The 144179-nt window shown below is 39.2% G+C and overlaps 1 protein-coding gene across 1 annotated transcript; it reads left to right on the forward strand.

The window, feature by feature from the left end:
* Positions 1–26234: 26234 nt before the first annotated feature.
* SLC38A8 (solute carrier family 38 member 8) lies at positions 26235–95126 on the forward strand. The gene is made up of 11 exons (XM_053718873.1): positions 26235–26279; positions 28010–28075; positions 33495–33693; positions 47655–47811; positions 49846–49947; positions 57298–57355; positions 57779–57893; positions 58261–58408; positions 58836–59035; positions 85543–85594; positions 94628–95126. Exons 1-11 carry the CDS (start codon positions 26235–26237, stop codon positions 94728–94730), a joined length of 1245 nt encoding a protein of 414 aa, XP_053574848.1. The 3' UTR covers positions 94731–95126.
* Positions 95127–144179: the final 49053 nt, after the last annotated feature.

Here is a 144179-nt window from a genome sequence, read left to right on the forward strand (position 1 = left end):
GCTCCTGTCTAATCTCTGCGGTTCATATCCCAGGTATGGACAATTGGAAAGTGGATTATCTCAGTCGCCAAACATTGCACCTGGGCGAATGGTCTTCACCCAGAGGTATTTCCTCAGATTGTTCAAATGTGGGAACTCCCAGAAATAGATCTGATGGCTTCTCATCTAAACAAGAAACTTCCCTGGTATCTGTCCGGATCCCGGGATCCTCGGGCGGAGGCAGTGGATGCATTATCTCTTCCTTACAAGTGTCATCCTGCCTATATCTTTCCGCCTCTAGTTCTTCTTCCAAGGGTATTCTCCAATATTCTAAAGGAATGCTCGTTTGTCCTGCTGGTAGCTCCAGCATGGTCTCACAGGTTTTGGTATGTGGATCTTGTCCGGATGGCCTCTTGCCAGCTGTGGACTCTTCCGTTAAGACCAGTCTTTCTGTCTCAAGGTTCTTTTTTCCATCAGGATCTCAAATCCTTAATTTTAAGGTGTGGAGTTTGAACGCTTGATTCTTGGTCAAAGAGGTTTCTCTGACTCTGTGATTGATACTATGTGACAGGCTCGTAAATCTGTATCTAGAGAGATACATTATAGAGTCTGGAAGACTTATATTTCTTCAGGATGGTTTAGATGAAGGTTTGTCCGCAAGTTTCTTAAAAGACAAATCTCTGCTCTTTCTGTTCTTTTTCACAGAAGGATTGCTAATCTTCCTGATATTCATTGTTTTGTACAACCTTTGGTTCATATAAAACTTGTCATTAAGTCAATTTCTCCTCCTTGGAGTTTGAATTTGGTTCTGGGGGCTCTTCAAGCTCCTCCTTTTGAACCCATGCATTCTTTAGTCGTTATATTACTTTCTTGGAAAGTTTTGTTTCTTTTGGCCATCTCTTCTGCCAGAAGAGTCTCTGAATTATCTACTCTTTTTTGTGAGTCTCCTTTTCTGATTTTGCATCAGGATAAGGCGGTGCTGCGAACTTCTTTTGAATTTTTTACCTAAGGTTGTGAATTCTAACAACATTAGTAGAGAAATTGTGGTTCCTTCATTATGTCCTAATCCTATGAATTCTAAGGAGAAATCATTGCATTCTTTGGATGCTGTTAGAGCTTTGTAATATTATGTTGAAGCTACTAAGTCTTTCCGAAAGACTTCTAGTCTATTTGTCATCTTTTCCGGTTCTAGAAAAGACCAGAAAGCTTCTGCCATTTCTTTGGCATCTTGGATGAAATCTTTATTTCATCATGCCTATGTTGAGTCGGGTAACACTCCGCCTCAAAGGATTACAGCTCATTCTACTAGGTCAGTTTCTACTTCCTGGGCGTTTAAGAATGAAGCTTCGGTTGATCAGATTTGCAAAACAGCAACTTGGTCCTCTTTGCATACTTTTACTAAATTCTACCATTTGATGTGTTTTCTTCTTCTGAAGCAGTTTTTGGTAGAAACGTACTTCAGGCAGTGGTTTCAGTTTGAATCTTCTGCTTATGTTTTTTCATTAAAATTTTATTCTGGGTGTGGATTATTTTCAGCAGGAATTGGCTGTCTTTATTTTATCCCTCCCTCTCTAGTGACTCTTGTGTGGAAAGATCCACATCTTGGGTAATCATTATCCCATACGTCACTAGCTCATGGACTCTTGCTAATTACATGAAAGAAAACATAATTTATGTAAGAACTTACCTGATAAATTAATTTCTTTCATATTAGCAAGAGTCCATGAGGCCCGCCCTTTTTTGTGGTGGTTTTGATTTTTTTATATAAAGCACAATTATTCCAATTCCTTATTTTATATGCTTTCGCACTTTTTTCCTTATCACCCCACTTCTTGGCTATTCATTAAACTGAATTGTGGGTGTGGTGAGGGGTGTATTTATAGGCATTTTAAGGTTTGGGAAACTTTGCCCCTCCTGGTAGGAATGTATATCCCATACGTCACTAGCTCATGGACTCTTGCTAATATGAAAGAAATGAATTTATTAGGTAAGTTCTTACATAAATTATGTTTTTAGGACTGCAGAGGGGGAGACCCTGTTCTGGTCTGAAGATACTCACAATCTTACAGATGTTTCAGCACAGAAACATCTGTAAAAAGTATAGATTTTAGATCTAACAAATGAGAAGGGTGTCTGTATAGTGTGGCCACATTTGGGGCAGGGTTGTTGGTGTTCCAAAGTTCTTTTAAGAGAAACTGAGACATGAAGGGAGCAGGAAAATGAGGAAGGATGGACAGAAGCACAGAACTATTTTGAAACAATTCCACAAATTGCAGGATTAGTGGCATCTTGTCCACATCCCATTAAGAGCTGACACTAGAGTAATTCCCTTTCACTTGAGGGTAGTCACAGTGTATAGGTATCTGCTTCTATGACGTACAGATTATAGGGGGTTCCACTACAAGTAGCCAGTTCATACTATTTTTTAAAAAATAAATAACTTAAAAAAGAGCTCTTAAGCAAACAAACCCTAATAACATTTACATAGCATGCAAGCTGCCTCTCAGCTTTATTGTTTGATCTACTCTAGACCCCTAGCAGGGTGTCCTTATTATCCACTTTGAGATCCATCCATTGCAATCTATTTCTATGCCTTTTTTTGAGAAATTATCCCATTAACCCCTTAGTGACCACAGCACTTTTCAATTCTCTTACTGTTTGGGACCAGCCAGGCTAATTAGGTAGCTTGTATGGTTAATTTTAGCTTTAGTGTAGTGTAGTAGACAACCTAAAGTATTGATCTAGGCTCATGTTGGTATATTTCATGCCACCATTTCACCGCTAAATGTGATCAAATAAAAAGAAATTGTTAACTTTTTCAGAAACTTTAGGTTTCTCACTGAAATGATTTACAAACAGCTTGTGCAATTATGGCACAAATGGTTGTAAATGATTCTCTGGGATCCCCTTTGTTCAGAAATAGCAGACATATATGGCTTTTGCATTGCTTTTTGGTAATTAAAGACTGCTAAATGCTGCTAAATGCTGCTGTACACCACACTTGTATTATGCCCGGCAGTGAAGGGGTTAATTAGGTAGCTTGTAGGGAGCTTGTAGGGTTAATTTTAGCTTTAGTGTAGAGATCAGCCTCCCACCTGACACATCCCACCCCCTGATCCCTCCCTGAACCCCCTCAAACAGCTCTTTTTCCCCCTCCCCCACCTCACAATTGTAAGTATTGGCAGGAAGTCTGACAGTACTAAAATAAAAGGCTTTTTTTTATATATATTTATTTTGCAGTGTTGTTCCCTGATTCCCCCCCCCCCCAAAAAAAAAACAGCTCTCTAACCCTCCCCCCTACCTATTTGCCACCATCTTGTTTTAGTTTAGTCAAAATTTAGCTTTTTTTTTTTTAGCAAATTTATCAAATACCCCATTTTTCTGTAGTGTAGCTGCCCCTCCCTCAATACCCTCCCCTTCCCAGATCCCTTTCCCAACAAGAAATTTTTATTTATATTTTTCCTCCTCCTTCCCATAGACATTCAAAGTCTCAGTACTAATGGCGCTCCCGTTGCCCCCCCCCCCCCCCCCCCCCATCCATAATTCCATTTTTTAGCCTGTTAAAAATGCTTTATCCTCCTTAATATGGTCAGGAGGTAGCATTTTAGAAAAGCATAGCATTGCATGATATGTGCTTTGCAATTGATGAGTTATACCATTAAATTAGAAGGAAAATCACAATAGGGTAGACTAAAGTAGCTTGCAATCTAAAGGTAAAAAGATACTTTAGCTCAATGAATTTTCACTTTAGTGTAATTTGAAAAATCTGGTCCCAGTAACCTTTGTTTTAGGACTGCAGAGGGGGAGACCCTGTTCTGGTCTGAAGATACTCACAATTTTACAGATGAGAAAAAGGAAAGAGGGCACCACAATAGCGTAATAACGTCTGGTAATGTGGATATAGATGTAAACAGGTAATATGCTTACCGGAGCAAATGGCACTGTGCTGTGACCAGTGCGTAACAGCTTGCTAGCACTTAACAGTGGCTAGTACACTGGGGAGACTGCGTTCCTTGAAGTCTTCTCCTGGTTCCCGCTGGGAGAGCTCCTCTGAGAGCCTATTGTTTCAAATGCAGTAATGGACTTGGCGTGTTGTTGTAATAAGAATGGATATATCACAACACGGACAACTTCTTAATTAAAATAGCTTTAATATGACGCGTTTCTCAACCCCAACTGGGTCATTTCCTCAGATAAAAGCGAATAAAAACAGTTACATTTGTTAACGTTATATACACATTGTATTTCAAAAAACAGGAAGTTGTCATAAAGTATTTGTCCAATGAGAATACATTTTTAGCTGTGAAAAGCCGGTCTCGGCCACCAGCTGTGTGGCCGAGACCGGCTTTTCACAGCTTCGTATACATGTTTTTCCACTTTCTTTTCAAGTTATAAATCGCCTGAGCATGTCCATAGAAGTTTATGTCCAGTACTTGAGCTGTCAGATTACAAGCTGGCTCAGCATCAATAGACGTGCCCATAGCCTAGGTTCAGTTGACATATAAAAAGTAGAGAACGGATAATGCTGTGGGAAGGTGACAAAACCACTATCATTAACAATGGAGTGGTACATGTATATAATTTTTCCCTATAATGAAACATGAAATAACCACATACAGTAATATACAGTACTTTGTGAGGGAAAATTAGTAACATAAGTATTTCTTCCTTGCATCCCTTGGCTAAAATAAGCCACAAACTAAACTAAGAGATGTTACATATAACAACCAACTTCATTAAATATAGTGCAAGAAACAGGTTGGGAGAATACGGGAGATAGTGGAAATGGCCTTAAATATGAACTTAGAGAATCCTCACAGCTTTTAAGTTTTAGGTAACATGGGGGGAGAGAATAAAAAAAGGGCATTAGGCCATTGAGGGTATCAGTGGGAGAAGTATTCAATAGCCCAAAGGGCCCGCTACTACAGCCGCAGAAGACCCACTAGCTACCACCAGATCCTCCTCCTGGGCACTGTCTCCAGGCTTCCCAGCACATACAATGTGTACTAATATTGTTGTTGGCAGCAAACACTGCACTTTCCATTGATTACATGTAGGCCATTGACGACAGGACCTGACTCCACCTTGGGCCCTTAGGCTGAAGTAATGCCCTGGCTATAGTTAGCTTAACTGCCATGAAGACATACACGCACAGATACAATATATGTATAGGCATCCTGTTGTGAACAAGATGTAATAATGCTGCTTGAGGACAGTTTACATCCTCCATCCCCAGGTTGATGCAGCAGTAAAAAGCCCTAGTCCAGATTCTTTGAATTTTGGGGCACTCCCACCACATGTGCAGGGGGGTACCCTCTCTACCACATCCCCTCCAGCACAAGGGAGAGTTCAGATTAGACATTTGAAATAAGTGCAGGGGGTGTAGTGCCACTGTGGCAAGATCTTAAAAAAAGCTCATAATGGGTAGTACAGTGTATTTCACTTTTAGTCATCAGAATCGCAGACCTCCATTTCTCCACCGCAGCCTCAAAGTGCAACGTCTTTTCTCATTGTCTTATCTAGAAAGTTTTATTAACCAGGGGTGATTGGAGTATATCGGCATAGGCATGCAAAACATTTTCTAAGTAACTACCCCAGATTACCAACGTTTCTCCCACTTGGTCTGGGATCTCAAGGGGCAAGAAGTAAAGCCCCAGGATTTAAAAAAAATTCAATCTGAAAAATTTGAATTTCAATAAGGGTGACGGAGAGAATTGGTTCTGGAATTGAGATACAGTTAGAATTCCTTTATCCGTGAAAATATTCTTTATGGTCTTGATGTCGATCAACTCCCAGTCTGAAGGATGGGAGTCTGCAAGAGCAAGGAGTAGACCAGATATAGGATGAATTGGGGATGGGTGTGGAGCTATTCTGTGCATGTGACGGACTTTGTCCCAAAATTTTAGATTAGAGGCTATGATGTAGTTACAATATTTTTCTGGGTTTCTAGTGTGTCTTGGTATCAAATCTCTGAGAAAAACTCCCTGAGGAAGAGAAACTTGCTCGATTTCTGCCCATTTACTATCAGGCGAAGACTTGCCCCAGGCTGAAACATGAGCCAAACAGGAGGCTTTGTGGTAAGCAGCTCTGTTAGGAGCTGCCGCTCTTCCAGCCTGTACTGGGCATGACATAATTCTCATTGCAACTCTAGGGCACTTATGTTTCCAGATAAACTCACTGAAAATTTTCTGGAATTTTCTAATGATGGTTTTAGGTATGGGGAGTGGTATACTCCGAAGTAGGACTCCCCATAGGTGAAACTCGTCGACATTACCCTTGTCATTGATTACCAGGAACTGCTGTCAGAAGTCAGGGTATCCACCATCCCTGGAATTGATAGTAAAGAATCCAACAGACACCAAGGTGGTCTGGGAGTAAGTGCTGATAATCCAGACAACTGTATGGACACCGGGCTGTGGTCAGACCAAGTGACCTCCCCAATCATAGAATTTTTAATTTTGTCTAAAAGACAGGGATTGCAAAGAAGAAGATCTATCCTGGAATAGGAATTATGGACTGGAGAATAATATGTAAAGTCTTTACTGGTAGAGTTTAGAGAACTCCACACATATAAAGATTGGCCTGAGCTAATAATGAAATTTTTTTTTAGACGTGTCAAAAGTAGCTTTATCTATGTGTTTATTGTTAGGAAGCCTTTTGTCCAAACATGGATCAATTACCATGTTCAGATCTCCAGCTAATAATAGGAGACCTTGCTTCACCTTATCTAGGCGTTTTAGGAATCTCTTGAGATGCCTAATTTGGGAAGAATTGGGTCCACAATAGCTAGGAGAGTAAAGTATTACGAGATAAACAGCATCAATTCTGGGATAGATATATCTTCAGGAACTCCCCGAATTCTAAGATTATTCCGGCAGGACCTATTTTCAAGGTCCGCCATTTTATCCTCAAGCTCAGTTATATTGCCCGCCAGGTTTTGAGCATAGCTGAGGAGATTTGAGTGGTCTACCGCCATATCCTCTTGCTTTCATTCGACTGTGTCTTGTCTCTCAGTCATAGAGTGAAGATCTTTTTTTAATTCAGCTATAGTGGATGTTAATTTCTCAGTGAAGGGGGCATGATGCTCATCAAGCAGAGTTTTCTGGGATTTCAGAATGAATGAAGGGGAGACCTGAGATTGATCACCTGTTTGCAGATCTTGTCCTATGTGTATTTCCTGCTGAAGTACAAAAATAGTAAGCAGGGGTTTTATATTTCTCTCTCTCCCCTGGGGATTTGTCTCTTCTGGACGATATGGGGAAAGGATCTGGGATATGACCCGCAGGCAATATGGGCCGGCGGGAAAGGGAGGGGAGAGAGTACCCAGGAGCCTCTAAAATGTAACAGTCACTGTAGATCAATAAGGTTTCCAGATTCCATCATATCTAGTAAAGTTGATGTGTGTCTTGTGGCAATATATGCTAATCCACCGAGTAGTTACACTGGATAGTGGGGTATAAATTTACTCACAGTTCACTTGCCGGGACCCAGACAAGCTAAGTGACCCGTAATGAGTGACTCCCTTACCCCACCACAGCCAGCACCAGCAAAAGTATTCCCTGGATAGCGCCTGAAGTAGGGAAGATGGCGGCTTTTCGCATCTTCAGGGCTAATTGATGATAGTGGCGAGATCTCCCTCTCACCCTCTGCTCAGTTCTGACAGTAGAATCTTCCCTCCCGCAGTAGTTCAGGCAGCAGCTGCGCGATCTTGTGTCACTCTGAGGTGACAATCCAAGTCAGTGATCCTTTGAAGTGGCTGCAGCCCGCAAAGTCTTTACCGACAACCCAAACCAGTTCTCTTGCTATCCAATAGGTCAGAGGAGTGTCCGGTGCAAGTTAAGTGGTCTGGTCTCAAGACACAGGCTTCCAAAGTAGGTGATTAGCTCAGTTTTAAATTAATCTACGTCAGAGCTCTGTTCTTGTGCATCCTAGCTCTTCCGTGGCTAGCCACGCCCCCATATAGACCTTATTTTGAATTACATTGCCTTTGAAGCACCTGTTTGGCATTGCTTATTAGATAACTGTCTTGTAATTTCTTTCTTTTCTCCCTCAGAACTCTTCAGTTATCCATGCATTTTTATTTGTCTTACAAATACATACTTTTTTTTCTTCTCTGTATTAACCCAGAGTGACTACCAACTGAGAATCTAGTTTTATGTTCCTCTGCATATATTTAATATATCCTGTTCAGATTGAAAGATCAGATCTTTATTTCATGAACATCGGCCTGTTACAAGAAGGATATTAAAAATGAAAGATACAAATGAAGAGAATTGAAAACTGTTAAGAAATGTTGAGGTTATCAAAATTAAGCTGGATCAAAGATACTCTTTTTTTACAGAAAGTAAAGGGACTGTCTGCAACAAAATTAATTGTTATTGTTTAAAAAGATAGATAAATTCTTTACTACCCATTCCTAAGCTTTGCACAACCAACATTGTTATGTTAAAGGGACATAATACTCTTATGCTAAATCACTTGAAACTGATGCAGTATAACTGTAAAAAGCTGACAGGAAAATATCACATGAGCATCTCTATGTAAAAAAGGAAGATATTTTACCTAACAATCTCCTCAGCTCAGCAGAGTAAGTTCTGTGTAAAAAGTTATACTCAGCTGCTCCCAGCTGCAGGTAAAAAAATTAAAAATGAAGAAATGAACAGCAGCCAATCAGCATCAGCAGTGCTGAGGTCATGAACTCTTTTACTGTGATCTCATGAGATTTCACTTAAAGGGACACTCAGGTTAAATTAAATTTTCATGATTAAGATCCAGCATGTAATTTTAAACAACTTTCCATTAAAAAAAATGTGCACAGTCTTTCATATTTACAATGTTTGAGTCACCAGATCCTACTGAGCATGTGCAAGAATTCACAGACTATACGTATATGCATTTGTGATTGGCTGATTGCTATCACATGGTACAAGGGGAGTGGAAATATACATAACTTTGAAATTTGTTATAAAAAAATCTACTACTCATTTGAAGTTCAGACTAAGTGCTATTGTATTGTCTTGTTATCTTGCATTTGTTGATTATGCAGATCTAATGTGTTGACTGGTCCTTTAACTCTCATGAGATTTCATAGTAAGCTGAATAGGGAAATAATATGAGAGTGCACGAGGCTCATCCCCTAAGCTGTCCCAGGACAGACATACTAATATGCTGCTTAGAAATCCTTTACAATGGGAGGTGGCTACTGAGAAACTTTTGAGGTAAAATATCTTTCATTTTTACATAGAGATGTTCAGGAGATATTTCTTTCATGTAATTGGCAAGAGTCCATGAGCTAGTGACGTATGGGATATACATTCCTACCAGGAGGGGCAAAGTTTCCCAAACCTCAAAATGCCTATCAATACACCCCTCACCACACCCACAATTCAGTTTTACAAACTTTGCCTCCCATGGAGGTGGTGAAGTAAGTTTGTGCTAGATTTCTACGCTGATATGCGCTTCGCAGCAGGCTGAAGCCCATTTTTTCTCTCAGAGTGCAGTGAATGTCAGAGGGATGTGAAGAGAGTATTGCCTATTTGAATACCATGGTCTTCCTCTAGGGGATCTATTTCATAGGTTCTCTGTTATCGGTTGCAGAGATTTCTTCTCCTACCTCCCTTTTCAGATCGACGCTATACTCTTATATACCATTACCTCTACTGATTCTCGTTTCAGTACTGGTTTGGCTATCTACTATATGTAGATGAGTGTCTTAGGGTAAGTAAGTCTTATTTCTATTCATGACACTCTAAGCTATGGTTGGGCACTTTATATGTAAAGTTCTAAATATATGTGTTAAACTTATATTTGCCATGATTCAGGATAATCAGTATTCCTTTTTTCAGACTGTCAGTTTCATTTTTTTGGGAAAATGCATACAAATTATATTTTTTCTTACCTTAAAATTTTCAATTTTCAATTGACTTTTTTTCTAAAGGCTATGATTACGGCAAACAGCCGAAACGCGTAAGCCCGTGTGCTGCGCTCTTTCTCCAATTAGGTGGCAAGGCTGTCACATATTTTCAAGTTTTGAATTTTAAAATTATTCAATAAATTTTCAATTTTTATGGAGTGTGGTATTGTCCTCTTTTTTCCTTGGAATTAAACTTATATTTGCCATGATTCAGGATAATCAGTATTCCTTTTTTCAGACTGTCAGTTTCATTTTTTTGGGAAAATGCATACAAATTATATTTTTTCTTACCTTAAAATTTTCAATTTTCAATTGACTTTTTTTCTAAATTGCGGGCTGTTAGGCTCACGGGTGCAGAAAATGCTTCAATTTATTGCGTCATTCTTGGCGCAAGACTTTTTTGGCGCAAAAATGTTGTCATTTCCGGCATCATAGTTGACGCCGGAAATCTTCACGTGATTGCGTCATTTTTTACGTATGTGTGTTGCGGACATTTTGGCACCACAAAATATGGGCATCATTCTTGTCGCCAAAGAATGTGGGCGTTATACTTGGCACCAAAAATGTGGGCGTCATACTTGTCGCCACTTTTTTTTTACATTATTTCAGTCTCACTTTTCAGTTGCTTCTGGTTTCTAGAGGCTTGTTTTGTTTTGTATTCTTTCCCATTCCTGAAACTGCCATTTAAGGAATTTGATAATTTTGCTTTATATGTTGTTTTTTCTATTACATATTGCAAGATGTCACTACCTGACCCTGGATCAGAATCTACTTCTGGAAAGACGCTGCCTGATGTCGGTTCTACCAAAGCTAAGTGCATTTGTTGTAAACTTTTGGTAACTGTTCCTCCGGCTGTAGTTTGTGTTAGTTGTCATGATAAACTATCAAACGCAGATAATATCTCCATTAGTAATAATCCATTACCTGTTGTTGTTCCTTCAACATCTAATGTTCAGGATGTTCCTGTTAATGTAAAATAATTTGTTTCTAATTCTATTCGGAAGGCTCTGTCTGTTATTTCTCCTTCTAGTAAACGTAAGAGGTCTTTTAAAACTTCTCATATTTCAGATGAATTTTTAAATGACCGCCATCATTCTAACTTATCTATTTCCGATGAGGATCTATCTGGTTCAGAATATTCTGCCTCAGATATTGATAAATCTTCTTTTTTGTTTAAGATGGAGTTTATTCGTTCATTACTTAAAGAAGTGTTGATTGCATTAGATATGGAGGAGTCTAGTCCTCTTGATATTAAAACTAATAAGCGTTTAAATTCAGTTTTTAAACCTCATGTAATTATTCCAGAAGTTTTTCCAGTTCCTGATGCTATTTCAGAAGTAATTTCTAGGGAATGGAATAGTCTGGGTACTTCATTTACTCCTTCTCCAAGGTTTAAGAAATTGTACCCTTTGCCATCTGATAGATTAGAGTTTTGGGAAAAAATCCCCAAAGTTGATGGGGCTATCTCTACTCTTGCTAAATGTACTACTATTCCTACAGCAGATAGTACTTCTTTTAAGGATCCTTTAGATAGGAATCTTGAATCCTTTCTAAGGAAGGCTTATTTATGTTCAGGTAATCTTCTTAGACCTGCTATTTCTTTGGCTGATGTTGCTGCAGCTTCCACCTTCTGGTTGGAGGCTTTAGCGCAACAAGTGTCAGACCATAATGCTTATAGCATTGTTAAACTTCTTCAACATGCTAATAACTTTGTTTGTGATGCCATTTTCAATATCATTAAAATTGATGTCAGGTATATGTCTTTAGCTATTTTAGCTAGAAGAGCTTTATGTCTTAAGTCTTGGAATGCAGATATGAAGTCAACGTTGCTTTCTCTTTCTTTCCAAGGTAACAAATCAGTTGGTTCTCAGTTAGATTCAATAATTTCAACAGTTACTGGGGAGAAGGGAGCCTTTTTGTCTCAGGACAAAAAATCTAAAGGTAAATATAGGGTTGCTAATCGTTTTCGTTCCTTTTGTCAGAATAAGGAACAAAAGCCTGACCCTTCCCCTAAAGGTTTCCGTTTGGAAACCTTCTCCAGTCTGGAATAAATCCAAGCCTTTTAGAAAGTCAAAACCAGCTCCCAAATCCGCATGAAAGTGCGGCCCTCATTCCAGCTCAGCTGGTAGGGGGCAGGTTACGATTTTTCAAAGATGTTTGGATCAATTCGATTCAAAGTCTTTGGATTCAGAACATTGTTTCACAAGGGTACAGAATAGGTTTCAAGGTAAGACCGCCTGTGAGAAGATTTTTTCTCTCACGCATTCCAGTAAACCCAGTAAAGGCTCAGGCGTTTCTGAAATGTGTTTCAGACCTAGAGTCGGCTGGGGTTTTACTCAAATCTGTTCATTGTACCAAAGAAGGAGAATTCCTTCAGACCAGTTCTGGATCTAAAAATATTGAATCGTTATGTAAGGATACCAACATTCAAAATGGTGACTATAAGGACTATTCTGCCTTTTGTTCAGCAAGGGCATTATATGTCTACAATAGACTTACAGGATGCATATCTTCATATTCCTATCCATCCAGATCACTATCAGTTTCTGAGATTCTCTTTTCTAGACAAGCATTACCAGTTTGTTGCTCTTCCATTTGGCCTAGCAACAGCTCCAAGGATCTTTTCAAATGTTCTTGGTTCCCTTCTCTCTGTAATCAGAGAACAGGGTATTGCGCTATTTCCTTATTTGGACGATATCTTGGTACTTGCTCAGTCTTTACATTCTGCAGAATCTCATACGAATCAACTTGTGTTGTTTCTTCAAAGACATGGTTGGAGGATCAATTTACCAAAGAGTTCCTTGATTCCTCAGACAAGGGTAACCTTTTTGGGTTTCCAAATAGATTCAGTGTCCATGACTTTGTCTCTAACAGAAAAGAGATGTCTGAAATTAGTTTCAGCTTGTCAAAACCTTCAGTCTCAATCATTCCCTTCAGTAGCTTTGTGCATGGAAATTCTAGGTCTCATGACTGCTGCATCAGATGGGATCCCTTTTGCTCGTTTTCACATGAGACCTCTCCAGCTTTGTATGCTGAACCAATGGTGCAGGGATTATACAAAGATATCACAATTAATATCCTTAAATCTCAATGTTCGATCTTCTCTGACTTGATGGTTGGATCACCATCGTTTAATTCAAGGGGCCTCTTTTGTTCGTCCAACCTGGACTGTGATCTCAACAGATGCGAGTCTTTCAGGTTGGGGAGCTGTATGGGGATCTCTGACAGCGCAGGGGGTTTGGGAATCTCAGGAAGCGAGATTACCAATCAACATTTTGGAACTCCGTGCGATTTTCAGAACTATTCAGTTCTGGCCTCTTCTGAAGAGAGAATCGTTTATTTGTTTTCAGACAGACAATGTCACAACCGTGGCATATGTCAATCATCAAGGGGGGACTCTCAGTCCACAGGCTATGAAATAAGTATCTCGGATACTTGTATGGGCGGAATACAGCTCCTTTCTAATTTCTGCGGTTCACATCCCAGGTATAGACAATTGGGAAGCGGATTATCTCAGTCGCCAGACGTTACATCCGGGGGAATGGTCTCTTCACCCAGAGGTATGTCTTCAGATTGTTCAAATCTGGGGACTTCCAGAAATAGATCTCATGGCCTCTTATCTAAACAAGAAACTTCCCAGGTATCTGTCCAGATCCAGGGATCCTCAGGCGGAAGCGGTGGACGCGTTGTCACTTCCTTGGAATTATCAACCTGCTTATATCTTTCCGCCTCTAGTTCTTCTTCCAAAAATTATTTCCATAATCCTAATGGAGCGTTCGTTTGTACTGCTGGTGGCTCCAGCATGGCCACACAGGTTTTGGTATGAGGATCTCGTTCGGATGGCCAGTTGCCAACCTTGGACACTTCCGTTAAGGCCAGACCTTCTATCTCAAGGCCCATTTTTCCATCAGGATCTCAAATCATTAAATTTGAAGGTATGGAGATTGAACGCTTAATACTTAGGGGGGTAGTTATCAAGCCGTCTACTTTTCTGGCTTCGCCGGCCCAATACGCCCGCCTAAGCTCGCCTCACATCGCCGCAGCGGACCTGAAAAAGTACGCCTAAGTTATCAAATAAAGCTGTCAAAAAGCCGCGGGGCGATGAGCAGTGGACTGTGACAGTTATCACTCATCCGATCTCGCTGCCCTTCGGCTTTTTCCCAGCTTTATTGCTAGCCTGTCACTAAGCACTCACACTAAACTACACTGTTCTATCCCTATACCGGCGCCCCCGGAGCCCCCGCAACTAAATCAAGTTATTAACCCCTAAACCGCCGCTCCTAGACCCTCTCGCAACTCTGATAAATGTATTAACCCCTAAACCGCCGCTCCCGGACACCGCTGCCACCTACAGTATACCTAGTAACCCCTATCCTGCCCCCCCTACACCGTCGCCCTCTATTATAAAATTATTAACCCCTATCCTGCTGATCCCGCACCTCTCCGCAACTAAATAAATAGTTTAACCCCTAAACCGCCGCTCCCTGAACCCGCTGCAACCTATATTAAACCTATTAACCCCTATCCTGCCCCCCCTACACTGTCGCCACCTATAATAAATTTAATAACCCCTAATCTGCCCCCCCTACACCGTCGCTACCTATAATAAATTTATTAACCCCTAATCTGCCCCCCACTACACCGCCGCCACTGTAATAAAATTATTAACCCCTAAACCTAAGTCTAACCCTAACCCTAACGCCCCCCTAACTTAAATATTAATTAAATAAATCTAAATAAATTAACTCTTATTAACTAAATGAATCCTATTTAAAACTAAATACTTATCTTTAAAATAAACCCTAATATAGCTACAATATAAATAATAATTATAATCTAGCTATTTTAGGATTTATTTGTATTTTACAGGCAACTTTCAATTTATTTTAACCAGGTACAATAGCTATTAAATAGTTATTAACTATTTAATAGCTTACCTAGCTAAAATAAAGAGAAATGTACCTGTTAAATAAATCCTAACCTAAGTTACAATTACACCTAACACTACACTATACTTTAATAAATTATTCCTATTTAAAAATAAATACTTACCTGTAAAATAAACCCTAAGATAGCTACAATATAATTAATAATTATATTATAGCTATCTTAGGATTTATATTTATTTTACAGGTAACTTTGTATTTATTTTAGCTAGTTAGAATAGTTATTAAATAGTTATTAACTATTTAATAACTACCTAGCTAAAAGAAATACAAAATTACCTGTAAAATAAATCCTAACTTAAGTTACAATTAAACCTAATACTACACTATCATTAAATTAATTAAATAAACTACCTACAAATAACTACAATTAAATACAATTACATAAACTAACTAAAGTACAAAAAATAAAAAAAGCTAAGTTACAAAAAATAAAAAAATAAGTTACAAACATGTTAAAAATATTACAACAATTTTAAGCTACTTACACCTAATCTAAGCCCCCTAATAAAATAACAACCCCCCCAAAATAAAAAAATGCCCTACCCTATTCTAAATTAAATACATTTCAAAGCTCTTTTACCTTACCGGCCCTTAAAAGGGCCATTTGTGGGGGCATGCCCCAAAGAAAACAGCTCTTTTGCCTGTAAAAGAAAAATACAACCCCCCCCCCCCAACATTAAAACCCACCACCCACATACCCCTAATCTAACCCAAACCCCCCTTACAAAAACCTAACACTAATCCCCTGAAGATCATCCTACCTTTAGTTGTCTTCACTCAGCCGAGCCACCGATGGAACTGAAGAGGACATCCGGAGCGGAAGAAGTTAATCCTCCAAGCGGCGCTGAAGAAATCTTCCATCCGATGAAGTCATCATCCAGGCGGCGCTGAAGAAAAGTCTTCGATCCGGCCGATGTCATCTTCAAAGAGGCGCTGAAGAGGTCTTCTATCCGGGCGAAGTCATCTTCCAAGCCGGGTCTTGAATCTTCCTTCCGCCGATGCGGAACCACCTTCTTCACCGACGGACTACGACGAATGACGGCTCCTTTAAGGGACGTCATCCAAGATGGCGTCCCCTCAATTCCGATTGGCTGATAGGATTCTATCAGCCAATCGGAATTAAGGTAGGAAAATTCTGATTGGCTGATGGAATCAGCCAATCAGATTCAAGTTCAATCCGATTGGCTGATCCAATCAGCCAATCAGATTGAGCTCGCATTCTATTGGCTGATCGGAAAAGCCAATAGAATGCGAGCTCAATCTGATTGGCTGATTCCATCAGCCAATCAGATTTGTCCTACCTTAATTCCGATTGGCTGATAGAATCCTATCAGCCAATCGGAATTGAGGGGACGCCATCTTGGATGACGTCCCTTAAAGGAGCCGTCATTCGTCGTAGTCCGTCGGTGAAGAAGGTGGTTCCGCGTCGGCGGAAGGAAGATTCAAGACCCGGCTTGGAAGATGACTTCGCCCGGATAGAAGACCTCTTCAGCGCCTCTTTGAAGATGACATCGGCCGGATCGAAGACTTTTCTTCAGCGCCGCCTGGATGATGACTTCATCGGATGGAAGATTTCTTCAGCGCCGCTTGGAGGATTAACTTCTTCCGCTCCGGATGTCCTCTTCAGTTCCATCGGTGGCTCGGCTGAGTGAAGACAACTAAAGGTAGGATGATCTTCAGGGGATTAGTGTTAGGTTTTTGTAAGGGGGGTTTGGGTTAGATTAGGGGTATGTGGGTGGTGGGTTTTAATGTTGGGGGGGGGTTGTATTTTTCTTTTACAGGCAAAAGAGCTGTTTTCTTTGGGGCATGCCCCCACAAATGGCCCTTTTAAGGGCTGGTAAGGTAAAAGAGCTTTGAAATGTATTTAATTTAGAATAGGGTAGGGCATTTTTTTATTTTGGGGGGGTTTGTTATTTTATTAGGGGGCTTAGATTAGGTGTAAGTAGCTTAAAATTGTTGTAATATTTTTAACATGTTTGTAACTTATTTTTTTATTTTTTGTAACTTAGCTTTTTTTATTTTTTGTACTTTAGTTAGTTTATGTAATTGTATTTAATTGTAGTTATTTGTAGGTATTTATTTAATTAATTTAATGATAGTGTAGTATTAGGTTTAATTGTAACTTAAGTTAGGATTTATTTTACAGGTTATTTTGTATTTCTTTTAGCTAGGTAGTTATTAAATAGTTAATAACTATTTAATAACTATTCTAACTAGCTAAAATAAATACAAAGTTACCTGTAAAATAAATATAAATCCTAAGATAGCTATAATATAATTATTAATTATATTGTAGCTATCTTAGGGTTTATTTTACAGGTAAGTATTTATTTTTAAATAGGAATAATTTATTAAAGTATAGTGTAGTGTTAGGTGTAATTGTAATTTAGGTTAGGATTTATTTAACAGGTACATTTCTCTTTATTTTAGCTAGGTAAGCTATTAAATAGTTAATAACTATTTAATAGCTATTGTACCTGGTTAAAATAAATTGAAAGTTGCCTGTAAAATACAAATAAATCCTAAGATAGCTAGAATATAATTATTATTTATATTGTAGCTATATTAGGGTTTATTTTAAAGGTAAGTATTTAGTTTTAAATAGGATTCATTTAGTTAATAATAGTTAATTTATTTAGATTTATTTAATTAATATTTAAGTTAGGGGGGTGCTAGGGTTAGGGTTAGACTTAGGTTTAGGGGTTAATAATTTTATTACAGTGGCGGCGGCGGCGTAGTGGGGGGCAGGATAGGGGTTAATAAATTTATTATAGGTGGCGACTGTGTAGGGGGGGCAGATTAGGGGTTAATAAATTTATTATAGGTGGCGACGGTGTAGGGGGGGCAGGATAGGGGTTAATACATTTAATATAGGTTGCGGCGGGTTCAGGGAGCGGCGGTTTAGGGGTTAATACATTTATTATAGTTGCGGTGGGCTCCGGGAGCGGCGGTTTAGGGGTTCATATGTATAGAGTAGCTTGCGGTGGGCTCCGGGAGCGGCGGTTTAGGGGTTAATACATATATTATAGTTGCGGCGCGGACCGGGAGCGGCGGTTTAGGGGTTAACATATTTATTATAGCTTGCGGTGGGCTCCGGGAGCGGCGGTTTAGGGGGTAATACATTTATTTAGTTGCGGCGGTGTAGGGGGGACAGATTAGTGGTGTTTAGACTCGGGGTACATGTTAGGGTGTTAGGTGTAGACAGCTCCCATAGAAATCAATGGGATGTCTGTCAGCAGCGAACTTGTACTTTCGCTATGGTCAGACTCCCATTGATTCCTATGGGATCCGCCGCCTCCAGGGGTGGCGGATTGAAAACCAGGTACGCTGGGCCGTAAAAGTGCCGAGCGTACCTGCTAGTTTTTTGATAACTAGCAAAAGTAGTGAGAATGTGCCGCACTTGTGTGCGGAACATCTGGAGTGACGTAAGAATCGATCTGTGTCGGACTGAGTCCGGCGGATCGATGCTTACGTCACAAAATTCTACTTTTGCCGGTCTCGAGCCTTTGATAACTAAGGCGTATCAGCCTCGCCACAAATATGCTGCGGAATTCCAGCGTATTTGAGGTTGACGGCTTGATAACTAGGCCCCTTAGTCATAGAGGTTTCTCTGATTCAGTGATTAATACTATGTTACAGGCTCGTAAATCTGTGTCTAGAAAGATCTATTACCGAGTTTGGAAAACTTACATTTCTTGGTGTGCTTCACATAAATTCTCTTGGCATTCTTTTAGAATTCCTAGAATTTTAGTTTCTTCAGGATGGTTTGGAAAAAGGTTTATCTGCAAGTTCCTTGAAAGGACAAATCTCTGCTCTTTCTGTACTTTTTCACAGAAAGATTGCTAATCATCCTGATATTCATTGTTTTGTACAGGCTTTGGTTCGTATTAAGCCTATCATTAAGTAAATTTCTCCTCCTTGGAGTCTTAATTTGGTTCTGAGGGCTTTACAGGCTCCTCCGTTTGAACCTATGCATTCTCTGGATATTAAATTACTTTCTTGGAAAGTTTTATTCCTTTTGGCCATCTCTTCTGCTAGAAGAGTTTCTGAGTTATCTGCTCTTTCTTGTGAATCTCCTTTTCTGATTTTTCATCAGGATAAGGCGGTGTTGCGGACTTCATTTAATTTTTTACCTAAAGTTGTGAATTCTAACAACATTAGTAGAGAAATTGTTGTCCCTTCTTTGTGTCCTAATCCTAAGAATTCTCTGGAGAGATCTTTACATTCTTTGGATGTAGTTAGAGCTTTGAAATATTATGTTGAAGCTACTAAAGATTTCAGGAAGAAGTCTATTTGTTGTCTTTTCTGGTTCTAGGAAAGGTTAGAAGGCTTCTGCCATTTCTTAGGCTTCTTGGTTAAAGTCTTTGATTCATCATGCTTATGTGGAGTCAGGTAAATCCCCGCCTCAAAGGATTACGGCTCATTCTACTAGGTCAGTTTCTACTTCCTGGGCTTTTAAGAATGAAGCTTCTGTTGATCAGATTTGCAAAGCAGCAACTTGGTCTTCTTTGCATACTTTTACTAAATTCTACCATTTTGATGTTTTTTTATTCTTCTGAAGCAGTTTTTGGTAGTAAAGTACTTCAGGCAGCTGTTTCAGTTTGATTCTTCTGCTTATACTTTCAGGTTTTTTTTATTGAAGATTAAAACTTTTTGATTTGGGTTATGGATTATTTTTTCAGCGGAATTGGTTGTCTTTATTTAATCCCTCCCTCTCTAGTGACTCTTGCGTGGAAGTTCCACATCTTGGGTATCTGCTATCCCATACGTCACTAGTTCATGGACTCTTGCCAATTACATGAAAGAAAACATAATTTATGTAAGAACTTACCTGATAAATTAATTTCTTTCATATTGGCAAGAGTCCATGAGGCCCACCCTTTTTGTGGTGGTTTTGATTTTTTTGTATAAAGCACAATTATTCCAATTCCTTGTTTGATGCTTTTGCTCCTTTCTTACCACCCCACTTCTTGGCTATTCATTAAACTGAATTGTGGGTGTGGTGAGGGGTGTATTTATAGGCATTTTGAGGTTTGGGAAACTTTGCCCCTCCTGGTAGGAATGTATATCCCATACGTCACTAGCTCATGGACTGTTGCCAATATGAAAGAAATGAATTTATCAGGTAAGTTCTTACATAAATTATGTTTTTCTAGTCAGCTTTTTACAGCTATACTGCATCACTTTCAAGTGTTTAAACATTTGGGTATTATGGCCCTTTAATATACTTTATAACATTTAAACCTCAAAATTTCTGCCTGTTTCTAAGCCACTACAGACAGCCTCTTATCACATTGTTGTTTTTTAATTAGCTTTTCTCAAGAGACTGCTAATTCATGTGGACCATATAGATAACATTATGCTCTCTCCCGTAGAGTTGTGCACAACACAGCACTAATTGGCTAAAATGCAGGTTCAATAAATAATAAATAAATAGCTATGTGATCAGGGGGCTGTCAGAATAGGCTTAGATACAGGTAATCACAGAGGTAAAAAGTATATTAATATAACCATCTTGGTTGTGCAAAAGTGGGTAATGGGTAATAAAGGGATTATCTATCTTTTTAAACAACAAAAAATATTGAGTAGACTGTCCCTCTAAATAAATTACAATCTTTAAAATTGTCTGCTATATTAATAGGTCAAATTAAGGATTTAAGCTGTAGCCCCAATTAATGACTATTAAGCAATTCTATACACTACCTTATAACAGTAAGCAACACTACTGTGTAAGTCTAGCTAAACAAGCAAATATCTTTTTAACCAATTCATCCAGCTTTGGCTTTTATTATAATCCATAAGAATTCCTGTATGAAGAGCCTTGCATGACATTTCACAGGGTTTTCAAATTCTAAGACATTCCAATCAATTATAAAAAACCATGATAACCTACTTATTAAAAGCTTTTTTTTAAGCATTTGTGGTATAACACCACCACTTATACCTTGCATGGGGATTATTCAAAAGAGGCATTCCAATTGATCAGAAAACACTTTCCCAGGATTTTTTGAGCTTTCAAATTCAACAGTTCTGCCTATTTTTTATTTTCTTTGTCAAAAACCCCCAAAACAAAATAAAACTACAGTGGACTACCAGGCAGCTAAGTCAACAACAACCAGAGTGGGTTTAAAAGGCAGCTTAAAAAAAACTCCCCCCAAAAAAACAACCCACAACCCTATATGCACAAAATACATGTTAAAATGGCTTTTATTAGATGTAACAAAAAAGTGTTATAATATTTTACTTTAAAATGACATTAATTTAAAAGATGTTCATGTATATGAAAAAGCATCTATTAATTAAAATATTAAAAATACACTTTTAGATAATAAAAGATTCCATTAAAACTGTTTATTTTGATTTTCTAATATTGCATGTTTGTGCACAAACATTTGAACAGGTTTATTTGCTATTCTTTTGTATTTTGGATTGAATATATTTCACTGTCCTTTTAAATCAATTACCTTTGAATGAGTTTATCAATAACCTATCAGCCCAAGTACATAAAAGATGCAAAATGATGGGACATTCAATTGTAATGATGAAATGTTCTAATTAGTTACAGCATTTTATTATTAAACACCAAAGAAATACTGTATAATATACAATATTAAGGTAGCGCCACACAGCAATGAATATAGATAATAAAACACCACATATAATACTGTGTAGTAATTGATAAACAGTTCACAAAATTATCCAAAAAATAAACAACCGGACAATTTGAAAGATCAGAGAATCATATGATATAGTACCCTTTTAAAAAGTCATTCCAATATTTGAAAAAAGAAACATAAAGTTCAAACTTCCCTTTTAAAGAGTCCTTGTCTGAATGCGTGTGTTTGCGGTGCAGCTCCCTTCCAATCACTGGTGTGATCTTCGTGAAGTGTGGATATGTAGGCAAAAAATCTGTAGAAACAGAAAGGGGGGTGGAGCGCAACCAAGGGAAAACACACTGATCTAAGTGCAGATTAAAAACACCTTTTCACTTTAATCAAAACAGTAAAAACATCAGGATGTACACTTACAAACTTCACCCTCAAACATATGAGGTATGTGCTGGCACTCTGTATAAGTTATCCAAAACACGGATAAACTGGATACTGTGTAGTCAAAAGTGTTTGTATCCCACTACGAGAGTTCCACTTAGCCCACTGTGAATGTATAAATGTCCGGGGTAAGGATGTCCCTTTATAACTTATAAATAGCACTGAAAATCAGAGCTCCAATATCACAGTGCAAATACAGGTAGGGCCGTGATACAACTCAGGGTAACAGACTGTAAACGTTGGGAGGCGGTAGATACAGTGGCAGCGCGGTCCTATGATTGTAGCCGGCTGAAGGAAACGCCGCTGCACACAATGCTAACCTGATCCTCTGTCAAAGAGATGGGCGTGGCCTTACGCGTTTCGCTGGGCTCCTGACGAAGCTGTGAGGAGCCCAGCGAAACGCGTAAGGCCACGCCCATCTCTTTGACGGAGGTTCAGGTTAGCATTGTCTATCTATAATTATTATTGTTATAACCATCATTTATTTGTAGAGCACCAACAGATTCTGCAGAGCAATAAATATAGGTATAAGTATGATAATGTATAATTTATATGAATCGAATGGGTAGACGGACCTACCAAGAATTGCACAGTTGTAGACACAGGACAGCTGAGTTAGTATGGTTACACATTAAGGGGGTTCAAGGGGATGACAAAAGAAGAATAGGAACTGAGGTAAGAAAACATTGGTGGACATTGTATGCATCCCTGAACAGTTACGTTTTTGAGTATTTTGAAACTTTGAAAACTAGGAGGGAGTATTGTGGAGTGAGGCCGTGATTTCCACAAGAGTGTAGAGAAGTCCTATAGACATAAATATGAGGAGGTAACGAGAGGAGAAGAAAAAGTGGTAATGAGGAAAATGAAGCGGACGAGAGGGAAGAGTATCTGGAGACAAGGTCTGAGATATAAGGGAAGCAGTGTTATTGGAGGCTCTAAATGTTAGGGTCAGCATTTTGTTTATTTTGGAGGCTAGAGGAAGCCAGTGAAGAGAAAGTCAGCAAATGCTGTGCTAGGTAGACCAGAGAGAGGGTGGATTTGAAATGATTATACAGTGGTTTCAAATCTTAGATGTGTCTTGTGTGAAGAAGTATCTGATTTTTTAGATTTATTTTTTAAAAGGGATGCTAAATAGTAAATGCATGCTAAACATAATGATGTATTGAAAGCAAAGATTAGCCATAGAAAAATATGTAGATATATTTTAAAAATTATATTAGTTTTTTAAACATTGAAAATATAATTGTAAATATTTAGTTTCTATAAATGTAATTATTTTTGTTTCAGTAAAGTAATGGGTGCCACAACTAGTTTTCTATGTATCTCTGTTTGTGCAGACAAAGCTGTGTGGAATCCCTTTTGGACAGTCTCATTTATTGCCTATTTTATATATGTCCCTAGTTATCTTCAGCTGGGGAAACAGATAGGCAACTTAAGTTCAAACATGGAGGCATCCATTATTTATTAGAAACTCAGTAGAATTTAGAAAAACAACAATTTTCATAGATAAATTAAATGAAAGGGAAACTAAATAAATAATAATTACTGCAAAGTTTTTTTAACTACACATAATTAAAAATTGTATATTACAACCTCATTCTATTTAACATCCCTTTATGGTGAACATGACACAATATGGCTTAAGACTGGATGTGAGGAGTGAATGAAACACCTGAGTCAAGTGTGACCCCAAGGCATCGTGCATGAGGTTTTGGTGTATTGATGTTATTATCGACAGTTATAGAAAGTTGGGGGTCAAGATTTTGGAATTACTAACAGAATGAAGAAAGCACAGTTGATAAAATAAATAACATAATTTATATCTTACCTGGTAAATTAATTTATTTCAAGGTGGTGAGAGTCCATGAGCTGTTACATATGGGATATACTTTCCTACCAGGAGGAGGCAAAGTTTCCCAACCCCCAAAAGCCTATAAAACCCCTCACATCTCACTCATATCTTATAGTCAAGTGGTGAGGTGTTTAGGAGGAGTAAAAGCCAAAATTAGGAACAGGGATAAAAACAAAAAATAACCCCAAACAGGCAGGGGCTCATGGACTCTCGCCACCATGAAATAAATAAATACATTTATCAGGTAAGAAATAAATTATGTTTCTTGAAAGCCCAAGATGAGGCAACCAATCTAGTAGAATGAGCTGTAATTCTCTGAGGTGGAGGCTGACCCCCCTCCAAATAAGCTTTGTGAATCAAAAGGTTTCAACCAAGAGGCTAAAAAAAATAGCAGAAGCTTTTTGGCCTTTCTTAGGGCCAGAAAAAAAAAAAAAAGAATAAACCGACTAGAAGTCTGTCTAAAATCGTTAGTAGCATGAACATAATATATCAGTGCCCTGACAACATTCAAAGAATTCAGAAGCTTTTTTTTGGATCAGGACACAAGGAGTGAACAACAATTTCCCTATTTCCTATTAACCCTAGATAAATATTTAAATGTAGTCCGCAAAACAGCTTTATCTTGATGGAATATCAGATAAGGAGACTCACAAGAGAGAGCAGACAATTCAAAAACTCTTCTAGCAGAAGAGATGGCCAAAAGAAACAACGCTTTCCTTTAAAGTAGTTTTATGTCCAATTTATCAAAAAGAGGCGCCTGTAAAACGTTTAATTCTAGGTTAAAACTCCAAGGAGGAGAAAAAAGCCTAATAACAGGTTTAATTAGTTTTTAAAGCCTGGATAAAACAATGAATATTAGGAAGGTTAGCGGTCTTCCTATGAAATAATACAGAAAGAGCAGAGATTTGTCCTTTTAAAGAACTGGCAGATAAACCTTTATCTAAACCATCCAGCAAAAACTGAAGAATTCTAGGAATTCTAAAAGAATATGATAAATTTTCCTAGAAACAGACTTGCGAGTCAGAGAATCCTCTATGACTGAGAACTAAGCATTCAATTTCCATGTCATCAAGTGTAGAGACTTTAGATCTGGATGGACCTTGAGACAGAGGAAGAGGCCATGGCGGCAACTGGACATTCGGACCAGGTCTGTATATCAAATCCTGTGAGTCCATGCTGGGGCTATTAGGATTTCAATTTACTGTTCTAATTTTATCTTGGAAATCAATCTGGAGAGTAGGATCAGAGGGGGAAATATATAATCAGGCTGGAAAGACCAAGGAACTGCTAGAGCACCCAATTCCTCTGCCTGAGGATCCCTGGACCTTGCAAGGTGCCTGGGAAGTTGTTTAAATGAGAGGCCATCATATCTATTTCTGGTAGGCCCCAGTTTTTTACAATTTGATAGAATACATCTTGGTGGTGGAGAGCTATTCTCCCTGATGTAGGGACTGATGACTGATGTAGTCTGCCTCCCAGTTGTCTACTCCTGGGATGTAAATTTTAGTGATGAAGCAGGAATTGGTTTCTGCCCAAAAGAGGATTCAAGATACTTATATCATGGCTGGGGAACTGTGAGTTCCCCCTTGATGATTGACATAAGTTACTGTAGTAACATTGTCTGTCTGAAAACGGAGATAAGACTCTCTTTTTAATATTTGGTGAATATTCTTGGAGCTGCAGCTAGAGCAAATGGAAGAGCAACAAACTGATAATGTTTTTCCAGAAAAGAGAACCTCAGAAACTGGTAATATTTTAGGTGGATTGGGATGTGAAGGTAAGCATCCCGTAAATATATTGTGGACATAAAGTGACCTTGTTGAACAAAAGGCAGAATACTTCTGATAGTTTTGAAAGTTGGAATACTTACAAATTTGTTTAGAGTTTTCAGATCCAAAATTGGTCTGAAAGAGTTTTGCTTCTTTGGTACAATGAAGAGATTTGAATAAAATCCCATCCCCTGTTCCTGCAAAGGAACTAGAACAATTAGTCCCATAAATTCCAGATCTGAGCCAGATTGAAGAAAAGTCTGATCTTTGGATATTTTGGAATATGGGTGAGAAAGAACCTTCCTGTGGTAGGTCTTATTTTAAACTCAATTCGATATCCCTGAGAAATAATATTTTGAGTCCAGGGATTGTGGACAGATTGTAACCAAGCATTCTGAAAAGGGTTTAATCTGTCCCCTACCAGTAATACTGGGCTGGGGGCTGTACCTTCATGTGGCCTTAGACCCTGGATTAGAATCCTTATTCTCTTTGGATTTGTTCAAATTTAAAGTGGGTCTCCAGACTGAGCCAGAGTCAGTTTTCTGTTCTCTATTCTGACGATAGGAACAAAAACTGTTTGGAGCTTTAAATTTTCCTTTTAACTTTTTGTCTTGAGAAAGAAAAGCTCCGTTACCTACAGTAATAGAAGAAATAATCGAATTCAGTGGAGACCCAAACAAAAAAGGGACAGTAAGTACTCTAGTTTCAGACACCATTGGCTCCATGTACGAAGCAGCAGAAGTTGCTCTAGATTCTGCTTCCCGCAATGTAAGAAGTAACTTGCTCTTGGTGATTGACAGTCCCTTCTCTCTCACGACTGAAGGGGCAGGCATTACACATTCAGCGGAGTATGTAATGCATACAGGCCTCCGGACAAACAGAACTGATGCCCATATGCAGCGAAGCGTGTGGACAGCTTCTCAAGTTTAGAAGCAGTCTGCACGCCTTTTGATTCATGGGGGCACATGTCACCATCCCAGGATTTTAGCCATAAATCTCTTCTGGTAAGTATAGCTAGATAATATGATTGATTAATTGCTTCTGTGGACAGGTGTCTTTTATACAGGTAAAAAGCTGAGATAAGGAACACTCCCTTTAAGAGAGTGCTCCCAATCTCAGCTTGTTACCTGTATAAAAGACACCTGGGAGCCAGAAATCTTGCTGATTGATAGGGGATCAAATACTTTTTTCACTCATTAAAATGCAAATCGATGTATAACTGTTTAAAAATGCATTTTTCTGGATTTGTTGTTGTTATTCTGTCTCTCACTGTTCAAATACACCTACCATTAAAATTATAGACTGATCATTTCTTTGTTAGTGGGCATACGTACAAAGTCAGCAGGGGATCAAATAATTTATCCCCTCACTGTATCTCTTCTACACCCCACCAGGAGTGTAATTTTTTCTGCTGGTTGTGTTTACATTGCATGTCAATAGCATGGATTAAAGGGACAGTCAAGTTCCAAAAAAACTTTTATGATTTAAATAGGGCATGTAATTTTAAACAACTTTCCATTTGACTTTTATCCCCAATTTTGCTTTGTTCTCTTGGTATTCTTAGTTGAAAGCTAAACCTAGGATGTTCATATACTAATTTCTAAGACCTTGAAGGCCGCCTCTGCATTTAACAGTTTTTCACCACTAGAGGGCATTAGTTCATGTGTTTCATAGATACCATTGAGCTCATGCACGTGAATTTACCAAGGAGTGAGCACTGATTGGCAAAAATGCAAGTCTGTCAAAAGAACTGAACTAATGGGGCAGTTTTCAAAGGCATATACTGTATATATGGTAATCACAGAGGTAAAAAGTGTATTTCTATAACAGTGTTGTTTATACAAAACTGGGGAATGTATAATAAAGGGATTATCTTTCTTTTTAAACATCAAAAATTCTGGTGTTGTGTCCCTTTAAGACCAGGAACTTTCAGTATAGGTGGGGATACCACAGGCTAAATCAGCTATTTCATATAAAATAAGGATAAATGAGCTACTTCTAATTAATACACTCAAGCATGTAAAATTGATCATTGGGAATACATTAAAGGGAAGAAAATTTTTGGGAAAACTGTCCTTTTAAAGGGACAGAAAACATATTTTTCCTCTAGTCTTGTAGTAAATTAAAATAGGAACAAATTGTAAGGTTATTCTTAGAAAGCTTTTGGAAACCTCCAATTTTCAGATTAAATTACTGGAAAATGGGTCATAATAAATTATAAATGCATATTGCAAAGGTGTTTTATGTATTATTAAGCATCCATATTACAATATTAAGGTGTTTTATGTCCTTTTAACATGTGTTTAATTTTATATAATTTACTACTTTTTCTAATAAAAGAAAAGGAAGAAAGGGAAAGAGAACTGATGTTCAATGTTATCAGATCTGATAGATTGGATTAACTGTTTCATTGTTTGGCTTGTAAATGAAGCGGTTTTTTTTTTAGCTTTGAACAATGCTGTAACATTGGCTAAACATAGTCTTATGCATATTAACAGGTTTGGTTTTACATTGTGGAACGTGGAAGATCATGGACATTTGACGATAACGGTGCATTTAATACAGTAAGTACTTTCTAAAATATTTAGTGGAAAGTGTCTACATGCGCAACAGCTGTCAGGTATCTAACAAAAACTATATGAATTATTGCAAATATGAAATGTCACTTCACTTGTGTAAACTATTCGTGAAACGTAAAGTTCTCAGGAACTAGGGCTGCAGGTAGAGTAGGCGTGGCTTTCTCTTCTTGATCACACACAAACACAGCTGCATTATCTTACAGGCAACAATGATGTTGATTTACATTGGAATTAAATTATCAGCAGTGCGATAGTTGGTTACAGGCAAACACAAAAGCTAATCACATTTCTTGGCCAATGATGAGAGCGTTCCACAGACGAGGGGGTGTGTTTGTGTAGCTGTATATCACCCAGCAGTACAGAGGTTAATTCTTACAGTACAAGAACTAAAAGTTTTGAGTGGTGAAGAGAATCCTCCTTCCAGACACCGAGGACCACATGATTTTTTGACTTCATTACTTTCTCTGACTTTAACCGTGTAAATGGAGGAGCTAGCTCGAGAGAGCATCAGCTTGCTGGCCAAGCCTGGTGTGGGCTCTGGAACCCCTAGCTTATCCTCTGTGGGGGCTGTTTTTATTATGCTGAAATCAGCATTAGGAGCTGGACTCCTAAATTTTCCGTGGGCATTTAACAAAGCAGGTGGAACCGACGTGGCTCTGATTGTGGAATTGGTGAGTTTGATCATCGCATGCACACTCCACACAGAGACACAAATAACTATGCAATAATTAAAACCCCTCACAGAATTTCTCATACTGAGACAGTCTACAACAGAATTGTTGTTTAAATAGATAACGCCTTTACTACCCATTACCCAGCTTTAGCCTCTTAGCACATGCTTTTTTTATTAGCTGTTTACAACAAGAAAATGCTAATTCATGTGGGCCATATAGCTAACAGTGTGCTTTCTCCCGTGGAGTTGTGCAGGACACCGCACCAATTGGCTAAAATCAAGTCAATAGATAATAAATAAACAAATAGACACTTGATAAGGAGTCTTAGATACAAGGTGATCACAGAGAGGTACAAATTATATTAATAGAACTGTGTTGGTTATGCAAAACTGGGGAATGCATAATAAAGGGATTATCTATCTTTTTAAACAATAACTGTTCTGGAGGAAACTGTCCTTTTAATTAAAACAGGCATGTTTTTTTTTTTTAACTTTGTAATACTAGTAGGACATAATTAACCCCTTAATGACCACAGCACTTTTCCATTTTCTGTCCGTTTGGGACCCAGGCTATTTTTACATTTTTGCGGTGTTTGTGTTTAGCTGTAATTTTCCTCTTACTCATTTACTTTACCCACACATATTATATAACAGTTTTTCTCGCCATTAAATGGACTTTCAAAAGATACCATTATTTTCATCATATCTTATAATTTACTATAAAAAAATGTATAAAATTGGGGAAAAAAAAACACACTCTTTCTAACTTTGACACCCAAAATCTGTTACATATCTACAACCACTAAAAAACACCCATGCTAAATAGTTTCTAAATTTTGTCCTGAGTTTAGAAATACCCAATGTTTACATGTTCTTTGCTTTTTTTGCAAGTTATAGGGCCATAAATACAAGTAGCACTTTTTTTTCAAAATTAGCGCTAGTTACATTGGAACACTAATATCTTTCAGGAATCCCTGAATATGTATGTGTGTGTGTGTGTGTATATATATATATATATATATATATATATATATATATATATATATATATATATATATATATATATATATATATATATATATATAAATTTTAGAAGACATCCCAAAGTATTGATCTAGGCCCATTTTGGTATATTTCATGCCACCATTTCACCGCCAAATGCGATCAAATAAAAAAAAATGTTCACTTTTTCACAATTTTTTTTTTTCACAAACTTTAGGTTTCTCACTGAAATTATTTACAAACCACTTATGCAATTATGGCATAAATGGTTGTAAATGCTTCTCTGGGATCCCCTTTGTTCATAAATAGCAGACATATATGACTTTGGCTTTGCTTTTTGGTAATTAGAAGGGTGCTAAATGCCCCTGCGCACCACACGTGTATTATGCCCAGCAGTGAAGGGGTTAATTAGGGAGCATGTAGGGAGCTTCTAGGGTTAATTTTAGCTGTAGTGTAGTAGAGAACCCCAAGTATTGATCTAGGCCCATTTTGGTATATTTCATGCCACCATTTCACCGCCAAATGCGATCAAATGGAAAAAAAAAAAGTAAAATTTTTCACAATTTTAGGTTTCTCACTGAAATTATTTACAAACCGCTTGTGCAATTATGGCACAAATGGTTGTAAATGCTTCTCTAGGATCCCCTTTGTTAAGAAATAGCAGACATATATGGCTTTGGTGTTGCTTTTTGGTAATTAGAAGGCCTCTAAATGTTGCTGCGCATCACACGTGTATTATGGCTAGCAGTGAAGGGGTTAAGTAGGTAGTTTGTAGGGAGCTTGCAGGATTAATTTTAGCTTTAGTGTAGAGATCAGCCTCCCACCAGACACATCACAACCCCTGATCCCTCCCAAACAGCTCACTTCCCTCCCCCACCCCACAATTGTCCCCGCCATCTTAAGTACTGGCAGAAAGTCTGCCAGTACTAAAATAAAAAGGTATCTTTGAATTTTTGTAATTTTTTTTATAGCATATTTACATATGCTGCTGTGTAAGATCTCACTTTAGCACCCAACCTCCCTGATTCCCTCCCCCCCCCAAACAGCTCTCTAACCCTCCCACTCTGCCTTATTGGGGGCCATCTTGGGTACTGGCAGCTGTCTGCCAGTACCCAGTTTGCAAAATAAATATGTTTTCTTTATAATTTTTCCTGTTTTTTTTTCTGTATTGTAGCTTCCCCCCCACCCCCTAACTGATGTTTTTTATAATGTTTATATTCTCCACTTTTACCAACTTTTGCTTTTAAATTTTCTGTAGTGTAGCAGTTCCCGCCCCGCCTCCCGTGTGCGCCCCCCGGTCATTCCTGCCCCCCTCCACATCATCGGGGCCATCGATGGCCGCCACCCGCCTCCCACACCGGCTCCCACCCACCAACGAAAAAAGCCACCGATGTCCGGTGCAGAGAGGGCCACAGAGTGTCTCTCTCTGCACCTGGATGGCTAAAAAAGGTTATTGCAGGATGCCTCAATATCGTGGCATCTGCTTTCCACACAGAGGACGTGCAGGGTACGTCCTTGGTCGTTAACTGACTTTTTATTAGAGGACGTACCCTGCACGTCCATGGTCGTTAAGGGGTTAAGCACATAGATACATGAGTCTCTAAATCTCCAAAATGGTAATTGCAATCTACTCCTAAATGCCTTCCAAAACACTGCTTCTCCTCCCTTCAATCTATTATGAATTCTATGGAAAAGAAAGAAGAAGGTGCCACAATAGTGCAAGATCAATGATGTTAAAAGATCACACGCACAACAGGATCTACTTACTAGAAGTGCCTTATTCTAGTAAGTAGAACCTGTTGTGCGTTTGATCTTTTAACATCATTGATCTTGCACTATTGTGGCGCCGCCTTCTTTCTTTTCCATACATCTACAGAGTTTCGCTTATGTGCCAATAAGCTTTTGAAGGAGCACAGCAGCCACACGTCACTACACTATTGGGATCTTCCTATTCAAGTCGTTTCCAGAACCCTTTCTGGAACTCCATTTGGATCCTATTCTGGACTTTATCACTAACTTCCCACTAGTGATCATGTTTGTTATACCATATAGCTTTTTGTAACTTATGTTTGTTGTCCAAATAATATTTTGGATATTACTTGTCCTACCATTGATATTTGTCGCTAGCACTCACTAGAGTCTAGACAATCTGTATGTTCGTTTGTAACATGTCTATATTTTGCAACATTATATTATTAGCAATATTTTACTTAATTGTATCACTTTTACCTTAGCACATTGTCGTTGATGTTTGGTTAGTTTAATACTGACAATCTTTTAGTGTTTCACCCAGTATTGCACACACTATTTGCACCTTTATTATATATTTTTTTTATCAAGCAGGCCCTTTAACACTCACATTTCTATTATTAATGCTTCTGCTAGACTCATTCACCTAAGTCGCCGATCTACATCAGCTGCTTTGCCAGTCTACCCTGGCTCCCCATACACTTCAGAATACAATTTAAAGAATTAACCCTAATATACAAAGCACTCAACAGTCTAACTCCCAACTATATTTTCTCTCTCATCGTGAAATATTCCCCATCCCGTCCTCTTCAATCAACCTCTGACCTACGTCTCTACACTCCTGTTATCTCTACGTCCCACTGCCGCCTCCAAGACTTTGCACGTGCTGCTCCTGTCCTCTGGAACTCTATCCTTCTCAATAAAACTGTCTCCAACCTTGTATAGCTTCAGACGTTTCTTGAAAACTCACCTATTCAGAGAGGCTTACCATCTCTCCTCCATCCCTCATCCGAACAAACTAATATATTAACTGCCTGACTCACTGCTGCAACCGATGTGACAAGCTACCTCCAACCTTATGTCTCTGCACCCTAAACCTGTAGACTGTGAGTTCTCCAGAGCAGGGCCCTCTTCCTCCTGTACTAGATTTGTTTAGTTTTGTATTTTATCACTAATCCTTGTCATTGTATACCCCTATCATTGAACCCAGCGCTACGGAATTTGGCGGTGCTATACAAATAAATGATAATAATTCTGCATATTTTAAAGTGTTTTTTTTTTTTTTATATCTGTTCTCTCTCCTTAAAGGGACACTGTACCCAAATTTTTTCTTTCGTGATTCAGATAGAGCATGACATTTTATGCAACTTTCTAATTTACTCCTAGGATCAAATTTTCTTCATTCTCTTGGTATCTTTATTTGAAATGCAAGAAAGTAAGTTTAGATGCCGGCCCATTTTTGGTGATCAACCTGGGTTGTTCTTGCTGATTGGGGGATAAACTCATCCACCAATAAAAAAGTGCTGTGCAGAGTTCTGAATAAAAAAAAAAGCTTAGATGTCTTCTTTTTAAAATAAAGATAGCAGGAGAACAAAGAAAAATTGATAATAGGAATAAATTAGAAAGTGGCTTAAAATTGCATGCTCTATCTGAATCATAAAAGAAAAAATTTGGGTTCAGTGTCCCTTTAATTCTTCTAATTCTTATTTGTTCCTTTCCACTTTCTTATTCTCACCCATATTTGTATTGCCATCTCTGCCTACTTTATTAATTCTACCACCCATCATATAAACAATGTCATTTTCCTGTCATGTTTATGGTACTGGCTTCCTTCATTATTCTTTATATATGTTAATATTTGCATTTCTTATATTATATCTTATTTCTCCTTTCTGTGCCCATTGTTCCAGCTTTTCCTTCACCAGTGCCCATTCCATGTACTAATTTTATATTTAATTTTATCTCATTCATCCTTCCCAGGGCTCCCTTGTCTTCCTGATAAGTGGTTTGGTAATCCTGGGATATGCCGCTTCCCTCAGTAATCAGTCCACTTACCAGGGTGTGGTGAAGGTCATTTGTGGCCCAACCATTGGAAAACTCTGTGAAGTCTGTTTCATCTTCAACCTATTTATGATTTCTGTGGCCTTTCTCAGAGTGGTGGAGGATCAGCTAGAGAAATGTGAGTAAATGAACACGTGGAGGGGAAGGAATAGACGTAGAAGGTATTATTGTTTTCATGTATAATATCTCACAATGTAAGGCAGAGTCCCAATCTGTAAATACCAGGACATAGTATGGGAATCCCTAGTTCTTTCTTAAAGTGAATGTAAATTTTGATGCTAAAGTGCCCGTTTTTTTTTTTTAAATTCGATTTAAAAACAAGGGCACTTTAATTCATCAAAATTTACATTTCACTCGTGTAGTGAAAATACCTTTTAATCTTGACAGCCGCTGCATCGCTTCCTCCGCCAATCACAAAGCCTCTTCCTGGGTCTAAAATGAGGAATCCGGCTTCCTCCAATCATGGCGTTGAATCAGACACTGATTTCCCCGGGAAGGGGGAAGCCGTGATTGGAGGATGACCGATTCGTCATTTCTGACGTAGGAAGAGGCTTGCGACGACAGGGGGAAGCTGGAGCGGCTGTCAAGATTAAAAGGTATTTTCACAACACGAGTGAAATGTAAATTTTGTTGAATTAAAGTGCCCCTGTTTTTAATCAAATTTGTAAAAACCGGGCACTTTATCATCAAAATTTACATTCACTTTAATATCAATAAGTGATGTGGGCAGTTTTGTACCCTGTATATTTTTAAGGTTGAACTTTGCTGTGTCTCACTATAAATCTGTGGTGATTTTCAGTAATTACAGTTTATCTATTGATATACATAATACATTTTCTGTGTATCAGGATATAATATGGGAGTTCTTTATATCTCAATTTCCTTCTATGGAATGGGATATAAGGTGGGAAAAGATGGGAGGTGCATCTTATGTTCTGCGTGTTTGATCATTTCAATGATGTGGTTTTCTATGTCAGAAAGTAAGGTGGGATACCCTGTATATATCTCGGCATATTATGTGTGTAATACATTGTGTAGCAGGATTCACTGCTCATATGTCAAGATCTTTAAAAGATATGAAGATGTGATTGAGACAGAGCATACACTTTTACAAAAGTTCCCATGTTATTCTTTGTTGAAGAGATAACTAGGTAGGAATCTGGAGCACCAAATAACAGGAAATAGTGCTGGCATCTAGTGCTCTTGTAAATAGATAACATTCTTGCAAAACTGCTGCCATTTAATGCTACAGACACGTGCACACATTCCTGAGCTTACCTATATGCTTTTAAATAAAGGATACCAAGAGAATTAAAAAAATTGAAAATAGAAGTAAATTAGCAAGTTGTTTAAAATTGCATGTTCTATCTGATTCATGGAAAGATTTTTTTTTTTTTGGGGGGGGGGGGCTCAAAACTGAATCCCCCATAAATTAAATAATCATTTTGTTTGTTTTTGGTATGAAATACCTCTGAAACCGCTGCTTATTCTACTTTCTACCAGAGTGGCTATAGCTTATATCCAGCAGTAATTTGCCTTACACAGCTACATACTACAAAGTGATTGCTTAGAGCAGTGCATTTGCATCTGGACCTAAATGGCCATAATAAAATACACACTCACTGGGCTTTTCAAGAAGTCTGAGACGGCTAAAGCTTGCACATTGTGTTAACAAAGTGTTTCAGATACATTTATTTTGTATGTAGATCTTTTGCAGTTCGGTGCTTAATTGATAATGTATGTTATACATAAAATCATATTTTAATTACCCTTTAAGGTGTCATAGTCACAATGTGAAACTGTAAATTATTCTGCAGCCTGTTAAAATAAAGCATGTGTGTTATACTGAGTTGTTGCTTTGAAGTATGCCGTATTATCAGAGAAGCTGGGAACCTCTGATCTGTAAATCAGTATTGGTAATAGAGTTACTGTCTGTCTCCATCTCTCTACATATCAGCATGTGTTCCTTTTTTATCTACAATGTTATTCTATGGCAGGACTGGTGAATAAGGTGGCACTCATACATTTAGTGGCTATTTCCTTTTTTAAAATCAGATCCAGAAAGTTAGTGATATTTTAAAGGGAGTTTAATTCATCAGTTGTAATGAAGTTGCGCTATAACTTTTTAATATAGATAGAAAATTCAAATACCTCGCGCTCTGCCAACCATTTCAAAAGTAAATTCTTCTGTGAGCTAACGGTTTAAATTTTTCTCTAATCACCGCTCTCCCCATATGACATATTTTTTTTTTTCTGTAGCTAGAGCGCTGATTGAAGAACCATTCAAACCGTTAAAAAGTAAGTTATAGTGAATCTTTGTTACAACTGATGAATGAAACTCTATCTAAAATATCACTAACATTTTTATGTTTTATTTCTTAAATATTATTTTAAAATTTAGAAGGGATCATGGGCACATAAGCCCGTAGAAGATAATTACCAGTTTCTGGCACATACTCTCAAAATGATTACCACCTGTCTTCTAAGGTGGTGGTGTATTTTATGGTGGAGTTCTTGGTTCCTAAATATCAGTATGTAACATGGTTTGCATATCAGGTTGTTCCTCGGTTCCCTTACCTGCTGTGTATTAGGATGTATCATGTGTATTCATGACTAAATTGTAAATTAAAATGTGTGGCGTTCCCTGCCTTTGTCTTTATATTAGGATGTATATGGTGGTTCAGGCTCTTGAATGGGTTCTCTGTTGCTGGATAATGTAATATAAGGTCTCTATGTACATACAACTGTAGCCTAATATTTCCTGTATACAACAATATAATGATGCAGGGTGTCTGCTTTTCTATCTATTTGAGAGTAACATGCAGTTTGTGTATATAATTATATAACGTGAATTGGCAGAGAGCTATTTAGGTTACATATTGCCAGAGACTGATTGAAATGCATATCTCCTCCCATCATGTATGTACTTTTTGCTCCTAATCTGTGCCTTCTTCCCCTCTAAGTTATTGCCATCCAGTTCTTGGCAAAAAAAAAAGTATATTGAGACATTTTACTAATAAATATGCGTGTTGTGAATATAGCGCCAGAGACGGGGCGCACCTGTAGCTCTGAACAAAGACTGACTAGCTAGCCTAGAGGGGGATAGTGATGAGTGTATGTGTTCAAAGCACCTCAAAGTGGGCTAGGTGTCAAAGGAGAAGATGGTGTACTAAAACAAGTTTAATTACAAACTTTCCTAATTCATCAAGGGGAATCAAGATAACAACATCAAATACAATAAAAATGTGGATCCACAATCTCACAAATTAAACAATATTACATACATTAAAAAAATGCTACATACATTAAAAAATACAATGTATGAATGTAGTGAAGATTGAGACTCCAATTTGTGGGTTGGAGACCAGTGCTGGTTTAATTGCAATTACTGACTTGCAAAATGATAGGGTGTTGTGAAGTTTGCTTGAAAAATAGGTGATGCTGTGTAAGCACCCCTAAAAAGGATTTTGGTGTTAAATGCCTTTTGGATTGGGTTGGCCAGTTGTGGAAAAAATGTGACAAAAATGTGAACAAGTGTGATGAAATTTTTTTAAAAAAATTTGAAGCAAAGATGTAAAATTCAAATGGGAATGAAGAGTGTTGCTTCACCAAGATAAAAATGTGATAGAGTTGGTTAAAAATGAAAAACGCAAAAAAAGTAGATTGTGAAAAATGTGCACAAAAAGGTTGACAGAAGAACAAAGTCGTGTAATTGTAATCCAATAGACTAGTGGCCTGCACTCGGTCTAGGTTAGCAAATAGTGTGTGTAAAGTTTAAATCAGTTGTTTTATTACGACCTTATTTCCTGGCAGTGAGAATCCTTTATAATTCCTGGTGGTGAGAACCCACCCGACGGTCCTTAGGTGTCTCCCAGTGGGTAGACTGAAACTCCTGTTCCTGGTGGTGAGAACCCTTGGGCTTGGATCTGAGATCCTGTTGGATATCTTGATCTAATATTGGTCAATGTCCTGAAAAGGTAAAAAACAAATAGTGTAGATGGTACAAAATCATGTGTAGAGATAAAATAGTGCTTACCAGCTATTGTCAATGCGTTTTGGCCTCCTCAAGCTTTAAAAAACACAAAGTGAGACTTCATCAGGTAACTAGGTGGATGTGGTGCTAAATAATGGGATTGGTGCCTAAATAGTATTCAAAGTACCACAATCGAAAGTAAATAAAGAGTAGGGCCTAGTATCCTCTGATGAAATACTAGTGAGAAAATCGCTACAGCATTTCGTGTACTAGATCACATATGAGTCTACATCCATATATCTGATCTGGAAAATCCTCACCTCTAATGCAGAGGATAAATATATCTAAGTTGTAATTTGGAATATAGTGCTAGAACACGTGTATATCATGTGTAATGGGTTGCTATAAGGTTACCACACAATAGGGGTCAGTTGTTACCTAGGTAGGTCACAGTTAGATGTAATAAAGTTGCAGTGAAATACAGTTGATAAGTATTATAGTTTATGTTTGGAGAAGCCAGGTTGACTAGCATATGTTAGTATTTATTTTAATCAGAATAGTTACTCATGTGGTGGTTGCGGGTTACAGTTATGTCAGACTGTTGTGGTTAGTTGTAACAATTTTACTACAACAATAATGGATTATATATAAAAATTTTTTTTTTTTTTTTTTTTTTTTTTTTTTTTTAAATATTTTATTGAAATATCATTCGAGGGTACAGAAAGAAGAAAAAAAAGGAAAATCAGTTGTTATCACATTGAATATACAATAATCGAGGAAAAAAGTTAATTCAGCATCTACATCTTAGCGGCCAACATAATGCCTTCAAAAGAGCCATTACACAAAAAGGACAATCAGCATTTATAAGCACAGAACCCTCATTAAAGAGAAAAAAAAAAAAAAAGAAACAGGACGAGAACAGTCTTGCCATACCCTAAGACCTCCTAGAGTGAGCAATCAGCCAGAACCCAGGATATCAGGGGGGTCTGAGGGAGAGGGAAAAAAAAGCAAAAGACAACAGCTACAGAGTTTATACTTTCCAACTAGATGAGAGTAATCCAAGTTCCTAATGCTGGATAAACCAGTTAGAATCCCTTAATGGGGCAATTAACTGTAGTTGTGCGTCTAGAGGAAGAGAAATAATTACATTCTCCCATTTAACAAAAAATCTTTGAATTGACTTATCACTAAAGTCTCTTAAATTAAATTGTTCCATCGTAATCTGGTTGTGCATTTTGTTTATAAACTCCTTGAATTTAGGTTCCCGGGAGGACTTCCAATTCCGGAGAATGACATTACGTCCCACTAAGATTGTTGTATTTATAAGTCTGAAATTCAGAAAAGCTTCCTCATACTTTAACATGAAGAAAATATATTTCGGCTCTAGCGTAAAATTACACGCCTCTATTTTATTCAGCCAATAACAGACTTTGCTCCAAAACTGCCTTGCTTTGGGACAACTCCAGAAGCAGTGCATTTCATCTGCTTCCCTGGCATTACATTTAGGGCAAGTAACTTCCTTTTTATACCATTTTGACATTTTATCTGGTGTAATATATAATAGATTAATTAACTTAAAATGATTCTCTCCAATCAATAAAGACTTGTGTTTGATCAACTAATTTGAAACTTTGAAGAATATGTTCTTTAGTAATTTTTAAGGATTTATCACATTTCCTCTCTAACTCCTCTATATATATCAGTCCATGATGTTTAATAAGCATATTGTAGGGGATTGAGATAGAAACTTTCCCAGCATGATATAGTCTAAACACATCTTCTAAGTCCCCCAATAGGGGGTTAGAGTCATCTTCTGCACGTAAATTTGCGATCCAGTGCTGTACCTGAAGATACGCAAAGAAAGAAGTTTTTGCTATATTGAAACTAGTTCTTAAGTCTACAAAAGTCTTAATTATTAGCGACTCATTTACGCAGATGTCTTTTACATTTTGAAGGCCATTCCTGGCCCACGTAGAAAAGACTTTATATGTAATCCCCGGAGGAAAGGCCGGATTACATACTAAGGGCATAAAAAAGATAATTTGAACAATGATATCCTGGCTTTCTTCCCATGCCATATAAATCTAGTGAATACCTTTTGTACAAATTTTAAATCCTTTTTCTTGATTAAAAGGGGCAGATTCTGTAGTAGGTACAGTAATTTTGGGAATAGAATTGTTTTAATTAGCATTACACGGGCAGAGAGAGAAATGGGGAGATTGTGCCAAGTTAATAATTTGTGTTCAAACAAATCTATACATTTCCGAAAGTTTAGGTCATACCATAATGAAGGGTTATTACTTAATATGATACCTAGATACTTAATTTCTTGTACCTCTTTAAAAGGATGTAAGATGTGATTCTTAGGTTTATAGATCCAAAGCAATTCCGATTTCCCCCAATCAATTTTATACCCTGAAATTGAACTAAATTTTTCAATGATCTTTAATAATTGGGGTATAGCTTGTTTAGTATTACTTAGATAAAGCAGGATATCATCTGCAAATAGTGATGTCACAAAATTCTTATCTCCTACCTTGATTCCTGTTAATTCTTTTCGTAGTAATATTGCCAATGGCTCTAAAGATAAGTTAAACAATAGAGGAGAGAGGGGGCAGCCCTGGCGTGTACCTCGTTGGAGAGTAAAGCTCTCAGATATCTCCCCATTAATGATAATAGCAGATGTTGGAGTCTGATATAGCGAGCCTATAAAATCCAAGAAATTCCCTATAAGGCCAAAACCTTTAAGCGCATTAAACAAATGGTCCCACACTATGCAGTCAAACGCCTTCTCCGCGTCTACTGTGAGCAAGGCTAAATCAATACTGTGGTGCGTCTTTTTTTTAGTTGATCTATTCCAAAAATAATCAATAACAAGCATCGCTTTTCGAAGGTTTTTCACTGAGTTTCTTCCCACCATGAAACCTGCCTGGTCCGGATGTATTAATGGTTCCAGGATATTCTTAAGCCTATTTGAGATAATGGCCATTAAAAGTTTATAATCTTGGTTTAATAAAGATATATAGGCCGATAAGAGGACATTATTTCTGGATTTTTATCCTTTTTTTAAGATCAACGCCACATTCGACGCTGAGAAGAACCTCGATCTCAATTGTTTTTTGATATAATACTCATTGAAGAGGAGCGCTAGTGTAGGCAAAATTTGATCGTGTAAGAGTTTATAAAACTCGGATGGGAGCGCATCTGGACCTGGTGTCTTATTGGACTTGGCCTGTTTAATTGCGTCTGAGATCTCGCGTACTGAAATAGGTTCATTCAACCGGCTTAAATCCTGGGAATCTATTTTAGGTAGCTTTATACCTTTCCAAAATTCTTTTTTATTCTCTAGATTAACTACTCCTTCCGAGTAGACCTGTTGAAAATATTTAACAAATTCGCTTCTTATCTCAGAGATATTGGTAATTCTTCTGTCTCCAATCTTAATTGTAGCTATAAAATTCTTCTGTGACCAGCCTTTAGATAGTTTTGCCAAATATTTTGCAGAATTACCATAATGACCTCTAAATCTAGCTTTTTGCTTTTGTATTTCTAAAGCTAATCCTTGTTTCAAGAACATATCTCTCTCTACTCGAGCAGCATTATAATTAGCCCAGGAAATCTGGTTTGGAAAATTTAAATATTTCTTATAGGCATTTTTAACCTGATTTGCTAATTGTTCTTCCCTATTCTTTTTTTTTTCTTTTTCCATTTACATAGGTACGCTTTGATCTTACCCCTCAAAACCGCTTTAGCTGTTTCCCATATAATTTCTGGTTTATCACTGTATGCAGCATTAATTTGATAAAATTCCTTCCAGCTGGCTTGTAACCAGTTTTTAAATTTGGAGTTATTGGCTAAATATTGAGGGGAAAAAAAAATGTGAATTATATGCACCTGGTGAGCGCAGTGCATTAATTTCCAAAATGATAATTGCATGATCGGAAATGACAATCTCACCTATATCTGTTTTAATCTCTAAACCAAACATGTTGTTAGATATTAAAAAACAGTCTATTCGCGAGAAAGATTTGAATGACTTCGACTCGCAGGTATACTCTTTACTGTCAGGGTGTTGCAGTCTCCATACATCTTTAAGAGCAAGTTTGTAACTAAAGTTCTGTAAAACCTTTGCTTCCCTATTATGTCTAGACCTTTGCGTGAGGTTTGACCTATCTAAACTGGGGGAGAATGTCATATTAAGATCTCCAGCCAATATAATATTCTTCCCTAGATAAGGGAATAATTGCAGACTCAGCTTCTCCCAGAATCCTTTATCCAAGGAGTTTGGACCATATACATTGCACAAAACAAAATAGCATTTGTTAATCATAATCTCCAGAATCTGAAATCTTCCTTCTGTGTCTAATACCTGAGATACAATCTGGTAAGAAAGTTGTTTATTGAACAATATGGCCACACCTCTTTTCCTTTTCTCATACATTGTTGCGGATACCTCCCCCACCCATTTAGTTTTCAACTTAAGTAATTCATGGGATTTTAGGTGGGTCTCTTGAATAAACGCAATATCGGGTCTATATTTACCCAATTCCTTAATAATAAGTTTCCTTTTAATTGGGGAAGTTATACCTCCGACATTCCACGAGATTACTCTGAGTTTATCCGCCATTTATATCGTAAAGAAATAAGGAAAACCATCACACTATAACCTTTCTGGTCCATTAAAAACAAAAACCTGTCAAGAAAAACGGTTGAAACCAGTGTAGACATATATCCAAACAAAAAAACACTCTCTCCCCCCCTTCCCTGGGGTCGGCTGATTCTCAAATATAATCCTAACATCACAGCAATATAGACCAAACATTTCTTTCTTACTTAAAGATTCACTATGAAATTTATACATTTTACAAATATCTAGTACAAAATTCCTGAGCCTCTGTTTGATTGTTTAATGTTATTGGAGAACCTTCTTTTTCAAAAATGATTTTGGCAGGATATATTAATCTTGCATTAAAATTAGCCTTAATCAATCTTGAACAAAATGGATACATCTCCCTCCTTTTAGCTAGGGTCTCCGCAGAGAAGTCTTGGAATATCAATATTTTATGTTGAGCAATCATTAAACCATTATTTTTACGATAGTGCCTAAGGATATTTATTTTATCCTGGAAATCCAAACATTTTTTAAGTACCGGTCTTGGTCTAGCAGTACCTTCCTGGTTATTCCTAATTGGGCCGACTCTATGCGCCCTCTCTATCCGCACTGGGAGATCTTCTACATTAAGCCCTAGTATTTGCGGCAGCTTAGAGGAGGCAAAGGACAGCAGGTCCTGGTATTCTAATGTTTCAGGTAGGCCCACTATTCTCAGATTGTTACGGCGGGCCCTGTCCTCTAACTCCTCCAGTCTGGAATGCAATAAATTGATCTGTTTATTCTGTGATGCACTGGACTGTTCTTGTACCGTAATACGGTCCTCAATATCTGAAACCCTCGTTTCAACCTCTGCCATTCTTGTAGCAAATTGCTTAACCTCTCCTGAAAGACTTGCAATATCCTGTTTAATTGATTCAAACTGAGGCATGAATAATTCAGCAATCTGTTGGAGTAACTTCGTATTATCTATAGGGGTTAATGCAGGCTCGTTTGTGGCTTCTATACTAGTGTCAACCTGTTTAGCCTTTCTCTCCTTGTGTTTAGGCGCCATTATAGGCGAGTTGTTCTTAGAGTGAAGGACAAATTTTTCCATATGGAACAGAGCGCAACTTGTTCCGTGCAATAAATTGTGAAGTACGCCCGTGTGAGTTAATAGTGTAGAATATCTAAACCAGATGTGAAGAAAAACAATTAGAAAAATTTGACTCGAGAAAATCCATGCGTAAGAAAGGAAATCAAGAAGTGTCAAACCCGTATGCTCTATATCGTGCGGGTCGAAGACAGACCGCTCGCACCTAAAGAATTTCTATAAAAAGAGTGAATTACTATTTGAAAAGTGTAAGTGAATCACAAAACTCATAAACCCAACCTTGTGGCTTGTGCAAACTAGTGGAGAACAAAAAAAAAAAAAAAAAAAAAAAAAAAAAAAAAAAGAGAGAGGAAATAGAACCCAAGCAAGGAACTCACCCAAAAAGTGGAAATAGGAGAGAAGTAAGGCCACAAAGGTCCAGAGATCGCTCAGCTATATAGATCAGGTTATTCTCAGGAGCCTCTTCTAAAGTATCAATTTCAAGTTAATTCACAACTATCCAAGTTGCCACTTTGTATGGCTGCTGATTTTACCTAACAATATTTAGCACTATTTACTGCATTTAAAGAACATCATCCTGATATTAAACACTTTTGGCTAAGTTATCACTCTTGTTCTTTGATCTTATTCCCAGTAGTAACAACAACAGTATATATAGCACACTAGAATACATACATCTCAATTTCTACTTTATATTTTGTTAAGGTACTTATTTTTGGTTTTCCCCCGAAAATCAGTATAGCATGTTAAAAAGTTTTAATAGCATCAGAGTAGTCCAAACAATTCCACCCTTTCCTTACTAAGAAAGTAGAAAAATTCCTTATTCTTGACACCCAACAGTAGTCAACAGGTTACTTCTTTACTTAGACTTTAATAAAACCTGTTTCTCCACATGAAGTGCTTAGACATACATAGTCCACCATTATCCTTCTGCTCAAAAAAGAAAAGAGAAAAGGGAGCCACCAATTACTTGTTTTACTTTTCCAATCCCTTAGAGAGGGACTTTGTTTAGCACAGAAGGACAATAATTGTAATCCAGTCAAAGCTGTTTTCTAAACTTTAACTTCAATAATGCCAGTTAGAGCCGAAGTGTCATTTGCCTTTTTGCAGTGAATTTGGAGGAACTTCAGTAGGGACGGTCCCAAAAACCTTTAAGATAGAGAAATGGCAGTCTACGACCCTTGTAACCCACAGCACCTCTAATCAAAGATAAAATCTTCAAATGCTAATTAGGCTATTGCAATCCTCATGTATTGCTCAATTTCTTTTTTGTTTGATAATCTGCAAACAGCATGTACTTTGGAGCAGGCAAAATGCCACTTTGCACAGTTTTATCCTTTCACTTGCTTTCGTACTGCCCAAAGACAATAATCACAGCTTAGGTTACTCACCAGCTCCGTGTGTGTGTGGGCAGCACCAGCAGCTTCTTGCTTTTGCATATGTAATCCTCTAGCTGTATGGTAGATGCTCCGGTGTACAGTAATCTGGGACCAGGCCAGCAAGTATAATACACCGCGCCTCAGAGAAGGCGATCACCACTTTAGGAGACCTTTAGGGGGCCACATTCCTGTGCTCAGTAGGATATCCTTTTTTTTTTATAGCAAGCCACCTTAGCCTCCTAAGCAAGATCCTCTGGCTATGTAGCAGCTGCTCCGGAGCTCCAATGTGTAGCAAACTGAGACCAGGCCAGCTAACTTGCTACACCGCGACCCAGGGAAGGCGCTCACCACCTCATTATACCATTAGGGAGCCAAATTCCTATGTTCCGACAAATGGGATATTTCAACGGACCGCCGTAGCCTTCTGTACCCGCACCTCGTCCTTAGCCAGCGACGCGACCTGTTTCCGGTCCGCCTTACTCAGCTGAGGTCGGATGTGTTTTTCAGTGCCGAAGATATGTGGCTCTGCTCTGAGCCCAGCAGCAAATAAAGACTTCCTTGCCTGTTGTTGGACTGCGTCGGCCCGCTGCCCGAACTGCCACTCACGGCGTGCAGCAAAGGGATCCAGGCGTCTTGGGTAGGTTTCCCGGCTCTTTCGGCATCAGAGCCCAGAGTCAGCGTACAGGTGTTTGCTGTCTCCACCCATCCGGAAGTCAATCAGAAATCAAAAGCGGATTATATATAAATTATAGGCTGGTAGCTCTCTTGAAATGTGCGTTAACAACCTCGCATGTAATGTATCTACATACACGTCATATAAAATGCGCATAACCCACTGGTATCACCTAATATAGTTGATCATATATAGTGTGAAATAATCACTATAAATACAGAAAATCAATGTACCATAAATAATATTAAGTGAGTGATGCTTGAACCCATGTGTATGTAAAATGAGTTACGTTCAGGCTGCTTTCACAACTAGAGTTGAATACTTTTGTGGGTGATTGTAGTTAAAGGGACAGTCAAGTCCAAAAAAAACTTTCATTTTTCAAATAGGGCATGTAATTTTAAACAACTTTCCAATTTACTTTTATCAAAAATTTTGCTTTGTTCTCTTGGTATTCTAGTTGAAAGCAAACCTAGGAAGGCACATATGATAATTTCTAAGCCCTTGAAGGCCGCCTCTATTTTATTTACTTTTCACAGCAGGGGAGAGCAAGCTCATGTAGGCCATATAGATAGCATTGTGATCACGCTCGTGGCTAGTGGCAGACACTGCACTAATTGGCTAAAATGCAAGTCAATAGATAACTAAAAGTCATGTGATTAGGGGCGGTCAGAAGATGCTTAGATACAAGTTAGTCACAGAAGTAAAAAGTGTATTAATATAACAGTGTTGGTTTTGCAAAACTGGGGAATGGGTAATAAAGGGATTATCTATCTTTTTAAACAACAAAAATTCTGGTGTTGACTGTCCCTTTAACTGCAACAGTGTTGCTATAAGTTTATGTTGCGCACAAATATTCTAGTTACTGGCTGCAAAGCTAAGTTAGTAAACGTATGCCAGTATTTTTGGTAGTCGATTTTGTCTTTTATGTATTGTTTCACACTTATAACTGTGTCTGCAAGTTACAATTTAGCAACATTATTGCTTACACGTGATTTGAATTACACCTAAAGTGAATGTAAAGTTTCATCAAGTAGTGCCAGGTTTTTAAAAATACTATTAAAAACAGGGGCACTTTCATTGATGAAACTTTACATTGCACCATATTTGTAGAAATACTTACCTCTTCGTCTTGAAAGCCGCTCCAGCCTGTCGCAGCAATGACGATTCCAACATCCTCCAATCAGTTTCCCCCCCCCCCCACACCCCGGGGGAAGCATTGCCTAAAGCAACGCCGTGATTGGAGGAAGGCCGGAATCATCATTTCTGACGTAGGAAGAGGATTGCGACAGGCTGGCAAAGCGCTGGAGTGGCTTTCAAGACTGAAGAGGTAAGTTTTTCTACAAATATGGTGCAATGTAAAGTTTCATCAATGAAAGTGCCCCTGTTTTTAATAGTATTTTTAAAAAACAGGCACTACTTGATGAAACTTTACATTCACTTTAAGCTTGTAGCTTTGCTCATAACAAAGTACCTATGTTTAGGATAATATCGGTTATTTATTATGTTTGTAAAGCGTGAGAAGCTATTGTAAATAATTATCACCCCTGAGGTGGTAGCAACTGTGCATCTAGCAGAGGCAATAAGGATTGCTAGTAAATCACGGTATCTATTGCGGTGGTTACTAATGCTGGTTATAACTATAGAAATCCAGGGACTGTCTGGGTAAAATACTGGCTGGAAGCGCTAATCGATAGTAGGGTAGTTAAGCAATATATGTGCTAATAAGTTTGATAGTATCATTAAGCAATAGCCAGACCCGGAATTGTAAGTATGCTAAATGCACAGCATAAGATTGACGTCTGATAAGAGCGTCCCACAACAGAACCGCTAAATGAGGTGTAGCTATTAAAATAATTGTAAGGCTCAATGAGGTAGGCTCAAATAGATGAGTCTTAACAATGTAAAATTAAAAAGCATCTCTACACAACTGCTGATGCGTTTCGCCTGTTCGGGCTTTCTCGAAGGCTATATAGTGCCATTGTTATCAATTGTATTGAACAGTCTAAAATGACCTGATATAATATGTTAAACTCACATATTTTTGTGTGTTTGTTTTTTTTTTTTTGCTACACAGTAAGGATTTTTGCTTTTATATGGATAGAGGCAGTCACATCTATTTTATAGTCTATTGAAATCGAATTGCATTAAGGTCTTATTCTTTTTCCAGATTCCATATCTATTCCTTGGGACATTTAGCTAGTTACAACTAGAGATCCATGCTGAGTTGGTAGAAATAAAATGTCCTAGTTGAAAGCTGATGACATTAAGTTTGTTTATATATAAAAACACCCATGTGGGGTTGTCTATCTCTATATTGTAGCAGCATACTGACTTTATCTCTGTTCTGTGCAGTGTGTGACTCTCTGCACGTGAATGAGACTCTTGTTGCAGAGGGTGAAACCGCCCAGCCATGGTACTTAGATGCACGGTTTACTATGACCCTTCTGTGCCTAGTGGTCATCCTTCCCCTGTCTATACCCAGGGAGATCAGCTTCCAGAAATATACCAGGTAAGAAAGTAAAGAGCAGAGTCATTTTTTTTCATTAGGTACACATAGGGGGTGGGAATGGAATAGTGATATTAAAGAAACATAAACTGTTACAGCATTTTTTTAAATTATTTTTTATTACATGATAACTTGCACAAAGTCAACTTAAGAGTAGTAATGCACTGCAGGTTATGAGCTGAACTCATCTTATGATTGGTGGCTATGCACATATGCCACTCTGAATTTGCTAACCAACCCGTGCTCATCTCAAGATCAGCAGTGGATTAGTATTCTGGAGCTGACACATTTTTATGTGCCTTTTAAAATGGGGCATTACACTCAAAAATATATCATGCACATGGAACACCAAACAAACGTTCCCATTTCTAATACTAAACATATTTAATTTAGAGCTAAACAGGAATGACATGTTTGTGCACAATAATCCACAAGGAACAAATCACTCACTGGCTGATAGCGTGTTGGAGAAGGACATTCCCACCTACACACGCATTAAAACAAAAATGAGTTGAGTAGTTAAAATACAGAAGGAAATGTACTATTCATTTGAAATTCAAACAAAGTGATTTTACATTTTGTCTTTTTATTATGCATTTAGTGATAAGCTATTCTACTGTGTGTAGTGGTCCTTAAAATTGTTTACAAACAGTTCCTTTACCTTTAGATCATCAGGCCCGTATTGGTCTTTAAATAAACATTGAGAGATAAAATAAGTTGGGTTTTGTATAAATCGTTAGATAAGCTAATAATATCTCCTCCTCTCTACAAGCTCAGCCCATTTAATTTGGTTGTGCTTTTAATTAGTAGAAACAACTATTCAATGTACAAAACTATACCTAACGGAACAATCTCCCATACATTTTAAACCCTGCAGCTGGTAAAACAAGTCACTGTAATCCCTTCTAGGGAAAACCAATTTTAACAGTACACTGTCCCTTTAACAATATAACTAGTACATACACTTCCCCCATCAGTAAATATTTAAGACAGTGTGGTTGTTAGTGCTATGATCTGTATAAATAGTACATATACTTCCCCCATCAGTAAATATTTATAATATATATTTTTTTTTTTTTTTTTTTTACAGTGCTATGATTTGTCCTTTAAAGGGACAGTATGCACCAATTTTCGTATAACTGCATGTAATAGACACTACTATAAAGAATAATATGCACAGATACGGATATTAAACTCCAGTATAAAACCATTTTAAAAAGTTACTTAGAAGCTCCCAGTTCAGCTCTGCTAAAAAGGCTAGCTGGAACACCCACTGCAGGTGGTTCTATAGCAAAAAAAGCAGACCCCCCCCCTTCCTCTGCATATGAAAAGACTCAAAAGCAAGCTGGAGTAGGTATACATCCAGTATTCTCTAAAACTATGGGGCTTGGTTAGGAGTATGAAAATCAGTGCAATGTTATTTAAAAATAAGCAAAACTATACATTTAAAAAACAAACTGTATAGGCTATATAAATGGATCATCTACAAAACATTTATGCAAAGAAAAAATCTAGTGTATAATGCCCCTTTAAGTCTTACTCCTGGTTGCTTTGTATGGAACAGTTTCTGCAGTGCTTACTTGATAATCCATACTATGCATACATAAGAATACCGTCTATTTTTTCCATGCAACATCAACATGGCAGGGTACCGTTAAAAAATATTGAGGGTCTTCTTTAAAGGCTGGTTTAATGTAACTGAGGAAATGAGTGTCTATATAAAAGTAAAGGGGATTGTAAAAAAAAATGTCTGCTGTATCTAAGAGACCATTGTACAATGTATTACACTGTGTAACTAATATCTATAGTATACATTACTGACCCTTTTATTTCATTCTAGTTAGGGAATGTTTGGACACTTGCTATACCTACATCAATGCATTTTCTATAATTTACTATGTGATAAATATATTAATGCTTGATATTTTGTCATTTTTCTTACTTCATAATCCATTTGTTTTTTTTAATTTGTACTACGGACATATGTTACCGTTTTTTATTTGGAAGATGCATGTAATTTATCTGTCCTCTCCTCAGTATTCTGGGCACCCTGGCTGCTTGTTACTTGACAGTGGTGGTCATCATTAAATATTATGTGATGGAAAACAAGGTACCGTTTAAAAGAGAATATACTTCCAGGTAATTGCACTTGTACTTATACCACTGTTTCACTGTAATACATCACCCCCCCCCCCCTTTTTAAGATAGCTCCCCTGCCCAAGCAATATTCTCCTACTCATTGTCCCCAATCTAAACAATGGCAATTCTTTCAAAAGTAAAATAAATGTATATTCTAGACAAAGGCACAAACACACATTTCTTTCATGTAATTAGCAAGAGTCCATGAGCTAGTGACGTATGGGATATACATTCCTACCAGGAGGGGCAAAGTTTCCCAAACCTTAAAATGCCTATAAATACACCCCTCACCACACCCACAATTCAGTTTTACAAACTTTGCCTCCTATGGAGGTGGTGAAGTAAGTTTGTGCTAGATTCTACGTTGATATGCACTCCGCAGCAAGTTGGGGCCCGGTTTTCCTCTCAGCGTGCAGTGAATGTCAGAGGGATATGAGGAGAGTATTGCCTATTTGAATTCAATGATCTCCTTCTACGGGGTCTATTTCATAGGTTCTCTGTTATCAGTCGTGGAGATTCATCTCTTACCTCCCTTTTCAGATCGACGATATACTCTTATATATATATATACCATTACCTCTGCTGATTTTCGTTTCAGTACTGGTTTGGCTTTCTACAAACATGTAGATGAGTGTCCTGGGGTAAGTAAGTCTTATTTTCTGTGACACTCTAAAGCTATGGTTGGGCACTTTTTCATAAAGTTCTAAATATATGTATTCAAACATTTATTTGCCTTGACTCAGGATGTTCAACATTCCTTTTTTTTTTTCAGACAGTCAGTTTCATATTTGGGATAATGCATTTGAATCAATCATTTTTTTCTTACCTTAAAAAATTTGACTTTTTCCCTGTGGGCTGTTAGGCTCGCGGGGGCTGAAAATGCTTCATTTTATTGCGTCATTCTTGGCGCTGACTTTTTTGGCACAAAAAATCTTTTCTGTTTCCGGCGTCATACGTGTCGCCGGAAGTTGCGTCATTTTTTTGACGTTCTTTTGCGCCAAAGATGTCGGCGTTCCGGATGTGGCGTCATTTTTGGCGCCAAAAGCATTTAGGCGCCAAATAATGTGGGCGTCTTATTTGGCGCTAAAAAAATATGGGCGTCGCTTTTGTCTCCACATTATTTAAGTCTCATTATTTATTGCTTCTGGTTGCTAGAAGCTTGTTCACTGGCATTTTTTTCCCATTCCTGAAACTGTCATTTAAGGAATTTGATCAATTTTGCTTTATATGTTGTTTTTTCTATTACATATTGCAAGATGTTCCACGTTGCAACTGAGTCAGAAGATACTTCAGGAAAATCACTGCCCGGTGCTGGAGCTACCAAGCTAAGTGTATCTGCTATACATTTTTGGTATCTGTTTCTCCAGCTGTTGTTTGTATTGCATGTCATGACAAACTTATTAATGCAGATAAAATTTCCTTTAGTACTGTTACATTACCTGTTGCTGTTCCGTTCAACATCTAATTTTCAGAGTGTTCCTGATAAACATAAGAGATTTTTTTTTTTTTTTTAAATCCATTAAGAAGGCTATGTCTGTTATTTCTCCTTCTAGTTTACATAAAAGTCTTTTAAAACTTCTCTTTTTTCAGATGAATTTTTAAATGAACATCATCATTCTGATAATGGTTCTTCTGGTTCAGAGGTTTCTGTCTCAGAGGTTGATGCTGATAAATCTTTGTATTTGTTCACGATGGAATTTATTCGTTCTTTATTTAAAGAAGTATTAATTGCATTAGAAATAGAGGATTCTGGTCCTCTTGATACTAAATCTAAACGTTTAAATAAGGTTTTTAAATCTCCTGTAGTTATTCCAGAAGTGTTTAATCTCCCTGATGCTATTTCTGAAGTAATTTCCAGGGAATGGAATAATTTGGGTAATTCTTTTACTCCTTCTAAACGTTTAAGCAATTATATCCTGTGTCATCTGACAGATTAGAGTTTTTTGGGACAAAATCCCTAAGGTTATGGGGCTGTCTCTACTCCTGCTATATGTACTACTATTCCTACGGCAGATAGTACTTCATTTAAGGATCCTTTAGATAGGAAAATTGAATCCTTTCTAAGAAAAGCTTACTTATGTTCAGGTAATCTTCTTAGACCTGCTATATTTTTAGCGGATGTTGCTGCAGCTTCAACTTTTTGGTTAGAAGCTTTAGCGCAACAAGTAACAGATCATAATTTTATAGCATTATTATTATTCTATAACATGCTAATAATTTTATTGGTGATACCATCTTTTGATATCATTAGAGTTGATGTCAGGTATATGTCTCTAGCTATTTTAGCTAGAAAAGCTTTATGGATTAAACTTGGAATGCTGATATGTCTTCTAAGTCAACTTTGCTTTCCCTTTCTTTCCAGGGTAATAAATTATTATCTCAACTGTTTCTGGAAGGAAGGGAACTTTTTTTACCAAAGGATAAAAAATCTAAGGTAAATTTAGGTCTAATAATCATTTTCGTTCCTTTCCTCACAACAAGGAACAAAAGCCTGATCCTTCATCCTCAGGAGCGGTATCAGTTTGGAAGCTATTTCCAGTTTGGAATATATCCAAGCCTTATAGAAACCTATAGCCAGCTCCTAAGTACCCATGAAGGTGCGGCCCTTATTCCAGCTCAGCTGGTATGGGGCAGATTACGTTTTCTTCAAAGAAATTTGGATCAATTCCGTTCTCAATCTCTGGTTTCAGAACATTGTTTCAGAAAGGTACAGAATTGGCTTCAAGTTAAGGCCTCCTGCTAAGAGATATTTTTTCTTTCCCGTGTCCCAGTTAACACGGCAAAGGCTCAGCTTTTCTGAAATGTGTTTCAGATCTAGAGTTGGCTGGAGTAATTATGCCAGTTCCAGTTCTGAAACAGGGGCTGGGGTTTTATTTTATTTTATCTCTTCATTGTACCAAAGAAGGTCAATTCCTTCAGACCAGTTCCGGATCTATCAATATTGAATCGTTATGTAAGGATACCAACATTCAAGATGGTTACTGTAGGACTATCCTGCCTTTTGTTTAGCAAGGGCATTATATGTCTACAATAGATTTACAGGATGTGTATCTGCATATTCCGATTCATCCAGATCACTTTTAGTGTCTGAGATTCTCTTTTTAGACAAGCATTACCAGTTTTGTGGCTCTACCGTTTGGCCTAGCCTCAGTTCCAAGAATTTTTTTCAAAGGTTCTCGGTGCCCTTCTTTCTGTAATCAGAGAATAGGGTTTTGGTATTTCCTTATTTGGACGATATCTTGGTACTTGCTCAGTCTTCTCATTTTCGAAGAATCTCATACGAATCGACTTGTGTTGTTTCTTCAAGTTCATGGTTGGAGGATCAATTTACCAATCAGTTCATTGATTCCTCAGACAAGGGTAACCTTTTTAGGTTTCTAGATAGATTCGGTGTCTATGACTCTGTCCTTGTCAGACAAGAGAAGTTTAACATTGATATCAGCTTGTCAAAACCTTCAGTCACAATCATTCCCTTTGGTAGCCTTATGCATGGAAATTTTAGGTCTTAGGACTGCCGCATCAGATGCGATCTCCTTTGCTCGTTTTCACATGCGACCTCTTCAGCTCTGTATGCTGAACCAATGGTGCAGGGATTACTCAAAGATATCTCAATTAATATCTTTAAACCGATTATACGACACTCTCTGACATGGTGGACAGATCACCATCGTTTAGTTCAGGGGGCTTCTTTGTTCTTCCGACCTGGACTATAATCTCAACCGATGCAAGTCTTACAGGTTGGGGAGCTGTGTGGGGGTATCTGACGGCACAAGGGGTTTGGGAATCTCAGGAGGTGAGATTTCCGATCAATATTTTGGAACTCCGTGCAATTTTCAGAGCTCTTCAGTCTTGGCCTCTTCTGAAGAGAGAGTTGTTCATTTGTTTTCAGACAGACAATGTCACAACTGTGGCATACATCAATCATCAAGGAGGGACTCACAGTCCTCTGGCTATGAAAGAAGTATCTCGAATTTTGGTTTGGGCGGAATCCAGCTCCTGTCTAATCTCTGCGGTTCATATCCCAGGTATGGACAATTGGAAAGCGGATTATCTCAGTCGCCAAACGTTGCACCTGGGCGAATGGTCTCTTCACCCAGAGGTATTTCCTCAGATTGTTCAAATGTGGGAACTCCCAGAAATAGATCTGATGGCTTCTCATCTAAACAAGAAACTTCCCTGGTATCTGTCCGGATCCCGGGATCCTCGGGCGGAGGCAGTGGATGCATTATCTCTTCCTTACAAGTGTCATCCTGCCTATATCTTTCCGCCTCTAGTTCTTCTTCCAAGGGTATTCTCCAATATTCTAAAGGAATGCTCGTTTGTCCTGCTGGTAGCTCCAGCATGGCCTCACAGGTTTTGGTATGCGGATCTTGTCCGGATGGCCTCTTGCCAGCTGTGGACTCTTCCGTTAAGACCAGTCTTTCTGTCTCAAGGTTCTTTTTTCCATCAGGATCTCAAAACCTTAATTTTAAGGTATGGAGATTGAACGCTTGATTCTTGGTCAAAGAGGTTTCTCTGACTCTGTGATTGATACTATGTGACAGGCTCGTAAATCTGTATCTAGAGAGATATATTATAGAGTCTGGAAGACTTATATTTCTTAGTGTCTTTCTTATCTTTTTTTTCTTGGCATTCTTTTTGAATACCGAGAATTTTACAGTTTCTTCAGGATGGTTTAGATAAAGGTTTGTCCGCAAGTTCCTTGAAAGACAAATTTCTGCTCTTTCTGTTCTTTTTCACAGAAGGATTGCTAATCTTCCTGATATTCATTGTTTTGTACAAGCTTTGGTTCGTATAAAACCTGTCATTAAGTCAATTTCTCCTCCTTGGAGTTTGAATTTGGTTCTGGGGGCTCTTCAAGCTCCTCCTTTTGAACCCATGCATTCATTGGTCGTTATATTACTTTCTTGGAAAGTTTTTTTGTTTCTTTTGGCCATCTCTTCTGCCAGAAGAGTCTCTGAATTATCTACTCTTTTTTGTGAGTCTCCTTTTCTGATTTTGCATCAGGATAAGGTGGTGCTGCGAACTTCTTTTGAATTTTTTACCTAAGGTTGTGAATTCTAACAACATTAGTAGAGAAATTGTGGTTCCTTCATTATGTCCTAATCCTATGAATTCTAAGGAGAAATCATTGCATTCTTTGGATGCTGTTAGAGCTTTGTAATATTATGTTGAAGCTACTAAGTCTTTCCGAAAGACTTCTAGTCTATTTGTCATCTTTTCCGGTTCTAGAAAAGACCAGAAAGCTTCTGCCATTTCTTTAGCATCTTGGTTGAAATCTTTATTTCATCATGCCTATGTTGAGTCGGGTAACACTCCGCCTCAAAGGATTACAGCTCATTCTACTTCCTGGGCGTTTAGGAATGAAGCTTCGGTTGATCAGATTTGCAAAGCAGCAACTTGGTCCTCTTTGCATACTTTTACTAAATTCTACCATTTTGATGTGTTTTCTTCTTCTGAAGCAGTTTTTGGTAGAAACGTACTTCAGGCAGTGGTTTCAGTTTGAATCTTCTGCTTATGTTTTTTCATTAAAATTTTATTCTGGGTGTGGATTATTTTCAGCAGGAATTGGCTGTCTTTATTTTATCCCTCCCTCTCTAGTGACTCTTGCGTGGAAAGATCCACATCTTGGGTAATCATTATCCCATACGTTACTAGCTCATGGACTCTTGCTAATTACATGAAAGAAAACATAATTTATGTAAGAACTTACCTGATAAATTCATTTCTTTCATATTAGCAAGAGTCCATGAGGCCCGCCCTTTTTTTGTGGTGGTTTTGATTTTTTTGTATAAAGCACAATTATTCCAATTCCTTATTTTATATGCTTTCGCACTTTTTTCTTATCACCCCACTTCTTGGCTATTCGTTAAACTGAATTGTGGGTGTGGTGAGGGGTGTATTTATAGGCATTTTAAGGTTTTGGAAACTTTGCCCCTCCTGGTAGGAATGTATATCCCATACGTCACTAGCTCATGGACTCTTGCTAATATGAAAGAAATGAATTTATCTGGTAAGTTCTTACATAAATTATGTTTTGTTTCATTGCATTAGTCTAATGTATATTAAAAACATTGTCAAATTTTTTTTGAAATTTGAGCCATTTTAAGCTCTTTGTTTGAAACAAGCTGGCCATGCACCTTTTGATTAATGACTTCATCAGCTGGTGCATGACGCATAAACATGTGACCATTAAAAGGTCAAACATTACTTACAGTTGAAGAATTTGTGTATTTCTAAAAAAAAAATATTCAAACCAGTCTCAACATAAGTTATATGGCCCCTTTTAAAAAAGATGAGGAAACAGAGGTACAAAAGGTGAGGCGATCTGAAGCTTATTTGCATATACTTACCCAGAACTCCTTTAAACATGAAGCAAACAAACACAACTTGACTAATTGAAGCTGTCCGCAGTGGTGCTTTTATGGGGCTATGGACCCTCATTCATTACTGAACCACATGCAGGAGCCAGTTGTCCTGAATTTGCACTTTAGTGCATTTTTATCTGTCCAGTGCTCAATGCATATTAAGGATAGTGATAGGGGCTGGAAAATGTGGATTGTAATATATAGCAGAGAATGAGAGGACAGATATAGACAAATATTTCCTTTGCGTTTGGGGTGATGAGTTATATAGCTGCAGGTTTCCACCAAGAACTTTCTATGGAGTGAGGGACAAGATAAAGCAATTGTTAAACGTAACTGCATGTGTTAAAAGATCATGAGATGTGGACACAAATTAAAGAGTAGGTAGGGAAAGAAAAGTCAGTGTTGAAACAGAACAGGAAGGAGAAATGGAGATGGAACAAGAACTGAACAAAAAGTAATGGAAGGATGAGAAATAAAGACAGGAAATGGAAGTGCAAGAGAGTTGAGAGGAAGGAGAAGTTAAAGAAAAATAAAATAGACATAAGATAGGGTAGGGTGAGGGATGTTGTATAAACTGAATGTAAAGGAAGAGCTAGATAATATGAAAAGGATTAAGAGGTGACAATTAGAATAATATAAAGGTAAGAGAGGCAGTGGAGAGGATACAGGAAGGGACAATAAGGGAATGTAACATAGTTCTTACAGGAGATAGGTAAGGGAGATAATGAACATTAAATGCAAGGCAATCAGTGCAACCAGCTGGAGCTAAAGAGACCAGGGAATGCCTAATGTATGTATAACATTATGTTAAACCTAAACGAATCCCCAGTTAAGATTATCTCATCCAAATAAGCCCTTTTCCTCTCACCATCGCTTAACTGTCATTGATATTATATATATATATATATATATATATATATATATATATATATATATATATATATATATATATATATGTATTTTTTTTTTATATTTGTTGCAGAATTTCCTCCTGGGCGGCCATGTTCAGTGTTATCCCTACAATTTGCTTTGGTTTTCAGGTAACTTTTATTACTCTAGTATTACCAAAAGTTGTTGAAAGACAGAATCATTACAATGGAAGATGGGAAAATGTATGTACTAAACATTCCCAATATAATTTACTTTGTATAATGTGCATACACAGAAAAACCACTGCTTCATTTATTTAATATTTCACCAACATGATTACTAATGTTGCTGTTGCCTGTAATACACTTAAAAAGAAACAAATAATATAGTAATATCTAAAGTCTATGCAACAGAAGTTCTACATTACTAGAGTTTGGCTTTGTACTTTGGTGTTCAGAGGCTAAGCTCATACTGTTTCATTACTTAGAAATGTTTTTAAAACAACTCTTGTTCCACCATAGAACATAAAATGAATATTTATATAGACAAACCGTTACCGTTGCTTGCAACATAATGTTCTGTCTCTGTTCCAGTGTCATGAAGCTTCTGTCACCATCTATAGCAGCATGAAGAATAAGTGTCTTACCCGATGGGTTGTGGTGTCTGTGTTCTCCATGCTTATCTGTCTGCTAATTTACTCGCTCACAGGTATGAGAGACCTTTCCTCTATTTCAGTAATTTACTATTGGTAAAGAAGAAATAATGTTGATTGTCAATGTTGGGCAAATTTCTCCTGCTTCGGTATTCCTATAGTAATGGCTGAAAGTTTACACTGCTCATGGGCAATTAGCAGTTTAGGGTTCTGCCTATCTTGACATTGAGCTTTTTTTTTTTTTTTTTCTCCTCTTTCTCTCCTAACTTTTTCCCTGACTGATAAACTTTAGTAATGTTTTTTTTTCCAGTCCTGTCTAATTAACCAAGGCCTGCAATGGTCATTCACTTATGTGTTCAGCACATGCTTGATGTTAAAGGGATACATTGATGGCTCCTGTCTCTTCTACTGTCTTTTTTGCAGGTCTCTATGGGTATCTGACATTTGGCGATGCTGTAGCTGCTGATATTTTAATGTCTTATCCTGGGAATGATATGGTTGTAGTAGTAGCCAGACTACTTTTTGCTATCTCTATTGTCACCATTTACCCAATTATTCTCCTCCTTGGAAGGTAAATGATTAAGGATCAAATTGCTGAAGAGAATTTATCAGGCTTTAATAAACTCATTTACCCTCAAGCCTGTCTCGAGCATCAGTCTCTATTTTTCAGTCCCTCTAACTGCATGCTAATCACACGTTCTCCACAGGTCTGCATCTTTGTGTATTTTATTATAAAGTCTTAGCTTCTGTCATTTTACACCGGGTGTCTGTTTATCTTTCCCCAGTTATGATGTTCATGCTTTTCAGTGCTTCCTCTCCTTCTCTAATTTTTTTTTATATATATCTTCAGATCTGTCTTATTTTACCCTCAATTATCACTTGTTTTCACTGTCCATCTTTTGTTACCTCCAACATCCTTTCTTATTTTTGTCTGTTTTCCTCATCAGTGATGCCTTTTCTGAGCCTCTGATTAGGCCCATCTTTGTCTCTCTCTCTAGGACTGTACTTCAGGAAGCCTGGTTAGATCACAAAGGCGGTTCTATATACGTAACGGACAGTTATGAGCGTTTTCTTAGAATCACACTGTCTGTTCTCTGGATCCTGGTCACACTGATCATTGCGCTGTTTGTTCCAGACATCAGTGAGGTTATTTCTATCATTGGGGGAATCAGTGCCTTCTTCATCTTCATATTCCCTGGTAGGTGTCACTTTGTCTTCCTCATTATCTTCAAGGGGAAAAAAAATGTAAGCAGGGAGGTAAATAGCTTTGGCTTTAGCTCTGACACTCCATAAAAAATGATTAATGTTTGTTTAAATCCAGGGAGTACTTCCTATGGACTGTATTCATTTTTACTGGCACCCTGATACTCAAATGATTAAAAAAAATTTTTCCAGTTCTCAAACATGTTGTTCAGTCTGGTTAAATTGATGTTTTCTTTTTCCAGTTAGTCTTAAAGGGACACTGAACCCAATTTTTTTCTTTCATGATTCAGATAGAGCATGCAATTTTAAGCTACTTTCTAATTTATTCCTATTATCAATTTTTGTTTGTTCTCTTGCTATCTTTATTTTAAAAAGAAGACATCTAAGCTTTTTTTTTATTATTCAGAACTCTGGACAGAACTTTTTTATTGGTGGATGAGTTTATCCACCAATCAGCAAGAACAACCCAGGTTGATCACCAAAAATGGGCCGGCATCTAAACTTACTTTCTTGCATTTCAAATAAAGATACAAAGAGAATGAAGAAAAGTTGATAATAGCAGTAAATTAGAAAGTTGCTTAAAATGTCATGCTCTATCTGAATCAATAAAGAAAAAATTTGGGTACAGTGTCCCTTTAATGATACCTAGCTATAAATTCTTCAATGGTAAAAAAAAAAAAAGCATCTGACACAGATCTATTTGTAAGCAGGTATGGGCCATTACAAGTTAAAAATCAATTTTTAGCTGCTACAAAGAAATAAAATGATTTATGCCACTTAAAGGGACAATGTACACTATGGGTGCGATCACATATACGCTTGCGCCTCCCGTAATTTCACCTCGCACATCGGGGTATTACATAAACCCCGCCGGCAGTTCATAAAGTGCCGTAAGTCGGATAAACTAGAGATGTCCAGAAATGAGCGTAACTAAATTTCGCAACTAAATTTCTGGAGTCGCTAGTGACTTACGGCACTTTAGAAACTGCTGGCTCCTAAGAAAAGTAAATAAAATAACAAATCCCCCGTAAAACTTTAACCTGCCTCCCAAAAATAAGCCCGACACGTAAAACCCCTATATCCGCAATCCCCCCCTCTCATTACTAATATTAAATGTATTAACCCCTAGACCGACAACCCCCCACAACGCAATATGCCTATTTAAACTAAACTATTAACCCCTATAGCCTCCATCAAACCCACAGCGCATGTAATAACTCAATTATTAACCCCTAAACCGCCATAGCCCACAACGCAATTAAACTATTCAAGTTTCCATTCAAGGCTCCATCTTGAGGACATCCGACGCGGAGCATCCTTCCTGGCCGACGACTAACCGGCGAATGAAGGTTCCTTTAAATGACGTCATCCAAGATGGCGTCCCTTCAATTCCGATTGGCTGATAGAATTCTATCAGCCAATAGGAATTAAGGTAGGAAAAATCCTATTGGCTGATGCAATCAGCCAATAGGATTGAGCTCGCATTCTATTGGCTGATTGGAACAGCCAATAGAATGCAAGGATTTTTCCTACCTTAATTCCGATTGGCTGATAGAATTCTATCAGCCAATCGGAATTGAAGGGACGCCATCTTGGATGACGTAATTTAAAGAAACCTTCATTAGTCGGTTAGTCGTCGGCAGGAAGGATGCTCCGCATCGGATGTCTTCAAGATGGAGCCGCTTCTCGTCGGATGGAAGAAGATAGAAGATGCCGCTTGGATGAAGACTTCTGCCGCTTGGAGGACCTCTTCTGGCCGGATCGGATGAAGACTTCTGCCCCTCTGGACGTCCACTTCTGCCCGGCTGTCTAAACCTTCATGTGCATGGAAGTTTTTGGTCTCATGACTGCAGCATCAGGTGCGATCCTCTTTGCTCGTTTTTGTTTGGGGCCTCTAAAAGCTTTGCATGTTGCACCATAGGTGCAGGGATTAGTTTCAGTTATTACAACTGATAAACTTAATCCCAACCCTTTTTTTTTTTTTTTTTTTTTTTTTTATCTCTCTCTGATTTGGTGGTTGGACTATCACCTTATTGTTCAGGGGGCCTCATTTGTTCGTCCCTACCTGGACAGTATTCTCAACAGATGTACGTTTTTCAGGTGGGGGAGCTGTCTGAGAGTCTGACAGCACTAGGGGTTTGGAAACCTCAGGAGGCTAGGTTACCAATTAATATTTTAGAACTCCATGCTATTTTCAGGGCTCTTCAGGCATGTCTTATTTTGAAGAGACAATTTTTACATTTGTTTTTTAAACAGACAGTATCACATTAGTGGCATTTGTCAATCATCAAGGAGGGACTCTCAGTCCTTCAGTTATGGAGGAAGTATCTCGGATACTTTCTTGGACGGAATCCAACTTTTGTCTAATTTCTGAGATTTATATCTCAAGTGTAGACAATTGGGAAATGGATTATCATAGCCGTTAGGCTTTATATCTGGGGGAGTGCTCTCCATTCAGATGTGTTTTTTTTTTTTTTTCATCTTGTACAAATGTGGGGTCTTCCAGAAATAGATCTGATGGTCTCTCTATTTATTTATTTTTTTAAAATATTTTATTAGTGAAAAATCAGCAGTACAAAATACATTCAAGTTAGGATGCTAATAAGTATCCAAAGATGGTACATAAAGACATTTCAAATGACAACTGAGGCTTGAAGGTCTCAGTATTTAACATAACAATAATGAGAGGAGGAGGAAAATGAGAAAGAAAAGGAAAAAAAAAAAAAAAATCCCTCTCGTACCCTAATTTTTTTACAATTGAATATTAAGAATTTTTTTCTATACGATTAATAAAGGTTTTATCTTGGCTTATAACAAAGTCCCTCCAGATCTTTATATACAAATTGTCCTTTTTTTCTCTCTAATCTGTAATCATGGGCTGCTATTAATGCAGTGTTGGTTAATACATTTTTTGCTTCCTTAACCGAAGGCACTTCAGAGTTAGTCCAATTAATAAACAAGAGTTTTCTAAGGCTTAATATGGCGGTTAAGATGAATTTCTCTTTGCTCCCCCATGAAATATAGGAAGATAATAGTATTATAGAGTTAATTGAAAAGGTTACTCTAAAGTCTACCACTTGGGAAAGAAAATAGGCTACCTTTTGCCAGAATTGATTCACTTTTGGGCAATCCCACAAAAGATGGCCCAAATTTGGGTCATTTTGGAGAAACTTAAGGCATTGGTTCTTAACTTTGCTGTTCCACTTAGCTACCCGACGTGGGGTAAAGTAATCTCTATTAAATATCCTAAATTGAGTTTCTCTTAAATATGCCAAGTGGGATAGAGACGGTTATTTTTAAACTTCTGACAAATTGGTTTAAAAGATCGGGCAGGTCTAACATCTTTTCCCAGTACGACACTAATTGTAGTGTACTTTTCCCTTCCTCCACTTTTCTTAATATTTTATAAATGACAGATAGCGAACATTTTTCAGGTTTAATACTGTCCATTAGAGGATGTTCTAAACATATTTGAGGAAATAGATTTAGTAGTTTATAAACATAATTTTTTACTTGCAAAAAGTAAAATTTATGTTTAATCTGAACTGTAGAAAATTTATTTTGAAATTCCGAGAAATTATACATTCTCTTGGCCTTACAGTCAAAAAACTCTTCAATAGAAAGATCTTTAAAGGGTGATCAGGCTCCAAAAATATTGGCTGTATTGCCTAATGGAAAAAAGCAGTTACCTTGAATAGGTAACCATTTGGAAATATTGGCTGGATAGCCAAGTAGCCTCATAGTCTTCCTCCATGCAATTAAGATATCTTTAAATAAGGGATGGTTGACAATTGTCCTCCCCAGAAGTTTATTTGATGAGTGTACTATAAACCCCATAGAGTGAGGGGAACAAACATGTTCCTCTAAATGTCTATCAGAGAGTTTAAATGATTGAAATAACCAGTCTATTGGAAGACTTAAAATAGTTTCCAGATTATACCATTCCAAATTGGGTAGGGCTAGTCCTCCTCCCGTATAAGGCTGGTATAACGACTCTAGTTTTATTCTGGGTTTCCTCCCACTCCACAGGAAATACCTCAGTGCTCGATTGAAGCGCCAGAGGTCCCGTTTCTTAATTAAAAATGGGAGCATCCTACATAGGTATATAATTTTGGGAACTATGAACATTTTATAGAGATTTACTTTGCCCAAGATTGAAACCGGGAGGGATGCCCAACTCTCCATTTTTACTATACTTTCTTGAAGGGCTAGAAGGATATTGTCACGGTACCAGTCTGCAGGATTAATAGAGAGTTTCAGACCCAGATATTCCAGAACATCAGATTCGATAAACTGATAGGTTTGACAATTATTCAGTCTATTTAACCAAATTACTTTTGATTTTGAAAAGTTGGTTTTATATCCAGACACAGTACAATAATTATCTAAAAGATCTAGCACAGGATTAATAGTGTCCTTGGGATTGGTAACAAAAAGATCATCGGAAAATAAAGATATTTTTAATGTTGCCTTACCTATGTTAATTCCTATTAAAAGTTCTCTCAGCTTAATAGCCAAAGGCTCCAAAACTAAGTCAAATAGTAAAGGAGAGAGAAGGCAGCCCTGACGGGTGCCTCTTGAGAGTGTGAAAGATTGAGTAATATCATTGTTGATCAAAATCGATGCCTTAGCATCTGAATATATATTACAAATAAAATTAACAAAGTTGTCTCCAAACCCATATCTCCTTAAAGCCTTGACCATAAATGGCCATTCCACTCTGTCGATGGCCTTCTCTGCATCCAAAGATAGCAGGAAGGCCTCCGGCAGAGCAGAATCACCTCCACTATATAGGGAAATTGCATGGAGAATTCTCCTTATGTTTTTTTCAGAGGACCTTCCACTCACAAAGACTACTTGGTCGGCATGCACAATTTTGGGTACAATTGGCTTCATTCTCTCTGCCATGATCTTCATCATAATCTTGTAATCAAGATTGAGCAAGGAAATCAGCCTATAGTCTATTAATTCTAAAGGATTTTTATTAGGTTTAGGGATCAAAACAATATTGGCCCTTTTAAAATCCTCAGAAACCTTAACATTGTCCTCAAAATAACCTTTATATAAATCTCTTAGGCCCGGAATAATCTTTTCCAATAGTATCAAGTAAAACTCCAAAGGCAAGTTGCCTGGACCTGGCAATTTTCCTTTGGGTAGGGATTTAATGACCTTAAGTCCATAGATGCTAAAAAGGTGTCAATATCCTCTGAAAGAGGATTCTGAGAAGAGTAAAGTTCAGTGTAATAGTTTTGAAATAAAAGCTATCTGATCTTGATCCAAAATAACATTGTTATCCTTTTTTAATAGCAAAAGTCTTCCCATGCCTTTGTCAAGAACAACTTGAATTTAACTGAGTTCAGTAAATACGTGGGGAAGAATAATACCTTACAGAGGTATTATCTAAGTTGCCAGTGTTACAGGGAAAATGCAGTAGGACAGGAATCAATGTAAATACTGAATCCTCTGATGCTTTGTTGGCTATTTCCGATGTACCCTCACAGGGATCTGATTTGGGGGTCAGGCAACTTCTGTCTGAGGGAGAACTTTCCGAATCGGGAAGTGAGTTACCTCAGATGGACTCGGACGTCATGTCCTTTAGAGTTAAACTGGAACACCTCCGCCTGTTACTTCATGAGGTTTTAGCGACTCTGGGTGACTGTGATTCTATTGTGGTACCACCAGAGAAATTGTGTAAAATGGACAAATATTTAGAGGTACCTGCTTACACTGATGTTTTTCCGGTTCCTAAGAGAATTTTGGAGATTATCAAGAGCGAATGGGACAGACCGGGTATACGGCTCTCACCTTCTCCTAATTTTAAGAAAATGTATCCCATATCTGACACTGTTCGGGACTCTTGGCAGACAGTCCCTAAGGTGGAGGGAGCAATATCTACCCTGGCTAAGCGTACAACTATTCCTATTGAGGACAGCTGTGCTTTCAAAGACCCTATGGATAAGAAATTGGAGGGTCTTCTAAAAAAATGATTTATTCATCAGGGTTTCATTTTACAACCGACAGCCTGCATTGTACCAGTTACCACTGTGGCGGCTTTCTGGTTTGATGCCTTAGAGTCTCTTAAGACTGAGACTCCTGTAGAGGATATTTTAGATAGAATTAAGGCTCTCAAGCTGGCTAATTCTTTTATTACAGATACCGCCTTTCAAATTGCTAAGTTGGCGGCTAAGAATGCTGGATTTGCCATTTAAGCACGTAGAGCGTTATGGTTAAAATCTTGGTCTGCTGATGTGTCATCTAAGTCAAAGCTTTTGGCTATTCCTTTCAAGGGTAAAACCCTATTCGGGCCTGACTTGAAGGAAATCATTTCTGACATTACTGGAGGTAAGGGTCATCTCCTACCTCAGGATAAGACTGCTAAATTGAGGAATAAACAAAATAATTTTCGTTCCTTTCAGAACTTTAAAGGAGTCCCCTCTTCTTCCTCCGCGAAACAGGAAGGGAATTTTGCTCAGGCCAAGTCCGTCTGGAAGACCTAACCAGGGTAAACAACCCAAGAAGCCTGCTGCTGCTACCAAGACAGCATGAAGGGGCGGCCCCCGATCCGGGACCGGATCTAGTAGGGGGCAGACTTTCTCTCTTTGCCCAGGCTTGGGTAAGAGATGTTCAAGACCCCTGGACACTGGAAATTGTGACCCACGGGTATCAACTGGAATTCAAAAGTTTTCTCCCAAGGGGGAGATTTCTTCTTTTATGGTTGTCTGTAAACCAGATAAAGAGGCGTTCTTATGTTGTGTAAAAGACCTCTATACTATGGGAGTAATTTGTCCCGTGCCAAGACTGGAACAGGGGCATGGGTTTTACTAAAATCTTTTCATGGTTCCCAAAAAAAGGGAACGTTCAGATCCATTTTAGATCTCAAGAGTCTAAACAAGTTTCTCAGAGTCCCATCTTTCAAGATGGAGACCATTCGAACAATTTTACCAATGATCCAGGAGGGTCAATATATGACTACCGTGGACTTAAAGGATGCATACCTTCATATTCCTATCCACAAGGCTCATCATCAGTACCTAAGGTTTGCCTTCCTGGACAAACATTTTCAGTTCGTGGCTCTTCCCTTGTTGGCCACAGCACCAAGGATCTTCACGAAGGTTCTAGGGTCCCTTCTGGCAGTTCTCAGGCCGCTGGACATTGCAGCAGCACCTTATCTGGATGATATTCTGATCCAGGCGTTGACTTATCTGTCAAGATCTCATACAGACAGTGTTGTCCTTTCTGAGAACTCGCGGATGGAAGGTGAATCTAGAAAAGAGTTCACTAATTCCACAGACAAAGGTTCCCTTCTTGGGAACTGTGATAGATTCTATATCCATGAAGATTTTTCTGACGGAGGTCAGAATTCTAAATACTTGCTGAGCCCTTCAGTCCAATCCTCGACCATCAGTGGCTCAGTGCATGGAGGTAATTGGATTGATGGTGGCGGCAATGGACATCATTCTGTTTGCTCGATTTCATCTCAGACCACTGCAACTGTGCATGCTTGAACAGTGGTATGGGGATTATGCAAATTTATCTCCTCAGATAAATCTGGACCAGGAGACCAGAGACTCTCTTCTTTGGTGGTTGTCGCTGGATCATCTGTCCCAAGGGACGTGTTTCCGCAGACCCTCGTGGGTGATAGTGACAACAGACGCCAGTCTACTAGGCTGGGATGCAGTCTGGAATTCCCTGAAGGCTCAGGGTGTTCTGTACTTCCAATCAATATTCTGGAATTGAGAGCAATATTCAATGCGCTTCAGACGTAGCCTCAGTTGACTTCGGCCAAATTCATCCGTTTTCAGTCAAACAACATCACGACTGTGGCTTACATCAGTCATCATGGAGGAACGAGGAGTTCCTTAGCGATGACAGAAGTATCCAAGATAATTTGATGGGCGGAGGCTCACTCTTGTTATCTCTCAGCAATCTACATCCCAGGAGTGGACAACTGCAAAGCGATCTTTTTAAGCCGACAGGCATTTCATCCGGGGGAGTGGGAACTGCATTCGGAGGTCTTTGCCTCCCTGATTCTCTGATGGGGCAGACCGGAATTGGATCTGATGGCGTCTCGGGAGAATGCCAAGCTTCCAAGATACGGATCCAGGTCGAGGGATCCTCAGGCCGAACTGATAGATGCCTTGGCAGTGCCTTGGTTGTTCAACCTAGCTTATGTGTTCCCACCATTTCCTCTCCTTCCCCGGGTGATTGCTCGGATCAAACAGGAGAGAGCTTCAGCAATTCTAATCGCGCCTGCGTGGCCACACATGATTTGGTATGCAGATCTAGTGGACATGTCTTCTCTGCCTCAGTGTAAACTTCCAGTGAGACTGGACCTTCTCATTCTTGGTCCTTTCCAACATCCAAATCTAATTTCTCTGCAGCTGACTGCTTGGAGATTGAACGCTTGATTTTATCTAAGCTGGGATTCTCTGATTCGGTCATAGGTACTTTTGATTTAGGCACGTAAGCCTGTCACTAAAAAGATCTATCATAAGATATGGCGTAAATATCTTTTTTTGGTGTGAGTCCAAGGGCTACTCATGGAGTAGAGTTAGGATTCCCAGGATTCTGTCCTTTCTCCAAGAAGGATTGGAGAAAGGGTTATCAGCGAGTTCCTTAAAGGGACAAATTTCTGCTTTGTCAATTTTGTTACATAAACGTTTGGCAGTTGTTCCAGACGTTCAGTCTTTTTGTCAGGCTTTGACCAGGATCAAGCCTGTGTTTAGACCTGAAGTTTGAATTTAGTTCTTAATGTTCTTCAAGGGGTTCCGTTTGAACCCATGCATTCCATAGATATAAAGTTATTATCTTGGAAAGTTTTGTTTTTGGTTGCCATTTCTTCTGCTCGTAGAGTTTCTGAGCTTTCAGCGTTACAATGTGATTTGCCTTATCTTATTTTCCATTCTGATAAGGTGGTTTTACGTACCAAACTTGGTTTCCTTCCTAAGGTTGTTTCTAATAAGAATATTAATCAGGAAATTGTGGTTCCTTCATTATGTCCTAACCCTTCTAAGAAGGAGCGTATGTTGCATAACTTGGTCGTAGTCCGTGCCTTGAAGTTTTACTTGCAGGCAACTAAGGATTTTCGTCAATCATCTTCATTATTCATTGTGTTTTCTGGAAAGCGTAGGGGTCAGAAAGCTACAGCTACCTCTTTCATTTTGGCTGAAGAGTATCATCCGTCTGGCGTATGAGACTGCTGGACAGCAGCCTCCTGAAAGCATTACGGCTCATTCTACTAGGGCTGTGGCTTCCTCATGGGCATTTAAAAACAATGCTACTGTTGAACAGATTTGCAAGGCTGCAACTTGGTTGTCTCTTCACACTTTTTCCAAATTTTCCAAATGTAGTACTTTTGCTTCTTCTGAGGCTGGTTTTGGGAGCAAGGTTCTTCAAGCAGTGGTGCCTTCCGTTTAGGTTCCTGTCTTGTCCCTCCCTTTCATCCGTGCCCTGTAGCTTTGGTATTGTATCCCACAAGTAAGGATGAAATCCGTGGACTCGTCATATCTTGTAGAAGAAAAGGAAGTTTATGCTTACCTAATAAATTTATTTGAGTCCACGGCCCACCCTGTCATTTCTAAGACAGGTATGTAATTATTTTTATAATCTTCAGTCACCTCTGCACCTTTGGCTTTTCCTTTCTCTTCCTAACTTCGGTCGAATGACTGGAGGTGGAGGGAAGGGAGGATCTATATATACAGCTCTGCTGTGGTGCTCTTTGCCACTTCCTGTTAGCAGGAGGATAAATCCCACAAGTAAGGATGAAATCCGTGGACTCGTCATATCGTAGAAGAAATAAATTTATCAGGTAAGCATACATTTCTTTCATGTAATTGGCAAGAATCCATGAGCTAGTCACATATGGGATATACAATCCTACCAGGAGGGGCAAAGTTTCCCAAACTTCAAAATGCCTATAAATACACCCCTCACTACACCCACAATTCAGTTTTTACAAACTTTGCCTCCTATGGAGGTGGTGAAGTAAGTTTGTGCTAAGATTTCTACGTTGATATGCGCTTCTCAGCGTTGTTGAAGCCCGATTCCTCTCAGAGTACAGCGAATGTCAGAGGGACGTGAAGGGAGTATCACTTATTGAATACAATGATTTCCCTAACGGGGGTCTATTTCATGGGTTCTCTGTTATCGGTCGTAGAGATTCATCTCCTACCTCCCTTTTCAGATCGACGATATACTCTCAGTTTACCAGTACCTCTACTAATAACTGTTTTAGTACTGGTTTCGCTATCTGCTATATGTGGATGGGTGTCTTTTGGTAAGTATGTTTTTATTACTTAAGACACTCTCAGCTATGGTTTGGCACTTTATGCAATTATATAAAGTTCTAAATATATGTATTGTACTTATATTTGCCATGAGTCAGGTTCATGTATTTCCTTCTGCAGACTGTCAGTTTCATATTTGGGAATGTAAACACTTTAAGAATTTTATTTCTTACCTGGGGTTTAGTCTTTTTTTCAATTTGACTACTTTTTTGCAATTGCGGGTGTTAGGCCCGCGGGTGCGTCAAATGCTAGACTTTATTGCGTCATTTTTGGCGCGAAAAGATACGTTTATGACGCAACTTCGCCATTTCCGGCGTCATATGTGACGCCGAGACCTTTCACACAGCGGCGTCAGTGACGCAAGTGTGTCATTTCCGGTCATTTTTGGCCATTGGCAAGTGTGTCATTTCCGGTCATTTTTTTCATTATTTCAATATCCCATTGATGTTTGCCTCCTGCTTTCTTCTCTATCAAGAGGCCTATGCTTTTTGCATTTTTCCCATTTCTGAAACTGTCATTTAAGGAAATAGATAATTTTGCTTTATATGTTGTTTTTTCTCTTACATTGAGCAAGATGTCCCAATATGATCCTGTCTCTGAAGTTTCTGCTGGAACATTGCTGTCTGACATCGGTTCTACCAAAGCTAAGTGCATTTGTTGTAAAATTGTAGAAATTATTCCACCGAATGTCATTTGTAATAGTTGTCATGATAAACTTTTACATGCAGATAGTGTATCCATCAGTAATAGTACATTGCCAGTTGCAGTTCCTTCAACTTCTAATGTGCATGATATACCTGTAAATTTTAAAGAATTTGTTTCTGATTCTATTATGAAGGCTTTGTCTGCATTTCCACCTTCTAATAAACGTAAAAGGTCTTTTAAAACTTCTAATTTAGCTGATGAAATTTCAAATGACCAACATCATAATAATTCATCCTCTTCTGATGAGGATCTATCTGAAACAGAAGATCCTTCCTCAGATATTGAGACTGACAAATCTAATTATTTATTTAAAATAGAGTATATGCGTTCTTTATTAAAAAAAGTGTTAATTACTTTGGATATTAAGGTAACCAGTCCTATTAACGTTCAGTCTAATAAATGTTTAAATGCTGTTTTTAAACCTCCTGTGGTTTCCCCAGGTGTTTTTCCCATTCCTGAGGCTATTTCTGATATGATTTCTAAGGAATGGAATAAGCCAGGTACTTCTTTTATTCCTTCTTCAAGGTTTAAAAAATTGTATCCTTTACCAGCAAAATCTATAGAGTTTTGGGAAAAGATCCCCAAAGTTGATGGGGCTATTTCTACTCTTGCTAAACGTACCACTATTCCTATGGAAGATAGCACTTCCTTTAAGGATCCTTTAGATAGGAAGCTTGAATCTTATTTAAGGAAGGCCTATTTATTTTCAGGTCATGTTCTCAGACCTGTTATTTCTTTGGGTGATGTTGCGGCTGCCTCAACTTTCTGGTTGGAAAATTTAGGGCAACGTGAATTGGATTTTGACATATCTAGCATTGTTTGCTTACTGCAACATGTTAATCATTTTATTTGTGATGCCATTTTTGATATTCTCAAAATTGATGTTAGATCCATGTCTTTAGCTGTATTAGCTAGACGAGCTTGGTGGCTTAAATCTTGGAATGCTGATATGACATCTAAATCTAGATTACTATCTCTTTCTTTCCAAGGTAATGATTTATTTGGTTCTCAGTTGGATTCTATTATTTCAACTATCACTGGAGGAAAAGGAGTTTTTTTTTTTTTGCCTCAGGATAAAAAACCTAAGGGTAAATCTAAGGCTTCTAACCGTTTTCGTTCCTTTCATCAGAATAAGGAACAAAAACTCAATCCTCCTCCCAAGGAATCTGCTTCCAGTTGGAAGCCTTCCTCAAATTGGAATAAATCCAAGCCATTTAGGAAACCAAAGTCTGCCCCTAAGTCCGCATGAAGGTGCGGCCCTCATTCCAGCTCAGCTGGTAGGGAGCAGATTAAGGTTTTTCAAGGATTTTTGGATAAAATCATTCCGAAATCATTGGATTCAGAGCATTGTCTCTCAAGGGTATCGAATAGGATACAAAGTAAGATTTTTTTTCTCTGACACATCCCTGTAAATCCAGTAAAAGCTCAGGCTTTTCTGAAGTGGGTTTCAGACCTGGAGTCTTCAGGGGTAATAATGCCAGTTCCTCTTCAGGAACAAGGTTTGGGGTTTTATTCAAACCTATTCATTGTACCAAAGAAAGAAAATTTGTTCAGACCCGTTCTGGATCTGAACATTTTGAATCGTTATGTAAGAGTACCAACTTTCAAGATGGTGACTATAAGGACTATTCTGCCTTTTTGTTCAGCAAGGACATTATATGTCCACAATAGACTTGCAGGATGCATACCTTCATATTCCGATTCATCCAGAACACTATCAGTTTCTGAGATTCTCTTTTCTAGACAAGCATTACCAATTTGTTGCTCTTTCATTTGTCCTAGCAAAAGATCCAAGAATCTTTTCTAAGGTTCTGGGTGCCCTACTATCTGTAATCAGAGAACAGCGTATTGCGGTGTTTCCTTATTTGGATGATATCTTGGTACTAGCTCAGTCTTTACATACTGCAGAATCTCACACGAATCAACTAGTGTTGTTTCTTCAGAAACATGGTTGGAGGATCAATTTACCAAAAAGTTTCTTGATTCCTCAGACAAGGGTCACCTTTTTAGGTTTCCAGATAGATTCAGTGTCCATGACTCTGTCTCAATCAGACAAGAGACGTTTAAAATTGGTCGCAGCATGCTGGCACCTTCAGTCTCAGTCAGTCATTCGCTTCGTTTTCATATGAGACCTCTACAGCTTTGCATGCTGAATCAATGGTGCAAGGATTATACAAAAAGATCGCAATTAATATCCTTTAATCCCAATGTACGACGCTCTCTGACATGGTGGATAGATCACCATCGTTTGGTTCAAGGGGCCTCTTTTGTTCGGCCAACCTGGACTGTGATCTCAACAGATGCGAGTCTTTCAGGTTGGGGAGCACAAGGGGTTTGGAAATCTTAAGAGGCGAGATTACCAATAAATATTTTAGAACTCCGTGCAATTCTCAGGGCTCTTCAGTCTTGGCCTCTGAAAACAAATGAACGGTTCTCTCTTTAGCAGACAGACAATATCACAACCGTGGCTTATGTCAATCATCAGGGTGGGACTCACAGTCCCCAAGCTATGAAAGAAGTATCTTGGATACTTGCTTGGGCGGAATCCAGCTCCTGTCTAATCTCTGCGGTGCATATCCCAGGTGTAGATAATTGGGAGGCGGATTATCTCAGCCGCCAGACTTTACATCCAGGGGAGTGGTCTCTCCATCCAGATGTGTTTTCTCAGATTGTTAAGATATGGGGTCTTCCAGAGATAGATCTCATGGCCTCTCATCTAAACAATAAACTTCCCAGATACCTGTCCAGGGATGTTCAGGCGGAAGCAGTGGATGCACTGACACTTCCTTGGTGTTATCATCCTGCTTACATCTTCCCACCTCTAGTTCTCCTTCCAAGAGTGATCTCCAAAATCATCATGGAACAGTCTTCTGTGTTGCTGGTGGCTCCAGCATGGCCACACAGGTTTTGGTATGCGGATCTGGTGCGAATGTCCAGTTGCCTGCCTTGGCCACTTCCGTTACGGCCGGACCTACTATCTCAAGGTCCGTTTTTCCATCAGGATCTCAAATCATTAAATTTGAAGGTATGGAAATTGAACGTTTAGTTCTAAGTCATAGAGGTGTCTCTGACTCAGTGATTAATACTATGTTACAAGCTGGTAAATCTGTCTATAGAAAGATTTATTATAGAGTTTGGAAGACTTACATTTCATGGTGTTCTTCTCATAAATTCTCTTGGCATTCTTTTAGAATTCCTAGAATTTTACAGTTCCTTCAGGATGGTTTGGATAAGGGTTTGTCTGCAAGTTCCTTGAAAGGACAAATCTCCGCTCTTTCTGTTTTATTTCACAGAAAGATTGCAATACTTCCTGATATTCACTGTTTTGTACAGGCTTTAGTTCGTATTAAGCCTGTCATTAAATCAATTTCTCCTCCTTGGAGTCTTAATTTGGTTCTGAAGGCGTTACAGGCGCCTCCATTTGAGCCTATGCATTCTTTGGACATTAAACTACTTTCCTGTAAAGTGTTCTTCCTTTTGGCTATCTCTTCTGCTAGAATAGTTTCTGAGCTATCTGCTCTTTCTTGTGAGTCTCCTTTTCTGATTTTTCATCAGGATAAGGCAGTTTTGCGGACTTCTTTTCAATTTTTACCTAAGGTTGTGAATTCTAACAACATTAGTAGAGAAATTGTTGTTCCTTCTATGTCCTAATCCTAAGAATTCTTTGGAGAGATCCTTACATTCTTTGGATGTGGTAAGAGCTTTGAAATATTATGTGGAAGCTACTAAAAATTTTAGGAAGACTTCCAGTCTGTTTTATTTTCTGGTCCTAGGAAAGGTCAGAAAGCTTCTGCTATTTCCTTGGCTTCTTGGTTGAAACTTTTCATTCATCTAGCTTATTTGGAGTCGGGTCAGACCCCGCCTCAGAGAATTACAGCTCATTCTACTAGATCAGTCTCCACTTCGTGGGCTTTTAAGAATGAAGCTTCAGTTGATCAGAATTGCAAAGCAGCAACTTGGTCCTCTTTGCATACATTTACTAAATTCTACCATTTTGATGTATTTGCTTCTTCGGAAGCAGTTTTTGGTAGAAAAGTTCTTCAGGCAGCTGTATCAGTTTGATTCTTCTGCTTTTGATTTAAGTTTTTTTTTCTTCTTTCAAATATGAAATAAACTTATTTTTTTGGGTTGTGGACTAATGTTTTCAGCGGAATATGGCTGTTTTTATTTTTATTCCCTCCCTCTCTAGTGACTCTTGAGTGGAAGACTCCAACATCTTGGGTATTGATATCCCATATGTCACTAGCTCATGGACTCTTGCCAATTACATGAAAGAAAACATAATTTATGTAACAACTTACCTGATAAATTCATTTCTTTCATATTGGCAAGAGTCCATGAGGCCCACCCTTTTTATGGTGGTTATGATTTTTTTTGTATAAAGCACAATTATTTCCAAATTTCCTTTGATGCTTTCTACTCCTTTCTTTATCACCCCACTGCTTGGCTATTCGTTAAACTGAATTGTGGGTGTGGTGAGGGGTGTATTTATAGGCATTTTGAGGTTTGGGAAACTTTGCCCCTCCTGGTAGGATTGTATATCCCATATCACTAGCTCATGGACTCTTGCCAATATGAAAAATGAATTTATCAGGTAAGTTCTTACATAAATTATGTTTTCCTTTTCTCAGCGGAAATAGCTGTTTTTATTTTATCCCTCCCTCTCTAGCGACTCGTGAACTTTCACATCTTGGTTATTATATCCCATAAGTACTAGCTCATAGACTCTTGCCACTTACATGAAAGAAAACATAATTTATGTAAGAACTTACCTGATAAATTAATTTCTTTCATAGTGGCAAGAGTCCATGAGACCCACCCTATTTTTTGTGGTTATGATTTTTTTTTTGTATAAAGCACATCATTTTTTTCCAGTTCCTCTTTTTTGTATGCTTTTTACTCCTTTTTTTACACCTCACTTCTTGGCTATACGTTAAACTGAAGTATGAGTGAGGTGGGCGGTGTATTTATAGGCATTTTGAGGTTTGGGAAACTTTGCCCCCTCCAGGTAGGAATGCATATCCCATACGTGACTAGCTCATGGACTCTGTGCCAGTTTTGATGTAGTGGTATCTTTCCATCTGAAGAAGCAGGTCTACTTGCCTCCTCCTTTTTGTTTAATGCAAAGTTGGACTGGGGGGCAGGCGTAGCATCTTACGCAGTCCCCCATGATCCGATCCCGGCCTTGAAATAAAGTGATTGCATCAAAGATTGAATGATTTCATTTTTCAAGCAAGTGTTTACATCAGAACTTCGCTACGTTAACCACTTGCCCCTGGCATGAAGGGGTTAAGATTATGTGTGCATGGTGTGTAATTTCTTTAAGGAATAGTTGTTTTGTTTTTTTACACTTTTTGTACACGTGTGCTTTTTTATATTATCTCTGTAAACCAAAGCCCAATACTTACAACAATTGAAAATTAATATTAACATTGTATTGCTTATTTCTTCTACCTCCTACTGGGAATACCACAGGAAAAATCTGTTATTTTAAATGACAAAATAAAGTAAAACGAGCTACTTGTAAACAGTTTAATACACTCCAAATTTATGTGGAGAAAAAATAGGGTAAACTGTCCCTTTAAGCTGAGTTTACTGTGTGTGTGTTGGTATACATCTGTACCATTAAGACTGTTTTACATGTGGTGTGACAAGTATTGTAAATATGAAGGTGTAAAAAAACAAACCTCAAGGCAATACAGCACTGATTGCTGAAAAAATCATGGTACAGACCCTCAAAAGTTATGACAATGATCACAAAGAAAGGCAAAAGAGAAGATATTTCCCTATTAAAAAGAAAGGTAATCAAGCAAAATGTAAAACTGTATTAATAAAATTCACAGCAAGGGCAACTCTCTACACAGATACAAAAAGACCAGTCACAGGTTGTGTCTGCTGGGTGTTTGCTGGTCCTAGTAGATATTATTATAAAAAAAAAAAAAATATATATATATATATATATATATATATATATATATATATATATATATATATATATATATATATATATATATATATATATATATATATATATATATATATATATATATATATATATATATATATATATATACTCATCTAGTCTAATTGTGGCAGCCTCATAGATACTGTGTTTATACAATGTTCATGACTTTTCTAAGTCGTATCTTTTTGTATGTGTATCACTTCTCTATTATAGCCTTTGCTGTGATTTATTACTTAAAGGGACACTAAACCCAATTTTTTTTTTTTCTGTCATGATTCAGATAGAGCATATAATTTTAAGCAACTTTCTAATTTACTAACAATGATCTTTTTTCTTCTTCGTTCTCTTGCTATCTTTATTTGAAAGCAGGAATGTGATGCATAGTTGCTGGACCATTTTTGATTGAGAACCTTGGTTATGCTTGCATTATTGGTTTGGTTTGCTAAATGTCAGCCACCAATAAGCAAGCGCTATCCATGGTGCTGAACCTAAAATGGGCTGGCTGCTAAGATTTACATTCCTGCTTTTTAAATAAAGATGGCAAGAGAATGAAGAAAAATTAATAGGAGTAAATTAGAAGGTTGCTTAAAATGTCATGCTCTATCTGAATCTTGAAAGAAAAAATATGGGTTTAGTGTCCCTTTTAAAGGACAAGATGAATACAATAGGTAAGGCTCAGCACTCACAGCCCAATATCAGATGCACGCAGCAGGGACACTGCACAAGCCTCTCAGTCCATTCAAAGAATATCAATAAAGCAGCAGCACCTTGGTAATGCTTCAAAATTGAAGCTGTGATGTCTCACAAATAAAGGATTATTTTGAAGCATTACCAAGGTGCTGCTGCTTTATTGATATGCTTTTAAAGGACAGTCTAGACCCAATACCCTAATGGAATATGGCCGTACCAGCTGCTAATTAACCTTTGAGGAACTGTTGAACTATATGCAGCAAAATTTACTAATTTTTCATGTAATTGGCAAGAGTCCATGAGCTAGTGACGTATGGGATATACAATCCTACCAGGAGGGGCAAAGTTTCCCAAACCTCAAAATGCCTATAAATACACCCCTCACCACACCCACAATTCAGTTTTACAAAGTTTGCCTCCTATGGAGGTGGTGAAGTAAGTTTGTGCTAAGATTTCTACGTTGATATGCACTTCTCAGCATTGTTGAAGCCCAATTCCTCTCAGAGTAAAGCGAATGTCAGAGGGACGTGGAGTATCACTTATTGAATACGATGATTTCCCTAACGGGGGTCTATTTCATAGGTTCTCTGTTATCGGTCATAGAGATTCATCTCCTACCTCCTTTTTCAGATGGACGATATACTCTCAATTTACCATTACCTCTACTGATAACTGTTTCAGTACTGGTTTGGCTATCTGCTATATGTGGATGGGTGTCTTTTGGTAAGTATGTTTTTTATTACTTAAGGCACCCCAGCTATGGTTTGGCACTTTATGCATTTATATAAAGTTCTAAATATATGTATTGTACTTATATTTGCCATGAGTCAGGTTCATGTATTTCTTTCTGCAGACCGTCAGTTTCATATTTTGGGAAAATAAACATTTTTAAGATTTTTTTTTTTTTTTTTATCTTACCTGGGGTTTAGTCTTTTTTTTCAATTGACTACTTTCTTGCAAATTGTGGGCGGTATTAGGTCCGCGGGTGCGCCAAATGCTAGACTTTATTGCATCGTTCTTGGCGAGAGAATTTTTTTGGCACGAAAAATAAGTCTATGACGCAACTTAGTCATTTCCGGCGTCATAGTTGGCGCCGAAGCCTTAAACACGGTTGCGTCATTAGTGACGCGAGTGTCTCATTTCCGGTTATTATTGGCACCAAAAAAGTTTTCAGTTACGTTGTGCGTCATAGTTGGCGCCAAACTTTTTCATTATTTTAATACCCCATTGATGTTTGCCTCTTGCCTTTTTCTCTATCAGAGGGCTATGCTATTTGCATTTTTTTCCCATTCCTGAAACTGTCATATTGATAATTTTGCTTTATATGTTGTTTTTTCTTTTACATTTTGCAAGATGTCTCAATCTGTCTCCTGCCTCAGAAGTATCTGCTGGAACCTTGCTGCTTGACATCGGTTCTACCAAAGCTAAGTGCATTTGTTGTAAGATTGTGGAAATTATTTCTCCGAATGTCATTTGTAATAGTTGTCATGATAAACTTTTACATGCAGATAGTGTGTCCATCAGTATTAGTACATTGCCAGTTGCAGTTCCTTCAACTTCTAATGTACATGATATACCTATGAATTTTAAAGAATTTGTTTCTGATTCTATCCAGAAGGCTTTGTCTGCATTTCCACCTTCTAATAAACGTAAAAGGTCTTTTAAAACTTCTCATTCAGTTGATGAAATTTCAAATGACCAACAACATAATAATTTATCCTCCTCTGATGAGGATCTACCTGATACAGAAGATCCTTCCTCAGACATTGACACTAACAAATCTACTTATTTATTTAAAAAAAGAAGTGTTAATTACTTTGGATATTGAGGTAACCAGTCCTCTTGATGTTCAGTCTAATAAACGTTTAAATGCTGTTTTTAAACCTCCTGTGGTTTCTCCAGGGGATTTTCCTATTCCTGAGGCTATTTCTGATATGATTTCTAAGGAATGGAATAAGCCAGGTACTTCTTTTATTCCTTCTTCAAGGTTTAAAAAATTGTATCCTTTACCAGCAAATTCTATAGAGTTTTGGGGAAAAAATCCCCAAAGTTGATGGGGCTATTTCTACTCTTGCTAAACGTACCACTATTCCTATGGAAGATAGTACTTCCTTTAAGGATCCTTTTGATAGGAAGCTTGAATCTTCTCTAAGGAAAGCCTATTCATATTCAGGTCATCTTCTCAGACCTGCAATTTCTTTGGCTGATGTTGCGGCTGCATCAACTTTCTGGTTGGAGAATTTAGCACAAGAATTGGATTCTGACATATCTAGCATTATTCGCTTACTGCACTATGCTAATCATTTTATTTGTGATGCCATTTTTGATATTATCTAGAATAGAGTCTAGATTACTATCTTTCTTTCCAAGGTAATAATTTATTTGGTTCTCAGTTGGATTCTATTATTTCAACTGTTACTGGGGGAAAGGGAGTTTTTCTGCCTCAGGATAAAAAACCTAAGGGTAAATCTAAGGCTTCTAAACGTTTTAATTCCTTTCGTCAAAATAAGGAACAAAAACCCAATCCTTCCCCCAAGGAATCTGTTTCCAATTGGAAGCCTTCCTAAAATTTGGAATAAATCCAAGCCATTTAAGAAACCAAAGTAAGCCCCTAAGTCCGCATGAAGGTGTGGCCCTCATTCCAGCTCAGCTGGTAGGGGGCAGATTAAGGTTTTTCAAGGATATTTGGATAAATTCTGTCCAAAATCAATGGATTCAGAGCTTTGTCTCTCAAGGGTATTGAATAGGATTCAGAGAGAGACCTCCTGTGAGAAGATTTTTTTTTTTCTCAAACGCATCCCAGCAAATCCAGTGAAAGCTCAGGCTTTCCTGAAGTGTGTTTCAGACCTGGAATCTTCAGGGGTAATCATGCCAGTTCCTTTTCAGGAACAAGGTTTGGGGTTTTATTCAAATCTATTCATTGTCCCAAAGAAGGAAAATTTATTCAGACCAGTTCTGGATCTGAAAATTTTGAATCGTTATGTAAGCGTACCAGCTTTCAAGATGGTGACTATAAGGTTTATTCTGCCTTTTGTTCAGCGAGGACATTATATGTCCACAATAGACTTGCAGGATACATACCTTCATATTCCGATTCATCCAGAACATTATCAGTTCCTGAGATTCTCTCTTCTAGACAAGCATTGCCAATTTGTTGCTCTTCCATTTGGCCTAGCAACAGCTCCAAGAATCTTGTCAAAGGTTCTAGGTGCCCTACTCTCTGTAATCAGAGAACAGGGTATTGCGGTGTTTCCTTATTTGGACGATATCTTGGTACTAGCTCAGTCTTTATGTTCTGCAGAATCTCACACGAATCAACTAGTGTTGTTTCTTCGGAAACATGGTTGGAGGATCAATTTACCAAAAATTTTTTTGATTCCTCAGACAAGGGTCACCTTTTTAGGCTTCCAGATAGATTCAGTGTCCATGACTCTGTCTCAATCAGACGAGATGTTTAAAATTGGTTGCAGCCTGCCGGCACCTTCAGTCTCAGTCATTCCCTTCAGTGGCTATGTGCATGGAAGTTTTAGGTCTCATGATTGCAGCATCGTACGCGATCCCCTTTGCTCTTTTTTCACATGAGACCTCTTCAGCTTTATATGCTAAACCAATGGTGCAGGGATTATACAAAGATATCACAATTAATATCCTTAAATCCCAATGTTCGACACTCTCTCTGATGTGGTGGATAGATCACCATCGTTTAGTTCAAGGAGCTTCTTTTGTTCGGCCAACCTGGACTGTGATCACAACAGATGCAAGTCTTTCAGGTTGGGGAGCTGTTTGGGGATCTCTGACAGCACAAGGGGTTTGGAAATCTCAAGAGGCAAGATTACCAATAAATATTTTAGAACTCTGTGCAATTCTCAGAGCTCTTCAGTTTTGGCCTCTCGGATACTTGCTTGGGCGGAATCCTGCTCCTGTCTAATCTCTGTGGTGCATATCCCAGGTGTAGACAATTGGGAAGTGGATTATCTCAGCCGTCAGACTTTACATCCAGGGGAGTGGTCTCTCCATCCAGATGTGTTTTCTCAAATTGTTCAGATGTGGGGTCTCAGTCCAGGTCCAGGGATGTTCAGGCGGAAGCAGTGGATGTGCTGACACTTCCTTGGTGTTATCATCCTGCTTACATTTTCCTGCCTCTAGTTCTTCTTCGAAGAGTAATCTCCAAAATCATCATGGAACAATCATTTGTGTTGCTGGGGGCTCCAGCATGGCCACACAGGTTTTGGTATGCAGATCTGGTTCGGATGTCCAGTTGCCAACCTTGGCCACTTCCGTTAAGGCCGGACTTATTGTCTCAAGGTCCGTTTTTCCATCAGGATCTCAAATCATTAAATTTGAAGGTATGGAAATCGAACGCTTAGTACGAAGTCATAGAGGTTTCTCTGACTCAGTGATTAATACTATGTTACAAGCTCGTAAATCTGTCTCTAGAAAGATTTATTATAGAGTTTGGAAGACTTACATTTCATGGTGTTCTCATAAATTCTCTTGGCATTCTTTTAGAACTCCTAGAATTTTACAGTTTCTTCAGGATGGTTTGGATAAGGGTTTGTCATCAAAATCCTTGAAGGGACAAATCTCTGCTCTTTCTGTTTTATTTCACAGAAAGATTTCTATACTTCCTGATATTCACTGTTTTGTACAGGCTTTAGTTCCTATTAAGCCTGTCATTAAATCAATTTCTCCTCCTTGGAGTCTTAATTTGGTTTTGAAGGCATTACAGGCTCCTCCATTTGAGCCTATGCATTCTTTGGACATTAAACTACTTTCTTGGAAAGTGTTGTTCCTTTTGGCTATCTCTTCTGCTAGAAGAGTTTCTGAGCTATCTGCTCTTTCTTGTGAGTTTCCATTTCTGATTTTTTTCATCAGGATAAGGCAGTTTTCCAGACTTCTTTTCAATTTTTACCTAACGTTGTGAATTCTAACAACATTAGTAGAGAAATTGTTGTCCCTTCCTTGTGTCCTAATCCTAAGAATTCTTTGGAAAGATCCTTACATTCTTTGGATGTGGTAAGAGCTTTGAAATATTGTGTGGAAGCTACTAAAGATTTCAGGAAGACTTCCAGTCTATTAGTTTTATTTTCTGGTCCTAGGAAAGGTCAGAAGGCTTTTGCTATTTCCTTGGCTTCTTGGTTAAAACTTTTGATTCATCAAGCTTATTTGGAGTCGGGTCAGGCCCCCGCCTCAGAATTACAGCTCATTCTACTAGATCAGTCTCCACTTTGTGGGCCTTCAAGAATGAAGCTTCAGTTGATCAGATTTGCAAAGCGGCAACTTTTTTCCTCTTTGCATACATTTACTAAATTCTACAGTTTTTATGTATTTGCTTCTTCAGAAGCATTTTTTGGTTGAAAAGTTCTTCAGGCAGCTGTTTCAGTTTGATTCTTCTGCTGATGTTTTAATTTTTTTTTTTTTTTTTTTTTTTTTTCATTTATGAGAATAAACTTATTTTTTTGGGTTGTGGATTAATTTTTTCAGCGGAAAATGGCTGTTCTTTATTTTTATCCCTCCTTCTCTAGTGACTCTTGCATGGAGTTCCACATCTTGGGTATTGCTATCCCATACCTCACTAGCTCATGGACTCTTGCCAATTACATGAAAGAAAACATAATTTATGTAAGAACGTACCTGATAAAAAATCTCTAGCCCTATCTCTACTCTTTTTGTCTCTACTACTCTCCCTCTATCTCCATTAGTGATGTCGCGAACCTAATATTTTGCGTCAGCGAACGCGAACTTCCGCGAACCGCCATAGACTTCAATGGGCAGGCGAATTTTAAAACCCACAGGGACTCTTTCTGGCCACAATAGTGATGGAAAAGTTGTTTCAAGGGGACTAACACCTGGACTGTGGCATGCCGGAGAGGGATCCATGGCAAAACTCCCATGGAAAATTACATAGTTGATGCAGAGTCTGGTTTTAATCCATAAAGGGCATAAATCACCTAACATTCCTAAATTGTTTGGAATAAAGTGCTTTAAAACATCAGTTATGATGTTGTATCGATCAGGTAGTGTAAGGGTTACGCCCGCTTCACAGTGACAGACCAAACTCCCCATTTAACGTACCGCAAACAGTCAATTTGCACAACCACAAGATCGATAGGTTTGATAGATAGATCCATAGATTACATAGATCAATAGATGCAATATACATTTGATAGATGCCAATTACATAGATCAAAAGATGCGCGCACACACACTGGCAGTCAGGCAACTTCAATTAGATTACAATAGCAGACTTTTTCACAGTCAAAAAAGTTTTTTAATTAAATATGATTGGTGGCACTAGTTAGCAAGTGAGCCTGGCAAACACGCTGGCAGGCAGGCAACTGCAATAATATTGCACTAGGTTACTGATGTTTCACAGTCAAATGTTTTTTGTTTTTTTTAAATATTTACTGTTACAACAAATATGAGTGGTGCCACTAAGTTGGCAAGTGGGCCTGGCGCACACGCTGGCAGGCAGGCAGGCAACTTCAATTAGATTACACTAACAGACTGATGTTTCACAGTCAAATTTTTTTATTTAAAATATTTACACTACTGTTATAACAAATATGAGTGGTGGCACTAGTTGGAAAGTGGGCCTGGCACACACGTTGGCAGGCAGGCAACTGCAATTAAAGAACACTAGCAGACTGATGTAAAAGTTTTTTTTTTTTTTAAAAATGTTACACTGTTACACCAGATAGGAGTGATGGCACTGAGGATGGAAGTAGGCACAGTATATGCTGGGAGCCTGACACACAGGCTGGCACTAGTGGCAGACTGGCCATGGCAACTAAAATTAAATAACACTAGAAGACTGATTTAAAATTTTTTTTTTAAAAAAAGATACACTAATGTTACACCAGATAGGAGTGGTGGCACTGAGGATGGAAGTAGGCACAGTATATGCTGGGAGCCTGACACGCAGGCTGGCACTAGTGGCAGGCTGGCCTGGCAACTAAAATTAAATAATAGCAGACTGATGTAAAAGTTTTTTTTTTTTTTTTTTTTTTTTTTTTAATTTACACTAATGTTACACCAGATATAAGTGGTGGAAAACAGAGCAATTAGGCACAGTATATGCTGTGGGCCTGACACACAGGCCTGATGGAAAATTAAATTAGATTACACTAGCAAACTGATGTAAGTTTTTTTTTTTTTTTTTTTTTTTTTTTTTTTTTTTTAAATTTACACTAGTTTTACACCAGTTTTTTTTTTAAATTTACACTAGTTTTACACCAGTTTTTTTTTAAATTTACACTGTTACACCAGATATAAGTGGTGGCACAGAAGAATTAATCACAGTATATGCCTCACACACAGGATGACAGGCAGGCAAATAAATTTACCAAAAAAAAAAAAAAAAAAGACGACTGAAGTTCTAGCCCTAAAAAGGGCTTTTTTGGGTGAAGTTCTAGCCCTAAAAAGGACTTTTTGGGGTGCTGTCCTTACAGCAGAGATTAGATGAGTCCTTCAGGACTGTAGTGGACACTGAAAACACTAGCCTAGCTATCTATTTCCATATAAATTCACCAGCAGTAGCACTAAACCTCCTCTCACTAAGAATGCAGGATCGTAATGAATCTAAAATGGCTGCGGCCCAGGAGCTAAGATCGCCGGGAACTGTTCTCCGGCGAACTGTTCGCGACATCACTAATCTCCATTCTCTCTTTCTATCTCTCCCTTCTCTAGCCACTCTCTGTATTCTGTCTCCACTCCCCAACTTTTCCACGCTTGTCTTTCCTTCATTTGCTTCCTTTGCAATTGTCTCCCCTTTTCTCTGTTAACCTCTTTCTGCCCCTCAACCTCCCCTCTCACTACTGTCTCTCTTCTTCCCTCCTCTATCTCTAGGGTTGCCACCCGTCCCTTAAAATACAGAACACTTATAAGTTACACATGCTGCAGGGTGTGCAGGGAGGAATATGTATAGTGCCTATGAATAGTGCTGTCCATAAACCTAATACATGTTCCTTCCTGCACACCCTGCAGCATGTGTAACTCATAAGTGTCCAGGAAAACATGGCTGAGGTGGCAACCCTATCTATCTCCCGTCTGCTTCCTCTATTGACCGTTTCTATTTCCTCTCTCTCCTCTTTCCTCTTTCCACATCTCTTCATTATTATTGAGAACTACGGTGCTATGGAAACCAAAACATAAATTAGGAAAAAAGTATTCAACACAACTAGGTACACAGTGCACAACATATTAATCGGTAATAAAAATTATGAGGCCTCATTTTAGTTTTGCCTAAGGCCTCACGAACTCTAATGCCGTCTGACTATATGGAAGCAGTTTTGCAACCATTTAATACATCAGCAAGAGCACTAGATGGCGACAGCATTATTTCCTGTCAAGTAGTGCTCCAGACATGTCCATGCAAACTTATTCTCTCTATGAATTAGGAAAGGAAAAATGTAGTGTTTCATGTCTCTTTAAGACACGTGCACATTACTGAGATTGCCTCAGTAGATTTATGGCTACAAATAACAACATAATTTTACTGTGGTTTTAAAAAAAAATAAAATAAAAAAAACTTTAACTCGGAAGCTGTAGAGAATTGTTACAATGTAAATGCCACTAATTGAATTCAGAAATCAACTGAAATTGTGATTAAAAATCATAGTTTGTGTGTCTGTTATGTGGTATCACATGCATTAAATATTGCCTTGAATTATTTAGTGGAAAACAGAGCATCTTGCATCTGAAAAATGATAATTTATCTGAAAATCTCCAGGAGAGCCGATCATTACTGTGTTGTTATGACTAATGTATTTAATATGAAAATGCATCTTTATTTGACAAAAAAGTGTAGTTATTCAGTTCAGTGTTCTGTTAATTTCATATTCTTAATCCTTACAGGTTTGTGCCTGGTCTGTGCTGTCGAAACAAAACCAATGGACCCCAAAAAAAAGTGAGTTCCCTTCACAAAACTCTGCAGAACAATACAATTTGAGCCTTGGGTTTTACCTATGTCATACATATATCAAGTATACAGTCTGTAGAGATATACATTTGTATACACTGGAAGAGCAGGCTACTTAATCACTGCAGTTTGTAATGTAATGATCTTTGTTGTTGAAGCATTTTATTTTTAAACAAATGCTCTTGTGTCACTGTGTGTGTAATTCCTGCAAACAGGTTAAAACATAAGGCTCAATGTACCAATTAGTGTAAGCTGCTTTTGAGCCCTTGCAGGGATGGCTCTCAGACTGCTTCTTATACTATCTACCACCTCTGAGGTGTATTAATATCACCCCAAACACGCCCGATTGATTGACAGGCCCTTCTCTCACGCTAAGGGGTGGGGGGGGGGGGGGGCATGAAACACTTGCTTGAGTTGATACATTATTTGACTTACAGAATCCGCTGCCGTTCGATGCAAAGCCATGCGGACAGGTTCTCAAGTTTAGAACCTTAGTATGTGGGGCTCATAGATAAAGATGCATCTCAGCACAGTGCAAATAACAACATAGGCAGTGAGCCTATCAGGAGTGACATGCATATGTAATCAGCTCACCTAATCAAGAGCACAAAGACTGTTTAATGCCTTAGTAATTAGGAGAATTCAGCATTCTCCTAGGTTTTAGTCAGTTGGACTTGTGTACAATGTATCCTGATTTAATATTCTAAATTAGTGAGCTGATTTCAATGAGGTCATCTATGAAAAACTATCAATTTTTAAAACATCTGAAAGTTTATTTTGTGAATTACTGAAACATGGCACCTTCACCTCTAAATCATATTCATAATAAGAGTTTGCTTTGTTGTGTGTAAGAAACCTTTTTAATTAAACAAAAAAAAAAAAAAAATGGAATAGGAGAGGTGACCCATTATGGACTGCTTTGTGTTGGCAAACTCTTGATATATGGTGAGTGAGCTGCCATAAACTCTCTACTCAACAACAGATTGACAGCACAGGGGTCAGGAGTGTTTCAGCCAATGTAAACTGTGGCAATGACCAGAGAGCCAAGTGCTTTGCGTCATACACAATTCCTTGTAGAATGAATAAATAGCACAAGAAATGCTGCCAAGTCCGTATATGGTAATCACCATTATAACCTTCTTTCTCTGCATGTGCAAACAAAACCCAATTACATCATTCATAAATTCCTAAGTGTGTTGGGATGGAATAGAAATATATATCTTTAAATGTATCTCAATGCTTTTTTTTTTTTTACAGGAAACCCCCTAAAAAATGTTTTTTATCATTCAGACCAGATTAGACAGGAGTTAGGATTAAATTGAAGGAAATGGGTAATTACCTACCACAAAGTTCTTGTTCCTGGTCACATAATTATAATATTATAAGTAAGTGATGATGACAGTAAACAATAATAGTAATAAAATAATCTGTTTAGCTAAAACCAAAAGGCGGGATTACCATACCATGCTATACATACTGTGTTCTCTCTATAAGAAGGCAGAATTTAGACTTGAGCATGACGGAAATGATGGTGTGGAAGATTCAAGGATTATGTTTAGAACTGACACATTGAAATATAGAAATGATTATAGAGATAGAAAGTCCAACATTTAGACATTTATGAATGCATTTCAATGTTTTTAGAAGCATTTTTAGTTTACAATATACTGAAAGTAGCAAAAATGCTTCTTGCAAAAGTTTTATAACTGTTTTTCATTGGCATACGCACATATGCTATGAGGGGCCCGTGCACAATTAAGAAAGTTCAGAGAGCTGGCAGTGATGTGTATTGTGCTTGTGAATACTCAGTTTGTGTCATACAAGCCATTGCTGACTCTCTGTTAAAGGGAGACAGTCTAGTCAAAATTAAACTTTCATTATTCAGATAGGGCATGCAATTTTAAACAACTCTTCAATTTACTTTTATCATCAAATTTGCTTTGTTCTCTTGGTATTCTTTGTTGAAATCTAAAACTAGGTAGGCTCATATGCTTATCTTTTTTTTTTTTGTCGTTTTTTTTTTTTACAGCTAGATAGAGCTAGTTCATGTGTGCCATATAGATAACATTGTTCTAACTCTCGTGGAGTTACCTAGGAGTCAGCACTGATTGGCTAAAATGCAAGTTTGTCAAAAGCACTAAATTAAGGGGGCAGTCTGCAGAGGCTTAGATACAAGGTAATCACAGAGGTAAAAAGTGTATTAATATAAGTGTTGGTTGTGCAAAACTGCAGAATGGTTAATAAAGGGATTATCTATCTTTTTAAACAATACAAATTCTGGAATAGACTGTCCCTTTAAGTTGTGATGTTGCAATGCTGGAGCAATGGGCATTCACAACATATGCGCATATGCCTCTGAAAAACCTAACTTTTGCTAGAATTTAGTTTTTTTTTTGCTAATTGAGGTGTATTGTGCACATTTCAATTTTGACCTTTCAATCCCTTTAATAGGATAATAAACACCAAAAATGTTATTGTTTAAAAAGATAATCCCTTTTATTTACCATTCTTTAGTTTTGCATAAACAACTCTGTTATATTAATATACTTTTTACCTCTGTGATTACCTTGTATCTACTCCTCTGCAGACTGCCTCATTATAACAGATCTTTTGACACATGCATTTCAGCAAATCAGTGCTGACTCATAAATAACCCCACGTGTGTGAGCACAATGTTATTTATATGAAACATGTGAACTAACACCCTCTAACTGCGAAAAAGGAAATTTATTCTTACCTGATAAATGTTTCTTTTACGATACGATGAGTCCACAGATTTCATCCTTACTTGTGGGATATCGCCTCCTGGTCAGCAGGAGGAGGCAAAGAGCACCACAGCAGAGCTGTATATATAGCTCCTCCCTTCTCGTCTCATAAAATCAGGGTGGGCCGTGGACTCATCGTATCGTAAAAGAAACAAATTTATCAGATAAGAATACATTTCCTTTTCTTTTACAAGATACAATGAGTCCACGGATTTCATCCTTGCTTGTGGGATACAATACCAAAGCTATAGTACACGGATGAAACGGGAGGGACAAGACAGGGAACCTAAACGGAAGGCACCACTGCTTGAAGAACTTTCCTCCCAAAAACAGCCTCAGACGAGGCAAAAGTATTGAATTTGTAAAATTTGGAAAAAGTGTGAAGAGAAGACAAAGTTGCAGCTTTGCAAATCTGTTCAACAGAAGCATCATTTTTGAATGCCCATGAGGAAGCCACAGCCCTAGTGGAATGAGCCTTAATTCGTTCAGGAGGCTGCTGTCCAGCAGTCTCATATGCAAAACGGATGATACTCTTCAGCCAAAAAGAAAGGGAGGTAGCCGTAGCTTTCTGACCCCTACGTTTCCCTGAAAAAACAACAAATAAAGAAAATTGACAAAAATCCTTAGTCGCCTGTAAGAAGAACTTCAAGGCACGGACCACGTCCAAATTATGTAACAGACGCTCCTTCTTAGAAGAAGGATTAGGACACAAGGAAGGAACAACAATTTCCTGATTTAATATTTTTGTTAGAAACAACCTTAGGAAGAAAACCAGGTTTGGTACGTAACACCACCTTATCGGAATGAAAAATAAGATAAGGAGAATCCCATTTGTAATGCCGAAAGCTCAAACTCTGCGAGCAGAAGAAATAGCAACCAAAAATAAAACTGTCCAAGATAACCACTTAATATCTATGGAATGCATAGGTTCAAACGGAACCCCTTGAAGAACATTAAGAACTAAATTCAAGCTCCAAGGAGGAGCAATTGGTCTAAACACAGGCCTGATTCTAGCCAGAGCCTGACAAAAAGATTGAACATCTGGAACATCTGCCAGATGTTTGTGTAGTAAAATAGGCAAAGCAGAAATCTGTCCCTTTAATGAACTTGCTGACAACACTTTCTCCAATCCTTCTTGTAGAAAAGACAAAATCCTGGGAATCCTAACCCTAATCCATGAGTAGCCCTTGGATTCACACCAATAAAGATATTTACGCCATATCTTATGGTAAATCTTTCTAGTAACAGGCTTACGTGCCTGAATCAAGGTATCAATGACCGAATCAGAGAACCCTCGCTTAGATCAAATCAAGCGTTCAATCTCCAAGCAGTTAGCTGCAGAGAAATGAGATTTGGATGATGGAAGGGTCCCTGAATGAAAAGGTCTTTCCTCAATGGAAGCTTCCATGGTGGCTGAGATGACATGTCCACCAGATCGGCATACCAAGTCCTGCGAGGCCACGCAAGAGCGATGAGGATCACCGAAGCAATCACCTGGGGAAGGAGAGCAAATGGAGGGAACACATAAGCTAGGCTGAATGACCAAGGCACTGCCAAGGCATCTATCAGCTTGGCCTGGGGATCCCTGGACCCGTATCTCGGAAGCTTGGCATTCTGACGAGATGCCATAAGATCCAACTCCGGCCTGCCCCATCTGAGAATCAGGTTGGCAAAAACCTCCGGGTGGAGTTCCCATTCCCCAGGATGAAAGGTCTGTCTGCTCAGAAAATCCGCCTCCCAGTTCTCCACACCTGGGATGTGGATTGCCGACAGATAACAAGAGTGAGCCTCCGCCCACTGAATTATCTTGGTTACTTCTGTCATCGCTAAGGAACTCCTTGTTCCTCCCTGATGATTGATGTAAGCTACAGTCGTAATATTGTCCGACTGTAATCTGCTGAATTTGGCCAAAGCCAACTTAGGCCAAGCCTGAAGCGCATTGAATATTGCTCTCAACTTTAGGATATTGATAGGAAGCAGAGACTCCGATCGAGTCCATACACCCTGAGCCCTCAGGGAGTTCCAGACTGCTCCCCATCCCATCAGGCTGGCGTCCGTTGTCACTATCACCCATAAGGGTCTTCGGAAGCATGTCCCCTGGGACAGATGATCCAGGGACAACCACCATAGAAGAGCGTCCCTTGTCTCCTGATCTAGATCTATTTGAGGAGACAAATTTGCATAATCTCCATTCAACTGCTTGAGCATGCTCAGTTGCAGAGGTCTGAGATGAAAACGAGCAAACGGAATAATGTCCATTGCTGAAGGCCGAGGATTGGACTGAAGGGTTCGGCATGTATTCAGAATCTTTAACTTTCTGACTTCCGTCAAAAAGATCTTCATGGATAGAGAGTTGATTAGAGTTCCCAAGAAAGGAACCCTTGTCTGTGGAACTAGTGAACTCTTTTCTAGATTCACCTTCCACTCGTGAGTCCTTAGAAAGGACAGAACAATGTCGGTATGAGACTTTGTTAGCTGATAAGATGATGCCTGGATCAGAATATCGTCCAGATAAGGTGCCACTGCAATGCCCCGCGGCCTGAGAACCGCCAGCAGAGACCCCATAACCTTTGTGAAGATTCTGGGTGCCGTGGCCAGACCGAAAGGAAGAGCCATGAACTGAAAATGCTTGTCCAGAAAGGCAAAACAGAGGAACTTGTGGTGATCTTTGTGGATAGGAATATGTAGATATGCATCCTTTCGATCCAGGGTAGTCATAAATTGACCCTCCTGGATCAATGGAAGAATGGAACTCTGAGGAACTTGTTTAGACTCTTGAGGTCTAGAATAGGTCAGAACGTACCCTCTTTTTTGGGAACTACAAAGAGATTTGAATAAAACCCCAGTCCCTGTTCCTGTATCGGAACGGGACATATTACTCCCATGGAAGAAACGTCTCCTACACAACGTAAAAACGCCTCTCTTTTTATCTGGTTTGCAGATAATCGAGAGAAGAAACCTTCCTCTGGGAGAAGAGTTTCTGAACTCCAACAGATATCCCTGAGACACAATTTCCAGCATCCAGGGATCCTGAACATCTCTTATCCAGGCCTGGACGAAGAGTGAGAGTCTGCCCCCCACAAGATCCGGTCCCGGATCGGGGGTCGACCCTTCATGCTGACTTTGTAGCAGCAGTAGGCTTCTTGGATTCCTTGTTCCAGGACTGGTTGGGTCTCCAAGTGGACTTGGTTTGGGAATAATTCCCTTCCTGTTTAGCGGAAGAGGGAACTCCCTTGAAATTTCGAAAGGCACGAAAATTACTGTCGCCCTCTCTGTTTGGACTTTTTATCCTGAGGGAGGAGATGACCCTTGCCTCCCGTTATGTCAGAAATGATTTCCTTCAAGTCGGGCCCGAACAGGGCCTTCCCCTTGTAAGGGATAGCCAAAAGTTTAGATTTCGATGACACATCTGCAGACCAAGATTTTAGCCATAAAGCTCTGCGTGCTAAGTTGACAAAGCCTGAACTCTTAGCCGCCAATTTAGTAATCTTCAGGGAAGCATCCGTAATAAACAAATTGGCTAACTTAAGAGCTTTAATCTGATCCTGTATCTCTCTTCCAAAGGAGTCTGTCTTAAGAGACTCTTCCAGAGCATCAAACCAATAAGCGGCCGCAGTGGTGACTGTAACAATGCAAGCCGCATGTTGTAACAGGAATCCCTGATGAACGTAAAGTTTCTTAAGGAGACCCTCCAATTTTTTATCCATAGGGTCCTTAAACGCACAACTATCCTCAATAGGAATAGTAGTACGCTTAGCCATGGTAGAAACAGCACCCTCAACCTTAGGGACCATCTGCCAAGAATCTCTAATAGCATCAGCTATAGGATACATCTTTTTAAAAACTGGAGAAGGAGAGAAGGGAATACCTGGTCTCTCGCATTCCTTTGCAATAATCTCTGAAGTCCTTTTCGGGACTGGAAAGACAGCCGAATAAGAAGGAACTTCCAAATATCTATCCAACTTACTCAATTTTTCTGGAGGGACCACTATTGAGTCACAATCATCCAGAGTAACCAACACCTCACTCAGTAATAAATGGAGGTGTTCAAGCTTAAATCTGAAAGAAACTACGTCAGAGTCAGTCAGAGGTAAAACACTCCCTGAGTCAGACAGTTCACCTTCTGAGAGTACCGCAGTACTCTCCAACTCAGAACCCCATGAGGGTACATCTGTAATCGCCATCATAGAATCAGAGGCAGAATTGACTACATAGTTGTCCTGTCTTGAACGCTTGCCGTGTGATATGGGCAAATTAGCTAAAGCATCAGAAAGTGTAGAGGACATCACTGCAGCTATGTCTTTTAATGTAAAAGCTGCAGAAACTGGTGAAATAGAAGGTCCCGCTTGAGCGGGTGTTAAGGGCTGTGACGCTTGGGGAGAAAGCTGCGGCATGCTCTGCATCTCATCTGTAGACTCTTCAGAAGCATTCATCTTAGTCAAAGATTTGTCAAAAATAATTTTATCTCTAAAATGCAAGGCCCTCTCAATACATGAGGGACAAAAAGGAGCAGGGGGTTCCACAGTGGCATTCAAACACATTGCACACGCCACAGTTGGGATATCATCAGTATCCATGATAAGCAAGAAGCAATTTGTCAACAGAATAGTTTCTTAATTTAACCAACTATAAAAAATTAGCAGCACAGACTAGAAATCCGTCTGAGAATTTTTGAACTGATCAGATACTGTGCCTTTAAATTGAACATTCAGTCGCAGAAAAAAGGTACAAAATGAGCCTCTGCAAAATAAACTTTATTCAGAACCTCGTCTCAACAGCTCTGCTGAGGCGCCTACCTGCCCCCACTGTCTCCGACCACACTGAAACAGATGCACCGGATGAATCACAGGAAAATGCCTAAGACCACACTCTCACTGTCACCATGCGGTCGCGGCGATAAAACACAGCCTGTCAGCATCCGGGAAACAGACAAGCGCGCCAAAGCAAGTTCCGCCCAACGTGGGTGTTGCATTAGCCCGTACTCTGCGCAGCAAGAGACTTCCGATATACTATGGACTCCTCAGCGCGGCCTGAAGCCCCTTCACTAACCGCTGCAAAACTATGTCTGCACTCAAACACAAACCGGAGCAATCACACAGCCGCAAACCGGAGTCCTTAAATAAGACTCCGGTAACCCCAGTGTCAAATAAAATCTTAGTGTCACACAAGCCCCAGTCATAGGATCACATAGGCTGATAAACATTAGAGCCTGAAATTAACCCCTTAGTGTTCGTTGCCCTGTACCACAGTACTCCCAACTTACACACACTGTCACAGAAATCAGCCCTGTCTTTGTCAAAGGGCTCTAGATCTCAACAGTTCACAAGCACACAGTCCATTCTGAGGTAGCCAGTGTCCCAGAAATAACAAGACTGCACTTACCTCATTGCTGATGATCCTGTGGAACTTCTCATGCTGTTCAAGAGGTCTTCTCCCTCCAGCAGCTCTGTGGACACAGAAGGGCCTTAGTTAATATCTGCTAAGACCATCAGAATACAAAGGGCAGCACTAGTATGGGAGGCACAGTGAGGGTAAAACCCCACCAGTTTCCATTGCTCTAAAGCCACCTGTAGCTTTACTCTAGAGGCTGACAAGGATTACGGCTACACCCAATAGTAAAATAGCACACTTTGGTACCATTTTAAAAATAATAAACTCTTGATTGAAGAATCTAAACTAACACCTCACTTTACCTCTTCCTATCACTAACACAGGCAAAGAGAATGACTGGAGTGGGATGGAAGGGAGGAGCTATATATACAGCTCTGCTGTGGTGCTCTTTGCCTCCTCCTGCTGACTAGGAGGCGATATTCCACAAGTAAGGATGAAATCCGTGGACTCATCGTATCTTGTAAAAGAAAACTGTCAAATGCATTCAGATAAGAGGCGGCCTTCAAGGGTTTAGAAATTAGCACATGAGCCTACCTAGTTTCAGCTTTCAACTAAGAATTCCACAAGAATAAAGCAAATTTGATAATAAAAGTAAATTAGAAATTTGTTTAAAATGGCATGCCCTATCTGAATCGTGAAAGTTTAATTTTCACTTTACTATCCCTTTAAGCATAAATGCCATGAGCTATTCTGAATAGTGTGAGAGTAAGAGAGCTTGGGACAAAGTGAATACAGAATTAGGAATAAGTTAGTTTGTATACAGGATGTGAGTACTTCTTCTCCACTACTACAGTTCATCTTAACATTTTTATCCCACCACAATATATTGTTGTTTGAAGCATAACATGATGCTGTTTATTTGCAGGTTTTGCCTGGTTGCGTGGGGTGTTATCTCTATCCTTTGTGGAGCCTATATCTTTGGTCAAAGCACAACCATTGCGGTCATCGAACTCTTTAACAAGTTCTGAGATGTATATTGAGTCCAGCAGTTATGACCAGTTACTGTTCTCTCTCTAAGGGGACCCTTCAGTGGCCCCTTACAGTGCACAGAGGAGACAGCCCAGTGAAAATGTACAGTCAGACTTGTAATGCACAAAACCACCCTGCTAACATGCCACAAACTACCCTGTGCACAGAGAGGACAGCCCAGTGAATATGTACATTCAGACTTGTAATGCACAAAACCACCCTGATAATATGCCACAAACTACCCTGTGCACAGAGAGGATCGGATTCCAAAATCACTGTAAAGAAGGCTGTGTCTTTCTTAGAGGACAGCGGGACATGTATCTTTTTATTCTTTTTTTTTTATTACTGTATTTAAATGTTTTAAGAATTTTACCAATAAACTTTTATTTCTAAAATCTTTGACTATTAATTGCAACATATTGGAAAATTAACTGCTGAAGCTCAATGGCGCAAGGGTAATTGTAGCCAAATTGACACTGTAGGTAGAAGTACCTAATTTCTTTCATATAGGTGGCAAGATTCCATGAGCTAGTGACGTATTATTATTTTATTTATTATTATCGGTTATTTGTAGAGCGCCAACAGATTCCGCAGCGCTATAAACAAAGGTGGAGTACAACAATACAATTATAGGGATCAAATGGGTAGAAGGCCCTGCCAAGAGTTGCACTGTTGTAGTCAGCTCTTAAGAAGGTGATCTACAAACAGCATGGCTCTTAGGCTTACATGCTAAGGGGGTTCAGGGGATAGCAATGGAGGAGAGGAACTGGTATAAAGAAAGGTTAGCGTAGGTTGTATGCATCCCTGAACAGTAGAGTCTTTAGGGAGCGCTTGAAGCTTTCAAAACTAGGGGAGAGTCTTGTGGAGTGAGGCAGAGAGTTCCACAAGATGGGAGCCAGTCTGCAGAAGTCCTGTAAATGGGAGTGTGATGAGGTAACAAGAGAGGAGGAGAGTAGGAGGTCATGAGCAGAGCGAAGGGGACGGGAGGAAGAGTATCTGGAGACAAGGTCCGAGATATAGGAGGGAGCAGTGCAGTTGAGGGCTTTGTATGTCAGAGTGAGAATTTTGTGTTTGATCCTAGAGGCAAGAGGAAGCCAGTGAAGATATTGGCAGAGAGGTGCAGAAGATGAAGAGCGATGTGAAAGGAAGATGAGCCTGAGGCATTTATTATGGATTGTAAAGGAGCTAGGCGGCAGGTGGGGAGATCAGAGAGGACAGGAGGAGTTGCAGTAATCGAGGCAGGAAAGGATGAGAGAGTGGATTTAAATCTTAGTTGTGTCTTGAGTAAGGAAGTGTCTAATTTTAGAGATGTTTTTAAGGTGGAAGTGGCATGCTTTAGCCAAGGACTGAATGTGAGGAGTGAAAGAAAGATCTGAGTCAAATGTGACCCCAAGACAATCGTACATGTGGGGTAGGGGTAATGATGGAGTTGTCGACAGTTATAGAGAAATCGGGGGTGGAGATTTTGGAAGAAGGGGGGAAAATAAGGAGCTCAGTTTTGCAGAGATTTAGCTTGAGGTAGTGAGAGGACATCCAGGAAGAGATGTGAGAAAGATAGTTATTGACACGGGTTAGCAAGGAAGGAGATAGGTCTGGTGCAGAGAAGTAGATTTGGGTGTTGTCAGCATACAAATGATATTGGAAACCGTGGGACTTTATTAGGGAACCTAGTGATGACGTGTAGATTGAGAAGAGAAGGGGACCGAGTACAGAGACTCGCGGTACTCCAACAGAAAGTGGTGACGGGGCAGAGGAGGCCCCAGAGAAGGCTAGTCTAAAGGTACGGTTTGACAGGTAGGAAGAGAGCCACGAGAGGGCTGTGTCACAGATGCCGAAGGATTGGAGGGTTTGGAGCAAAAGAGGGTGGTCAACAGTGTCAAAGGCTGCGGACACTTCAAGGAGGGTAAGCAGAGAGCAGTGGCCTTTTGATTTTGCTGTAAGTAGATCGTTGGTAACCTTAACAATTGCTGTCTCTGTGGAGTGATGGGGACGAAATCCAGATTGAAGTGGGTCAAGGAGGGATTTTAATGTAAGGAAATGGGATAGGAGTGCATATACTAGTTTTTCAAGAAGCTTTGAGGCAAGAGGGAGGAGGGAAATAGGGCAGTAGTTGGATGGGGAGTTAGGATCAAGGGAAGGTTTTTTGAGGATAGGTGTGACCAGTGCATGTTTCAGAGATGAGGGAAATATACCAGTGCTGAGGGAGAGGTTGAAAATGTGTGAGAGTATAGGGGTAAGGGTAGCAGAGACGGAGGGGAGTAGCTTTGAGGGGATAGGGTCAAGGGGAAAGGTCGTGAGGTGAGAGCACAGTATAAGTGCTGAAACCTCTTCCTCAGTAACAGGGGAGAATGAGCTACATTTAAGGTTATGTGGGTTGTGGTTGAGAGCATTTGAGGAGGTGAGAAAATGGAATTATGTTGAGAGCTCATTTAGTTTCTGATGGAGTCAATTTTGTTAATGAAGTGGCTGTCAAAGTCTTAAGCTGACAGAGAAGTTGTATTAAGAGGTGGGGGAGGGCGGAGAAGAGTATTGAAAGTGGAGAAAAGACATTTTGGGTTTGAAGAAAGATTAGAGATAAGAGTAGAGAAGTGTCAGAGGAGTATGCCAGGGCTGAGGATGAGTGTGTGATTTCCGAGCTATGGTAAGAGGGGCCAGATTGTCAAGGACGGATGTAAGGGTGGAATTGTAGTGGCCTATAGATTGGTCAGGGCAGGAAAAGGAGGAGAAGGATAGGAGGAGAGGTTTGAGGGAATTAGCAAGCTGTTGCTGATCTAATGACATAATGCTTCTGTGAAGTTTGGTGTGAGGAGTAGAAGGAGTGAGAGTTGTAGGGAGGGATGATATGTTGCAAGTAAGGAGATGGTGTTCAGAAAGAGGAAAGGGGGAGTTTGAGAAGTTTGAGAGAGTGTGCATCAATAGATAAAGATCAGGTCAAGGGAGTGACCGTCTGTGTGAGTGGGAGAATCAGTCCATTGTGACAAGCCGAAAGAGGAAGTGAGATGTAGAAGTTGTTTTGCAGATGAGGCCGTGGGATTGTCAAGAGGGATGTTGAAGTCGCCAAGAATGAGGGCAGGGGTGTCTGAGGAAAGGAAATAAGGTAGCCACTAGCCAGACACCCAAGTGATCTAGAAATTGAGTTGAGGAGCCAGGAGGTCGGTATATGACTGCAACACGTATAGAGAGAGGAGAGAATAAGCGAATCATGTGGGTTTCGAATGAGGAAAATGTGATGGAAGAGATGGGTTGTATTTGTTGAAAGGTGCAACGAGAGGAAAGTAAAATACCTACACCACCTCCTTTATCTATTACAAGACCTAGGAGTGTGGCTGAAGTGGAGACCCCCATGTGACAGAACAGTAGTGGATGCTGTGTCTAGGGGAGAGAGCCAGGTTTCTGTTAGGGCCAGAAGGTTGAGGGAGCGAGAGATAAAGAGGTCATGTATAGAAATTAGCTTTTTGAAAACAGAGCAAGAGTTCCAGAGTGCACAAGTGAAAGGGGTAGTGGCTTCTGATGCAAGAGGAATGTGAGTAATGTTGGCTGAGTTTTGTTTTCTGAGTCCATAGGATGGTACGCATGGATGTGCATGGCTAGGCAGTTGTTGGGGACCAGGATTAGGGGAGATGTCACCAGCAGTTAGTAAAAGCAAGAGGGAGAGTGACGTGATACAGATTTGCAGTAATGAGACTGCTTTTGAGACGAGGTGCAGGGGGGAGAGAGAGTGTTTAGGAATAGTTAAAGTTCATGACTACAAAATTAAGGTGAGTTTAAGAGGGATGGGCTAATGAACAGTGCAGGTGGAGAGGGAGAAGGAGTAATTGAATAATGTAGTTTGTTATAGAGACAAGAGGCAGCAAAAAGGAATATGAATATATTGAGCATTTTTACAAAAGTGGGAACCAATTAAACACACAAGACACAGTATTACAGTAGTAATTGCATAAGGAAACAATGAGGTACATAAAACATATAACAAAAGTACTTGCCTTGTGTCTTGCTCAATCCTTGTTCAATTCTTGTATAATTCTATTGTTAATGCCTCATTTATAAAATCTTCACTTAATGCTTATATAATTCTATTGTTAATGCCTCACTTATAGAGGCCCATTTATCAAGCTCTGAATGGAGCTTGAGGGCCTGTGTTTCTGGCGAGTCTTCAGACTCGCCAGAAAAGCAAGTTATGGAGCAGCGGTCTAAAGACCGCTGCTCCATAACCTGTCCGCCTTCTCTGATGAGGAGGACAGAGATCGCCACAATTCAACCCGATCGAGTACGATTGGGTAACCCCCCTGCTGGCGGCCGATTGGCCGCGAGTCTGCAGGGGGCGGCGTTGCACCAGCAGCTCACAAGAGCTGCTGGTGCAATGCTGAATACGAAGAGCGTATTGTTCTCCGCATTCAGCGATGTCTGTTGGACCTGATCCGCACTGTCGGATCAGGTCTGACAGACCTTTGATAAATAGGCCTCCTTAAATGTTCACTTTATTCTTGTATAATTCTATTGTTAATGCCTCACTTATAAAATGTTCACTTTTAAATATGTGAAAATATGTTGTTGTAGCAATGCACATCCCAAGCTGATGTTAAAATATATAAGCAGGGAAGTCAGCTGTGTCCACTAAATTACTTAATTGATAAATCAGAGACAAATGAAGGGCCAATTTTAAAGTTAGATTCTGGTCTGGTCAGGGTGAGTTAAGTAAACAGACAATAAAATTTGGAGGAGGTTAAAACTATGGCATAAGACAGCTTTAAATTTAAGAATAATAGCAAGTATTGATAAGGATTGAACATCACATGGCAATTAACAAAACATTAGAAGTAAGACATTGGATAACTACAACAAATGCAGGACTAAATTAACAACCTAACATCTTTTGCTCTATATAAATATACACATACCAAAAGAGTTACAGGAGAGGAAAAAAACAGAGTGCAGTGAATACTTTACAGACTGACAGGGACTCTATTCACGTACCAAAAGAGAGTTACAGGAGAGGTAAAAACACCAGAGAGCAGTGAATACTTTGCAGATTGACAGGGACTCTATTCACGTACCAAAAGAGAGTTGCAGGAGAAGAAAAAACACCAGAGTGCAGTGAATGGGATATACATTCCTACAAAGAGGGGGCAAAGTTTCCCAAACCTCAAATGCCTATAAATACACCTCCCACCTCACTCATACCTCAGTTTTAGGAGGTGGTGAAGCATAATGTGCTTGATTTCTTCTGTGAAAGGCGCTTCTAAGCATATTGAAGCCCAGTTCCTCTCTAAGTACAATGTTTGTCTGAGGGATGTGAAGGGAGTATTGCCTGATGATGCCATGTTTTTGCCTATTGGAAATCTATTCTAAGGCTCTCTGTAAACCAGTCGCAGGGATTCATCTGCTGCCTCCCTTTATAGATCAACATTTATACTCCTCTACTATTACCTCTGCTGATATGTTTCAGTACTAGTTTGGCTGTCTGCTATATGTGGATGGGTGTCTTACTTGCTAAGTGTTTATTTTATTATATAAGACACTCTCCGCTATGGATTTGGCACTTTTTAGCTAAAGTTCTTATATATTGTTTGTATATATTCCTTGAGTCAGTAATTCAGTGCTCTTTTGTAGCGACTTTATTTGTGGTTAAATATTTGTCAAGGTTGTTTGTCTGTGAAACATTCTTTGTTTTTTTTTCTTGGAGCTAGTAATTCATTTTTAAATTAGGATGCTAAGTATTATATTAGTCTCATGGAATGTTGATAATCACATTTTATGCAGCTATAATAAAAGTATTCATTAGGCTTTATTTAGGTACATTTAGTTGTTTTGTATGTACAATCAAAATTCTTTCCTTCTTTTTAGAGTGATAGGTGTATTAGAAATCCACTTCAGCTTTGCATGTTGCACATGTGATGATGCTATTTATGTCATAGGGTGACGTGTCATCATTTTGTGCCATTTTTTTGGGGTGCCAAAAAATTGCCACCAAAATTTCTGTTATAAGCTCCACCCCCAGCTCATTCAGTGTTCTAAGAAAACATTTAGAGAGCTTACATGCAGCATTTTATTAATTGATTTTTATTTTATTTTTTTTTATAAATTTTCGCTCTGTTTCCCATTCTCTCAACCCTGTTATATATCATATATAGGAGCATGGATATACATTTTCAGAATTAATTCATTTTTTTCACATTTAGTAGGGTTTTTTTTGCAATTATGTCTCAAACTGAACCTGCCTCTGATGTTACCATAGAATTTGAGCTGCATGAACACGTATTTACCAAAGCTAAGTATGTTTGTTGTTATAAAGCTGATCTAAATTATTCAGCTCAATTATGTGGCTCTTGTTTTGACCAGGGCCGGACTGGGAAATCAGACCGGCCCTGGAAATTTGTATAGACTGGCCTGCCACGCCCCCTCCAGTCTAGCCACGCCCCATCCAGCCTAGCCACGCCCCCTCCAGCCTAGTCACGCACTGAATTACTGACTCAAGGAATATATACAAACAATATATAAGAACTTTAGCTAAAAAGTGCCAAATCCATAGCGGAGAGTGTCTTATATAATAAAATAAATACTTAGCAAGTAAGACACCCATCCACATATAGCAGACAGCCAAACTAGTACTGAAACATATCAGCAGAGGTAATAGTAGAGGAGTATAAATGTTGATCTATAAAGGGAGGCAGCAGATGAATCCCTGCGACTGGTTTACAGAGAGCCTTAGAATAGATTTCCAATAGGCAAAAACATGGCATCATCAGGCAATACTCCCTTCACATCCCTCAGACAAACATTGTACTTAGAGAGGAACTGGGCTTCAATATGCTTAGAAGCGCCTTTCACAGAAGAAATCAAGCACATTATGCTTCACCACCTCCTAAAACTGAGGTATGAGTGAGGTGGGAGGTGTATTTATAGGCATTTGAGGTTTGGGAAACTTTGCCCCCTCTTTGTAGGAATGTATATTCCTTTCACTGCACTCTGGTGTTTTTTCTTCTCCTGCAACTCTCTTTTGGTACGTGAATAGAGTCCCTGTCAATCTGCAAAGTATTCACTGCTCTCTGGTGTTTTTACCTCAACTGTAACTCTTTTGGTACGTGAATAGAGTCCCTGTCAATCTGCAAACTATTCACTGCTCTCTGGTGTTTTTTACTCTCCTGTAACCCTCTTTTGGTACGTGAATAGAGTCCCTGTCAGTCTGTAAAGTATTCACTGCACTCTGTTTTTTTCCTCTCCTGTAACTCTTGTTGCACATGTGATGATGCTATTTATGTCATAGGGTGACGTGTCATCATTTTGTGCCATTTTTTTGGGGTGCCAAAAAATTGCCACCAAAATTTCTGTTATAAGCTCCACCCCCAGCTCATTCAGTGTTGTAAGAAAACATTTAGAGAGCTTACATGCAGCATTTTATTAATTGATTTTTATTTTATTTTTTTTTATAAATTTTCGCTCTGTTTCCCATTCTCTCAACCCTGTTATATATCATATATAGGAGCATGGATATACATTTTCAGAATTAATTCATTTTTTTCACATTTAGTAGGGTTTTTTTTGCAATTATGTCTCAAACTGAACCTGCCTCTGATGTTACCATAGAATTTGAGCTGCATGAACACGTATTTACCAAAGCTAAGTATGTTTGTTGTTATAAAGCTGATCTAAATTATTCAGCTCAATTATGTGGCTCTTGTTTTGACCAGGGCCGGACTGGGAAATCAGACCGGCCCTGGAAATTTGTATAGACTGGCCTGCCCCGCCCCCTCCAGCCTAGCCACGCCCCCTCCAGCCTAGCCACGCCCCGGTTTTATATATATATATATATATATATATATATATATTATAGTGAGTTACAACCACACAGACAGTAAAGTAACACTACATGCAATTGAGGAGTAAGTAACTGCCAAAAAAGTAATTGTGGCCTGTAATTTTGTCACCATTGCACAATAGCTGCCTTAGAACTGATAACACAGAAAAATGTCAAAAACAGCTTTAACAAGCTCTGGCAGCCAGTGGGTTAAAATGTACCTACCTCCCTGAAATAAATATGTCTGTCACCTTCTGCCTTGTGCACAGGACTCCCGCCATCTCTCTCTTCAGTTCAGTGTCCCCGCTGGGCTGGCACCTGCTGCTCCCACTGACTGCTGTCCAGTCCACTCCAGTGTCACACCGTGACCTGACCCCACATGGCTTGCTTGAGCTCAGTGCGTGTCTGACACTGCGATGCATCTGCTCCTCACACTGACTTGTCGGACTCGTGACATCACAAGCCACCGCCCGGCCCACCCCACCAGACCCGGCCCGCATATGAGGAATGGATTCCTGAATCCTGAGTCCTCCTCCTCCCTGGCGCCCCAGCCAGTATGGCCCAGGCCACCGGCGGCCGGTTAGGTTACTTGCGGTTGCGGCAGATGCAGCGGAGAGGGGGTTAATAACTTATAATTAAAGTTTAATAACCATTTTTATACACAGTGAAGGTGAAGCCTTAGTGGGGAAGTCAGTGTAACAGCAGGGACTGATTACCTGCTGTCGGTGGTCGCAATCAATATCGCAAAGTTAGCAAGCAAAAGTATAATTTATACACAGCAGCTGCCTGCCAGCCCAGCTGAGCTGCCGGCCGGCGGCACACCAGGATTTTTCCCGGTATCCCAGCTGCCCAATCCGGCCCTGGTTTTGACAAATTGTTAAATATATCTATGAGTGCAAATACACCCACTGTTATTCCATTTCAGTTTAATGTACATAGCATTACTGCAGAAATGTAAGATTTTATTGCTGCAGCTATAGAGAAGGCACTAACTGCTATTTTGCCTTCAAATAAATGGAAAAAGGTTTTTGCAACATTTTCCTAAACTTAGTGAATTAAGTTCTGACCTTCAGCATACTGATGTATCCTCTACTGACGGGGTCTCCTCTGATTCAGAGGATGCCACGTCAGAGACTGATATATAGACAAATCTTTTTTATTTGTTAAAATATTAGTTCTCTCTTAAAGGAAGTTTCTTTCATGTAATTAACAAGAGTCCATGAGCTAGTGACGTATGGGATATACATTCCTACCAGGAGGGGCAAAGTTTCCCAAACCTTAAAATGCCTATAAATACACCCCTCACCACACCCACAAATCAGTTTTACAAACTTTGCCTCCAAGGGAGGTGGTGAAGTAAGTTTGTGCTAGATTCTACGTTGATATGCGCTCCGCAGCAAGTTGGAGCCCGGTTTTCCTCTCAGCGTGCAGTGAATGTCAGAGGGATGTGAAGAGAGTATTGCCTATTGAATGCAGTGATCTCCTTCTACGGGGTCTATTTCATAAGGTTCTCTGTTATCGGTCGTAGAGATTCATCTCTTACCTCCCTTTTCAGATCGACGATATACTCTTATATTTACCATTTCCTCTACTGATTCTCGTTTCAGTACTGGTTTGGCTTTCTACAAACATGTAGATGAGTGTCCTGGGGTAAGTAAGTCTTATTTTCTGTGACACTCTAAGCTATGGTTGGGCACTTTATTTATAAAGTTCTAAATATATGTATTCAAACATTTATTTGCCTTGACTCAGAATGTTCAACTTTCCTTATTTCCAGACAGTCAGTTTCATATTTGGGATAAATGCATTGAATTATCATATTTTTTCTTACCTCAAAAATTTGACTTTTTTCCCTGTGGGCTGTTAGGCTCGCGGGGGCTGAAAATGCTTCATTTTATTGCGTCATTCTTGGCGCGGACTTTTTTGGCGCAAAAATTCTTTTCCGTTTCCGGCGTCATACGTGTCGCCGGAAGTTGCGTCATTTTTTGACGTTATTTTGCGTCAAAGATGTCGGCGTTCCGGATGTGGCGTCATTTTTGGCGCCAAAAGCATTTAGGCGCCAAATAATGTGGGCGTCTTTTTTGGCGCTAAAAAATATGGGCGTCATTTTTGTCTCCACATTATTTAAGTCTCATTATTTATTGCTTCTGGTTGCTAGAAGCTTGTTCACTGGCATTTTTTTCCCATTCCTGAAACTGTCATTTAAGGAATTTGATCAATTTTGCTTTATATGTTGTTTTTTTCTTTTACATATTGCAAGATGTTCCACGTTGCAACTGAGTCAGAAGATACTACAGGAAAATCACTGCACAGTGCTGGAGCTACCAAGCTAAGTCTGCTATAAACTTTTGGTATCTGTTTTCTCCAGCTGTTATTTGTATTGCATGTCATGTCAAACTTATTAATGCAGATAAAATTTCCTTTAGTACTGTTACATTACCTGTTGCTGTCCGTCAACATCTAAATTTCAGAGTGTTCCTGATAACATAAGAGATTTTATTTTTTAAATCCATTAAGAAGGCTATGTCTGTTATTTCTCCTTCTAGTATACATAAAAGTCTTTTAAAACTTCTCTTTTTTTCAGATGAATTTTTAAATGAACATCATCATTCTGATACTGATAATGGTTCTTCTGGTTCAGAGGTTTCTGTCTCAGAGGTTGATGCTGATAAATCTTTGTATTTGTTCAAGATGGAATTTATTCGTTCTTTACTTAAAGAAGTGTTATTTGCATTAGAAATAGAGGATTCTGGTCCTCTTGATACTAAATGTAAACGTTTAAATAAGGTTTTTAAATCTCCTGTAGTTATTCCAGAAGTGTTTTATCTCCCTGATGCTATTTCTGAAGTAATTCCAGGGAATGGAATAATTTGGGTAATTTATTTACTCCTTCTAGACGTTTAAGCAAATTATATCCTGTGCCATCTGACAGATTAGAGTTTTTTGGGACAAAAATCCCTAAGGTTATGGGGCTGTCTCTACTCCTGCTAATGTACTACTATTCCTATGGCAGATAGTACTTCATTTAAAGATCCTTTAGATAGGAAAATTGAATCTTTTCTAAGAAAAGCTTACTTATGTTCAGGTAATCTTCTTAGACCTGCTATATTTTTAGCGGATGTTGCTGCAGCTTCAACTTTTTGGTTAGAAGCTTTAGCGCAACAAGTAACAGATCATAATTTTATAGCATTATTATTATTCTATAACATGCTAATAATTTTATTGGTGATACCATCTTTTGATATCATTAGAGTTGATGTCAGGTATATGTCTCTAGCTATTTTAGCTAGAAAAACTTTATGGATTAAACTTGGAATGCTGACATGTCTTCTAAGTCAACTTTGCTTTCCCTTTCTTTCCAGGGTAAATAATCATTTTGTTCCTTTCCTCACAACAAGGAACAAAAGCCTGATCCTTCATCCTCAGGAGCGGTATCAGTTTGGAAACTATATCCAAGCCTTATAGAAACCTATAGCCAGCTCCTAAGTATCTATGAAGGTGCGGCCCTTATTCCAGCTCAGCTGGTATGGGGCAGTTTACGTTTTCTTCAAAGAAATTTGGATCAATTCCGTTCTTAATCTCTGGTTTCAGAAACATTGTTTCAGAAAGGTACAGAATTGGCTTCAAGTTAAGGCCTCCTGCTAAGAGATTCTTTTCTTTCCCGTGTCCCAGTTGACACAGCAAGGCTCAGCATTTCTGAAATGTGTTTCAGATCTAGAGTTGGCTGGAGTATTTATGCCAGTTCCAGTTCTGGAACAGGGGCTGGGGTTTTATTTTATCTCTTCATTGTACCAAAGAAGGTCAATTCCTTCAGACCAGTTCTGGATCTATCATTATTGAATCGTTATGTAAGGATACCAACATTCAAGATGGTTACTGTAGGACCATCTTGCCTTTTGTTTAGCAAGGGCATTACATGTCTACAATAGATTTACAGGATGTGTATCTGCATATTCCGATTCATCCAGATCACTTTTAGTGTCTGAGATTCTCTTTTTAGACAAGCATTACCAGTTTTGTGGCTCTACTGTTTGGCCTAGCCTCAGTTCCAAGAATTTTTTTCAAAAGTTCTCGGTGCCCTTCTTTCTGTAATCAGAGAATAGGGTTTTGGTATTTCCTTATTTGGACGATATCTTGGTACTTGCTCAGTCTTCTCATTTTCGAAGAATCTCATACGAATCGACTTGTGTTGTTTCTTCAAGTTCATGGTTGGAGGATCAATTTACCAATCAGTTCATTGATTCCTCAGACAAGGGTAACCTTTTTAGGTTTCTAGATAAATTCAGTGTCTATGACTCTGTCCTTGTCAGACAAGAGAAGTTTAACATTGATATCAGCTTGTCAAAACCTTCAATCACAATCATTCCCTTTGGTAGCCTTATGCATGGAAATGTTGGGTCTTAGGACTGCCGCATCAGATGCGATCTCCTTTGCTCGTTTTCACATGCGACCTCTTCAGCTCTGTATGCTGAACCAATGGTGCAGGGATTACTCAAAGATATCTCAATTAATATCTTTAAACCGATTTTACGACACTCTCTGACATGGTGGACAGATCACCATCGTTTAGTTCAGGGGGCTTCTTTGTTCTTCCGACCTGGACTATAATCTCAACAGATACAAGTCTTACAGGTTGGGGAGCTGTGTGGGAGTATCTGACGGCACAAGGGGTTTGGGAATCTCAGGAGGTGAGATTTCCGATCAATATTTTGGAACTCCGTGCAATTTTCAGAGCTCTTCAGTCTTGGCTTCTTCTGAAGAGAGAGTTGTTCATTGTTTTCAGATAAGACAATGTCACAACTGTGGCATACATCAATCATCAAGGAGGGACTCACAGTCCTCTGGCTATGAAAGAAGTATCTCGAATTTTGGTTTGGGCGGAATCCAGCTCCTGTCTAATCTCTGCGGTTTTTATCCCAGGTATGGACAATTGGAAAGCGGATTATCTCAGTCGCCAAACGTTGCATCCGGGCGAATGGTCTCTTCACCCAGAGGTATTTCTTTAGATTGTTCAAATGTGGGAACTTCCAGAAATAGATCTGATGGCTTCTCATCTAAACAAGAAACTTCCCAGGTATCTGTCCAGATCCCGGGATCCTCAGGCGGAGGCAGTGGATGCATTTTCACTTCCTTGGAAGTATCATCCTGCCTATATCTTTCCGCCTCTAGTTCTTCTTCCAAGAGTAATCTCCAAGATTCTGAAGGAATGCTCGTTTGTTCTGCTGGTAGCTCCGGCATGGCCTCACAGGTTTTGGTATGCGGATCCTGTCCGGATGGCCTGTTGCCAACCGTGGACTCTTCCGTTAAGACCAGACCTTTTGTCTCAAGGTCCTTTTTTCCATCAGGATCTAAAAATCCTTAAATTTAAAGGTATGGAGATTGAACGCTTGATTCTTGGTCAAAGAGGTTTCTCTGACTCTGTGATTAATACTATGTTACAGGCTCGTAAATCTGTATCCAGAGAGATATATTATAGAGTCTGGAAGACTTATATTTCTTGGTGTCTTTCTCATCATTTTTCTTGGCATTCTTTTAGAATACCGAGAATATTACAATTTCTTCAGGATGGTTTAGATAAGGGTTTGTCCGCAAGTTCCTTGAAAGGTCAAATCTCTGCTCTTTCTGTTCTTTTTCACAGAAAGATTGCTATTCTTCCTGATATTCATTGTTTTGTACAAGCTTTGGTTCGTATAAAGCCTGTCATTAAGTCAATTTCTCCTCCTTGGAGTTTGAATTTGGTTCTGGGGGCTCTTCAAGCTCCTCCTTTTGAACCTATGCATTCATTGGATATTAAATTACTTTCTTGGAAAGTTTTGTTCCTTTTGGCCATCTCTTCTGCCAGAAGAGTTTCTGAATTATCTGCTCTTTCTTGTGAGTCTCCTTTTCTGATTCTTCATCAGGATAAGGCGGTGTTGCGAACTTCTTTTGAATTTTTACCTAAAGTTGTGAATTTCAACAACATTAGTAGAGAAATTGTGGTTCCTTCATTATGTCCTAATCCTAAAAATTCTAAGGAGAAATCGTTGCATTCTTTGGATGTTGTTAGAGCTTTGAAATATTATGTTGAAGCTACGAAATCTTTCTGTAAGACTTCTAGTCTATTTGTTATCTTTTCCGGTTCTAGGAAAGGCCAGAAAGCTTCTGCCATTTCTTTGGCATCTTGGTTGAAATCTTTAATTCATCTTGCCTATGTTGAGTCGGGTAAAATTCCGCCTCAGAGAATTACAGCTCATTCTACTAGGTCAGTATCTACTTCCTGGGCGTTTAGGAATGAAGCTTCGGTTGACCAGATCTGCAAAGCAGCAACTTGGTCCTCTTTGCATACTTTTACTAAATTCTACCATTTTGATGTATTTTCTTCTTCTGAAGCAGTTTTTGGTAGAAAAGTTCTTCAGGCAGCGGTTTCAGTTTGAATCTTCTGCTTATGTTTTTTGTTAAACTTTATTTTGGGTGTGGATTATTTTAAGCAGGAATTGGCTGTCTTTATTTTATCCCTCCCTCTCTAGTGACGCTTGTGTGGAAAGATCCACATCTTGGGTAGTCATTATCCCATACGTCACTAGCTCATGGACTCTTGTTAATTACATGAAAGAAAACATAATTTATGTAAGAACTTACCTGATAAATTCATTTCTTTCATATTAACAAGAGTCCATGAGGCCCACCCTTTTTTGTGGTGGTTATGATTTTTTTGTATAAAGCACAATTATTCCAATTCCTTATTTTATATGCTTCGCACTTTTTTTCTTATCACCCCACTTCTTGGCTATTCGTTAAACTGATTTGTGGGTGTGGTGAGGGGTGTATTTATAGGCATTTTAAGGTTTGGGAAACTTTGCCCCTCCTGGTAGGAATGTATATCCCATACGTCACTAGCTCATGGACTCTTGTTAATATGAAAGAAATGAATTTATCAGGTAAGTTCTTACATAAATTATGTTTTTTGTTTACTTTGGGTATTGAGGAGTCTAAATCTCCTGATGGTTAAGCTAGTTATTGTCTAAATTCTGTATTTAAGACTACTGTTATTAGTCCTGAAGTATTTCTTTTTAATGACACGATGAGTCCACGGATCATCTTAATTATTATTGGGAATACCACTCCTGCCCTGCAGGAGGCGGCAAAAAGCACCACAGCAAAGCTGTTAAATATCACCTCCCTTCCCTCCCAACCCAGTCATTCTCTTTGCCTACATTAAGTGCAAGGAGGAGGTAAATTAGGTGTTAGAAAAAGATTCTTCTATCAAGAGTTTATTATTTTTAAAGTAGTACAGGATTGTGCTGCTTTGCCCTGGGGTGTAGCCGTAGTCCATATCAGTCTCTTCAGTAGAGCAGTGGTGGCTTTAGAGCGATAGGAACTTGTGGGACATAATTCTCACAGCGCCTCTCATACTGATGCTGCCCTAATTCTGAAAAAACGGAGGGATCTTACTCAGTCTTTTTCTTTTGTCACAGGTCCATAGGAGAGGACCTCTTAAAGGGACAGTCTAGTATAAATTACATTTTCATTATTCAGATAAGACTTAATTTTAATCAACTTTCCAATTTACTTTTATTATCAAATTTGCTTTTTTCTCTTGGTATTCTTAGTTTAAACTAAACATAGGTAGGCTCATATGCTAATTTCTAAGCCTTTGAGGGCTGCATCTTATCACATGCTTTTTAAATATCTTTTCAACACAAAGAGACAGAAAGTACACGTGGGCCATATAGATAACACTGTGTTCAGGCACATAAAGTTATTTAAGATTTAGCACAAAATAATGCTAAATGTAAGACAATAGATAATAAACAGTCACAGTCATGTGATCAGGGGGCTGGAAGAAGGTTCCTAGATACAAGGTAATCACAGAGGTGAAAAGTATATTAATATAACTGTTGGTTATGCAAAACTGGGGGATGGGTAATAAAGGGATTATTTATCTTTTAAACCAATAAAAATTCTATGGTAGACTGTCCCTTTAAACCTGGGAGCTGCCTTACTCTCAGGCAGATGAGGAGGTAAGTGCTGACTAGTTATCTAGGGGACAGAACTCAGAAAAGGAGGCACTTTATTCATATGGGGCAATAAAGAGACTCATGGGAATATGGGCACTTTATTTTTGACAGTAACAGTGCAGGCACTCGGGCTGGACACAGAGGCTTATGGTGGTTCTCTTCTCCCGGCGTTTTAATAATATATAACGACCGGGAGATGGCTGAATTTGGCACCCCCACGATGGGCGGTTCTAGGGGAAAGCATTGCGCGCCCTTTTCTAACTTCCTCTTCCTGTACGGAAGAAGAAGCCTGTTAACTGTTTTTGCTGTGCTCTGGTTGCAAAGAAGTAGCGCTTGTTAGTATTTCAGCTGCGCATCTTAAATTGGATGCGTGCCATCTAGTCTGCAGAGTTCCGGTTCTGTGAGGGAACAGCTCCTGTCTATGCAGTGAGGGTTGCTTTCTTCAGACAGGCAGGCACCTCAGCAAAGTACTGCTGAGGTGTAGAGGTGTTCTGCAAGGCTATTTTCTTTTTCTGTATTACATACGCTAATAAAGGAAAAAAGTTACCATTTTAACATTTAAAGAGACCATAACGTTTTTTGTTCAACTATAAATTTGCTTAGAAAATTGTCTAAGTTAAGATGGACAAGCTGTCACTTGTTCTTTATGCTTTGATGCCAATGTGGAACCACCAATCCCTTTCTGTTCCTCATGTATTGAGGACTTTAAGTTATAGGGATAGACTTTTTGCTGAACCATCATTTTCTAAGGAGGATGCTGTTCAGGAGTCTAATGCCAATGCTCAATTTATGCCGCATCTTTCTCCTCAAGCGTCCCAAATTTTACTGCCCTCACATGCAGTGCCCTGCGCTTCCTCTATAACTCCGGCTGGGGTTACCTTACAAGACATCGCTTCCCTTATGTCTTCTGCAGTTTCAGATGCGTTGTCTGCTTTTCCAATGTTGCAGGGAAAGCGTAAGAGTCAAACCAGACATTCAGTAGGTGAGGTTTCTTATACAGTTCTTGCTATTGCGGATGCTCCCTCCCAGAAGCTTGAGGAGGAGGATACCGCGGTAGCATCTGAAGATGAAATTTCAGATTGACAGTGTAATTCCTCTTACTGATACTGAAGTGGTATCTTTCAGGTTTAAGCTAGAACACCTCCGTATACTACTCAAGGAGGTTTTAGCTACATTGGACGACAACAACTCCACGGTCGTTGTTAATCTTAAGAAATCCAGTAAGCTTAACAAATATTTAGAGGTTCCTTCCTCGGTAGATGTTTTTCCGGTGCCAGGCCGAGCTTCTGAGATCATTACTAAGGAGTGGGAGAGACCGGATATCCCTTTTTCTACATCTCCTATATTAAAAAAACAAAAAACTAGAGGGGTTACTCAAAAAGATGTATGTACACCAGGGTTTACAGTGGCAACCAGCTGTGTGCATTGCTACTATCACCAGTGCGGCAACATATTGGTTTGATGCGTTGTCCGATGCTATTAGGACAGAAACTCCCCTGGATGAGATCCAGGATAGGATAAAAGCTCTTCAATTAGCTAATTCCTTTTATTGCCGATGCTTCCTTTCAATTTATCAAACTAGGAGCAAAGATTTCAGGTTTCTCTGTTCTAGCTTGCAGAGCCTTATGGTTAAAACCTTGGTCTGTGGACGTATCTTCTAAGTCTAAGCTTTTAGCGATCCCTTACAAGGGGAAGACCTTGTTTAGACCAGGCTTGACGGAGATAATTTCAGATATTACTGGAGGTAGGGGTCACCTTCTCCCGCAGGATAAAAGAAACAAACAAAAGGGACGTCAGAGTAATTTTTGTTCCTTTCGAAATTTAAAGGTAAATTCTTCCTCTTCCGCCTCCAAGCAGGAACAATCTAAACCTTCATGGACACCCAATCAGTCTTGGAATAAGGGAAAACAATCCAAGAAGTCTGCTGTTGAATCAGTCAGCATGAAGGGTCTGCCCCCGATCCGCAACCAGATCTTGTAGGGGGCAGACTTTCCTTCTTTACTCAGGCTTGGATTCGAGATGTTCAGGATCCCTGGGCAGTAGAAATTGTTTCCCAGTGATACAAACTAGAGTTCAAAAGTTTTCCTCCCAGAGGCAGGTTTCTGCTTTCAAGATTATCTGTAGACCAGATAAAAAGAGAGGCATTCTTACACTGTGTAAGAGACCTCTCCGACCTGGGAGTGATAGTTCCTGTTCCGATACAGGAACAGGGTCTGGGATTCTATTCAAATCTGTTCATGGTTCCCAAAAAAGAGGGAACCTTCAGGCCTATTTTAGATCTTAAGAGTCTAAACAAATTCCTCAGAGTACCGTCCTTCAAGATGGAAACTATTCGTTCCATTCTTCCTTTGGTCCAAGAGGGTTAATTTATGACAACTGTGGATTTAAAGGACGCGTAAAGGACATCATCCCGTTTGCTCGGTTCCATCTAAGACCTTTGCAGTTAAGTATGCTCAGGCAATGGAACGGAGATTATGTGGACTTGTCTCCTCGAATACTTCTGGAGCAGGAGACAAGGGATTCTCTTCAATGGTGGTTGTCTCTGGATCATCTCTCCCAGGGAACCTGCTTTTGCAGACCATCTTGGGTGATTGTGACAACAGATGCCAGCATTCTTGAATGGGGAGCAGTCTGGGGCTCCCTAAAGGCTCAGGGAGTTTGGACTTAGTCAGAGTCTGTTCTACCTATAAACATTCTGGAACTGAGAGCGATCTTCAATGCGCTTCTAGCCTGGCCCCAGTTAGCCTCGGTCCAGTTTATTAGGTTCCAGTCGGACAACATAAATTCAGTGGCTTACATCAATCATCAGGGAGGGACGCGGAGTTCCTTAGCGATGACAGAAGTAACCAAAATAATCCAGTGGGCAGAAACCCACTCTTGCTGTCTGTCGGCGATCCACATCCCAGGGGTGGACATCTGGGAGGGGGACTTCCTGAGCAGGCAGACCTTTCATCCGGAGGAGTGGGAACTCCATCCGGAAGTATTTTCCTGACTGATTCTCAAATGGGGTCAGCCGGAATTGGATCTCATGGCATCTCGGCAGAATGCCAAGCTTCCGAGGTATGGGTTGAGGTCCAGGGATCCTCAGGCAGTACTGATAGACGCCCTGGTGGTACCTTGGACCTTCAGTCTAGCATACCTATTTCCTCCGTTTGCTCTGCTTCCTCGGGTTATTGCTCAAATCAAGCAGGAGAGGGCCTTGGTGATCATCATTGCACCGGTTTGGCCTCGCAGGATTTGGTATGCAGATCTGGTGGACATGTCATCATTGCCACCTTTGAAGACTTTCATTGAGGAAGGACCTTCTAATTCAGGGGCCTTTCCTTCACCCAAACCTAGTTTCTCTGAAGCTGACTGCTGACTGCTTGGAGATTGAACGCTTAATTTTATCCAAGCGGGGCTTTTCAGAATCGGTCATAGAGACCATGATTCAGGGTCGTAAACCTGTAACTAGAAAGATTTACCATAAGATATGGCATAAATATCTCTATTGGTGTGAATCCAAGGGCTACTCCTGGAGTAGAGTTAGGATTCCTAGAATTTTGTCTTTTCTCCAAGAGGGTTTGGAGAAAGGATTATCGACAAGTTCCCTAAAGGGTCAAATTTCTGCCTTATCTATTTTGTTACATAAAAGTCTGGCAGATGTTCCAGAGAGAGTTACGGCTCATTCCATGAGGGCTGTTGCTTCCTCATGGGCATTCAAAAATGAAGCTTCTGTGGAACAGATTTGCAAGGCTGCAACTTGGTCCTCTCTTCACACTTTTTCAAAGTTCTACAAATTTGACACTTTTACCTTGGCTGAGGCCGCTTTTGGGAGAAAGGTTCTTCAAGCAGTGGTACCTTCCGTTTAGGTTCTCTGTCTTGTCCCTCTCGCATCATCTGTGTACTCTAGCTTGAGTATTGATTCCAAATAATAATTAAGATGATCCGTGGACTCATTGTGTCATTAAAAAGAAAAGAAAATTGATGCTTACCTGATAAATTTATTTCTTTTTTGACACGATGAGTCCATGGCCCGCCCTGTTTTTGAAAGACAGGTTGCTGGTTATTATAAACTTCAGACACCTCTGCACCTTGTTACTTCCTTTCTCTCCTTTACTTCAGTCGAATGACTGGGTTGGGAGGGAAGGGAGGTGATATTTAACAGCTTTGCTGTGGTGCTCTTTGCCTCCTCCTGCAGGGCAGGAGTGGTATTCCCAATAGTAATTAAGATGATCCGTGGACTCATTGTGTCAAAAAAGAAATAAATTTATCAGGTAAGCATACATTTTCTTTTCCTATCCCTGACGCTATCTCTAATGTGATTGTGAAAGAATGGTCTAAGCCTGGTACCTCTTTTAACCCTTCTTCTAGGGTTAATAAATTGTATCCTTTACCTGTAGCCAAGAATCCTTTAGATAGGAAGCTTGAATCTTATCTAAGAAGGGCATTTTACATACTGGCTATATTCTTAGACCTGTTATATCTATGGCTGATGTTGCTGCTGCTTCTACTTTCTTTCATGTAAGTGGAAAGAGTCCATGAGCTAGTGACATATGGGATATACATTCCTACCAGGAGGGGGCATAGTTTCCCAAACCTCAAAATGCCTATAAATACACCTCCCACCTCAATCATACCTTAGTTTTACAAACTTTGCCTTCGGTGGAGGATGGTGAAGCAAGTTGTGCTTGATTTCTTCTGTGAAAGGCGCTTCTAAGCATTTTAAAGCCCAATTCCTCACAGAGTACAGTGTTTGTCAGAGGGATGTGAAGGGAGTATTGCCAGTTGATTTTATGGTTTCACCCATAGTAAATCTATTCAAAGGCTCTCTGTTATCGGCCACAGGGATTCATCCCCTGCCTCCCTTTTCAGATTGACGTTGTACTTCTATATCATTACCTCTGCTGATATTTTACAATACTGGTTTGGCTGTCTGCTATATGTGGATGGGTCAGGTCTATGCCTATTTCCCTTTGCAGACTAACAGTTTCAGCATGGAAAATTATGTTTGGGAGAAATTTAGTATAATTTTTTTTTTTTTTTTTTTTAACCTGAGGTTTAAGCTAGTTGTAACTTCGGTCTTGTTTTCAAATTTTCACGGGGAAATTAGGCTTGCGATGGAGCAAAATTATTATATTTATTGCGTCCTTGGCTGAATATTTTTTGGCGCAAAGGTTGCATTTGTTGTAACGCGAGTTACGTCATTTCTTTTGTCTTTGTTGCCACACCTGTTATGACGCGAGTCATGTCATTTCCTGTTAACCTTGGTGCCAAAAGTTTTTTCTTTAGCATTTGCGTCATCTTTGCGTTATTTTTGGCACCAAAAATTTTGTTATTTTTAGTCTCTCCCTCTTTTTGCTCTCTGTTTTCATTTGTACAGAGGGCTATGTTTTTTGCTTTTGTTTTTCATATAAGCATTTTTTCCCATTCCTGAAACTGCTATTTTGAGGAAATTGGATATTTTGTTTAAATGTTATTTTTTTTTCTTTATATTTTGGAAGATGTCTCAAACTGATCCTGTCTCTGATGTTACTGTAGAAACAATACTGCCTGTACAGAATTTCTACCAACGCTAAGTGTGTATATTGTTTATTTAGCTGATTTTATTTTTTCAGCTTCAATATGTGGCACTTGTTATGTTTTATTATTCATACTGATAATGTTTCTATAGTACATATACATCTACTGTTTTACATTTACAGTCTAATGTACATGATATTACTGATGATATAAAGGATTATATTGCAAATGATATAGAGAAGGCTATGGCCTCTAGTTATCAAGCCGTCAACTGCAAATACTCTGGAATTCCGCAGCGTATGTGTGGCGAGGCTGATTTGCCATAGTTATCAAAGGCTAGAGACCGGCAAAACTAGAATATAATGACGTAAGCTACGATCCGCCGGTCTCAGTCCGACACAGATCGATTCTTACATCACTCCAGATGTGCCGAACGCAAGTTTGGCACAATCTGACTACTTTTGCTAGTTATCAAATAACTAGCAGGTACGCTCGGCACTATTCCAGCCCAGCGTAGCTGGTTTTCAATCCGCCGCCCTGGAGGCGGTGTATCCCATAGGAATCAATGGGAGTCTGACAGCAGCGAAAGCTCATGTTTGCTGCTGCCTGATATCCCATTGATTTCTATGGGAGATGTCTGCACCTAACATGTACCCCGAGTCTAAACACCCCTAATCTGCCCCCCCTACACCGCCGCCACCTATATAATAGTTATTAACCTCTAAACTACTGCTCCCGGACCCCGCCGCCACCTACATTATACCTATTAACCCCTAATCTGCCGCCCCCTATACCGCCGCCACCCGCCGCAACTAAATTAAATGTTTAACCTCTAAACCACCGCTCCCGGACCCCTTTGCAACTAAATTAAATGTTTAACCCCTAAATCGCCGCTCCCGGACCCCGCCGCAACTAGATTAAATGTTTAACCCCTAAATCGCCGCTCCCGGACCCCGCCGCAACTAAATTAAATGTTTAACCCCTAAACCACCGCTCCCGGACCCCTTTGCAACTAAATTAAATGTTTAACCCTTAAATCGCCGCTCCCGGACCCCGCCGCAACTAGATTAAATGTTTAACCCCTAAACCGCCGCTCCCGGACTCCGCCGCCCCCTATATTAAACTTATTAACCCCTAAACCTAAGACTAACACTAACACCCCCCTAACTTAAATATGATTTAAATAAATCTAAATACATATTACACAATTATTAACTAAATTATTCCTATTTAAAACTAAATACTTACCTGTAAAATAAACCCTAAAATAGCTACAATATAACTAATAATTATATTGTAGCTATTTTAGGATTTATTTTTATTTTACAGGCAACTTTGTCCATTGACATATTGGCCATATTTGTTAGCCTGCCATTTCTATGGCTGATGTTGCTGCTGTTTCAACTTTTTTGTTGGACAGTTTAATTATCAGATCTTGATTTGTCTAAGCATTGTTTTTTTTACTTTAACATGCTAATCATTTCATTTATGATGGTGTATTTAATGTCATTTTATCTGATTATGAAATCTTTGTTTTTAGCCTTTTTTACTAGAAAAGTTTTATGGCTTAAATCTCTAATATGGTGTTTATATTTAGATTACTATTTTATTTTAGGATAGTTATTTTTAAAGCTTTTCTATTGGATTTTATTATCTCCTCTATTATTGGAGGAAAGGGAGTCTTTTCTGTCCCAAGTTTCGAAATCTAAGGGTCATTATTTAAACTTCTTATTATTTTTTCATTCCCTTAATTTAGATTTTTTTCTGAATTTGATTAATTTCAAGCCTTATAATTAAATTAATTTCAGCCCCTAAGACTGCATGAAGTTGCAGTCTTTTATCCAGTTCTTCTGTTAGGGGGCAGATTGTATTTATTTCAACACTTTTGGACAGTTTCTGTTCAAATCAGTGGAATCAGATTATTATTTTTCTCAGGACAAAAACCTTACATGGGAAGATTCTTTTCCATGTTATAACAAACTCTGTGAAAGCTCAGGTTTTTCTGAAATGTGTTTCAGATTTAGAATTTTCATGGATGATGCTTCCAGTTCCTCTGCAGGAACAGAGTTTTGGTTTTCTATTTAAATTTATTCTTTGTCCTTAAGGAAAAATTTGTTCAAACCAATTTTGGATCTGAAATTTTTATATCGTTTTGTAAGAGTAGAGTGCCAGCTTTCAAGATGGTGACTATAGGGTCTATTCTGCCTTTCGGTTTAGCAAGGTTACTTCATGTCCACAATAGACTTACAGGACGCTTATTTTTTTGTTCTTTCAGACCACTATTGTTTTCTGAGATTCTTTTTTCTAACTAAGCATTACCAATTTGTCGCCTGTCCTTTTGGGCTAGCAGCAGCTCAGATTCTTTTCAAAGATTCTTGGTGCCCTTCTATCTGTATTCAGAGAGCAGGGTATTGCAGTGTTTCTTAATTTGGATGATATTTGGTACTAGCTTTAACCCCTTAACGACCAACGACGTATGGGGTACGTCCTGCAAAAAAATGCAAAAAAATGCAGTTAATGACCAAGGACGTACCCCGTACTTCGCTTCCAGACGCTTTCATGTTATTGCAGTGATGCCTCGATATTGAGGCATCCTGCAATAACTGTTTTTAGCCATCCGATGCAGAGAGAGCCACTCTGTGGCCCTCTCTGCATCGGCTATCCATGGCCGTTATCATTGGTGGGTGGGAGCTCATCCAGGGAGGTGGGTGGGCAGTCATTGGTGGAGGAGGGATCTTGTGCGGGTGCGCGCGCATGCGCAGGGGTGCGCGTGCACGTGAGATCTGTGCAAACAGCAAAAATATGCTGTAGATCTGAGGGTGGGAGAGAGGACTGGGGAGGGTGGTATTTTAAAATTAAGTGATCTGGGAGAGGGTGGGGGGTTGGATGTTGAGGGGGGGCAGCTACACTACAGAAATAAAGAAAAATATTTAATAAAATAATAAAAATTGTCTGCCAGTACCCAATATGTATAAGGCAGGGGGGTTAAAGAGCTGTTTGGGGGGATCAGGGAGGTTGGGGGCTAAGGGGGGTGCTACACAGCAGAAGAATTTTTTTTTAATTTTTTTTTTTTAAAACCTAACCCCCCCAAAAAAACTTATTTTAGTACTGGCAGACTTTCTGCCAGTACTTAAGATGGTGGGGACAATTGTGGGGAGGGAAGGGAGCTGATTGGGAGGGATCAGGGGGTTGGATGTGTCAGGTGGGAGGCTGATCTCTACACTAAAGCTAAAATTAACCCTGCAAGCTCCCTACAAGCTACCTAGTTAACCCCTTCACTGCTAGACATAATATTCGTGTGATGCGCAGAGGCATTTAGCGACCTTCTAACTACCAAAAAGCAATGCCAAAACCATATGTGTCTGCTATTTCTGAACAAAGGGGATCCCAGAAAAGCATTTACAACAATTTGTGCCATAATTGCACAAGCTGTTTGTAAATAATTTCAGTGAGAAACCTAAAATTGTGAAAAATTACAATTTTTTTTTTAATTTGATCGCATTTGGCGGTGAAATGGTGTCATGAAATATACCAGCATGGGCCTAGATCAATACTTGAGGTTGTCTACTACACTAAAGCTAAAATTAACCCTACAAGCTCCCTACATGCTCCCTAATAAACCCCTACACTGCTGCGCATAATAAACATGTGGTGCGCAGTGGCATTTAGCGGCCTTCTAATTACCAAAAAACACCGCCAAAGCCATATATGTCTGCTATTTCTGAACAAAGGGGATCCCAGAGAAGCATTTAAAACCATTTGTCCCATAATTGCACAAGCTGTTTGTAAATAATTTCAGTGAGAAACCTAAAGTTTGTGAAAAAGTGAACAATTTTTTTTTATTTGATCGCATTTGGCGATGAAATGGTGGCATGAAATATACCAAAATGGGCCTAGATCAATACTTTGGGATGTCTTCTAAAAAAATATATATACATGTCAAGGGATATTCAGGGATTCCTGAAAGATATCAGTGTTACAATGTAACTAGCGCTAATTTTGAAAAAAAGTGGTTTGGAAATAGCAAAGTGCTACTTGTATTTATTTCCCTATAACTTGCAAAAAAAGCAAAGAACATGTAAACATCGGGTATTTCTAAACTCAGGACAAAATTTAGAAACTATTTAGCATGGGTGTTTTCTGGTGGTTGTAGATGTGCAACAGATTTTGGGGGTCAAAGTTTAAAAATGTTTTTTTTTTCCTCATATTTTATAAAAAAAATTATAGTAAATTATAAGATATGATGGAAATAATGGTACCTTTAGAAATTCCATTTAATGGCGAGAAAAACGGTATATAATATGTGTGGGTACAGTAAATGAGTAAGAGGAAAATTACAGCTAAACACAAACACCGCAGAAATGTAAAAATAGCCTTGGTCCCAAACGGTCAACAAATGGAAAAGTGCTCTGGTCACTAAGGGGTTAATCTTTTAATTCAGCAGAATCTCACTTGAGACAGCTAGTGTGGTTTCTTCAAGACATGGTTGGAGGATCAATTTACATTAATGCTTTTTGATTCCTTAGACAACGGTCACCTTTTTAGGTTTATAGAAAAATTTTAGTATCTATGGTTCTTTCTCTAATAGACTAGAGACACATTAAGTTAATTTTAGTTTGTCTAAAACCTTCAGTCTGTTATTTCCTTCAGTGGTTATGTGCATGGAAGTTTTAGGTCTTATGACTGCAGGATCAGGTGCGATTCTCTTTGCTCGTTTGAGGCCTCTATAGCTTTGTATGTTGCACCATAGGTGCAGGGATTATTTTCAGATATCACAACTGATATACTTAAATCCCAACACTCTTTCCCTCTGATTTGGTGGTTGGACTATCACCCCTTTTTGTTCAGGGGGCCTCATTTGTTCCTCCTACCTGGTCTGTATTCTCAACAGATGCAAGTTTCTCCTGTTAAGTGTGGTCAGTCCACGGGTCATCATTACTTCTGGGATATTATCTCCTCCCCTACAGGAAGTGCAAGAGGATTCACCCAGCAGAGCTGCTATATAGCTCCTCCCCTCTACGTCACCTCCAGTCATTCTCTTGCACCCAACGAATAGATAGGATGTGTGAGAGGACTGTGGTGATTTAATTAGTTTATTACCTTCAATCAAAAGTTTGTTATTTTATAATAGCACCGTAGTGTGTTATTCATTCTCTGGTAGAATTTGAAGAAGAATCTACCTGAGTTTTTTCTATGATTTTAGCCGGAGTAGTTAAGATCATATTGCTGTTTCTCGGCCATCTGAGGAGAGATAAACTTCAGATCAGGGGACAGCGGGCAGATTAATCTGCAAAGAGGTATGTAGCAGTTTATTATTTTCTGACATGGAATTGATGAGAAAATCCTGCCATACCGTTATAATGTAAACTCAGCCTTAAATGCAGTAGATGTAGCTGGTATCAGGCTGTCATGTATGTATATTTTACACTTCAGTATTCTGGGGAATGGTACTTCACTGGATTTATACTGTATGCATAGACTTAACCTAATTTGCAGGGACTTGCAATAGGTTTTAAATAACAATTAATTTATTGAGGTTAAATGTTTTTTTGCTGGCATGTAAAAACGTTTATTTCTCTGAGGTACTGGGTGAAAAAATGTTTTGGGCACTATTTTTTCCACTTGGCAATAGTTTTGTTTAATTTAAAGCAGTTTACTGATCTCTCTCACTGTTATGTGTGAGGGGGAGGGGCCATTTTTGGCGCTTTTACTACGCATCAAAGAACTCAGTCAGAGGTTCATTTTCTTCCTGCATGATCCGGTTCATCTCTACAGAACTCAGGGATCTCCAAAGCCTTTTTTGAGGGAGGTAATCATTCACAGCAGAGCTGTGAAGATTGTAGTTGACTGTGATAAAAAACGTTTATTTGTGTATTTTTTCTGCTGCCAGGGTTAGTTATCCTTTGCTAATGGGAACAATCCTTTGCTAAAATTGTATATTTCTTACAAAGATTTGATGCTATAACTTAATTATTTTCAACTGTCATAATTTTTTCTGTGCTTCTTATAGGCACAGTTCGTTTTCATATTATTGTAAATTACTTGAAAAGCATTTCCAAGTTGCTAGTTTATTGCTAGTGTGTTAAACATGTCTGATTCAGAGGAAGATACATGTGCTATATGTGCTAATGCCAAAGTGGAGCCCAATAGAAATTTATGTACTAATTGTATTGATGTTACTTTAAATAAAAGTCAATCTGTACAAACTGAACATATTTCACCTAACAACGAGGGGAGAGTTATGCCGACTAACTCGCCTCACGTGTCAGTACCTGCATCTCCCGCTCGGGAGGTGCGTGATATTGTAGCGCCGAGTACATCTGGGCGGCCATTTCAAATCACATTACAGGATATGGCTACTGTTATGACTGAAGTTTTGGCTAAATTACCAGAACTTAGAGGCAAGCGTGATCACTCTGGGGTGAGAACAGAGTGCGCTGATAATATTAAGGCCATGTCAGACACTGCGTCACAGGTGGCAGAACATGAGGACGGAGAACTTCATTCTGTGGGTGACGGTTCTGATCCAAACAGACTGGATTCAGATATTTCAAATTTTAAATTTAAGCTGGAAAACCTCCGTGTATTACTAGGGGAGGTGTTAGCGGCTCTGAATGATTGTAACACAGTTGCAATACCAGAGAAAATGTGTAGGTTGGATAAATATTTTGCGGTACCCGGCGAGTACTGATGTTTTTCCTATACCTAAGAGACTTACTGAAATTGTTACTAAGGAGTGGGATAGGCCCGGTGTGCCGTTCTCACCTCCTCCGATATTTAGAAAAATGTTTCCAATAGACGCCACCACACAGGACTTATGGCAAACGGTCCCTAAGGTGGAGGGAGCAGTTTCTACTTTAGCTAAGCGTACCACTATCCCGGTGGAGGATAGCTGTGCTTTTTCAGATCCAATGGATAAAAAATTAGAGGGTTACCTTAAGAAAATGTTTGTTCAACAAGGTTTTATATTGCAACCTCTTGCATGTATTGCGCCTGTCACGGCTGCAGCAGCATTTTGGTTTGAGTCTCTGGAAGAGACACTTGAATCATCTACACTAGATGAGATTACACTCAAACTTAAAACCCTTAAGTTAGCTAACTCATTTATTTCAGATGCCGTAGTACATTTAACTAAGCTTACGGCTAAGAATTCCGGATTTGCCATTCAGGCACGCAGAGCACTGTGGCTAAAATCCTGGTCAGCTGATGTTACTTCTAAATCTAAATTGCTTAATATACCTTTCAAAGGGCAGACCTTATTCGGGCCCAGGTTGAAGGAGATTATCGCTGACATTACAGGAGGTAAAGGCCATGCCCTGCCTCAGGACAAAGCCAAACCTAGGGCTAGACAGTCTAATTTTCGTTCCTTTCGTAATTTTAAAGCAGGAACAGCATCAACTTCCTCTGCACCAAAACAGGAAGGAGCTGTTGCTCGCTACAGACAAGGCTGGAAACCTAACCAGTCCTGGAAAAAGGGCAAGCAGGCCAGGAAACCTGCTGCTGCCCCTAAGACAGCATGAATCGAGGGCCCCCGATCCGGGACCGGATCTAGTAGGGGGCAGACTTTCTCTCTTCGCCCAGGCTTGGGCAAGAGATGTTCAGGATCCCTGGGCGTTAGAGATCATATCTCAGGGATACCTTCTGGACTTCAAATCCTCTCCCCCAAGAGGGAGATTTCATCTGTCAAGGTTGTCAACAAACCAAATAAAGAAAGAAGCGTTCCTACGCTGCGTACAAGATCTTTTATTAATGGGAGTGATCCATCCAGTTCCGCGGTCGGAACAAGGACAAGGGTTTTACTCAAATCTGTTTGTAGTTCCCAAAAAAGAGGGAACTTTCAAGCCAATCTTGGATTTAAAGATCCTAAACAAATTCCTAAGAGTTCCATCGTTCAAGATGGAAACTATTCGAACAATTTTGCCCATGATCCAAGAGGGTCAGTACATGACCACAGTGGATTTAAAGGATGCTTACCTTCACATACCGATTCACAGAAATCATTACCGGTATCTAAGGTTTGCCTTTCTAGACAGGCATTACCAGTTTGTAGCTCTTCCATTCGGATTGGCTACGGCTCCAAGAATCTTCACAAAGGTTCTGGGTACTCTTCTGGCGGTACTAAGACCGCGAGGAATTTCGGTAGCTCCGTACCTAGACGACATTCTGATACAAGCTTCAAGCTTTCAAACTGCCAAGTCTCATACAGAGTTAGTACTGGCATTTCTAAGGTCGCATGGATGGAAGGTGAACGAAAAGAAGAGTTCTCTCTTTCCACTCACAAGAGTTCCCTTCTTGGGGACTCTGATAGATTCTGTAGAAATGAAGATTTACCTGACAGAAGACAGGTTAACAAAGCTTCAAAATGCATGCCGGGTCCTTCATTCCATTCAACACCCGTCAGTAGCTCAATGCATGGAGGTGATCGGCTTAATGGTAGCGGCAATGGACATAGTACCTTTTGCACGCCTACATCTCAGACCGCTGCAATTGTGCATGCTAAGTCAGTGGAATGGGGATTACTCAGATTTGTCCCCCACTCTGAATCTGAATCAAGAGACCAGAAATTCTCTTCTATGGTGGCTTTATCGGCCACACCTGTCCAGGGGGATGCCATTCAGCAGGCCAGACTGGACAATTGTAACAACAGACGCCAGCCTACTAGGTTGGGGTGCTGTCTGGAATTCTCTGAAGGCTCAGGGACTATGGAATCAGGAGGAGAGTCTCCTTCCAATAAACATTCTGGAATTGAGAGCAGTTCTCAATGCCCTTCTGGCTTGGCCCCAGTTAACAACTCGGGGGTTCATCAGGTTTCAGTCGGACAACATCACGACTGTAGCTTACATCAACCATCAGGGAGGGACAAGAAGCTCCCTAGCAATGATGGAAGTATCAAAGATAATTCGCTGGGCAGAGTCTCACTCTTGCCACCTGTCTGCAATCCACATCCCGGGAGTGGAGAACTGGGAGGCGGATTTCTTAAGTCGTCAGACTTTTCATCCGGGGGAGTGGGAACTTCATCCGGAGGTCTTTGCCCAGATACTTCGACGTTGGGGCAAACCAGAGATAGATCTCATGGCGTCTCATCAGAACGCCAAGCTTCCTCGCTACGGGTCCAGATCCAGGGATCCGGGAGCGGTTCTGATAGATGCTTTGACAGCACCTTGGACCTTCGGGATGGCTTATGTGTTTCCACCCTTCCCGATGCTTCCTCGATTGATTGCCAGAATCAAACAGGAAAGAGCATCAGTGATTCTAATAGCACCTGCATGGCCACGCAGGACTTGGTATGCAGATCTAGTGGACATGTCATCCTGTCCGCCTTGGTCTCTACCTCTGAAACAGGACCTTCTGATCCAGGGTCCATTCAAACATCAAAATCTAACTTCTCTGAAGCTGACTGCTTGGAAATTGAACGCTTGATTTTATCAAAACGTGGGTTTTCTGAGCCAGTTATTGATACCTTAATACAGGCTAGGAAGCCTGTTACCAGAAGGATTTACCATAAAATATGGCGTAAATACTTATATTGGTGCGAATCCAAGAGTTACTCATGGAGTAAGGTTAGGATTCCAAGGATATTGTCTTTTCTACAAGAAGGTTTAGAAAAGGGGTTATCCGCTAGTTCTTTAAAGGGACAGATTTCAGCTCTGTCCATTCTTTTACACAAACGTCTGTCAGAAGTTCCGGACGTTCAAGCTTTTTGTCAGGCTCTAGCTAGGATCAAGCCTGTGTTTAAAACTGTTGCTCCGCCATGGAGTTTGAACTTAGTTCTTAATGTTTTACAGGGTGTTCCGTTTGAACCCCTTCATTCCATTGATATCAAGTTGTTATCTTGGAAAGTTCTGTTTTTAATGGCTATTTCCTCGGCTCGAAGAGTTTCTGAGTTATCTGCCTTACATTGTGATTCTCCTTATCTGATTTTTCATTCAGACAAGGTAGTTCTGCGTACTAAACCTGGGTTCCTACCTAAGGTGGTCACTAACAGGAATATCAATCAAGAGATTGCTGTTCCATCTTTGTGTCCTAATCCTTCCTCGAAGAAGGAACGTCTGCTACACAATCTAGATGTAGTCCGTGCCCTGAAATTTTATCTACAGGCAACTAAGGATTTTCGTCAAACGTCTTCCCTGTTTGTCGTTTATTCTGGTCAGAGGAGAGGTCAAAAAGCTTCGGCTACCTCTCTCTCTTTTTGGCTTCGTAGCATAATACGATTAGCCTATGAGACTGCTGGACAGCAGCCTCCTGAAAGAATTACAGCTCATTCTACTAGAGCTGTGGCTTCCACTTGGGCCTTTAAGAATGAGGCTTCTGTTGAACAGATTTGCAAGGCTGCAACTTGGTCTTCTCTTCATACTTTTTCCAAATTTTACAAATTTGACACTTTTGCTTCTTCGGAGGCTGTTTTTGGGAGAAAGGTTCTTCAGGCAGTGGTTCCCTCGGTATAAAGAGCCTGCCTGTCCCTCCCGTCATCCGTGTACTTTTGCTTTGGTATTGGTATCCCAGAAGTAATGATGACCCGTGGACTGACCACACTTAACAGGAGAAAACAAAATTTATGCTTACCTGATAAATTCATTTCTCCAGTAGTGTGGTCAGTCCACGGCCCGCCCTGTTTTTTATGGCAGGCTAAAAAAATTTTTGGATTATACTCCAGTCACCACTACACCCTTGGGCTTCTCCTTTCTCGTTGGTCCTTTGGTCGAATGACTGGAGGTGACGTAGAGGGGAGGAGCTATATAGCAGCTCTGCTGGGTGAATCCTCTTGCACTTCCTGTAGGGGAGGAGATAATATCCCAGAAGTAATGATGACCCCGTGGACTGACCACACTACAGGAGAAATGAATTTATCAGGTAAGCATAAATTTTGTTTTTTTCTGGTGGGGGAGCTGTCTGAGAGTTTCTGACAAGCATTAGGGGTTTGGTAACCTCGGGAGGCGAGGTTACCAATAAATATCTTAGAACTCCATGCTATTTTCAGGGCTCTTTTTGGGCGTGGTCTCTATGGAAGAGACAACTTTTACATTTGTTTTTAAACAGACAATATCACAACAGTGGTGTATGTCAATCATTAAGGAGGGACTCGCAGTCCTTCAGTTATGGAGGAAGTATCTTGGATACTTTCTTGGGCAGAATCCAACTCTTGTCTAATTTCTGCAATTCATATCCCAGGTGTAGACAATTGAGAAGGGGATTATCTCAGCCGTCAGACTTTATATTTGGGGGAGTGCTCTCCATCCAGATGTGGTTTTTCATCTTGTACAGATGTGGGGTCTTCCAGCAATAGATCTGATGGTCTCTCGTCTAAATGAGAAGCTTTCCAGATACCTTTCCAGGTCCAAGGATTCTCAGGCGGAGATGGTGGATGTTCTAGCAGTTCCTTGGTTTTTACCAACCTGCTTACATTTTTTTCACCTCTTGTTCTTTTTCCATGGGTGATCTCCAAGATCATAATGGTACGATTTTATGTGTTTCTGATAGCACCAGCTTGGTCTTTCAGGTTTCAGTATGCGGACTATGTCAGATTGTCCGGCCTTTAAAGGCATGGAAATTGATCACTTAAGTGCTTAGTCATAGAGGTTTCTCTGACTCCGTTATTAGCACTATGATACAGGCTCGTAAGTCTGTTTCAAGGAGAATTTATTTTCGGGTTTGGAAAATCTATATTTCCTGATTTCCATCTCATGGTTATTCTTGGCAATCTTTTAGAATTCCTAAGATTTTACAGTTTCTTCAGGAAGGTTTGGATAAGGTTTTGTCTGAGAATATTTTGAAAGGACACATTTCTGCTCTTTTTGTTTTATTTCATAGAAAGATTGCTAAACTTCCTGATATGCACTGTTTTGTTCAGGCTTTCATTTATATTAAACCTGTTTTTTAATCTATTTCTCCTCCTTGGAGTCTTAATTTTGGTTTTAAAGGGACACTGAACCCAATTTTTTTTTCTTTCATGATTCTGATAGAGCATGCAATTTTTAGCAACTTTTGAATTTACTCCTAGTATCAATTTTTCTTCGTTCTCTTGCTATGTTTATTTGAAAAAGAAGGCATCTAAGCTTTTTTTTGTTGTTCAAAACTCTGAACAGCACTTTATTGGTGGATGAATTTAGCCACCAATCAGCAAGAACAACCCAGGTTGTTCACCAAAAATGGTCCGGCATCGAAACTTACATTCTTGCATTTCAAATAAAGATACCAACGGCTAGATTACGAGTTTTTGTCGGTAATGGTGTGCGGGGCTAATGAGCCTTTTTTTCTCACCGCTCACTTAAGACAACGTGTATTTGTATTTATTTTAACTAGGTAGAATAGTAATTAAATAGTTATTAACTATTTAATAACTTCCTAGTTAAAATAAATACAAATTTACCTGTAAAATAAATCCTAGCCTAAATTACAATTACACCTAACACTACACTATCATTAAATTAATTACATAAATTACCTACAATTAACTACAATTAAATTAAATAAACTAAAGTACAAAAAAACAACACTAAATTACAGAAAATAAAAAAATAATTATTTTTTTTAAAACTAATTACACCTAATCTAATCCCCCTAATAAAATAAAACACCCCCCCCCCCAAATAATAAAATTCCCTACACTAAATTACAAATAGCCCTTAAAAGGGCCTTTTGTGGGACATTGCCCCAAATAGTAATCAGCTCTTTTACCTGTAAAAAAAAATACAATACCCCCCAACATTAAAACCCACCACCCACACACCCAACCCTACTCTAAAACCCACCCAATCCCCATTTAAAAAAACCTAACACTACCCCCTTGAAGATCACCCTACCTTGAGCCATCTTCACCCAGCCGGGCACAAGTGGACGTCCAGAGGGGCAGAAGTCTTCATCCGATCCGGCGAGAAGAGGACATCTAGACCGGCAGAAGTCTTCATCCAGGCGGCATCTTCTATCTTCTTCCATCCGGAGCAGAGCGGGTCCATCTTGAAGACATCCGACGCGGAGCATCCTCTTCCATCCGACGGCGACTGAAGAATGAAGATTCCTTTAAGTGACATCATCCAAGATGGCGTCCCTTCAATTCCAATTGGCTGATAGAATCCTATCAGCCAATCGGAATTAAGGTAGGAAAAATCCTATTGGCTGATGCAATCAGCCAATAGAATTGAGCTTGCATTCAATTGGCTGATTGGAACAGCCAATAGAATGCAAGATCAATCCTATTGGCTGATTGGATCAGCCAATAGGATTGAACTTCAATCCTATTGGCTGATTGCATCAGCCAATAGGATTTTTTTCTACCTTAATTCTGATTGGCTGATAGGATTCTATCAGCCAATCGGAATTGAAGGGACACCATCTTGGATGACGTCACTTAAAGGAACCTTCATTCTTCAGTTGCCGTCAGATGGAAGAGGATGCTCCGTACGATTTTATGTGTTTCTGATAGCACCAGCTTGGTCTTTCAGGTTTCAGTATGCGGACTATGTCAGATTGTCCGGCCTTGGTCACTTCCTTTAAGGCCAGACCTTCTGTTTCAGGGGCCGTTTTTTTTTTCCATCAGGATTTAAAACCTCTAAATTTGAAGGCATGGAAATTGATCACTTAAGTGCTTAGTCATAGAGGTTTCTCTGACTCCGTTATTAGCACTATGATACAGGCTCGTAAGTCTGTTTCAAAGAGAATTTATTTTCGGGTTTGGAAAATCTATATTTCATGATTTCCATCTCATGGTTATTCTTGGCATTCTTTTAGAATTCCTAAGATTTGACAGTTTCTTCAGGAAGGTTTGGATAAGGTTTTGTCTGAGAATATTTTGAAAGAACACATTTCTGCTCTTTTTGTTTTATTTCATAGAAAGATTGCTAAACTTCCTGATATGCACTGTTTTGTTCAGGCTTTCATTTATATTAAACCTGTTTTTTAATCTATTTCTCCTCCTTGGAGTCTTAATTTTGGTTTTAAAGGGACACTGAACCCAATTTTTTTTCTTTCGTGATTCAGATAGAGCATGCAATTTTAAGCAACTTTTGAATTTACTCCTAGTATCAAGTTTTCTTCGTTCTCTTGCTATCTTTATTTGAAAAAGAAGGCATCTGAGCTTTTTTTGTTGTTCAAAACTCTGAACAGCACTTTATTGGTGGATGAATTTAGCCACCAATCAGCAAGAACAACCCAGGTTGTTCACCAAAAATGGTCCGGCATCAAAACTTACATTCTTGCATTTCAAATAAAGATACCAACGGCTAGATTACGAGTTTTTGTCGGTAATGGTGTGTGGGGCTAACAAGCCTTTTTTTCTCACCACTCACTTAAGACAACGCTGGTATTACAGGTTTTCTTCAAGCCGGGGTTAGCCTCAGAAAAGTGAGCGTTGAGCAAAATTTAGCTCCACATCTCACTGTAATACCAGCGCTGCTTACGGTAGCGGTGAGCTGGCTAAATGTGCTCGTGCACGACTTCCCCATAGGAAATAATGGGGCTGAGCTGGCTGAAAAAAAACCTAACACCTGCAAAAAAGCAGCGTTCAGCTCCTAACGCAGCCCCATTGTTTCCTATGGGGAAATAAAAGTTATGTCTGCACCTAACACCCTAACATGAACCCCGAGTCTAAACACCCCTAATCTTACGCTTATTAACCCCTAATCTGCCGCTCCGGACACCGCCGCCACCTACATTATACTTACGAACCCCTAATCTGATGCCCTCAACATAGCCGAACCCTACATTTTATTTATTAACCCCTAATCTGTCCCCCCCAACGTCGCCGCAACTATATTAAATTTATTAACCCCTAATCTGCCAGCGCCGCCACTTTAATAAATGTATTAACCCCTAAACCTAAGTCTAACCCTAACCCTAACCCTAACACCCCCCTAACTTAAATATAATTTAAATAAATCTAAATAAATTTACTACAATTAAATGAATTAATCCTATTTAAAACTAAATACTTACCTGTAAAATAAACCCTAAGCTAGCTACAATATAACTAATAGTTGCATTGTAGCTAGCTTAGGATTTATATTTATTTTACAGGCAACTTTGTATTTATTTTAACTAGGTAGAATAGTAATTAAATAGTTATTAACTATTTAATAACTTCCTAGTTAAAATAAGTACAAATTTACCTGTAAAATAAATCCTAACCTAAAATACAATTACACCTAACACTACACTATCATTAAATTAATTACATAAATTACCTACAATTAACTACAGTTAAATTAAATAAACTAAAGTACAAAAAAACAAAACACTAAATTACAGAAAATAAAAAAAGAATTTTTTTTTAAAACTAATTACACCTAATCTAATCCCCCTAATAAAATAAAACACCCCCCCCCCCCCCAATAATAAAATTCCCTACACTAAATTACAAATAGCCCTTAAAAGGGCCTTTTGCGGGGCATTGCCCCAAAGTAATCAGCTCTTTTAACTGTAAAAAAAAATACAATACCCCCCCAACAGTAAAACCCACCACCCACACACTCAACCCAACTCTAAAACCCACCCAATCCTGCTTTAAAAAAACCTAACACTACCCCCTTGAAGATCACCCTACCTTGAGCCATCTTCACCCAGCCGGGCACAAGTGGACGTCCAGAGGGGCAGAAGTCTTCATCCGATCCGGCCAGAAGAGGACATCCAGACCGGCAGAAGTCTTCATCCAGGCGGCATCTTCTATCTTCTTCCATCTCGAGCGGAGCAGGTCCATCTTGAAGACATCCGACGGCGACTGAAGAATGAAGATTCCTTTAAGTGACATCATCCAAGATGGCGTCCCTTCAATTCCAATTGGCTGATAGAATCCTATCAGCCAATCGGAATTAAGGTAGGAAAAATCCTATTGGCTGATGCAATCAGCCAATAGAATTGAGCTTGCATTCAATTGGCTGATTGCATCAGCCAATAGGATTTTTTTCTACCTTAATGACGTCACTTAAAGGAACCTTCATTCTTCAGCCGCCGTCGGATGGAAGAGGATGCTCCGCGTCGGATGTCTTCAAGATGGACCCGCTCCTCTGCGGATGGAAGAAGATAGAAGATGCCGTCTGGTTGTAGACTTCTGCCAGTCTGGATGTCCTCTTCTGGCCGGATCGGATGAAGACTTCTGCCCCTCTGGAGGTCCACTTGTGCCTGGCTGGGTGAAGACGGCTCAAGGTAGGGTGATCTTCAAGGGGGTAGTTTTAGTTTTTTTTAAGGGGGGATTGGGTGGGTTTTAGAGTAGGGTTGGGTGTGTGGGTGGTGGGTTTTAATGTTGGGGGGGTATTGTATATTTTTTTTTACAGGTAAAAGAGCTGATTACTTTGGGGCAATGCCCCGCAAAAGGCCCTTTTAAGGGCTATTTGTAATTTAGTATAGGGTAGGGAATTTTATTATTTTGGGTGACTTTTTTATTTTATTAGGGGGATTAGATTAGATAAAATTGTAAAAAAAAAAATTCTGTAATTTGGTGTTTGTTTTTTGTACTTTAGTTAATTTAATTTAATTGTAGGTAATTTATGTAATTAATTTAATGATAGTGTAGTGTTAGGTGTAATTGTAATTTAGGTTAGGATTTATTTTACAGGTAAATTTGTACTTATTTTAACTAGGAAGTTATTAAATAATTAATTATTTAATAACTATTCTACCTAGTTAAAATAAATACAAAGTTGCCTGTAAAATAAAAATAAACCCTAAGCTAGCTACAATGTAACTATTAGTTATATTGTAGCTAGCTTAGGGTTTATTTTATAGGTAAGTATTTAGTTTTAAATAGGAATAATTTATTTAATTGTAGTAAATTTATTTAGATGTATTTAAATTATATTTAAGTTAGGGGGGGGTTAGACTTAGGTTTAGGGGTTAATAAAAGTAATATAGTAGTGGCGACGTTGGGGGCGGCAGATTAGGGGTTAATAAATGAAGGTAGGTGTCGGCGATGTTAGGAACGGCAGATTAGGGGTTAATAAAATTTAACTAGGGTTTGCGAGGCGGGAGTGCGGCGGTTTAGGGGTTAATATATTTATTACAGTGGCGGCAATGTCCGGTTGGCAGATTAGGGGTTAAACATTTTAGTTAAGTGTTTCTGATGTGGGGGGGAGGGTTTGGTTTAGGGGTTAATGGGTAGTTTATGGGTGGTAGTGTACTTTGTAGCACTTTAGTTAAGAGTTTTATGTTATGGCGTTAGCCCATAAAACGCTTAACTACTGACTTTTAAATGCGGTAGGAGTCTGGACAGGAGAGGGTCTACCGCTCACTTTTTCAAGCAATCGTAATACCGGCATTAGGAAAATCCCATTAAAAAGATAGGATACGCAATTGACGTAAGGGGATTTGCTGTATGCGAAAATCGCAGAAAAAAAGTGAGGGGTACACCTGTACCTGCCAGACTCGTAATACCAGTGGGCGTTAAAAAACAGTGTTGGGAACCCTCAACGCTGCTTTTTAAGGCTAACGCAAGACTCATAATCTAACCGCAAGAAAATAAAGAAAATTTGATAATAGGAGTAAATTAGAAAGTTGCTTAAAATGTCATGCTCTATCTGAATCACGAAAGAAAGAAATTGGGTTCAGTGTCCCTTTAAGTTTTTACAGGCTCCTCCTTTTGAGCCTATGCATTCTTGGGACATTAATTACTTTCTTGGAAAGTGTTATTTCTTTTGGCTATCTCTTCTGCTTGAAGAGTTTCTGTATTGTCTGCTCTCTCTTGTGAGTTTCTTTATCTGATTTTCCATCAAGATAAAGTTGTTTTGCGGTCTTCATTGATATTTTGGCCTAAAGTTGTGAATTCTATCAACATCAATAAGGAAATTGTTGTTCCTTTTTTGTGTCCTAATCCTAAGAATACTTTTGAAGGGTCTTTACATTCTTTGGATGTGGTAAGATCTTTCTTTGAATTATGTTAAGGCTACTTAAGATTTCAGAAGATTTTTAGTCTATTTGTTATTTTTTCTGGCTTCAGGAAAAGTCAGAAAGCCTCTGTTATTTCTCTGTTTTTTTGGTTAAGACTTTAGATTCACAAATCTTATTTGGGGGCGGGGCAGTCTCCGCCACAGAGAATTACAGCTTATTCTACTAAATCAGTTGCCACTTCTTGGACTTTCAAGAATGAAGCTTCAGTTGATCACATTTGCAAAGCAGCAACTTGGTCTTCTTTGCATATTTTTTCTAATTTTATCATTTTTTTGTGTTTGCTTCTTCGGGAGCAGCCTTTGGTAGAATGGTTCTTCGGGCAGTTGTCTCAGTTTGATTCTAATGCCTTTGATTTGAGTTTTTTTGACATTTTTAAGAAAACTTAATTATTTTGTGGGTTTTAATTTCTCAGCTTAAATAGCTGTTTTTATTTATCCCTCCCTCTCTAGTGACTTTGTGGATTTCCACATCTTGGGTATTATATCCCATACGTCACTAGCTCATGGACTCTTGCCACTTACATGAAAGAAAACATAATTTATGTAAGAACTTACCTGATAAATTCATTCCTTTCATAATGGCAAGAGTCCATGAGAGCCACTCTATTTTGTGTGGTTATGATTTTTTTTGTATAAAGCACATTATTTTTTCCAGTTCCTCTTTTTGTATGCTATTTACTCCTTTTTATACACCTCACTTCTTGGCTAATCATTAAACTAAAGTAAGAGTGAGGTGGGAGTTGTATTTATAGGCATTTTTAAGTTTGGGAAACTTCACCCCCTCCTGGTAGGAATGTATATCCCATAAGTCACTAGCTCGTGTACTCTTGCCACTATGAAAGAAATTAATTTATCAGGTAAGTTCTTAAATAAATTATGTTTTTTTAGACAGTTTAGCACAGCAGTTGTCTTCAGATTCTGAATTATCTAACATTGTATTACTTCAACATGCAAATCATTTTATTTGTGATGCTATATTTGATGTTAGGAAGATCAATGTCAAATCCATGTCTTTAGCCATTCTAACTAGAAGAGCTTTATGGCTTAAATCTTAGAATGCTGACTTGGTGTATAAAACTAGATTATTATCTCTTTTCAAGGTAAAAATCTTTTTGGTTCACAATTGGATTCTATTATCTGCACTGTTACTTGGGGTAAGGGAGTTTTTCTGCCCCAAGACAAGAAATCTAAGGGTAAATTTAAAGCTCCCAATTGTTTTCGTTCCTTTCGTCAGAATAGAGTACAGAAAAACACTACTTCCCCTAAGGCCTCTGGCTCTAATTGGAGACCATCTCCGAATTGGAATAAATCCAAGCCTTATAAGAACCCAAATCCAGCCCCTAAACCTACATGAAGGTGTGTCAGGGTTTATATAACTCTGTATTTCCCTGTAAGTCAAAATAGGTAATGTTAGCTTAAGGACCACAACTGCAGCCTAGTGGTTTTGTTTTAAGTGTATATGGCAAACTGCAACCTGTAAATGGACGCAACAAGGTTACAGTGAGCCAATGCACTTAAGTTTTGATGTTAGGTTCTACAGTACAAATGGCTGAGATAACTGAACATTCTGCCCAACTCAGTATTTGTCCTGTTCACCTGTTTAGGTATGATATCATTTCCAATCTGTATACAAGTTTGGCGTAGAGACACTGTACTTAAATAGCTATAGTACAGGATAGCTTCTAGTTAAAGTAATTCACAGAAAACTATTTACAAGTTTAGGTCTGTCTGAATAATTAGTAGAGGATATTAGAGGAATAACTATTCTTTAGACTTCATTGCAAAGGGAGAGTGAATAGTAAACATCGTGGTTGTTGTTTAGAGACGATTGTACAAAACATATATTCGTTATTGAAGGTAAAGGTATCTTTAACTTACGATAATTGGTAAGGTGTTGGTCCGGTATTGGATTCCGGTGTATACTTCTAAAGAGAAGTTTAGGCGAGAGGTGCTGCTTGTGTTTGCTGAGCAGTGAAGAGACTGTGTCGGCGCGGCCGCGTATGTTGGCGTGTGACGTCACCGCTACCTCCGGGAGAGCAAGGAGCTGCAACAGTAGTGCAGCAGAGTTGTAAGCTTGTAGCGAAGTGAGGCTGTCAAAGATACAGCGTGAGTAGCAATTTCCAAGCAGTGAATGCTTGATGTAGAGCTCTTTTATAGATTTTATCAAAAGGAGGTGTAAGAGCCATAAGTGAAGAGGGCTGTTGTTAAATTGCTTAGTTAAGAGAAGTAGGCAGACACAATAAATATGACAGGATCCCCCCCCCAAAGATCAACACCGAGGATCAGGAGAGGGACGATCAGGATGCCTATTGTGGAAACGGGTCACCAATCTCTGGGCAGAGAGGTTGGCAGCCGGTTCCCAAGAGTCCTCAGAGGATGGGTATCCCTTCCAGTGTACCCAGATACTGCAGCCGACCAAGGACTCGGCGTGAATCGAGGACTTCCTGAACCTCATACTCCAAGGAAGGATCCGGCAGCTGGGGGATGATCGGGTGTAAAGGAGAATGCTGCCGTAGCTGCCTATAGGGCTTCAAGAGGGAGACATGGAATGTAGGGTGAGATTTCATGGATGGAGGCAGTCCAAGAGTGACTGCATTTGCATTAATAACCTTAACAACAGGGAATGGACCAACAAATGTAGAAGTCAATTTCCTGGAGGGTACTGGTAGACGCAAGTTTCTGGTTGATAACCAAACATAATCCCCGATAGCATAGGTTGGAGATGGAATCCTCCTTTTATCATATTGAAGTTTATATCGAGATTTTGCTATGTTGATATTCCGTTTCACCAAAGAAAATGTGTCAGATATGGTATTAAGTAGGTCGTTTACTACAGGGGACATAATAATGGATGAGGAATCCCATTCGAAGGTAGGATGAAATCCGTAATTGGTGAAGAATGGGGTTGACCTTGTGGAGGCATGAACAGAGTTATTAAAAGCGAATTCGGCATAGGGCAGGAGAGCAACCCAATTATCCTGTCTCGCAGAGATAAAACATCTCAAGTATTGTTCCAACCATTGATTTGTCCTCTCTGTTTGTCCATTTGTTTGGGGATGGAATGAGGTGCTGAGACGTCTGGTAATATTGAGTGATTGGCAAAGCTGTTTCCAAAATTTACTGGTGAACTGTGTACCCCTATCGGATGTTATAGTATGTGGAAGTCCATGTAGTTTGAAGATATGATTGAACATAAGGGTTACAGTCTCTGCAGTAGTAGGTAGTTTATGGTAAGGAAGGAAATGAGCCATCTTGCTGAATAGATCGACTACAACAAGTATGGTATTACATTTCTGTGATTCAGGGAGGTCAACAATGAAATCTATAGCTATATCAGTCCATGGCCGGTGTGGAGTCGGTAATGGTATTAATTGTCCGAATGGGGAGGATTTCCCAGTCTTAGTTGTAGTACAAGTTTTACAGGTTTGGACATACTCAGCTGTGTCCGGGAGGAGACTAGGCCACCAGAAAAACCTCTGTACCAGTTCCTGTGTCTTATTGATCCCTAGATGTCCCGCCAGTTGTGAGTCATGTAAGGTCTTAAGTACAGTTGTTCTGAGTGAAGGGGGTACGTAGACTCGTTCTTGGTGATAGTAGAGTCCATCATCATGCAAGGTGAGATTGTGAAGAGGTTTTTGGACGTCGGAGAGTTGTTCGGACTTGAAATGAGCAGTCTGTTCTGTGGTCAGGCCTAAAATCCTATCCGCTGGTATAAGAGGTGCTTCAGTGAGAGGTATCATGGGGTCTATAAATTGTCTGGATAAGGCATCAGCCTTTTTATTTTTTTGAGCAGGTCTGTATGTAATAAGATAGTTAAATCTGGAGAGAAATAGGTTCCACCGTACTTGTCGTGAGCTGAGTGTCCGGTTTGTTTTTAAATATTCCAAATTTTTATGGTCTGTGTAGATCAGTATTGGGAGTGTGGTTCCTTCTAATAAGTGTCTCCATTGTTCCAGGGAGCTTTTGATGGCTAACAACTCCTTATCTCCAATTGGATAGTTGATTTCTGCGGTAGTGAGGATGCGGGAGTAGTAGGCCACTGGGTGCAAGGGCTGAGTAAGCGCAATTCTCTGGGAGAGGATAGCGCCAAGTGCGAAGTTTGAGGCATCTACTTCCAATACGTATTGTAGGGAAGGGTCAGGATAACGGAGGATGGGAGCTGTTGTGAAAGCCTTTTTTAGATACTCGAAGATTCTTTGTGACTCCTCATTCCAGACGAATCGTAGAGTTGATTTAGTTAAGTTCGTTAGTGGTCTGGATAGCTCAGCGAAGTTCTTAATGAACTTTCTATAGAAGTTCGCGAAACCCATAAACCTCTGGATGTCCCTCTTGTTTTTTGGTACGGGCCAATTCAGAATAGCTGAGACCTTGTCATCCTCCATCTGTATGCCGGTAGGTGATATACGGTATCCTAAGAACTTTATTTCTTGTGTATGGAAAGTACACTTTTCCAGCTTTACATATAAGGAGTTATCTCTTAATCTTTTTAGAACTAAAGTCACATGTTTGATGTGTTCGTGGAGATTTGCGGAGTATATGAGGATGTCATCCAGATAGATGACCAAAAAAATATCTAAGTAATCCTTGAAAATATCGTTAATGAAATATTGAAAAGTGGCTGGTGCATTACATAAGCCAAAAGGCATGACTGTGTACTCAAATAAGCCGTATCTAGTACGAAAAGCGGTTAGCCACTCATGTCCTTGCTTAATACGTACCAAGTTGTAGGCACCTCTAAGATCAAGTTTAGTATAAATGGAGGCACCACGGAGTCTATCAATTAGCTGTGGAATTAAGGGTAAAGGATAACGGTTCTTTATAGTACGTTTATTCAATTCCCTATAATCTATTATGGGTCTTAGGGACTGATCTTTATTTTTAACGAAGAAGATGCCTGCCCCTGCAGGCGAGGTGGAAGGGCGGATAAAGCCCTTCTGTAAATTCTCATTGATATAGCTTTTAAGGTGTTCTAGTTCTGGGTCTGATAAAGGGAATATATGACCGTAGGGAATATCAACCCCGGGTAGTAAATCAATAGGGCAGTCATATACCCTATGGGGAGGTAAGTTGGAAGATTCTTTTTTGTCAAAAACATCAGAGAATGATGAATATTCATGAGGGTATGAAGTAGCTGTGTCAAAAAGAATCTGTTCCTGATGGAGACAAGTATCAGCACAGTAGGTGGGTATCAGCACAGTAGGTGGAGTTAAATACTACCTGTGCCGAGGACCAGGTTATATTTGGATCATGCTGTTTGAACCAGGTGATGCCTAAAATGATTGGGAACATAGGGGAAGGTATGACATCAAAACTCAAAAATTCAGTATGTTGATTGTGAGTTGTAACCCTTAATGGGATAGTATGGTACCTAATAGGCCCTGAGGCAATCTCCTTCCCATCAACAAAACGAAGGACACTGGGAATGTTTTTTGTGATAAGTGGTATTTTATTTTTAACAACAAACTGGTGATCTATATAATTGTGACTTGCTCCGGAGTCTAGGATTGCCTCAGAGTGGAGTCTGTGATGTTCCCACTGTAATAGAACAGGAAGAGTACAATGATTATAGTGAGCTTGTTTAGCAGAAAAACAAAACTGTGTGGGTAGTTGCTTACCCTTCCTTCGTTGGAGCTGAAGGCAATCCTTTACAGAATGGTCTAAACCCCCGCAGTACATACAGAGGTCCAGGGTCTTCCTCCTTAGTTTCTCCTGAGGTGTGAGGGGTCCTCTAATAAAACCCAGGTCCATTGGAGTCTCGGCAGCCCTAGTTGGAGGCCTATGTGAGGGAGTAATACTTGCACTTTGTGTGAGTTGTTTTGGACTAGTGTCGTGGTGGGTTCTTTCAGAGCGTCTCTCCCTGATACGCCTATCTAGAATAATACTGATGTCAATGAGGTTATCTAGGGTGTCTGGGAGTGGTTGTCTTGCTAACTCATCTTTTAGGCTTTCTGAAAGACCTAGCCTAAATTGATTCCTGAGTGAGAGGTCATTCCATTGTGTGTCTGGGGACCATTTCTTGAATTCTGCTATGTAATCCTCCACTGGCCGTTTGTTTTGGCGCAGGGAACGCATAGCAGTCTCAGCTGATAACTGCTTGTATGGGTCGTCATATAATTGCCCCATTGCTTTGAAGAATTGGTCTAAGGAGTTGAGTATGGGATCGTTGGATTCGAAAAATAAATTCGCCCATATACGGGGTTCACCACGTAGGTAGGATATGGTAGTCAAAACCTTTAAGTGGTCAGTAGTATAGGTCTTAGGCTTCAGTTGGAAGTAAAGAAGGCATGAGTTCCTAAACTCTCTAAACTCACTTCTAATACCACTGAATGGTTGAGGTGGGTTTGGTTGTGGTTCATGTAGAGTTTGAGTTGTTTTCATAGTATCTAATCGCTCATTAATGTATAATTTTAATGAGGTGTTCTCTGCCTGTAGTGCAGTTAACCCCTTAGAGAGGTTTTCAACTGTTAGTGTAAGAGCCTCTACATGTGATACTAGGGCTGCTGGGTCCATGTTAAATAGGCTTGGAAATTACTGTCAGGGTTTATATAACTCTGTATTTCCCTGTAAGTCAAAATAGGTAATGTTAGCTTAAGGACCACAACTGCAGCCTAGTGGTTTTGTTTTAAGTGTATATGGCAAACTGCAACCTGTAAATGGACGCAACAAGGTTACAGTGAGCCAATGCACTTAAGTTTTGATGTTAGGTTCTACAGTGCAAATGGCTGAGATAACTGAACATTCTGCCCAACTCAGTATTTGTCCTGTTCACCTGTTTAGGTATGATATCATTTCCAATCTGTATACAAGTTTGGCGTAGAGACACTGTACTTAAATAGCTATAGTACAGGATAGCTTCTAGTTAAAGTAATTCACAGAAAACTATTTACAAGTTTAGGTCTGTCTGAATAATTAGTAGAGGATATTAGAGGAATAACTATTCTTTAGACTTCATTGCAAAGGGAGAGTGAATAGTAAACATCGTGGTTGTTGTTTAGAGACGATTGTACAAAACATATATTCGTTATTGAAGGTAAAGGTATCTTTAACTTACGATAATTGGTAAGGTGTTGGTCCGGTATTGGATTCCGGTGTATACTTCTAAAGAGAAGTTTAGGCGAGAGGTGCTGCTTGTGTTTGCTGAGCAGTGAAGAGACTGTGTCGGCGCGGCCGCGTATGTTGGCGTGTGACGTCACCGCTACCTCCGGGAGAGCAAGGAGCTGCAACAGTAGTGCAGCAGAGTTGTAAGCCTGTAGCAAAGTGAGGCTGTCAAAGATACAGCGTGAGTAGCAATTTCCAAGCAGTGAATGCTTGATGTAGAGCTCTTTTATAGATTTTATCAAAAGGAGGTGTAAGAGCCATAAGTGAAGAGGGCTGTTGTTAAATTGCTTAGTTAAGAGAAGTAGGCAGACACAATAAATATGACAGGTGTGGCCCTCAAGCCAGTTCTTCTGGTAGGGGGCAGACTACATCTATTTCAAAGAGTTTGGACAGACTCTGTCCAAAATCAGTGGATTCAGAATATTATTTCTCAGGGGTGTCGAATAGGATTCAGAATAAGACCTCCTTTGGCAAGATTCTTTCTTATCCTTGTAACAAAAAAACACAGTAAAAGCTCAAGTCTTTCTGAAATGTGTTTCAGGGGTAATTATCCGGGTTCCACAGCAGGAACAAGGATTGTTTTTTTTAATTCAAATATATTCTTTGTACCAAAGAAGGAAAATTCTTTCAGAAAAAATTTTGGATCTGAAAACTTTAAATCGTTTTGTAAGAGTCACAATTTTCAAGATGGTGACTATAAGGACTATTCTGCCTTTTGTTCAGCAAGGTCACTTCATGTCCACAATAGACTTACAGGATGCTGGATTCATCCAGATCACTATCATTTTCTGAGATTCTCTTTTCTAAACAAGCATTACCAATTTGTTGCTCTTCCGTTTTGGCTTTGCAACAGCACCAACACCAATAATATTCTTAATAGTTTTAGGTGCCCTTCAATCTGTAATCAGAGAGCAGGGTATTGCTGTGTTTCCTTATTTGGACGATATATTGGTACTAACTCAATCTTTTTATTTAGAGAATCTCACACAAAACAATTTCTGTTGTTTCTTCAAAGACATGTTTGGAGGATCAATTTACCAAAGAGTATCTTGATTTCTCAGACAAAGGTCACCTTTTTAGGTTTCCAGATAGATTCAGTGTCCATGACTCTATTTCTTACAGAACAGAGACGTTTGAGATTGGTTTAAGCTTGTCTAAACCTTCAGTCTCTTATCATTCCCTTCCATGGCTATGTGCATGGAAGTTTTAGGTCTCATGATTGCATCGGATGCAATCCTTTTTGCTTGTTTTCATATGAGTCCTCTACAGTTTTGCATGTTGCACCAATGGTGCAGGGATTATACTCGGATATCACAACTAATATACTTTAAATCCCAACACTCAACTCTCTCTGACTTGGTGGTTAAACCATCACCTTATTGTGCAAGGGGCCTCCTTTGTTCGACTTTGATCACAACAGATGCAAGTCTCACAGGTTGGGGAGCTGTCTGGGGGACTCTGACAGCACAAGGAGTTTGGAATCCTCAAGAGGCGAGGTTACCAATCAATATTATAACTCCATGCTATTTTCAGAGCTCTTCAGGGTTGGCCTCTATTTAAGAAAGAACCGTATATTTGGTTTCAGACACTGTCACAACAGTGGCATATGTCAATCATTAAGGGGGGACTCGCAGTCCCCTAGCAATGAAAGAAGTGTCTCTAATACTTTCTTGGGCTGAATCCAACTCTTGTCTAATCACTGCGAATCATATAACAGGTGTAGACCATTTTGGAAGTGGATTATCTCAGCCGTCAGATTCTACATCCGGTGCATGGTCTCTCCATCCAGATGTGTTCTATCAGATTGTGCAGATGTGGGGTCTTCCAGACATACATCTGATGGCCTCTAGTCTAAACAAGAAACTTCCAAAATACCTCTCCAGGGTTAATCAGGCGGAATTGATGAATGCTCTAGCAGTTCCTTGGTTTTACCAACCTGCTTACATTTTGTCACCTCTGGGAGTGATATCAACTATCATAATGGAACAATCTTATGTGTTTCTGATAGCACCAGCATTGCCTCACAGGTTCTGGTATGCGGACCTTGTCCAAATGTCCAGTTCTCAACCTTGGTCACTTCCTCTAAGACCAGACCTTCTGTTTCAAGGCCCGTTATTCTATCCGGATCTCAAATGTCTAAATTTGAAGGCATGGAAATTGAACGCTTAGTCATAGAGGTTTCTCTGACTCTGTGATTAACACTATGATACAGGCTCGTAAGCTGTTTCAAGGAAAATATATCACAAGGTTTGGAAAACCTACATTTCATGGTGTTTCCCTCATGATTATTCTTGGCATTCTTTTAGAATTCCTAGGATTCTACAGTTTCTTCAGGATGGTTTGGATAAAGGTTTGTCTGCCAATACTTTGAAAGGACAAATCTCTGCTCTTTCTGTTTTATTTCACAGAAAGATTGCTAATCTTCCCGATGTTCACTGTTTTGTACAGGCTTTGACTCGTTTCAAACCTATTATTAAATCTATCTCTCCTCCTTGGAGTATAAATTTGGTATTAAAGAAATTGCAGGCTCCTCCTTTTGAGCCTATGCATTCTTTGGACATTAAACTACTTTCTTAGAAAGTGTTATTTCTCTTGGCTATCTCTTCTGCTAGAAGAGTTTCTGAATTGTTGGCTCTCTCTTGTGAGCCTCCTTATCTTATTTTCCTTTAAGATAAAGCTGTTTTGCGGACTTCGTTTTAAATTTTTACCTAAAGTTGTGAATTCTAACAATATCAGTAGGGAAATTATTGTTCCTTCCTTGTGTCCTAATTCTAAGAATACTCTTGAAAGGTTTTTACATTCTTTGGATGAGGTAAGAGCTCTGAAATATTATGTTGAGGCTACTAAAGATTTCAGAAAGACTTCTAGTCTATTTGTTATTTTTTCTGGTTCCAGAAAAGGTCAGAAAGCCTCTGCCATTTCTTTGGTATCTTGGTTGAAACTTCTGATTCACAAAGCTTATTTGGAGACGGGGCAGTCTCAGCATCAGAGAATAACAGCTCATTCTACAAGATCAGTTGCTACATCTTGGGCTTTCAAGAATGAAGCTTCAGTTGATCAAATCTGAAAAGCAGCCACTTGGTCTTTGCATACATTTACTAAATTTTACCATTTTTATGTTTTTGCTTCTTCGGAAGCAGCTTTTGGTAGAAAGGTTCTTCAGGCAGCCGTCTCAGTTTGATTCTA

This window comes from Bombina bombina, chromosome 1 (genome assembly GCF_027579735.1).
Source record: "Bombina bombina isolate aBomBom1 chromosome 1, aBomBom1.pri, whole genome shotgun sequence".
NCBI lineage: Eukaryota > Metazoa > Chordata > Amphibia > Anura > Bombinatoridae > Bombina > Bombina bombina.

Bases quoted from the DNA above. Each gene is read 5' to 3' on its own strand.
- SLC38A8 (XM_053718873.1), top strand. From the start codon at position 26,235: ATGTACGAAGCAGCAGAAGTTGCTCTAGATTCTGCTTCCCGCAAT. The intron at 47,812-49,845 runs GTAAGAAAGTAA...TCCTCTCCTCAG, and splicing joins AGCTTCCAGAAATATACCAG to TATTCTGGGCACCCTGGCTG. The intron at 59,036-85,542 runs GTAGGTGTCACT...TAATCCTTACAG, and splicing joins CTTCATCTTCATATTCCCTG to GTTTGTGCCTGGTCTGTGCT.